Here is a 143,691-nt window from a genome sequence, read left to right as displayed (position 1 = left end):
AGCTCCAAGGTGAGATTCAGGCCAAAATAATAACCCACAAGGTGTGAGAGGAGCTCAAGGTGGCTCCACAGTGAAGGATGCTTGCTGCCACACCTGGCACCCCGAGTTCCATCCCATGACCACACCGTGAAGGTGAGAATTGACTTCACAAGTTATCCCGACCTCAGCACACGTGCTATGGTGCCTGTGTGCGCACACACACACACACACACACACACACACACACACACACACTCCTTGCGCAGGTGAGAGGACTCAGCGTGTCAAGGAGCTCACTGTCGACCCTGATGACCCGAGTTGCCATCCCTGAGACCCACGTGGTGGAAGGAGAGAGCCGGCTCCTGCAACGTTGTTCTCAGCCCACCACACCCTCACCTCGCGCATGCAAGCCCTCACACATGCAAGCCCTCACACATGCACACACAAATATAACTAAACAAATGTCATTTTTAAATCTTTAAAGCACAAAATAAACTTCCAAGGTAAAACCTTCTGCTGAATCCATTTTTATTTTTTTTTTTTTTCAAACACTGACCAAACCCCTTACCCTCTTTGGGCACTAGGAGGCCTGTCCGGATGTGACTGTTGGTCACCCACCCTCAGGGGAGTCCATTTCCCCAGCTCCAATACACCAGCCACAGCCTGCTGAGTCATCTGTAGGACCAGAGGGCCCGGACTGCCTCTAAATAATGTCTTGCAGCCTCGTTCCCACAAAAAGTAGTGGTGTGGAGCCTTCTGGAACAGTGTTGCTGGGATAGCTAATCTCGGCTCTCAGCTTGCCATACCTGGGGAGAAAGAGCCTCCGCTGAAGAGTTGCCTGGACCAGACTCGTCTGGGGCAAGTCTGTAGGGCACTTCATTGATTATGGATTGATGTGGAAGGCCCAGCCTGCCATGAGCAATACCACCTCTGGGCAGGTGGTTCTGAGTTATGTATATATATATAATAGCTGAGCCAGCCGTAGGGAGCCAGCCAGGTCAGTTCCCGCCTCCAGGTCCCTGCCACGACTTTCCTTCATGAGGGACTGTGACCTACAAAGTGAAATAAACCCTTTCCTCCCCAAATTGCTTTCGGTCATACTGTTCATTACAGCAACAGAAAGGAAACTGAAACATCCCCACCCCCAAAAGCAGAATACAGAGCTCCCCGTAAGAGGCCAGCTTCCTCTCCCTCCGGAAGGGGGTGTCATGGCCACACATTGCTCCCCACATGCCTTCCCTGCTTTCTCTGGCTTGGGCTTCCCTGAGCCCCCAAATGGCGATTCTTCTTGTGGGGGAAGATGGGAAGGTATATAGGCACATGGAAAACAGCCTCTGTTTTCCTGCCAGATCTCAAAATGCTTTGTGGAACATTCCAGGAGGTTTGGAGAGAGGGATTTCAAGAGAGCCCAGAGAGCTATGAGCATCTTTGTTCTCCCACTGGAAACTCAACTGTATATAAAAGAGAGCAAATGTTAAATCATTTAAAGAGAGCTATTTTTCATAGTTCTCAGTACATAAATGTGTTTCAGTACATGTTATTGTAAAATAGTGTTCCTACTTACATTCTTATACATCTGTTGTTGTGTTTACTCATCTCTAGTTCTGACTTTTAGAAATAGCAATAAATCTATTTTTTAATCCCCTCTCCTGATGACTGATTATTCATCGCTAAAAGGAATGGAGGGGAGTCCATGTGAGGAGAGATCCACCCTCCCCAGCAAACTCCACTTTTACAAGATAAACAGGGTCCAGGGAGATTCCTCTCCTGTCCTGGGTAGTTTATGCAAACTAAATAAGGAGTTGGTGGCGGCTCAAATAAATATAAATTACCCTCCAGTGGAGACTTCAACCACTTGTTACAACGAGAAGGAGCCAATGGTGACATCTACACAAGCAATACAATTCATTTTCACACTGCCGCCCTAATACAAAGATCACAAATGGCTTCACAGAGAGTCAGTCATCACAGAGCTAAACCAAAGAGGACAAGAAGCTGGAAAGAGGAGGGCACGGAGCCACCATTGCTGAGCCCTGGGGAAGAGGGGAGGAGTCACCAAACCAAGAGCCTAGAGGTGTGCATAGGCGAAGGTGGGTTAGGCTTATGCCCCTATAACAAATAGCCCCAAAGTCTTGGTCATTCAGCCAAAGCGAGCGTTCATTCGTTCCTTACTCTCAAGAAGCCTGCTGAATCTGTGAGGCTCACAACAGTAGATTTCCATACTACATTTCTGTGATCCGGCTGTGTTTATCTTGTAGCTCCTGCACCCTGGTGCAAGGTGACCGCCTGGGTAGAGGAAAGAAGGAGAGAGCCGGCCATGCCCTGCCACCCACTGGCTGTTCGGCACTTTCAACCTTAAAGCAGCCCCTCGACCAGAAGCCATTCCCCATTCCATCTGCGTAAAAGCTGGGAAATTTTAGAACAGAAGGGCTTCCCTGGTGAACAGTTCCACCTCTGCCACAATGACAGATTCTTTCCCAGTCAACATGTGGCCTGACTGGAAAGGAAGGCAGCCCCGTAACCTTACACCCTAGGCAAGCAGGTCGTCACACTCTCCCTCCCTACACCCAGCACTTGGTTTTATTCTTTTTCTTTGCTTTTGTCCTAAGACAAGCCTTACTATGTGACCGGAGCTAGCCTCAACTCTTCTGTCCTCCCGCCTTCACCACCTGAGTGCTGGGATCACAGGCATGTGCTACCGAGTTTCTTCGAGGTACGCGATAGTGGAGGTGGTGATGCCAGTCTAACAGGGGAACGTGAAGATGGACTTATACATGCACGTGGTTAGTGCACACGTGCAGATTGGCAGAAACAACAATAGCTCCTTGGCCAACATTTCAGCGCGGGCATGGGGATGTGTGTGGGTCACAGATTAGGGCTGTTGTATACAGAAGAACCATCGGCGGGTAAGGCCTGTCCATTCCTATCTGCTGTCTAACTGGTGGCTTTAGAAGCACTCCCACTTTTAGTGCCTTTCAAATTCAGATCTGTTTTAGTGTATCTGCCATCTATATGTACTCCCCCATTTAATATGTAGTTGTCTATACCCTTGTCTCCTGGATAGCTTTTCAAATGAATTCTAACTGTAACCTAGAATGCCTAGCAATGCATAGTGGAACACCACTCAGAAAGAAAGAGAGAGAGCGAGAGAGCTAATATATATTACAATGGATCTATAAGCGGACTCCACTTTTGTTCCATTGCTATAGCATTGTTTTTGATGATTTTTGTTTTGCTTTGTTTTTAATTTTTGGTTAGCCATTAATTACAAGCTAATCTTCCCGCGTGCTTCTTGAAAATGTAGCACTGCTGGGTCACATAACAGATGACCGGTTGCAATAAAAGCACTCTGCAGTATGATGAGAGCAAACACGGAACCTGAGGTGTGAATTTGAGTTCTAACCTCAGTTTTGCCATTGGTATCCTTGGTCTTGGCTAGATAGCATCCAGCTTTGGACCTCTCCTGGCAGGTGAGAAGGACAATTCAGGAAGTATTTCATAGGATGCCATGTCTAGGGAGTTTGGAGCAGTGTCTCAGTGGTTAAGAGCACTGGCTGCAGAGGACACAGTTCAGTTCCCAGCACCCACAGGGTGTCTCACAGCCATCTCTAACTCCAGCTCCAGGGGATCTGGCGCCCTCCTCTGGCTTCATGCATATGCTGAACAGACATGTGTGCAAGCAAGACAGTAAGTAAATCTTTTTGAGAGACAGAGAGAGAAAGAGAAGCTGCCGTGCCAAGGATGGTGTCTTGGGGAGCACTAGGAGTGTCACGTTTGTGACTTGGGAAGTTAGGGAGGATGTGTTGAGGAAATGGAGCTATCCTCAGAAAAGAGCCCATGAGAGCCTCTTTGAGGCTTACACGGAGGCCTCCACAGACACCTCACCACGTATGGGGCTTTCATTACACCTCCACAAACACAGCCTCCTGTCCCACATCACCAAGTTCAAGTCAAGCCTCGGCCGTGGCGACCTCCTCTGGCGTTGTGGCAGACGCATCTGGTGGCTGGAGTCACACTATTCCTGGGACGCTCACTTCATTCCCAACCACGATGCCCCACACCCAGGAAAGCTTCTTCAACCGCGCTATTGGCTGTTTCAATCGAATTACAAAACACAAAGATAAAATAATAAGAAATGCCCATTTTTCACTGAAACACCAGCTGGCAGGGCCTATAGGTTGTGAACATTTTTAATATTATACTTTCGTGCTTTCCTAAACTAATTTAGCCTGCTAATTTTCTATAATTACCTGCACACTCTTAACTTCGCCTGGTCAGATGAGTTCTGCAAAGCTTATATAACCAGCATTAAAAAGATGCATTTAGCCACTCTGATTGTTCAAGTAACAAAGCCCGTGCAATCCGGGGGTTATTGTATTCTCCCAAAAGTACTTAAATAATAGCCTAAAATCTGAAGAATTACTTTAATACTTCAATAAAAATAACCCAATTCAAAACATTTTCAAAGAAACATAGTGATTTGCTCTAGGCTACCGAGTAATGGCTGAGAGAAAGTATATAGCCTGTCACTCCTGATTAGAGAGCTGTGCCTCTGTGCTTTGAATGAGGGGCATGTCTGGTAATAGGAAGTGCAGATATTAAAGTTAATAAAATAATGTGGAATACGATCTATATGAAACTTGACCAAGTATCACACTGACTAGCACATACATTACTCTGCTCAGTCAACTGCTGTGGCCCAGCATCTAATGGCAGGCTTAATTTCTGTTTCCATTGAGAGTACGGCTAAAAATACAATTTCCAGATTAGACAAATATTTTATCTGACTCCCTAACAAATGTAATCAAGGGTGGCCGACACATCTACACAGATGCCCGGTCACCATGAGAGAGAATGACAAACGTTAGAGACCACTCGGCTAGAAAACTCCGAGAAACCCCATCATCTTTGAGGTCATTATAAATAATTAGCTGTAAACACAGTGATGTGGCGGCTTCGTGACTGGGAAAGGACAAGGGCGGATCCATTTCTCTCCCACCCTCGGAGGCTCTCGGCTCCCCCTTGGCACAATTAGGACCTCTCCAAAGAGCTCAGCACTGAGGCTCCTGCACACTCATCATTGCGTCTTTAATCTAAAATCCCAACACCGACCATAATGGTTTTGCTTTTCGATACATTAACCTTCAACTTGTATTTTCACTATTAAATAACCCAGCTCCGAGAACCACCTACAAGCCTTTTCTTTTTCCCTAGTCACCTACATGAAGCCATGCGGTAGCCATGATGTGACCCTCTTCGGGGATTTCAAAGCAATTCCATGAGCTAATCTCAGTAAACCCAGAATTAAAGTTCTTGTTTCTATATTTCACTTTCAAAATATTTAGAACTTTGACGTATGTGACATTATGTTTTCATTAAAACAGCTGATTTCAAAATGCTGCGCTGAGCAGAAACGCCATAAACACTTTATGATGAACTGCCACGCTCTTAATTAAAACAATAAATCCAGCACACAATATTTGTGCAGCCTCGGGTCTGACCTTTGCCTCCTGCTATCCACCACCAAGCTGCTGCTGCGTTCCCAACGCCAGACATGGAAGGTTTTAAAACATGATCTACAAAGGCACTAAAGATAAAATAAGAGAAAAGCTACCATTAGTCTTCGCAGTTATGATTAATTCAGTTCATATTTTACAATCTGGTTATGGAGTAAAACTGCGGATTTTACATCAACTATTTGCCGTGTCTGTACCTAATGTGTAAAAATGCTGGATATTTTAGAAAACAGCACCACGCTGGTGCACTGTAACGCCGAGAAGGACAGGAGCTGAAAATGACCAAAATAGACAGCAAATCTCCTCTGTCCATCTCCTCCTGATGGACAGAGCTCACCCATTGGTCAGCCTCAGAAAGTAAATGCATCTGTTCGAACCCAGCCCTTCTGTGCTACCTGGGATGGCATGGTTCAGATTCACCTACATCCACCCCCAACACAGGCAGCAATGCTAATTAATGAGACATGGTGACAGCGAGCCTAGTTGCTACCTCCAGGGCCAAAAGCTGTTTTGAACTGGGCTTGCACAGTAGGACCAGGATGTCCCACCCTATTTTCTGCATTGCTCAGCATTGGCTGGTTGTTTTTATTGGCAATACAGAGAACAAATGGTGGCATGTTTACACAAACTTGAGACAAGTGGTTCTTAGAATAAGCATCACAATGCAATGTCTAGATTGAAACAAGATAGCAGGGTAGAGAAATCAGAGTTTGAATGAACAAGGTTAAATTGTATACATTCCACAAGATCGTTATACCAACATTTCCCCCCTTTAAGTCCAATAAAAGGCTCCTTTTCTTTCAGTACAATAATAATTATAAAACAGTTACGAAAACTATTAGGTAAGATTTACATGTGCATGTCCAGTCCATGTGCATTTGGGAACTACAATGGGGGCTAAGTGGGCATTTGAAGACCCCATGCTATAGCTCTCACTTGATGGAAGAGCAAATAACATCTGGACTTTAAAAGAAAAATAGCTGTCCCTGTCTGCGGTTGAAGCAGAGATGTCCTGCAAGGAAGGGATAGAATGGGGACAATATCAGGATCCCTATGGTAGGGTCGTCCCCATTGCAGCCGATATGAGCACATGTCCTTGGGCCCCTCCATTGCCCTGTCTTTTCAACCTCCCTTTTTCAAGATTAATTTTTATTATGTGTGTGTGTGTGTGTGTGTGTGTGTGTGTATGTGTGTGTGTACATAAGTGCAGTTGCCCCTGGAGGCCAGAGGAGGGCATCAGATCCCCTGAAGCTAGAGTCACAGGCAGTGAGCTACCCAAGATGGCTGCTCCAGAAGGAACACAGATCCTCTGCAAAAGCAGTGGGCACTGCACTAAGCCATCTCTCCGGGTCCTTTCAGCCTTGTCCAGGGCCCCAAACCTGCTGTGTGCTCACATGATAAACCCCTGAGTGTGCACAGGTACAGAACCTCTGAGCCTGGGGTGCTGATGATGTGACCTACTCTTGCAGGTTACAGCCAGAATTCAGCAAGGCTCTAGAAAGAGGTAGGAGAAAGAAGCTGTAAGGGTCACAGGAAGCCATCTAGACTCACAGTACAGGGCCTGGTGCATTCTGTCTACTTTGAGGAAATGGAACTCCAGGGTGGTCATTGCCCTGTACAAAGACAAGATCTCTACCCTAGATTACCTGGATTTGGTCACTAACCACCTCTGAGGCCTCATTGGGCCTACCCAAGACCTCCTCTATCCAGGCACTTACTCTCTCAACCCATAGAGCATTGAGAACTTACAGATGTCATCCACACCTAAGCCCTGAGGGAGAGCGATCCTACTCCTTCCTGTCCACGGGCCCACCAAAGCAGCTTCTGAAGAGAAATACCAAGTTGAGTCCCAGAGCCCTTCCCACCCGACCAGAAAGATGTGTCTCTGGCATCGTTTGGCTAGGAAACCATGCTCCACCCATCTTAACAGGAAAAGCCAAGCAAAACCTGGAGTCTAGGGGTTCCTGAGCACATCCAGGGTACTTGTGCCCACACAGTCCTATCCAAGTCACTCAGGTGTCCTTCGGATAATTCTAAGAGTGTTTTCATAGCATAAAAATCTATTTATAGAAAAAAAAAAAAAAACCAGAAAGAGGACTGGGTGGCTGAGGGTGGCTGATGCTTTTCCAGAGGACCCAAGCCCTGTTTCCAGCACCCACGCCCAGATGCTCACGACAACCAGCTCCAAGGCCTCCAGCACACTCCCCCGGCCTCCACTGGCACATGCACACACATGGCGCACACTCACCCAGACATACGTGCGCGCGTGCACGCACGCACGCGCACACACACACACACACAATGAATGTAAAGATAGACAGATGGATTCCTAGACCTCCTGAGAGCGTAGCTGGCATAGCTGCCCATGCTTTCCCTCCTGGGAGTGACACACTCGCTCATAATGCCCAAGACTAGGGTGGACACAATCGATAAGCAAGTGACGCATGGGGGCTGAGGGAAAACTAGCGGAGCTCTACAGCTTCGTCCACACAGTGTAGCCCCGAGTCACTCCAGCCTCGGCGTGGAGAGCAAGGGCATGCACACCCGAGACTTGGCCAGAACACGAAGTGAATGAACGCTTCCCTCCAATTTTCCTCCTGCGGCATGGGCATGGGGGTTCTACGTAGAGGGATGATGGGAATCAACGATGTTTAAATACTGGGATCAAACACCCAAAGGAGCAAAGATTTATTCCAGGTCATGGCTTCGGGGCTTTCTATTTGTAGTCACCTAGCCCCCGTTGGTTTACACCTAAGGTGAAGCAGAATATCACGGCGTGGAGGGGGTGGCAGGATGGACCTCCTCAACTCTCGACCGTCAGGAAACAGGGGGTGGGGGAAGGAGAGCCATCCATCACACATACACCCCCGGTGGCCTCCCTCCCCCAATCAGGCTCCAGCATTAGTTTCTGCCACCTCTCAATGATACCGGGATGTTACAATTCCGCTGATGGTGTCAGAGAACTTATGATCCAGTCAGCTCTCCGTGATCGGCTCCACCACCTGGGGAACCGCCCCTTCCACGCATGCGCCTTCTGTAGCGGAGGGGGAAGAGTCTGCACCCAAAGCATAATAGGGGGTTACAGGAGACGGTACCTGTGACCACATGAGTTCCAAGAAACAGTGGAAACCGCAGTGGAAGTATTGGGCAGCCCCGCCCCTCCTGCACCCACAGAAGAGCAATTTCTCCTGTCTGCAAAGAACCCTGTATTCGTGTGCACGTGCACACGCTCAAGCACACATATAATAAAAAAATGAAAATAACCTTTTTTAATGCACGGCACAAGCCATGTGGTGGTGGAGAGGGGACCCAGTAGATGTTGAATTAAGCCCAGGGAAGGAGCTGCCTCGCTTTATACCATTGCTCAGGCACGGCTTGGCCACCCATGTCTGGGAACTGGTTGGACCCTTCTCACTCAAACCTAGATTTAGGCTGACATTCTCTCAGCCTAGTGGTTACGAGAGCGCAGTCCGCCGGAGAGGCAAGTGGGATGTGGGGTTCTCCTTGGCTGGAAACTCTAACGCTGCCTCCGCTCTCACACACCTGACCGGGTTCTGTCCATCTTCTCAGAACAAGCAGAGAACAGTTAGACGGACTTAGAACTGTGAAAACCTCCCAAGGTGACCGCACTGTGGCTTGGTGCTGCTGTCTCTCTCACACTCTCCTACGTGACAGGGTAATAGCCTTGGAGAGAGATGGCCACCGGGTGGAGAGTTCTGGGAGTATTATTAGCTATGACCAAAGGCCTAGAAAACCAACTTAAATGGAGGAAGGGCTTGTGTGGCCTCATGGCTTTGAAAAGCTCAACCCATTGACTCTGGCGCTCACGGTAAGACAGACATCACAAGAGTGTGTGGTGAAAGCTGCTCACTTCAGCAGACAGGAAGCAGAGAGAGACTCGAAAAACTGCCACCAGAAAGCACATTTCCTCTGACTGCCTTCCTCCAACTAGGCTCCACCTCCTAAAGTCTACAGAGCCTTCCGAAATAACAGCACCAGCTGGGAACCAAGCTTTGATTGGGTAGACCTGGGGAGGAGTGGGCTGTGTTTCAGATCTAAACCACAGCATAAGCAATGTCCCAGGCAGTAGAATCTTCATGGGGCCCACGGTCCAGAAAATAGATCTGACCCCATAAAGAACTCAGTATATTCAGCCAGTGGTTTGCCTGCTGGGAAAGAAAAGAAGTAGTTGAAAGACAGAACAGAAAGCCAGCAGAGGCTAGATGCAGTGGTACACAGCTTTAGCGCCAGCACATGAGAGGCAGAGGCTCCCCAAGCTCCCAACATCTCATAGCGTGACTGTATTTGTAAACAAGATCTTTTTAAAAGTAGTGTTGTAGTAAACTAAAAAAAAAAAAAAAAAAAGAGTGTTGGGCTATATTATGCTTATTATTAGTCCTAAGGTTATCACGAAGGTATTATCTAACCCTCTATCACAAATGATAAAACACAGACACCTGTTAGATTTTATAATTGCCTTATTTACCTTGGGCCAGGCAGATATTCCTACTACACTGTCTGAATAACCTCATCATCCATCTCCCAGCCCCCATCCAATGCCATCTGCCTTAATCATCCTCATCTGGTCCATCTTCCATCCATAATACCAATACACTTGCTTGTATTCTTCATCTGGGCCTTTTCACGCTATTATTGGAGTTCTTTCTCGAGGCCCACGTGGTTTCTTCTCCACACTAACCCACCTCTTCCTTCCTCCTCTCTTCCTGTCCATCTGACTCCCTTGATTCTCCTGTCCTCTGCAAGCCCAGGAACCTTAGCCATGCCTACCCCATTCTGTCCTGCCCACCCTCTTCTGCCCTGCTCAGGTATAAGTCATTTACTCAACCAATCAGGTATGTCTTAAGCAGGTTTACAAAACAAGAATGGGTGTAACCAGATCTTGAGGGCCAATAACACGGATCAGACCAACCTCCAACAAAGTAGCTAAGCTAAAATAAGGTTAATAGAGTAGGTTCAAACTCAATATACATGGTATCTTTATATGATGGTAGAACATGAGCATACAGGGGAAAGACCACATGAAGATGCAGAGAGAAGATAGCCATCAGTGGCCAAGAAGGGATGTCTCAGAAAAAAAAAAACAACCCCATCAACTCTTCAGTCTTAGACATTCAGCTTCAGATGTATGAGAAAGTATATTTCTGTTGTTTAAACTGCCCTGTCCGTGGCATTAGTTATAGTGACACTAGCAGATGAATGTACTTTTGAGCCCCAAAATCCAAGAACTGATTCCAGGGCTAGGGTGTGGCTCAATAGTAGAGCCCCTGCCTAGCACCCCCCAGTGAGGGGCTGAGGTGTAGCTCAGTGCTAGAGCCCCTGCCTAGAATCTCCCAGTGAGGGGCTTGAGTGTGCTCAGTGGTAGAGTACCTACCTAACATATCCACGGCCCTGGATTCCATCCCTAGCACTGTAGGAAAATAAAATAAGCAACTGATTTGCCTTTTCTTGTGTTCAGCTCTGCCAACTGCCTTCTACAAGACAGATCCCAGTTGGTGTACGGAGGCTGAAAAAAAAAACAATGAGCCAGACAACCTCAGTCTGTGACCATTCACCATTCCCCACCTCATGCTTGGCCACCAGGCCCCACATGGACCACATCTTGTCCCTCTGAGCCTGTCCCCGGTGCCAATATGTTTAGAAGTGACCTGCGGAAACACCAAGCATCCATACCAGATTGGGCACCCCCTGGCAGCTCCCCACTGCGACTGTACCCACTGGGCTGGTCCCTACGTGGGTGTGATAGGAAGCACAGTGTTTGGCCCAGACTTTAGAACCCCCAAGCACCTTGCTGTGCCTTCACCCCTGCCCATCCGTCCCTGGGCACCTGGCACTTGCCTGCTGCCCTGCTGCTATGCCCAGCTCTCTGCAGAAGATGAGGGCCCTCTGGCACAAGGATGGAGATGCAGGAAGAGAGCAGGGACTCCCAGGGCTCAGCTCGACTTTACAAGGGGACAAATGGACCATTTCATTTCCCAAAATAGCCTTCCAAGAACACTCCCACACGGGGCCATAAAAAAAGGCTTAGGCCCAAGATTTTTTTTAGAGGGGATTTTATATCCGTGAGTATCTATTGAGTTTTATGCCCCTTCAGGGTGTCCATGGGCTGTGGGCAGAGTGGAAAGGGCCTTTCATTAAACACGGGAAGCGAGCAATGGCTAGAAACAAGTTGGGCTCTTCGCCCTCTAGTTTTAAGGTAATTCTTCGGAGTTTTAAAAGTCCCTTCCTTGCCTAGAGGAGGCAGTGGGCTGAAGCGCAGCGCCCTCTGGTGGCTGACGGTGGTCAGAGTCCTCGCCCCAGGTCCAGCAAGGAGGCTGGAAAGCCTGGGACGCCAGCCAAGACAACCAGCAGTACAGAACGGTTGGCGACCTGTAGGGGCTGCTGACCTGCAGCATGGGCTGAGGCGAGGTGCTCCTGTGCACACGTGGTCATGCAAAGGGCATGCGCGTGTGTGTGCACACACAGGGGCATGTTTGTGGTCAGCCTCTGAGGACCAAGGTCACCCCCAGTGACCTAGGAGGCATAAGATTCTCTTTTCCTTGGGTTACCTCTTCCCCACCCCAATCTCCAGGCCTGGGAGCCAGGACCCCCAGGGTTTTTCTCTCGCTCATCATCTTCACACCTTCTTTCCTGTGTACAAGCAGACCTATACACACACACACACACACACACACACACACACACACAAAGCTTAGGGGTAGAGTAGTCATTTTTAGACCACTTAGGGCACAGCTCCTGTAAGGAAATGTGACAGCCATGTGGGCAGACTCTCCTGACACAGGAGACTGGCACCCCCTGAGGCTGGTGAGCAGGAGAGGTGTGCTGGCCTGGGGAGGAGTGGGGGGAGGACAGCAGGGACCCTGGCTCACACCTCCTCCTTTCCTACCAACGCACAGGCAGCTGCACCTCACACCTAGACAGCCCACAGCTGAGGGCCTACAACCTGTGCTCAGAGGTCCCATGATGCACCTCAGCAAATCCCCTTCTGCCATCTATGCAGTAAAGCCAAACAGCAGGTTCCAAGGGCCTGGGCACAGAAGTGAGTCTGGGCTTAACGGGGTGTATCCGAGCAAGGCAGCATGGGTGTCACTGAGAACGCCGCAAACTTGAAAGAGCTGCTTCCGGCTCCCGAGACTGACTTACCGAATCCCTGCCTCGGTTTCCTCATCCGTGCAGGGTAAGGCGCGTTCCGAGCGTGCTCCCCCAGTCTGCTGGAAGAGCAGGCCTAGGCCGCATAGAAGGGCCGTGCCCGGCGTGCCAGCTTACTTCCGGTTGCTGAGCTAAAACGCCGACCCAAAGCAACTTCCGGGAGGAAGGGGCTTATTTCAGCTCGCTGCTCTCAAGCCGCTGCCCAGCCCTGAGGAAACTTAAGGCAGGAACCGGATGAGAGACCGTGGAGGAGTGCTGCCGACCGGCTTGCCTCCCCCGGCTTGCTCAGCCGGCTTCCTTATCCAAGCCAGAGCCGAGGGCCAGATACCACCTTGGTCGCTGCCACCTGCAGTGAGCTGGGCCCTCCCACATCAATCACGAATCGAGAAAGTGCCCCCACAAGCGTGTCCACAGCACGATCTGATGGCGGCGACTTCTCAGCTGCAGTCCCCTCTTCCCAGGTGACTCCAGCCTGTGTCAAGTTGACGAAAGCCGAAAGCCAAGCAGCACACCTGGCCTGTCACGGAACACTGGCCCTGAGCCGTCGTTGGGCTCACTGTTATGTGTGCTGTTCTGTCCTCACTGCCAAAACGCATCCTACCCAGTGTGGGCGATAAGCCGGTGACCCATCAAAGGCCCCACCGTTCCTGAGGGCCCAACAAGCTCCGTTTCCACTCAGCCTGGGAAGCCACAGGCTGTCTCCCTACCCACGGGATTCCAGAAGCAGCAGACCCCAGGCCTGGCTGCCCCATCTGTCTGAAGTCTTGGTTCTTTCTCTCACTCGGAGGGCCCTCCTGTCAAGCCTTCCTGTCACATGGATCATAGTGGAGGCTAAGACAGCCAGTGCAGAAGTCTAGGAACGGCTCCGAGGGGACAGGAGAAGACGCTAGTGTGTCCCCCAAGTCTGTTTCCATCTGGAACTTCCAAACTCCTCTCCAGAGACAGCTTTCTCTCTGCAGCGAAAGCAGGCCTCTGCCAGCACAACGCCCACCTCCACTGCTCCCCCAAAGCTCGCATCCAGAGCACCCCACAAACACAGGTTGCCACTGAAAGTACGAAAACCAGGAAGCGGGACGTTTGCTAACTCTCACGGCAGCATTAACTCATTCGCTTGCACATATGGGGTATTTGGATCCCAGTGGCTCTGCTATATATACAGCTTATTATACAGTAGGTGCGACTTGGGAGAATTGATGTTACCATAGGAACATTTGGATCTGAGGCTGGCTTCCAGGGAGGAGAGAGAAAAAATAAGTTTTCCTGCTCAGCGTACTTCTCTGTTTGGAGTTACAGAAAGGAAGGAGCCCTGTAATCGAGTCAAATGAGGCAAGGAGGGGCTTCCCCCTGGTGGCTTGGGGAAGGTGAGAATTCCTGGAAGCAGCTTTCTGGGGAGAGAAAACAGAAAGTCAGGAACCAAAGCCAGAAGCCCCTGTAGCTCAGAGGGCTGGGAGGGAGGGTGTGGGAACAAAGGCCTCCCTGCCTCAGAGTGAGGGGCTGGAGCACTGCCTTTGGACAAGCTAAAATCCACCTTGAAAATAAGATGTCCTCACGCCCCCCCCCACACACACACACACACCACGTCTTATCCTCCCAGGAGTCCACCGGTCCTAGAAATACCACAAAAGCGCAAGGGGGGTCAACGGTGGGATGGGGGTTCTGCTCCTGGCTAGGCACATTGCAGGAATCCATCCTTGGCTGAAGGGTGAGAAATAGATTGGGGATTTGCTTCATCCACAGTAGGCGCAATGGTTCTCCCGTCAGGAGCGAAGATCTTACGTCCATCTTCAGATCCCCAGCCCTGAGTCAAACTCCATTTAGTATTAAAAAAAAAAAAAATCTATTTACGAATTAGCCTAATCTCAACAGATCTGGGCATGCACTGAGTTCCCACAGGCTCTGACATTCACACGCCTACCTTCTCCTGTTGGAGAAGACAAGGGTCTCATGCCTCCTACCCTCTTCCCGGACTTTGCAAATCTAGGGGTGTTAACAAGCCACCAATAGCAACATAGACCCGGCCATAGTCATTCTTCTCAAGCCAAAGGCCACCCTCAGTCCTGGAGACACAGGCCCAGGTAGACCCGCCCCCACCCAGGGAGCTGTGTCATCTGTATCATCCCCTCTCCGCGTCCTTAGCATGTGGCAATACGCCAGGCATGCAGAGAGCCGGCCCAAAACACGCTGGCTGAAGGAGTGAATGTTGAGTCCAAGATGAGAGCAAAGAAAGAGACTGAGAAGAGGGCTGGAGGGATTGCTTGGTGGTTCAGAGCATTTGTAGTTTTTCCAGGGGATCCCAGTTTGGTTTCCAGCCCCCCAGTACAGAGACTCTAAATCACCTATAATTCCAGTCCCAGGGGATTCAACGCCCTATTTTGGTCTACACACACACACACACACACTTAAGATTTTACAAAATTAGTCTTTTTTTTTTTGAAAAGGAATAACAAAGATGCACCTAGCACCATTTCCCAAATTCAGCGAGTGCCCACTGTACCAGCTGCTCTATTGCACCCAAGATGTGTGGATGGTGAGACATTACTCTGCCTTCAGAAATGCTCACATGCCACCTAGGGGATGAGGAGATCGGCAGAGCAAGGATGGTGTCTTACTTGTCTCCAGGGTCCAAGCCCACACCGACCTGGAGCAGACATCTGCCAATACCTCCAACATCATCAAGATGGCGGAGCATCGGGGACCGTTCGGGAGAAGTGGGCAGGGCCACCAGGAGATTCTTTCTGAGCCACTGTCCCATATCCTGTAGTCCCCATGCCCACCCAGGCTACCTGGGGACTGTAAATAAAGTCCCCTCCCCATTAGGTGCTTCACAAACCTCTCAAACACTGCAACAGCAATCCAGGGCACATTGTGGAAGAGGGGGCGGAGAGAATGTAAGATCCCGCCAGAAGAAGGGGAGCCAGCCTCCAACTGCTGTCTTCTGGGTGGAACACGGATGTTGCGCTCATGAACGCCTAGCAGCCATGATTACCTGTCCAAGATCAGCCAGCATTCCCACAGGTAGCACTAACTGGACTCAGTGGGTTTCCAGATAAATAAAAGAGAAATTGAAAGTGGGAAGGAGGGGTGTTGAGGGTGCTGGGGGTGGTGAGGTAGCCATGATCAAGATATACTCTGTGTGTGTGTGTGTGTGTGTGTGTGTGTGTGTGTGTGTGTGTATTAAATTGTTAACGAATAAATAACAGATTTTTTTTTTAAGTGAGACAGGGAAAAGAGGGCTGCTCCTCGTTTCATTTGAAGACATGTCTGTTTTCTAAAAGCATGTATAAGAGAGGAGTGGAATGGCTCAAGCCTTCCCAGGCTACCCCAGCTTGGCACTGAATACTAAAACATCCGACCACCCCGGTGGGAGAGATCAAGTCCTGGAGAGGAGAGGAAACTACCGAGCGTCCTCAAGGAAGGCCGCGTTCTGCCTTCCCACCCTCCAGCTAAACCAAGGGCGGATTTGCAGGTTTCTCCTGCCAACAGCTTGCCAAGTTTCTCATCACAGTCCAGCTAGGGAGAAGGGGCTTCTAACCTTCTCGGATGAGGGCAGACAGGTGGCTACAGGTTTAACCATCAAAAGGCCCCAGGGCACTACTGGAAAGGACCCCTTACCGCAGGGCCCTGGCTCCTGGAAGCATCCGACACGTTATCGCTCTGCTCTGTGTGGAAGATTTTTCTCTTTGTTCGTTTCCCTCGCTTTTGTTCGAGTGTGGTGTTTTCCACTCTGCCTGCAGCATGATTTTGAAATGAAGCAGTTTGTGTGCAGACAGCTGGTGATACAACTGGCCCGCTCCCTTCAGCCCCCACAAAGAGCCAACTTGCAGAGCACTCAGCCCTGGAGGGGTCTGCACACTGCAAACGCCCCTCCCCTCTACAGAGGGGGCAGCTGCGGGTGGAGGGACGGAGCTGTAGAGACGCCTCCGAGGGCAGAACAGCCTCTGATCTCTGGGGACCTTCTGGGATGAGGTGTGAGTCACCTGAACAACAGTCTCCTCTGCTTTTCCACACGCCTTCTGGGACCCGGTCCAGATCTGGGGGGCGGGGAGGAGGAGGACCTTCAGTCCCTCGAGCTATCGTTAAACCCCTTCCTTACGCAAAACCTGAGAGCTTTAGAAAGCAACATATACAAGTTGCTCCACCCAGACGCCTGTGCCAGCTACACCTCAGGCCTCTGGCAATTCCTGTCACTCATTTTAGCACATCCGTGAGGCGCTGTGCCCTCATGATTTAGACCTCGTGTTCACTATCATTGCGGTTTGCTTTCTTACACTACTGGTCTTGTGCTTGCTAGGCACGTGTCGTACCACTGAGCTCTATAACAAGCCCTCTTTTCATTTTCGTTTTGTTTTGTTTTGTTTTGTTTTGTTTTGTTTTTAGGTTTGTTTAGCATCGTTTTGCTCTTACTACGCATGCGTGTGCCTGCAGTACCCACTGAGGCCAGAAGAGGGCATTGGATTCCCCTAGACCTGGAGTTGCAGAAGGTTGTGAACGGGCGCTGGGGTGCTGTCCGTCCACCTTTCTCTGGTGTGCAGGAGACCTGAGAGGTGAAAAGGCATGTGGTCCCTGCCTGTAATACCAGCACTCATGAGGCTGACGAGAGTTTGAGACAGGCCTGGGCTACAAAACGTGACCCTATCTCAATCGGAATGAAACAAGAGTGATCTAGCCTTCAACCTCAGGTAGGGGTCCTTGCTTTCCACCTCATTGGGGACCGTGTCTCTTTGTTCATCACTGCCTGTGCCAAGCTAGCTGACCTGTGAGTGTCTGTGGGCCCCTCTCCACCTCTCTGCTTATCAGTCTTTAGCAACTTGACACAGACTTAGACTTAAATCTAGGAAAAGGGATCTCTATTCAAGAATCACCTCTAGTTCACTGGCCTGTGGACCCATCTCTGGGGCATTTTCTTGACTGCTAATTAATGGCCCAGTCCACTATGAGTGGTGCCACCCCTAGGCAGAGGGCCTAAGCTATAAAAGAAAAGCAACTGGGTAAGCCAGGAGCCAGTGTTCCTCCATGACCCTTGCTTCATTTCCTGCCTCGGGGTTTCTACTTTGGTGTCCCTCAGTGATGGACTGGAACCTGTGAGGTGAAATAGCCCCTCTCCTCCCAAGGAGGGTTTGGGTCAATATTTTATCATGCATGTGTGCAAGCACCTGAGTGCAGTGCCCCTGGGTGCCAGAAGAGGGCATTACATTCCCCGGAGCTGGAGTTGCCTGCCTTTGGGAGCTGCCTTACACTGGAGCTTCTAAAGAGTGCCAAGTGCTCTTAGCCCAGAGTGATCACCCCTCCAGCTCCTAGTCCAATTGTTAAACAACATTTGTTACAGTTTGTTGTTTGTTTGTTTGTTTGTTTGTTTTACTTTTTCAGTTAAAAATAGACAGTGGGAGGTTGGTTGATTGACTGGCCATAGGGCTGTTTTGCTTGGGGATTTTGTTTGGGGGTCTGCTATGTAGCCCAGGCTGGCCTCAGACTCAAATCTCTCCTGTCTCACTCCACCTTCCAAGTGCTGGAATTAGAGGCACTCCCCATCACACAGAGCTTTCAGTGCTTTTTAATTTGTTTAACTGACACATAGCAATTGTTCGTATTTCTAAGTTTACTGTGGTGTTTCAATACATGCATGCCTTATGTGATAATCAAATCAAGGTAATTAGCATATCCATCACTCCAAGCATTCATCATGTCTTTGAGGCTTGGCGGGGGTGGAAGTTTTATTTTTAATTGGCCCACAATAATTGTACGAGCGGCAGTATTTTTAAATAGCTTGGAACCCATGCAGAGCCATGGTGACTTCTGGAAGTGTGCGGGAGTTACAGGGCTAGCCCCTCAGCCCCTTTCCCAAGCCACCGTCACTCACACCGCACCTTCAGATCCCTCCCACAAGCCAACATCGCTGTCTTATTTACTCAATGTTTCTCTGAGTCTCTTTATTTAAAGAAATTTATTTAGAAGGAATCTTTATCATGACCATAAAGGGAAATCAGTATCACTTGTCATAAATACAATGAAATGATACAGTAAATGCCATTTTAAGTGGTGTTATTTAGCACTAGCGGAATGCCGTTGCCTGCAGAAGGTTCTGAATCCAGCATCTCCCCTCGGTTTATCAAATAAAGAGAGGTTGGCAAATACGAAGAGGCAGGTGCTAGAGGCCATCTCCTGACACAGGAGAGACTGCCTTGAATGCAGTGCCAAAGTCGGGCTCTGTGGCATTTCTCAGGCCACCAGTGGGACACACGGCACGCCTCAAGCTCACCAGGCCTCCAGGAGAAGACTAAATGAAGCCCAGGGGTAGAGCAGCACCAAGACTGGCCAGTCTCCCCCTGGAACAGAGCCTGGGGATCCCTGACTTCCATTAAGCCTTGGGTAATCAATCCCCTTCACCATGCCCCAGGCCACTGTCAGTTCTTGGGTAGCATCTTCTTCTGCCCCAAGGAGGAAGGAATCAGATATGGGTGGAGCAAATTTCTTTCCTCCCTCTAATCTAGGAAAGGTGTGAGGCAGGAACTCCTGGGGTGCTGGATGGGAGAAGCGAGGGGTGAGCCATGTGCACTCACGTCTTTTGAGTCGCTGACTGGGAAAAATGATCTCTCCAAGTCCAGAGTGTTATCAAGTAGACTGCCAGCCCCATCAGTGTTGGAAGCCTCTGGATGAAATCATTGGAGTTACAGCTCTGTCTAGGAAGCGTTCATTTCCGGCTAGAAGTTCTATTACATGAGGATTCCACTCTAAACAGTGCTACCAAAATGACCTGGATGATTGACACTTCAACCAACCTCCCATCCTTATTTCATACCTTGTCAGGGAGCAAAGGATGGCTGTGTGTGAGCCTTCAGGACAAGACGTGGTTGATGCTCTCACATGAGGGCCTCTTTGCTACTCCATTCCCTCTGACAGGGGATCCCATCCCTCTGCCCTGCCCCAATGAGCAAATGTGAGAGCCAACAGCACACAAAGGGCACACACAAAGCACATCCCGAACATTTTTTTAAGATTTTTATGGGGCTGGAGAGATGGCTCAGCAGCTAAGAGCATGAATTCTTCTTGCAGAGGACCAGAGTTCAAGTCCCAGCACCCGCATGATAGTTCACAACCATCTGTTACTCCAGTTCCAGGGGATCTGATATTAACTTCTGGCCTCTGCAGGCACCGTGCATTCATGTGGTACACGTACATACATGAAGGCAAAACGCTCATTCAAAATTTTTAAAATGGGATTTATTTTCACTTTAACTACACACACACACACACACACACACACACACACACACACACGTGTGGGTGGGCATATGTACATGAGTGCAGTTCTCAAAGGAGCCAGAAGAGAGCATCAGATTCCGGTGGAGCTGGAGCTCCACGTGGCTGGGAGCCACCCAGTTTGGGTGCTGGGAGTCCGACCTGGGTCCTCTGGAAAAGCAGTGTATGCTCTTAACTGTTGAGCCCCCGCTCCAGCGCCCACCCCAAAACTCTTCTTAAGTTGAACCTACCCAGGATAAAGCCAAGTGTGGTGGTGCACACCTGTAATTCCAGCACTCAGGAGGCAGAGGCAGGGGGATCTCTGTGAGTTTGAGGCCAGCCCGGTCTACAGAGTGAGTCCAGGACAGGCAAGGCCACACAGAGAAACCCTGTCTCAAAAAAAAAAAAAAAAAGAAAGAAAGAAAGAAAGAAAGAAAGGAAGGAAGGAAGGAAGGAAGGAAGGAAGGAAGGAAGGAAGGAAGGAAGGAAGGAAGGAAAGAGGGAAGGAAGGAAGGAGAAACACACAAACAACAACAAAAAAGCCTAACCAGGACAAATGACTCAGGTGGGCTATTGGATATCATTTGCTACCTAACATTTCTTTCCAGCCAGACAGAGATTACTTTGTTAGGGTGTGATTCAAAATGACCCTCAGGTTCATGTTTTGAACAATCAACCCTCACTTATAAGGCAATTTTCCACACAGTGAGGTGTGGCCGACGAAGGGAGCCACCGTTTCCGTCTGCCACCATTGAGGGCTGCCCGTATGTCCCCACCGCACTAACTACCACGCCTTCCATGCCGAGACAGACTGCAATCCCCTGAAGCTGTAGGTTAGAAATCACCACCCTTCCATTAGGATGATTCTGTGTGTATTCTAGTCGAAGCAATGAAAAACAACCAATACCAATATCAAATACTGATACTTCAAAAAGCTTGCAAGTTGTAACTTTTTGACTAACTTCACATTTCCAGGAGGAAGAAGAAGGCAGGGGTTGTTGGGGACATGGGGCACTGATCTTCAGACAGAAACAGATCTGGCAGTTTGTATCCTTAGGGAACTGTCTCAAAGGTGGCATACACAGGACACATGAGGCCTCCTGTTTGCTCTGCATTTGCTTTGGGGTTCATTCTTAGCAGGGGGAACAATTAGCCAGAAATACCGTAATAACAAGGGTGTGGTATGGGCCCTGTCCACACAGCAGAATCAAGGGAGACGTCCTTGGGATGGGGTGGGGGAGGGGCAGGTGGATATCTTCAGGTTCCAATAACTAATTCACTCAGCCATGGATGCTCCTGCTGAGGAATGCTGGCCTGAAGAACCTTCAAGGTAGAAGTGTTATCCAGAATCCATCTATGGAATGAACTCTCAGGATGGGCTGTGCCTGGAATTACCGTGAGGATGGCAGCCATGCCAGCAGCTGCTCCTGGTTAAAGGAGAATTTGAGAAAGGGCATCAAAGGGCCTGGGGCCTGGGAGAGTCAGAGCTGAGGCGATGCATCTGTCAGTAAAGCCCTCGTCACACAGGAGTGACAGGCTGACTTCAACACCCAGTACCTGCATCAAAATGGTGTTCTTAAAGAGCTGGGAGCCATGGGAGAAATCTGTGATGCCAGCACTGTGGAGGCAGGAACAGAAAGATGGTTGGGCAAGCTTGGGGTTCAGTGGGCGGCCCTGTCTCAAAAACTAGAGAGGGATTAGAAAAGACACCCAATTGACCTCTGGCCTCCTCCATGTGTACACATGGCATACACACACACACACACACACACACACACACACACACACACACACGCACACACAAGGATGCCAGAAAAAGAAAAGACAAAATTCTCTACAGCAGTGAGAGAACTGCTTTTTTTTTTTTTTGGCTTTTTGGCTTTTTGGCTTTTTGGCTTTTTGGCTTTTTTGGGTTTTCGAGATAGGGTTTCTCTGTGTAGCCCTGGCTGTCCTGGATTCTCTTTGTAGACCAGGCTGGCCTGGAACTCACAGAGACCCGCCTGCCTCTGCTAGGGTAGACTTGGACACCACAAGTAACCAGCAGCAAATGGCTGTGGTTGTGGCCCAGCCACATAGAGCTTGCCTAGCACATTCGGGGCCTTCGCTTCCTTCTCCAGCATGGTGGGAGAAGGGTGTGGAGAAATTACCAGCAGGTGTGTGGGTTAGGATGTAACCCCAGTGGCAAAATCACACCCACATGACATGTGTAAGTCCAGAAAACACAGCCCAAACCGAGCGACCGAGTGAAAGCTGCACGGTGCTCAGGACAGGGTGAGGAGCATGTCCTTGAAGCAAAGCCCACGGTTACGCCCTGAGCCCCCACAGAACGCTTCCCCCTCCCACTACGGTTCACGGTCTCTTTAGAACCGAGGCTACAAATTGCATGGAGAACAAGTAATTCAATTAACTCTATAGTCTGTGATGAAAAAAATAGGCCATTTTGCCAGCTCTAGTGGCGAACTACTTTAACCCTGGCGCACAGGAAATTCCCAGGCCAGACAGCATATTAAACCAGATCTTCAACTTAAGAACAATTACTGTCATTTATCAGCCTGAATAGCAATAACGCACAAATCGACAGCTTTCAGGAGGCAAAAAGCTAGCTAGGTGTAATGATATGCAAAGCCACAGCGGTCTGCATTTTGAGCTGTCTCCAGCCCATCAATACATCTCCAGCTACCTACAATTTATCAATACAAATGTGGTGCCCGATGAAGGCAAGACCACGAAGATAAATATGAACGGGGTGAGGGAAGAAAGGGCTCAGAAATGTTTGAATTTTAAAATGATGAAGTACTGACCAGATTCTTAAAGCATTTTACATGCAATGACCCGATCACATCAAGTCTCTTTTGAAAAAAAAAAGCAGAGAGACTAGGAGGGTTTGTGTGTGTGTGTGTGTGTGTGTGTGTGTGTGTGTGTACCCCAAGGTTGCAGACAGATGCTGCTCTTGTTTTGTTTCCTCTTCCGAGACCGTGTGTGATCATTGAGGGCTCTAATAAAAGTCATGTGATGATACTAATTACAGTAGATTTGCATACAGCCGTCCCCACATCTATCATTTCATTTTAATTTCGCCACACCTGCAAGAGTGAAGGGACGTGTGATACCCATTTCATTTTCTTTGGGTTTTTTTTTCTTCTTTTTTATGTTTTTATTTTTTTTTTACAAGTTATTCACTTTATATCCTGATTATAGCCCCCTCCCTCCCTCTTCTCCCATCTCCTTCTCCCAACCTCTTCCCCCATCCCCTTCCCCTAGTCCACTGAAGTGGGGAGTCCTCCTCCCCTGCCATCTGACCGCAGCTTATCAAGTCTCATCAGGACTGCCTGGATCCTCTTCCTCTGCGGCCTGGCAAGGCTGCATCGCCAGGAGGAAGCGATCAAAGAGCAGGCAACCAAGTTCCTGAGACAGTCCCTGCTCCCCTTACTCGGACACCCACATGGAGACTGAGCTGCCTATGATACCCATTTTGAATGATGAGGAAACCAAGGCATGCCGTGATTCAGGCACCCTCCACATCAGTCAGGCACTGCCAAACCCAGGCTAAGAATTAGACTCCAGTTTGTCCCTCCAAAGTCAGAGTCTACCAAGAGGGACCCGGAGGGACACCGAGATGCAAGTGGAATTAAGAGATAAGGAGGAGAGGTAAGGCAGAGAGAGACGTTCACGTCTCCAAGCCAGATGAGGATAATTTTCAGTGGCAGCACACACTGAGAGCCTGCTATGTGCGAACTTCTGGCAAGAGTGAAGAAAGGCCGATCTCGACCCAGGTGTGGCTTGTAGTCCTGTCCCTTACATCCTTACATCCAGCCTTCCCAGCCACACACTGACATTCCACTGAGTAGCACCACCCAGACTGAGAGAGGAAATAGGCTTCCTGCACAGGGAAGCTGGAGCCGGTGGTACCCAAGGTAGAAAGCATCTCTACCGAGACAGGAATAGGATGTCACCGGAGCTACTGATGCAAGTCCAGCCAACAAACGGTCCCTATCCACTGGCTCAGAGGAGCCACTCTGTTCATTTGTCTTCTTCTCCTTCCAAATATTTCCACAGACCTCATCAGACCGTCCAGCAGCTCCATCGGCGACGCTCATCATTTCAACCCTGGAATCTTGCTGTAGCTTCCAACTCTGGCACGCAAACTCTCGCCCTTCCTACAAGTTATAACTCTTAACCCATTTTAAAAGGAAACTGGTGATTGGTCTACAATTAAATAGATGTTTGCTTGTCCGCCTGTTTGAAATAAAAGTGATCTATCTACCTACCTACCTTTCCTCTGTGTGTGTGTGTGTATCTGAGTTTAGAGGTCAGCGTTAAGTGCCTCTACACAAGACAGGTCACTTAGGAGCTTGCTGACTGGCTAGACTGGTCAATCAGGAAGCTCCGGGGAACCTCTTGTCTTCATGTCACACACACTCACGCCAGCTTTGAGATTCCTCACTCACACTACTGTGCTCAGTGTGCGTATGAGTGTTGGAAATCCAAACTCGTGGCCAGCACTTTCCACACCAAGCTGTCCCCTAGCTCAGATTTTTTTTTCCCCCTCTTATCTTCTTTTTCTATTAAGGAATCTCTAAGTAACACACACACACACACACACACACACACACACACACACAGCTTGTGTGGTGGCTTGTGAGGAAGCTGAGGCAGGAGGGAATCAAGTTCAAGGCCAAGCCTGAGCTGCATAACGAGACCTTGTCTTAGTGGGGCGGGATAAAAGAGAGAGAGGGAGGGAAGAAGATGATGTGTCCTGTGGTGGTGGTTTGAATGAAAATGCCCCCCACCCATAGGCACATATGTTTGAATATTTGGACCCCAGTTGGTGGAACTGTTTGGGAAGGACTGGGAGATGTGACCTTGTTGGGTACGATGTGTCACTGGGAGAGGCTCTGAGGTTTCAAAAGTCCATGCCATTCTCTGTCTCTCTCTCTCTCTGCCTCATGTCTGTGTATCAACATATGAGTTCCCAGCTACTTCTCCAGCGCCATGCCTGTTTGCCCCTTGCCATGCTCCCCACCATGATGGTCATGGACTCCAACCCTCTGGAACTGTAAGCCCCAAATAAACTCTTTCTTCTATAAGTTGTTTTGGTCATGGTCTCTGTCTTATCAAATCACTTTAAAAAAAAAAAAAAGTGAAACATCTGTAAAACAGTTCAGTAGACTGGAATCTTGTTTTCATTTTTCTCTTTTATTAAAATTTTTTTCTCATACATTATATCCTGGTTGTAGTTTCCCCTCCCTCTACTTCTCCAAGTTTCTCCCCACTTCCTATCCCATCCAGACCCATTAGAACATATTCAGGTACAGTGGTGCACACCTGTAATCCCAGCACTCAGGGAGGCAGAGGCAGGCAGATCTCTGTGAGTTTGAGACCAGCTTGGTCTACAAAGCAAGTCCAGGACAGCCAGGGATCTTGTTAAACAGAGAAACCCTGTCTCAAAAAAAAAAAAAAAAAAAAGAGGAGGAGGAGGAGGAGAAAAATAACAGGCTTCTAAAATATAACAATAAAGCATAACAAAATAAAATATAATAAGATTAAACAAAAACCAACACCAAACTTGGACAAGACAAACCAACAGAATAAAAGGAGCCCCAAGAGAAGACACAAGAATCAGAGATCCACTCGTTCACACACTCCGGAGTCCCATTAAAAATACTAAACTGAAAGCTATAAAGTGTACTCAGAGGACCTGCCCCTTCAGTCTCTGTGAGTTCAGATGAGCTCTGAGCTTTTCTCAGTTGGTTTATAGGGCTCTGCTCTGGTGGTGTCCTCCATCCCCTCTGGTTCTTACACTCTTTCTGCCTCCTCTTCTGCCAGGCTCCCTGAGCTCTGAGGGGAGGAATTTGATGAAGGTATCCATTTAGAGCTGCCTGTTTCAAGGTCTCTCGCCGTCTGCATGTGTCAGCTGTGGGCCTCTGTATGTGTTTCCACCTGCTGCAGGAGGAAGCTTCTCTGACAATGGCTGAAGGCACTGATCTGTGACTATAGCAGAATATCATTAGGAATCATTTTATTGTTACTTTCTTTTTCAGCGGCAGTACTTGGCTATACCCCAGGTCCCTGGGATGCCTAGTCTATGGGTCTTGGTCACCCAAGCAGTTGTGGGGTATGGATTCCACCTCATGGAATGCGCCGTCAGTCAAATCAGACATTTGTTGGCTACTTCCGTGGGGTTTGTGCCACCATTACCCTAACATATTTTGCAGGCGGGAAAGATTGTAGATGAGAGGTTCTGTAGTTCATCTTGCCAATGGAAGATGGTGTGAACCTTCCACGTCGGCGCTGAGACACTGAGAAAGCCTGCAGTGCCATCAATATTGTTATTGTCCTCACTGTCACTGTCATTGAACCGGAGACATTTTCTAAGCACTTGAGCTGTTAGGATTTCTTTCAACAGCCAAGAGAGGGCGGCCATTAAATTTCATCCCATCATTCTTGTGAGAAAGCATGCAGAGTACAGGTGAGCAGAGCAACGGAGGCACATTCCGTCACGAGCGAATGAAACCCCAGCTTAGAAGGGCTGGCCGTGAAGAGACCTGTCCAGCCCACAGGTGTGAAAGGCTCCCAGGGCTTTGGACAGGAATGAATCAGAAAACTGAACACCCCGAGGGCCACCTTGGATAGCCTCTACCTTTACACAACACCCAGACCAGCAGAGTCCAAACCAAAGCTCATATGCGGATCGTCCTTTGCACAGCGCCTGAATCAACTGCTTTAGCCACCCCAACAAGGTACGTGGATTAGTTGAGGCTGGATCGCAGATCTCCCCCTGGAGCATCTGAGCAGAGCTCGGTAGGTGCAGAGAAGCTTCTTGTGCAGAGCCAAACTGAGAGGAATGTGGGTTCAGACGGGGAGATGCAGTTCATACCACTACAAAGCAGAGGGGAGCCAACCCCAACCTCCCCGGCCCTCTCTCTTCTCCCTTACCCTGCCTCCCTCAAAAAAAAAAAAAAAAAAAAAAACCACAATCATCACAAATCCCAACATGGAATTGACCCCAAAATTTTTATTTCCTCTGGTCAAGAAGCCCAGAGTTCACTCATGAGTTGAACATACGACGTAGCCCCTCCTTGTGTGGAATGCCCCGTGGTTTTCTCTTCCACATCTGCCGGTTTCACCGGAATGAGACACAGGCATACAACTGGGCAGCTCCTAGAGGTGAATTCTCTGTCCACTCGGGTCCAGAATGTGGGCTACCAAACAACATGAACACCACCAGGCAGCCGTGCCTCATACATACTTAAATATTTTTTCATGACAGAGCAGATGAGAAAAGGGACACCAAAAACACTTTAAGAGGACACTTACTGCTTTAATTAGCTGTAGTTCTTTTCCGGTCTTCATTAAACTTAATTTGGGGGTGTGGCTCGGCATCAGAGCACTTCACACTTGGAGGTGAAGCCCTAGGTTCCATCATCTGCACTAAGAACTATGTAACTAAGTAAGAACCTAAGGACATTCTGAGGGAAGGAAGACCCCACCCACAGAGAATAATGACCGCCGAACCTCAGCTAAAAAGAGGCAATTTGGTTTTGGCTTTTGCAAAGTCACAGGCACCAGCATAATATAAAAATGGCGGGCGCACAGGAGCAATGCAGAGAGCAGTTTTTACAGTCCCGGACACAGATCCCTCCCCCGCTTCCTCTTCATCTGAGTAATCAAGCTACAACCCCTAGCCATCACCTGCCCCTTCTATTTATCTGTTTCTCAACACGGGCTGTACGTGCTTCTCTCTACATTTTATGTCCTGTTTATTTTAAGGTTTAGTAGGCGAGTGACCTCGCTACTCCTGCAGGCTGCCATGCAAGCTTGACTGTTAGGAAATTTTTATTCTAACGTTCTAGTTTTGTTGGGGGGAGCTAGCCCAGCAGGTGTGTGTCAGCAGGGCCAGCATCTTCGTTTCATCTGTAGCTGACCTTAAATTGGCTCAAGGCACCTTTGTTTTAACAATTAGCCATTTTTCATTTCTTCTCTTGAAATACATTTGTTTTTATTTTATGAATGCGAGCGTTTTGCCTCCATGCTGGCTAGTTTTACGTCAACCTGACACAAGACCCACTCATTTTGGAAGAGGGACCAATAATGGAGAAAATGGCCTTGCTAGACTGCAATGTGAGCAAACCTATGGTGCATTTTCTTAATTAGTGATTGATAGGGGAAGGCCCAGAGTGGGTGATGTGGGTGGTGCCGTCTCTGGCCTGGTGGTCCTGGGTTCTACAAGAAAGCAGGCTGAGCAAGCCATGGGAAGCAAGCCAGGAAGCAGCACCCCTCCCTGGTGTCTGAATCAGGACTGCCTCCAGGTTCCTGCCCTGTTTGAGTCCCTGTCCTGACTTCCTTTGATGATTAACTATAATCGAGAGAGTAACTGAACCCTTTCCTCCCCAAGTTGCTTTTAATCATGACTTTCATCATTGCAATTGAAACCCTAATTAAGGCAGTCTTCATTCATTTTTGTCACTTAATTATCCTTTATAAGAATACCCTGAAGTTTATGTATCTAATCTTTTCATGGGGATCTTTGGGGACTTTTTAATACTTATTTTTTAAAGATTTGTTTATTTTTATCTTACCTGTATATGTTTTGCCTGCATGTATGTGCAGGTACCATGTTCCCTTGGAGGCCAGAAGAGTGTGTTCCACCCTCCCTGGAACTAGAGTCACAGATGGCTATGAGCCACCATGTAGTTGCTGAGAATCATACTCAGGTTCTTAACCACTGAGAACCACTGAGCCATCATCTCTCCAGCCTCTCTTTTGGGTTATTATAAACATCCTGGTGCATGTGAAGACATCTCTGTTAGGTTTCTCTGTAAGAGAAATCTGAGGTCACAAGTTCACCTTCAGTAGAAAAAAAAAAGTCTTCCAAATCCATACACCAATTTATGCTTCTGGCAAACAACAGTGCCTTTCTGTAGAGGTCATTTATTTCCATTCCTAAGACTCAGCTAAAGAAGTAGACATGTGCCATGGGAGACAGCTAAGAATTCCTTTGTAAATGGCAGGAATATAAAGTGGTACATCCAGTGTGGAAATCAGTCCAGAGGCTCTTCAAAATATTAAAGATAGAACTTACATAGGATCACACAAGAACACTCAAAGATACACAATCAAAAGAACCAAAGGCAGATTACTATAAAGATCCCTGCAGATCCATGAATGTCAGTGCCCATCAATGGATGACCATAATGCCAATGCCCTTCAGTGGATGTCTCCTGGCCACGTTAGCATAGAGAACAGCAAGCCAGGAGGCCTGGGCACTAGGCTGCTTTTGTTTCACTCACTTTCTCTGACCCCCAGAGAAATGGAGAGGGAATTATATGGATCCGTGGGAATTATATAGATCAAAACTTTTTATACAAAATTATCAATTAATAAAATTCAGCTTTGCTCCCCATGAGATTTCAGTTTCCTGCCGAGTTGTTCCAGCAGCTCTGGCTTTCAGTTTCTCTAGAGTGTCTATGTTTCATCCCCTGGAGAAAGCTTGCTGTTGGGAGAGAGCAAGAGTCATGCTGGCCTTTGATGTAACAGTCACAGGACGTCAGAGCTAGGAAGGACCTGAAGACATAGAGCCCACTTTGATTGTGTTATAGATGGGGAAATTGAGGTTAGAAGTCTGTGTTGACAAAGTCAGGGCTAAAGCCGATTGTCTTGCCATCATCTCAAAGCTAATTCTTTAGTAGCATTGTATAAGCAATAAACTGCATTCCCCATTGTAATGGAAAGTTACTTTATTAAATGTTATTCGAGTGACTGGGAAAGAGTTAAAGTCACATTTTACTCATTTGTTAATCATATTTTGCTAAAATGTTAAAACATGCGACACAGGCAAATAAGTATCAGCACTTATATTTCAGATCACATCTCCTTTAAGAAATACTGGGGAACTCTAGCTTCCAGCCCTGCCAGAACAGCTGACACGAGCCTTGCCCTCCTGCCAAAAACAACTGGAAGGCTGGACGAATGCATGAGGCAACTGAACAGGCGGCCCTGGAGAGCAGACGGCGCTGGACGGAAACTTTGAAGAAAAGCAGATAGGTGGGGTGAACCCCGTTCTTTCTCTGGCTTCTTCCTCTGGCGGCTTTCTCGCACTGTGCATAAGAACGAGGGGTACACAAGGCACAGTTGCTCTACTGTCTTGAGGAGGTGGAGCATAGGGTTCCAGGCTGCTGAAGCAGCTGTGTTTTGCAGAATAGAATAAGCAAATAATAGACAGCTTCATAAAGAAGGGCTCAAGAAGTCTTTAGAAGATCTGGCTGATCAAGCCAGAAGGAAGGAAGATGGTCACTGGGGCAGAGCCTTGGAGGTGTATCACCCCACTTTTCCGGCATACTTTTTGATCACTTTCCAGGGTAACATGACAAACTAGCTTCTGCCACACACTCCTGTCAAAGGGCACAGGCCCGGCGACTATGGGCTGACCCCTCTGAAATCCTAACCCGTGACAGGTCTTTATCGCCCTTGAGTTGTCTCTGTCAAGAATTCTTGTCGCATCAATGAAAAGTAAGGTGTACCAACCTCCAAGGATACAAGGTTAGAACAGTATCTAGAACAGACTACATGCTACTTGAAGGTCTGTTTAATGGAGGCCAAACATAATATGAATTATCTTCATGGGCTTCAAAAGGAGGGTGTCACCTAGAGGGGGAATATGGGCCGAAGGTCCAGGAAGGTCCAGGAAGCCTCACAAATGAAGGGCTTTTTGTTCGGGAGCTGTAAAACCCAGAAGTTATGCTTCACAAAAAAATCACTGAGGTGTGGGCCTCACTAAAGGAGAGACGATTCATGAATTCCCCAGACCTACAGTGGTCATCTTCACAAAGAGCATGTGTTTGGGTGAAAAACCATGAGCTGCACTTCAGAGCATGACCGAGCAACGCCAAAGGCTTGAGCTTCTATTTAAAATTAAAGAAGACGGCTTAGTGGTTAGGGCCAGAGTTGAGCTCCCAGCACCTACACGGCAGCCCATAAGCATCCATAATGCCAGTTCCAGGGGACCTAACACCCTCTTCCGGCCTCTGAAGGTACCCACTGGATGGTTCACAACCACCTTTAACTCCAGTACCAGGGAATCTGATGCCTGCTTCTTCACAGGTACCAAGCACACCCTTGGCACACAGATGTTCAAGCAGGCAAAACACTCATACATAAAATAAGATTAACAAAATTTTTAAACTAAAATTAATCTTAAAACAAGTTAAGCCACCAGGTGCGGTGGTTGCGCACCTATGATCCCAGAGCTCAGAAGGCAGAGGCAGGAGGATCCCTGTGAGTTCAAGGCCAGCCTGGTCTACAAAGCAAGTCCAGGACAGCCAAGACTACAGAGAAAGCCTGTCACAAACACACACACACACACACACACACACACACACACAAAGACCCTGGTTCTCAACCGTCCTAATGCTATGGCTCTTTAATACAGTTCCTCATGTTGTGGTGACCCCCCCCCCAACTATAAAATTATTTTGTTGCTACTTCATGGCTGTAATTTTGCTACTGTTATGAATTGTAATGTAAATATCTAATATCCAGGAGATCTGACATATGACCCCTGTGGGGTTGTGACCTACGGGTTGAGAGCCTCTGAATTAAGCCAACCTCAGCAGAAGAAAACAGACCACCAATAATGCCACTGCTTGGCCAACTCTTGAAAGAAACCCAGGCATGGGAGACACATATCTGTAATCCCGGTACTTGAACTAGAAATAGAAAAGTCAAGATTTCAGGTCTATTCTTGGGTTCTTAAGTTCAAGGCCAGGCTCAGCTAAATGAGCGCCTGTCTCAAAACAAACAACGAAAATGACCCCTTGAGGAAAGATGCCAAAGTTCAGAATCACCGCAGCGCCTGCGTTTGTTCATGGCGCCCACCACGACGTCGGGGACTACCAACTCATGACAGTTGTCCACCGTCCACCGCATGCCTTGGCAGAAGGCATGAGCTCACTTAAATACACACATACACAGAGAAGAGAGAGAGGAAAGGGAGGAGGAGAGAAAAAAAGAGGGGGGAGAAGATATGAATGAGCGGACAAAGTGAGTGATTTGCTCTAGGTCAGAGCCTCAGAGAGTTGGGTTAAGTTCTGAGCTAGGATCTGTAATTGGGTTTTCACCTATTAGCTGAGTATCCTCACGTAAGGTACCCAGGCAAGTCAGTTCTCGCTGCCTCGTTTTCCACGTCCATAAAACCCCTGACCCACTGTGGCAGTGCAGATAAAAAATGCCCCCTACAGGCTCAAATGCTCATCACTTGGTCCTCACCTGCTAAAACTATTTTGAGGCCCCTAAGCCTGAGGAAGTGGAATCTAGGCGGAAGGAAGGAAGCCAGTCACTGGGCAGAGCCTTGGAGGTGTATCATTCCACTTTTCCGGCACGCTTTTGGATCACTTTCCAGGGTAACATGACAAACTAGCTTCTGCCACACGCTCCTGTCAAAGGGCACAGGCCCGGCGACTATGGGCTGACCCCTCTGAAATCCTAACCCATGACAGGTCTTTATCTCTCTTGAGTTGTCTCTGTCAAGAATTCTTGTCCCATCAATGAAAAGTAAGGTGTACCAACCTCCAAGGATACAAGGTTAGAACAGTATCTAGAACAGACTACATGCTATTTGAAGGTCTGTTTAATGGAGGCCAAACATAATATGAATTATCTTCATGGGCTTCAAAAGGAGGGTGTCACCTAGAAGGGGAATATGGGCCAAAGCTTGGACACATTTGTGTAAATCCACCATTCTCTGGAACACTGGTAACTCAGCCATGAGGGAAACCACACACCTATAGACAGCACAAAACTACTTTTCACTTAGGACCCGAGCTGTTTTCTATGTGGCAACATAAAATAACATCAGAGACGACGCTGAAAGGAAGGTTGATGATAAAATTGGGGTCAAGCATGCTCAAATTGAGGGCAGTGTCATGGATCTACTTCCCCTCACGGTAAGAAATACAGCAGGAACAATGCAGGAAAGAGTGCTGGCTGAGGAAGAGTGTTGGTAGCCAAAGCGTGGAGACTGCGGAGTCTGGCCTGAAGCTGCCACTGTGCATCTGGGAAGGGCAGAGTCAGGGAGGGGCCTTCCTCCATCCCTCTTAGGAGGGCAGAGGGGAGTAGATTATCCATCACTAAATCATAATGCTTAGTCAGCGTGAAGTCGTAAAGCCAGCAGTGACACAGATCTGCTCCTCTGTCAGTCAGCTCACACATCCCTCCCCAACTCAAAGATGAAAGCAGAAGGCCTGAGCAGCCCCATGGACGGCACACTGTCAGGAGGGAAGTCTTGAGCAAGGGCTAGCTGCCCTGCTTGGAATCAGGTATAGTTTCTACCTGAAATCCCCACAGGTTCACTTGTTGAGTGCTTAGCGGCTCCCAGCAGGTGGCGCTATTTTGAGAGATTAAAAAAAGAAAAATAGAAGCGAGCCTTAAACTAGAAGTAGTAGGTCTTGGGGTGGAGGAGGTTCATGAGGCTATATAATCCCCGGCTGCTTATTGGTCCACTGGGAAGTGAACAGCTCAGTGCCTCCACACGTCCTCATCAGCACGATGCTGTCGAAGGCCATAGGGCCAATTAAACATGGGCCAAACTCTCTGAAACTGTGAGCCAATGAAAAGCCTTCCAACTTAAATTTGTGTCCGTCAGGCTTTCCATCAGCGCAGCAAAAGGGTAACAAACACACATGACAAGGAAGGCTACAGGGTTTGGGGAAAATGAGCATGTGTGCATGTGTGTGTGTGTGTGTGTGTGTGTGTGTGTGTGTGTGCCAGCTTACATAATAAATATGTATTAAGTGCCTACATCATGCCATGGCTGCTCTTAGAGCATGAAACCAAGAATGATCCCAGCCATGGTGGTGCCAGCCTTCCAGCACAGGGGACCAAATGATAGCAATAAACTTAAGTGGTAGGCATATTATACAGCATGTTGAAAAGGTGCTGAGTGCTTTGGAAAAGAGAGCAGAGGTGAGCGTAATAGAAGTTCTGGTTTCTTTAAAAACCCAATTGTGTTACGTACATGTGTTTTTGTTTTAATCCCAAGTGTGGGGTTTAAGTTGGGGCTTTAGCTTGCCCACAGCTGATAACTGGCTCCTACGGGGCGTGGCCTTTGTCAGCTGGTAGCAGCCTGTCTCATGCAGCACGGACAGGGGCGTGGTCTAGGGCTCTGAAGGATATACGTGTAAGAGCCCAGAAAGAGAAAGGGTGACATGTGGCAGTTTGGACAGACCGGAGACAGACAGAGAGAAACATTTCATGCAGCAGCTTGGAGGAGACTGCTGGCTGCATCTGCTGTTGATGGAGATTGGTACAGACCCAAAAGAACCCATCGACCCTAAAAAGCTAGAAAAAGTAAAGGGGTCTGTGCCCCTGCTCCCCACTAACCTGCTCTCTCCTACCTAGGGTTGGGAGATTGGAAGGGAGAGGTGTTAAGGAACCCCAAATAAGTCAGAGTTTTAGAAATGAGCACTACAGGTGAGGGGTGGGATTATTTGGCGGGGCTTCAGAGTGGGCTTCGAGGTTTAGGAGGGTACAATAGGGTGAGGCACAGATGAAGAGAAGGAGAGAAAGAAGGTGCAAGGATCCAAGATTCAGGGAGTATCTTGGGTTTACAGTTCCATAAGATGAGAACCTGTGGCAGTCCCTCCCGCCAAGAAATTGTCTCCTTAAATGCCATGCCCTCCTCACTTGCCTCAGTGTCATTCAGCTGTGAGTGCAAGCCTCACGCATAAGGTTTCAGCCCCAAACAATCTTGAAAAAGAACGAAGTGGAGGACTTCACCCTTCCTGACGTGAAAATTTTACACTAAGTTATAGGAACTAAAACAAGAAGGAACAGACGAATACAAGCACCTGGACCACTGGCCTAGGAGAGGGGAAGCAGGAGTGAACCCTTCGCATCCGTAGACTGACGTTTCCACAGGAACATCAGGACCACTCACTGATGGCAGAACCACCATCCTCTAACAAAAACGAAAACGAGAATCAAAAGCTTAACCATCAGACCTATGATCCATAAAACTCTTAGAAAAAAAAAAAAAAAAAAAGACGGGATAGTTCCGTGACATGGATTTAGCAAACACCTAAAGCGCAAAGGAAAATACAAATTGGTTGGAATGCACACAAATTCTAGACTGGGGGTCAAAAAGATGCTCAGCCAGTTAAAGCATTTGTGGCCAAACCTGAGGATCTGAGTTCAATCCCCATAACCTACATGCTAGAAAGAGAGAACCAATTCTTCCAACTTGTCCTCTGACCTACGTATGCACACCGTGATATTCACACACAATAAATCAATCAATAAATCACTGCTTAAAAAATTAGTTGTGAACGTCTAATGCATTGAAAGATGCAATCAAACCAATTGGTGGTGGCCCACACCTTTGATCCCAGGCCTCGGGAGGCAGAGGTAGGTGGATCTCTGAGTTCAAGGCCAACCTAGTCTACAAATGAGTTCCAGGACAGCCAGGGCTACACAGAGAGGCCTTGTTTTGGGAAAATAACAAGAGGAGGAGGAGAAGGAAGAATGAAAGATATGTAATAGAAGGAAATTGGCAAATGATCAATCCATTGAGGGTTCAAATGAAAAACTCCAAACAATAGCCCACTTTGAAAAACAGGCAAAGGAATTAACTGGTTTTTTCTTCAAGTAAGACTTATAAAAGGGCCAACACACATGTAAAAAGATGCTCCTTACTTCTCACTGGGGAAATGCCAATCAAAGTCACAACGATGCACTGCCTCCCACCTGGCAGAATGCTCTGTGGGTGAGCTGTGCAATGGTGAAGCCACTGTGGAGAAACACTATGAAGACTGAGTCCTCAAAGCATGTGCAATAAAATTACTATCTGCCGCAGCAATGTCTCTTCTGGGCATGTGCCTAAAAGAATAGAAAGCTCGACCACAAAAAGAAGGAAAATAAATACTGGGATGCCGCATGCTCACAGCAGCATTATTGCTCACAGGAGTCCAGAGGTGAAGCCAAGTATCCAGTGACAGAGAAATGGATAGAGTACAGTACGTCCAAACAATGGACTAGTACCCAGGCTGGAAAAAAAAAAAAAAAAGGATAATTCTGACATATACTGCATGGCTGTACCTCAAGGACATTGTATTAAGTGATATCAGCCAATGACAAAATACTAGGGTATTATTCCACTTCCAGGATGTTATTTCGGTGGTCAAGTTTATAGAGACAGACAGAAGGATGGTCGCAAGGAGCTGGGGGTGGGAAGCTGTTGTTTAATGAATACAGAGTTTTGGTTGCAAAACGACACGTTCTAGAGAAGATGGTGGGACCTGGCATACCCTACCACTGAACTATCCTGATTTAAAGTAGTTAAGAGGGGAGGGGGCAGGAGGGATGGCTGAGTAGTTCAAAGCGCTTGCTGCTCTTGCAGAGGACTGGAGTTCAGTCCTCAGCATCCATACAGGGCAGCTCACAGCCGCCTGTCACTCTAACTCCAGGGGGTGCAGTGCCCCCTTCTGGCCTCCACAGACACCTGCACATACATGAGCAAGCACATGAACACACACACAGACACACACATGCACACACATGCATGCATACTCACAAACACACTCATAATATTTTTTCTTTAAAAGTAAGGTTAATGCGGTCATTTTATGTTGCATGTATTGAGCGCAATTTTAACCAACAAAGAAAAACAAGGTGGTGAGTTTTGAGCAGCCACTGAAGAAGGTAGAGACCTTGAAGGGGTCAGAGCAGGCAGGCACAAGGCAGTTGACATTGTGTTTGTATGACAGAACCACAGCCTATGCCCAGACTTTACACCACACCAGTGGCTGTGACGACAGATCATCTCAGGCAAGGCCCCATGAGGCCAGATCCTTGTCTTAGGGAGGATACACACTACTGCACTGAACCAAAATCCCAGAAGCCTCCAGGAGAGTGGAGAGCCCCGGGTGCAACGCTGGGTCCAGACTCAGACACCCACAGCCATTTGCCAGCAAGAATCAAGTGTGCAAAGAGAGCTTGAGGAAATGAAACTCCAGGCCATGCTCCAGCCGGTGAGGACCCTGCACCATAAGACCCAGCAGGCCGAACAGACCGTTGATTTGCCAGGCTTGCTCATCGTTATTTTGCCCATTGCTTCACCACCCATCACTCAGCCGGCTGATAATGAGGTCTCGGAGAAACGAGAGACTGAACTGGAAAAGATGTCAGCGAATCGCTGATCTCACAGGACAACTACCCAAAAGCAAAAGAAGGGAATTCTTAGGAGCCTTTAAAACCTGCCAGTATTCTTATGCGGTGAGCACGTCAGTGGTACATTTTCAAGGACTGCATGTTTGGGAAGAGGAGGGAAGTTAGCCAAGAATCATATTCCTCCCAGACAATGAGGCCATGCACTGGGATATGGCTGGATCTTCCTCACATGGGGTCCTGGAAGTCCCAGGCACAGCTCCTTTTGGACTCATGGGAATTTACAGGACTGGAGGAAAATGCAGGGCCCTCGAGGACTCTCCCACAGGCAGAGGGCTGAGGACCCAGGAGCCAGGGAGAGAAAGCTGCTTACCTGTGAGCCTAGGCCCTAATGTGCACCCTGGACCTTGGAGCAGAGCAAATGAGGACCCCACCTAGTGCTCAGAACCCATGATGTTGCTAAAATTCCTTCCTGGGGAAGACATCAGTGATGCCTACCCCCCTTTCTAAACCAAGATACGATTCTACTGAAGTTCACCAAGGGAACCAGTTTACTGGGCTTCCTTACAGAGCTATGGGTAAGGCATTATGGGCCAGAGTGTAGGTGACAGCCACAGGGAAGGTCTGAATCCAGCAAAAAAGATGGCTTCCCAGTGGCTGTGTAGAGGGCGTCCTGGCCCTTTATCCTTCTCTGTCTACATCCTCTACACACTGCCAGAGACCTTGTGGCCACACGCATTTAGGGAAGACTTTCGTACAACTGGTTCAAAGGAGTGGCTGGATACTCATGTGATATCCTGTGAGCCTCCTCCCAAACAGAAAGTCATCAGTCAGCAAGTGCAGCCATGATGATCTATGATGAGCAGACTCAGGTAAACTCTTGAAGATGGCGACACTGGCTCAGAGGATAGTCCTGTATAATACAGGGTCATTCTGGCCTGTCCTTCTTCAAAGGGGCATCTGCCACTGTGGCTATTTAATATTCAGTGTCACTCCTTCCCAGGTCTCAGCTTTCTTTAGTGCACCCTCCTCCTTCCGAGGGTTCTGCCCTTCCCTAACCATGGGGCAACCATTCATCTGGGCCCGGTCACGTGTGATAGCTGGTCTGGGTTGTCAGCTTGACACACCAGGGAAGAAGGACCTCAGTTGAAGAACTGGCTCTAACAGATTGGCCTGTGGCCCTGTCTGTGGAGCATCTCCTTAATTTCTAATTGCTGTGGGGGAGGGGGCATGCCCACTGTGGGCAGTACCAAGTCTGGGCAGGTGCTGGCAGGGGCTGTATAAGAAAGCCTGGAAGCAAGCCAATAAGCAGCACTTCACCATGGTCTCTGTTTCAGTTCCTGCCTCCGAGTCCCTGCTTTGGGCTCCTTCCCTGGCTTCCCTTTACGGTAGACTACGACCTGTAAGCTGAAAGAAACCTGAGTTGCTTTTATTTAAGATGTTTTATCACACAAACAGAAAGCAACCAGAACACCACTGCAGCTCCTTACGCCCCGACCCTAGGGCTACAGGGAAAGTATTCAGGGAAGGAGCCCTTTAATTCCAGCCTTGATGCGAACTTAGGGATATAGCCAGATGTCTACCATTAACTCTACCCAGATGTCTTAATCAGTCCTCTTCCTCTCCTTTCCCCAGGCCTTTCCCTTCAGGCTTCCTCTCCTCTCCAGAGCTGTCTGGAAGACTTCCAGTAAATTCCTAATGTGTTGGAGTTAGTTTCAGTTGCCTGTCAGCAAAAAAAAAGCCTGATGGGTACAGATGGGCACAGCCCCAGGGTATGCTACTAAGAAACATCAAAAGTGCTTGCACCAGCCAGTGTGATGGCACAGGCTTGTTATCTCAGCTGCTTGCAAGGCTGAAGCTGAATATCACAGGTTCAAGATCTGCCTGGGCAACTTAGCAAAATCTTCTCAAAATAAAAAAGACTGATGGAACTTAATGGCAGAGCACCTGCCTAGAATCCTCTTCACTGTGGGGCTGGGGTGTAGCTCAGTGGCAGAGCACCTGCCTAGAATCCCCCAGTGAGGGGATGGGAGTGTGGCTCAGTGGTAGAGCACTTGCCTAATGAAAACGGGGGCTTAGCTCTAGGCAAACTCTCCTTTTGCCCTGAGAGGCTCTGTCTTAGCAGGGCCAGTACATTCCTCCGCCAGAGGCTGAGATAAAGGCCTGAAGAGTTATTGATTTGGCTTTCTGCAGGGCAGGGGATAGACCTCATGGATTCTCAGGTTGGACAGGTCAGGAGCTATCACAACCAGAGGCACAACACAGAACTGCAAACTTGCTTTCACCTGTGGTGCAATGCACTGACAGTTTGATCTCGGCTGCTGTGATAAAACACTAACCAAACCGACCCCAGGGAAAGGTTTCAGGTTACAGTCAAGGGAAATCAGGGCAGCAACTCAAGGCAGATACCTGGAAGCAGAGGCTGAGGCGAAGACCACTGAGGAGTGACTGCTGCTCGCCTGACTTGCTCTCCTTAGTCCTGCTTTCTTCCACAGAGTAAGACTGCTTGCCCAGGGGTGCACAACCAACACTGGGCTGGGCCCTCCCCCATCAGTCTTTAGTCAAGAAAACGGCCCCACCGGCCGGTCTGACGGAGGCATTTCCTAACTGTGGTTCCCTTTTTCCGAGTGACTCTAGTCTGAGGAGACTAACCAGCGAGAGTCTGATGAGCAACTCCTTGCCCCGTTCCCCTGTGGGTAAACCCAACAAACTCACCGGTTCACCAAGCCAGACCCAGGTGAATCATTGCTTGGGTGTGTGACTGGAGCCCTACCTTGGGTGAACAGGCATTTTTCACGTCTCTGTAGTCACAGTTAACGCAGTACCCGATCACCGGCGCCTCGATCAGGCCGTGGCGCCATCAGTTCTTCCTAGACCGATGTTCTGTGTTCTTAGTGTCAGCCAGGCGCCACCTAGAGTCACCGGGGGTGAGGGAATGCTGAGGAACCGTCTTGGTGAGGGAGGCTTGTGACCATGACTGTGAGAATGTCTCCTAACAGCACCTAAGGCCTGGACTTAGCACTCCTCCGTGGTTCCTGCCTCGGCTCGCCTCGGTGACGGTGACGGGCTGCAACCGGAAGCAAACCCTTTCTTCCCCACGCTGCCTTTGGTCAGAGCGGTCTTTTACAGCTGAATGCTGAGCACACATTGACACGGGTGCATCTCAGGGGCTTCTCTTCACCTCTGCCCTAACACAGACTGTTGCCGCCCCCACCCCCACCCCACCCCCCCACCCGTCATCTCTGGGCCCTCTGGCCCTTGCAGGCCTCAGTGTTGCTCGCCTCTCCCGCTGCTCAGAAGCTGGGCCGCCCCGTGAGTTCACTTTAACTCTCGGCATCCACATTCCCGCAGAAGTGTGCATGTATGCTTGAAACCCTTAAACAACCCCTCGCCATATGTGTCGATTTAAATGGAAACCAAACGGGGAAGGATTCTGACGACAGTCTGTCACCGACCGAGCTCTGCTTCCTCCAGCTAATTTATGTCTTCCGTAATCAAGTGGCTGCTTTTTAAAAGGCTCCACCTGGGAAGGCACATTTTCCCCCATCCGTTCACATGCGAAGGTCCCCAGCCTGAGTGCTAATCGTCATTTTAAGACACCGCACTGTCGGAGCACTTTATCTTCCAAGCTCTTTACCTGTATTAATTAATTAGTGCTATAAATACGACCAGCACATGACTATTCTGGAACTAATCAGTCACTGACTCCGCTCAGGACCTGGAGGGGAATTAGGAAAATCCAATCTTTCCAAAGTTGAGTCCAGGCAAGGTAATGCTGTCAGTTCTGTCCTACAGGGAGGTGGCTGGCTCGAGACACCTGCAGTTTCTGGGACAAGGCAGCGACCCAAGCTGAAGGGACACAGATCCATCATCAGTAAAGCATGGTTATGCCTTCTTGCTGGTTAAGCATACCACGATGGTCCAAGGTCTAGTCAACGCCTGCCCCTGGGACAAACGCTGTGTTAGGAGATGGAGCAGGCCTTTCCTGCTCAACTGTTAGGGCAGAGTTAAGAAGTACCCAGACACAGTAGAGGTCGGGCACCTTCATCACAAATACCAAAAAGGAAAAAGGAAATCGGGGAACTCTGATCTCTGAGAACACATTACAGGACCACTAAGTCATTCAAGAAGGGTTCGTTGTGAGGGCTGGGAAGAGGCTGACTCAGTAGTTAGGAGCACTTGTTTTTGCAGAGGACCGGGGTTTGATTCCCAGCACCTCTATGGCAGCCCACATCTGATGCCCTCTTCTGGCCTACAAACACACCAGACATGCACATGGTATACAGACATACATGCAGGTAAAACACTCATACACATACCATAAAAAGAAATGTATTAGAGCCGGGGATGAAAGCCAACGAAAGAACCATGTTTAGCCCCCATTCGTCATCCACAAAAACAACAACAACAACAAAAAAAAACCACACATACAAGATACACAGATGCATTGATGGAGGGAGAGAGGAAGGGAGGGCCAGACATCGCATTCCAGACTCTCTAGAAATAAAACAACCTGGTCATCACTCTTGAGCTCACGACAATATATAAGGACCACAGTAAACATACCCAGGACTCATCCGTTTGATGTGTGGGAGGCAGAGTCTGCAGAATACCATGCTGTATCCTTCAAGTCACCTGGCAGTGGGCTTGTCTAAAGAGGCCGGAGAGAGAAGGGCTGTTGGCGTGACCCTGGTTTTCCAAGACTATTCTTATTTCTGAACCAGAGCCACCGCTGGGTCTAGATAGGCATTAACTCTTTGAGTTTATGGATGAAATCTGATTCTGAGTTTGGCCTGTAACAGGTCCTGACAGCCTGTAGGCATTGACCACCAATCTGGCATTTTTTTTTTTTTTTCTGAATCAAAGACAAATAGAGTTAAATGGGATGATATGAGAAAGGGCGCCACTGAGTCCCCTCAGCTGACCTAGGATTTACGTTCCTCTAGCTACAGTTTCTTTTCTTTTTCTTTCCTGTGAGTATTTTGCCTGCATGTTGGTATGTGCAACACGGATGTGCCTGTTGTCTACAGAGGTAAGACGACAGGGAAGCCCTTGGAACTGGACCCGTGGACAGTTTGGATGGTTGTGAGCTGCCCTGTGGGTGCTGGGAATGGAACCCACATGTCTGGTTCCCAGCACCCAAGTGCCCCTAACCACTCCATCCCCCTAGCTCAGTTTCTTAGTTTCTCATTATCTGCAAAACAGAGACCTTGCCTCTCCTGGGGTCTTTCAGTGATTTGGGGGCTGGATTGGTTGCTCCCCCACACTCGCATTCATCTTTCGCTTGGCTTGATGAGTAAATACATTGCTGCCGTGTACATGGAGCACAGAGCACAATACCAAAGGATTAGGAAGGCGAAACACACTGGCCCCGGCCAGGCACTGCACAAAGGCTTGCTGCGTCGCTAGGACTCTGTTGTCCCTTCCGCAAGACCGTGAACTGGCTCTGTTGTAAGGTGGCCCCATGAGGTGGGAAGAGGTGCTTTTCTTTCCTGCTACCGGGAGGTAATAAACCACCCCCAGAGGCTGTCCTTCCTCTCTTGATGGACGAGTCCAGAGTCCTAAGACAGATGCTTCGCCTAAGGGTTGAAAATGGGGAAGGGAAACACTGATCCTCATTTTCTTAAAATTCTTCCTTAAAACCAGAACCAGCAACTTTGGTTGGGGGCGGGGGTGGAGGAGATGCCTGTGGACATGCGAACAGGTCCTGGAGCTAGCGAGAGTCACACCAGGGCTGTCTTCGCACCAACCTGCAGGCACATCCTTCAACTCCTTGCATGGAGCTGGGTTTTGTAGGTGACCACCCAGGGCCATCACTGTTTTTGGAGAAGGTGAATCTCCTGTCACAGATCTTTAGAATTACCAAGCAGCAGCCTGAGGCAGGCACAGACTCCAGCACCCAACAGCACACCAAAATCCTGTGGTCCCCTTTCCCCCCAGCATCTATAAAGTACAGCTAACAAATAAAAACAGCATGCATTTGAGGAATTCAACGTGAAGACGTGTGCCACACGTGTGAACTCAACCCTTGGTTCTGTAGGGGTTAGTTCCAGGACTCCCAAAAGCAGGCCAACATTCAAGTATTTTCACATAACTTACATGAACCTCCTGAATCCTTTAAGTCACCAGTGTAACGCAAGGCCTCATGGAATATCAATGGATGTTGTATTCAGTGGATGACAAGAAAAAAATGCTCACATATTTTTCTAGTCAAGATGCTGTTTTTTTCCCCTCTACCCACAGTCGGTTGGATCTGAAGATGTGGAAACCTGATACAGAAGGCTTGTGATTACCATAATCAAGCTAATTAACATATCTATCACCTTATGCAGTATAGGTATGTGTGTGTGTGTGTGTGTGTGTGTGTGTGTGTGTGTGTGTGTGTGTTAAAATACAAGGCTAGGCATAGTGGTGCATGCTTTTAATCCCAGCACTTGGGAGGCAAAAGCCAGCAAATCTCTATGAGTTGTGGTCTACGTAGTGAGTTCCAAGACAGCCAGGGCTGTGTAGTGTCTCGAACAAACAGAAGGACCATTCGGAATCCGCTCCCTTAGTAAGTGTCAGATCTGTGATGCCCATGCTGCCCACCAGATCTTCAGGACCTACCCGACACAAATGAAACTTTGTACCATTAGACCAGAACCTCCCTTTATGCCCAGCCCTAGCTCCTGATAGCACTCTCTCCATTCCTACACAATTAACATTTTTAGGCTCTGATTTCAGTCAGATCATACAGTATTTACTCTTCTTTGTGTGGCTTAGCCTGCCCCCCTGGATTCACCATGATGAATGGCAGTCTTCTTTATAAAGGCTGGATCAAATCTAGTCTCTTTGCATGGACATACATGTGTACATTTGTATAGGGAGAGAGGGGTAGAACAAAGATAGAGATGAGAGAAGAGAGAGAAAGGGAGGGAGAGGAAGAGAGAGAGAGATCTATCATTTTATCTGTGGACAGACTCAGATTTCTTCAGATCTTTGCTATTGTAAATAACACTGCAGTGTGTATGGGGCCTGGGAGGGTGCCCATATCTCTATGTGTGGGTCACCTCATTGCCTTTGGGCATACATTTGCACAGAACACCTTTTCCCTCTGGGCTTCCCTTTGCTCCATCACCACCATGGAGCAGAGCACTCGCGGTGACGTACAGAAGACCCAGGCATGCAGTCACGATGATGAAATAAAAAGAACTTCAAGTTCCTAGGTCAGATGTGGAGAGTGGGAGGGAGGCCCACAAAATGGTCACAACCCACCTCAGTTCTCCAGGCACCACCCATCTGAGAGTGGGATTCTCAGCCATTCAGCTGCCCTCGACCCGCCCACGGCGCTGTAAGCAGGCCTCTTGCTTTTTTTGTTTGTTTGTTTGGAGACAGAATCTCACGATGTAGTCCTGGCTGGCCTGGTACTCATTAAAACCCTCTTGCCTCTGCCTCCCCAGGGCAGGGTTTGAAGGCCTGTCACATCCCTCCTGGCCTTACTTTGTTCATTTTGATGCTGTTCGTTGTAAATGGGACTTTTTATCTTTGGGGGGAGAGGTAGTCATTTGGCAGTATATGGGAAACTAATTTCTGTGGGTTTGTTTTCTACCCTGTAATTGTAGCATGTTTATTTACCAGTTCTAATAGTTTTGGGCGGTGTCATGGGTAGGCAAGACCACGACATCTGCAAACACCAAGTTTCTTCTTGCCTGTGTGTGCGCCTTTTACAGCTTTTTAAGGTGCCATTATTCTGCCCAGAGCAGATGTGGCCAGAGCAGGCATTCTTGTCTCGTTCCTTGCCTTTAATGACCAACTTCAACTTCTCGTGTTAGCTGTGATATTAGCCATGAGTTTGTTATGGTTTACTGTGCTGAAATCCTTCTGCACAGAAGTGTCTGAGTGTTAAGCTTCGGCAAATGTTTTCGGTTTTGTATTTTCTATATCAACTGAGAGAACGACCGAGTTTTCATCCTTTGTTCTGTCCATGTGGTCTGGCCTGTTTATTGACTTGCTGTATTGACCCATCCTTGCATTACAGAGGCCAGATGCATTTGATCACAGCGTATGCTTGAACGTGTTCTTAAGTCCAGTTTGCTGGGATTTTGTGGAGGATTCTGGCATCTAATTTCGAACATATTGGCCAGTCCTTTTCCTTCCTTACAGTGTCATTGTCTGGCTTTGAGAACAAGCTAATGCTGGCTTCATAAAAAGCATATCAGTGTTCTTTCCTCTTCAGTAGAATTCACCAGTAAAGCCATCTGGTCCTGGACTTTTCTTTATTGGGATTGTTTGGTTTTGTTTGTTATACTTTTGATTCAGTTTTCTTATTTGTTATTTCTCTGTTTATATTTTCTGTTTCTTCATAACTCAATCTTAGTACACTGTACAAATTAGAAAAACTGAGTTACCCAGTTTTTGTGCATGACAGGTCTTCCACAGTGCTCTCCTGTAATCCTCTGTGTTTCTGTGGAATCTGTTTAATGTCTCCTTTCACACTTCTGATTTTAAGTCTTTTCCCCTCTCAGTCCAGCTAATGGCAATCCACTTGATTTATTTTTTTTTCAAGAGCAAGTTTTTTTTATTTATTTATTTCATTGATCTTTTCTGTTGCTTTTTTTTTTTTCTAGATGTCATTTCATTTATTTCTGCTTTAATCTTTATTCCTTGGTTAGGGTCCATCTTCTAGTTCCATGAAGTATAAAGTTGGGTTGTTTAAAATCTTTAAAAAACAATCATGTTAATGTATGTGTGTATGTATGTATGTATTTCGACGTGCCTGCTGGAGGGGCACACATGTGCCACAGCATGTATATGGACGACATAGAACAACTTGCAGGGGTCAGTTCCCGCCTCCACCATCTGGATCCTGGGAATCAAAATCAGCTTGTGTGTGTCTGTGTCTGTGTGTGTGTGTGTGTGTGTGTGTGTGTACAGATATCCAAGGAGGCCAGATGTCCAAGGAGACCAGAGACGTCAGGTCTCTCTGGAGTTTCGTTACAGGCATTGTAAGCTGGCCAGTATGGGTGCTGGGAACTGAGCTCCGGTCCTCTAGAAGACCAGCATGTGCTTCTGACTGTGGCACAACCTCTGCAGCCCTGCTTTGGGTACTTACTTTCTCCTTTGATTCTCCTTTAAAACCATAGTTTATTCCTAAGGTCTGAATGTCTACGACATAAACCCCCTTGAAATTCTACCCCTCAAGGTGATGTTATCAGGAGATGGGCCTTGGCAGCTGATTAAGTCATGAGGGCCCTGATAGAGACACCGAACCGGCAGGCTGCTTCCTCCAGGTGAGGGCACAGAGTTTGAAGAAATAGGGACCTCATCAGAGAACAACAACAACAAAAAAACCCATCAGTTTTATCTTGGACTTAAAAGCCTCCAAAACAAAGAGAAGTGGGTGTTACCCACAGATGCCCAATTTATGCTACTTTGCCTTGGGTGGATTTAAGACAGGTGTTTAAGGTCACATTGTTTCATTCCCAGATGTGATAGTCTGAATGAGAATGGCCTGCACAAGCTCATGCTTTTGAATGCTTGAGCCACAGTTAGCATTAGCAGGTGTGGCCTCGTTGGAGGGGGTGTGGCCTCGTTGGAGGGGGTGTGGCCTTGTTGGAGTTGCTGTGGGTTCCTTGGAGGAGGTGTGTCACTGGGGGCGTCGTCTTTGAGGCTTCAAAAGCCCACGCCAGGCCTAGTGTCACTTCCTCTGCCTGCTGCCGGTGGATCAGGAGCTCTCAGCTACTTTTTCAGCTCCATGCCTGTCTGTCTCCCACCATCACGTCTGTAAACTAACCTTCTAAAACTGTAAGCGGGCCCCCGATTAAACGCTTTCCTTTGTAAGAGTTGCCTCGATCGTGGTGTCTCTTCACAGCAATAGACCAGTGACTGACTTGAGACACCAAGTTCCAGCTTTGTTTCTGTGACTAATTCCCAGTTATACCATTCACCATTGGTATTTCAAATACCTTCCATCCTCTTATACGGATTAGGACTTCTTTTGTGGCCCAAACATCCTGAAGAGGATGCCGTGTCAGAAGCATGTACGTCCAGTTGTCGCAGGATGCAGAGTTCCAGATATGTTTGTTAGGTCCACTTGGTCTAGTGTGTGGCTTTTGAATCTTCCTCCTGGTGCTCCTGAACTGGCCATTAGAGTCTGTTACTATTATCGTGTTGCTATCCACTTCTCCCATCAGATCTGTTGGCATGTGTCTTTATACATTCAGGCACGCTGTTGTTGGGTACGATATATATTTGCAATTGTCCTATAGTCTTGATGGATTGGCTCCTTTATTATACCACAATGATTTTCTTTTCTTTGCCTCTTGCAATAGTTTCAACTTATGTAGCATTGACTGTCCTACAACTTACCATATGGCTCAGCCTGGCCTCAAATTCCTGATCCTCCTGCCTTGACTCCCAAGTGCAGGGAGGGTAGGTATACCCACAATTCCCAGCTCCACCCCTTATTCACAGACCCTGTATGCCTTTAATGCTAACTTGAGTCTCTTACGGGTAACACAAAATTCACTGTGATTTGATTTCGTTTTAATTTATCCATTCAGCCACTTCACGTCTTCTGATTGGAAAATTTAATCCGTTTTCACTTAAAATTATTGCTAGATGGGATGACTGCCACTTTGCCGGCTGTCTAATTGTTGGCTGCTCTGCTGTCCCTTCTCCCCTCTCTCTGAAATAAAACCTCCACACTTTAATCCTTCTTGCAGCATTCTATGCTTTTGATGCTGCAATGTTTGGAGATGGGGGTCTCACTGTGTAGCCCTGGCTGTAGACTACTGCCCACGATGTAGACCAGAATGGCCTGGAACTCACTATGTATGGATCAGGCTGGCCTGGGATTCATAGAGATCTACCTGCCTCTGTCTCTCCAGTTCTGGGATTAAAGGCAAAGCCAAATTACTTCTTTTGATAATTGGGTATCTTTTAACAAACTTCTGTAGCTATAGTTGTTTTCACTTGTCTGTCTTTTACCTGTATGCTAGAGGCAAACGCCATTATGGTATTAAAGACGTTGGCATTTGAATTCACATGTAGCTCTAACATGCAGTTATTTATCCATTACTTAGAGATCAATTACCAAGTAATAATTCTTTCCCTTTGATGATGCTTCCTAGATGGTTCACACCCTGTGACATCTCTCATTTCCTCTTTCCTCTGGAATTAAACACCCCTGCCTCCAGGTTTTATAGCACAGTGTCAGGAAACAGCCTTACCCGTCATCCTAGCTGTGGATTCTGGAGCCCTCTCACCCAGGCCAGATGCTGAGAACCTCCTTTGTGCTCTCTTTTCCCTACCCTCATGTCTGTGTGCCTTCACCTAGTCTGGCTTAATACACATGTTGCTAACCATTTTCCAGGTTCACACCACTGTCCAGGGACCCCCAAGTAATCTGGACATAACGCAGGAGAGGAGAGGTAGAGCAGAGGTAGAGCATCGGGGATATCCATAGGTCAGCAGAAGGAAGGGCATGCAGGCGCGACACCCCAAACAGCTCACGGGAAGGCATCCTGACGGAGCCCACAGGCCAGGTTGTGCAGTTGAGTCCGGAGCCCAAGGTCCCCACCCCTCTACCCCGGGACAGCCTCTCCCAGCCATGCCGCTCTGCCGATCTCACAAGTGTTCTCCGTGGGGCAAGAAGCAGGTGAGTGCCTTGGATACCATCCCACCTGCCTGTGGATGCCGGGGGTGGGAAGCCTAGGTCTCATACTGAGGTGTGATATTTGGTGGAAGGGGGGTTATGGGTAACCTGATTCAACGGTCCTGGTGTGGCCAGAAAACCGCAGGCACTCAGCAATGAAACTCTCCCCTTGGACATATAAATCCACCCGGGATTTTATAGCAAAACAGCATGAACTGGGCAGCTTATGAAAGACTGGCACTCACTTCTCATAGTCCTGGAGGCCTGGAAGTTCAAGATCAAAGCAATGACGGTGTTTGTTGCCTGCTGCGCTGGCTGGAGTTTTCCGTGGGGTTTTTTTGGTTTGTTTGGTTGATTGGTTTGGTTTGGTTTTTGTGAACATGATAAAAACCTAGACACACACTGTGTGATGATTTGAATGAGAATGGTCCCCATAAGCTCATAATATTTAAGCACTTGAACCCCAATCGGTGGAACCGTTGGGAAGAATTAGGGAGTGTGGCCTTGACAAAGGAGTGTTCCTGGAGAGTGGACATGGGTGCCGTCCCCAGCCAGCTGTCTCTGCCTCCTGCTTGCAGGCGAGGCTGTAAGCTCACGGCTGCTGCCCAGCACCACATCTGCTGCCGAGAGCCCCGCTGTGAGGGCCAGGAGCTCACCCTCCAAATCTGGCAGCGCCCAGTAAGCTCCTCCAGAAGTTGCCTTGCTTGTGGTGTCTCCTCACAGCAATGGGAGAGTAATTTAGACATCTGAGGAGAAGAAACCTCGGTTGAGGGGTTGCCTCCGTTAGATGCCTGAGGGCAAATCTGTGGAGCTTTTCTTGATTAGGGATTGATGAGGAAGGGCCCAGCCCAGTGTGGTCGATGGCAGGTGGTCCTAAGGTGTGTAAAAAGGCAAACTGAGCAAGCCATGGAGAGGAAGCCAGGAAGCCGCATCCTTCCATGGCTTCCGCTTGGGTTGCTGCCTCCAGGGACCTGCCTGAGTTCCCGGCCCAGCTTAAAACAGAAGAAACCTTATGCTTCCAAAGTTGCTTTCGGTCACTGTTTACTGCAGCTATATAGAAAGCAAACTAGGATATCAGGTGTGGGCCTGGCTTCTTCAAATTTTACATCTTCACACTGACCTCACCTGCAAGAAGGGGCTAGCTGCCCTGTCCTCTCATGTCCATTATCTGCCTCCCATGTCGGAATGCCAGCTGCTGGAAAAGCAAGAACTAATCTGTCTTGTGCGTGGCCCTTTCTTGAGGCCCCTGAGCAGCACCTGGAATGCAGCAGAAGCCCGTTAGACAGCTGATGAGTAGACAATGAAGTAAGAAGCATTAGCATCGTGGGCACTGGGTTAGGCTGTTGAAGATGATTCCCTGAAAGGGGGAGAGCTGCATCAGAGGGCATCTTATAGCTTGATACCCGCCAACATCTCCCCAGTGATAGAATCGGGACTTCTGCCCCCTCATCTACACAGTCTCCAGGTATGTGCATATGGCCATTCATGAGCACAGACCCACACACGTCCATGTTCAATGTCCTCCCCATGCAGGCACACAAAGAGACCTGATGGCCCAGCACTACCATGAGCAAGCACTCAGCCTGTGCCATTCAGGGGCACAGAGTTTAAAACCAGGGTAAGTGAGAGAGAGGCCCTTCTCACCTGGACTGATGAGGGTGATTGGTCATTGTGATCACCTCTCCCAGGGCTCTTTGCAGGAAGGACCAACGTTTGCAAATTACCTTTCAGGTTCCTGACTATCAGACACAGCAAAGCAGCAGCGAACACGGCCCGGGCTCAATAAATGTTTAATTAATTAATCAATCAAGCCAAATCAAACATGAGCATGATTATCTAGATATTTCTATCTATGCACTACGAGGTGGCTCATTAATTGCTTTTTCTCTTCTTTTAAACTTTTCTACTGAAATGAGAGTATGTTTGGGAATTTGTAGACATAGCCTTAAAGGTTTAAAAATAATAAAACTGATAAGTATGAAATAGTCTCAGGGTATCCACCAGAGCAGATTGCTGCTAAAACAATCGTTGTTATCCTAAAGTCAATGCCTTACTGTTCGTAATGCTGAGGTAATAAAATACTACAGCTTGTGAGGAGACAAGTTTTGTTTTTTTTTTAATCTACAAATATGGTTCTATAAACATAAAAAAGCCAAACTCAAGAGAACCTACATCAGCACTATTTTGCCCAGGGTGAACGTCCTCAGTTCGGCTAATCGCAAGGACAAAGAGATGCTCTGTTGCATGAGATTTTTAATTGTGCCTCTCCCTGTGGGATTCCATCAGACTCTCCCAGTGCTGCAGCTCTGTAAGAAAACATTGCATTGGGTCAAATGCAGGAAAGTGAAAAGCTGATAATCAAATACCCACACTGAGTAGACTTGCTGGCTGGTTCCCGCACTTAATAAACTTGCACGGATGCTGGAGGTTTCTGAGAAACACCCCACAGCCTCGTGAGGCTCCGCTGGGTTCTGCATCTTCACACAGTCACCTAAGACCATAAATTATCTGCCTTGGTTTCGCTTAAAGATCGTAAGATGCTGGGATTTTGTACTGTTTATTTTGAGCTATAAATACCAGCCTTGGCTTTCCTGGGTATTAATGTGGCGGTAACTGTGCTCCTGGTGGATTTGGGATGGTATAAATGAATGGCATTCCTAACACCCACTGGCCAGTGGGTGCCCACGTGCTGACACTGTGGCAACTCAGCCCAAAAGCCCCAGACCCCAGGAAGGTGCAGCAGACAGAGCAGGGCACCCTGCCAGGTTTAGTTCAAAAGGAAATTTCTGCTAGCTTCCAGAAGGTAAAATAATAACAATTCACAAAAAGCATTTTCCCTTATTCTCTCAAGATTTGCCTTGGATTTTTTTTTTTTTTTTTTTTTTTTTTTATTGAGTTCGAGCACTCGCTCGCTCTCACATTCGCCTGGAAGGCAGTGATCTGGCAGCATCGCGCAGCTCAGAGATGTGCCAGGAGGACTCCAGCAACTCATCCAGGCCTCTGATTCCTCACAGACTGAGCCCCAGCACAGAGACGCGTGATCCCTACCATAAGCGCTGCCTTCACAGGCTGTCGGGGAGTGTGAACCCGGGACAGCAGAGCTGGCTGGACGCCCAGCAATAGCCACTTCCTCCCTCGCCTCAGCGATGCAAACACTCAGATCAATGCTGTTGCTTTGGAATCTGCCTCGTTCCAACATTGTCAACACACGTTCAGCCACACATAGTCCACAAATACACATGCCAACACACACAGCCATCACACGTCCATCTTCACCGTCAACTCTTTACCTTTAAATGATGCAAGGCATGTGTCCTAGTTTGCTATGCTGCTCCTGAGATAAACATCGACCAAAACCAAGTTGTGGAAGAAAGGGGTGTGTTTGGCCTACAGATATGAGCCTGCACCCCAGGATCTGAGCATGCACCATAGGATCTGAGCATGTACCCCACTATCTAAGCATGTACCCCAGGGAATGAGCATGTGCCCCAGGATATGAGCCTATCCTCCAGGATCTGAACATGTACCCCAGGAACTGAGCATGTACCCCAGAAACTGAGCTATACCCCAGGAACTGAACATACACCCCAGGACCTGAACATGCACCCCAGGATCTGAGCATGCACCCCAGGAAATGGATATGCACCCCAGGATCTGAGCATATACCACAGGCTCTGAGCCTGCTCCCCAGGATCTGAGCATGCATTCCAGAATCTGAGCATGCACCCCAGGATATGAGCGTGTGCCCCAGGAACTGAGCATGAGCCCCAGGGTCTGCACCTACGAAGAAGCAGTCAAGCATCATGGGGAGGATGACACACTGAAGCCTAGGACCCCAAAGCAGGCACTTCCCCCGCCATAGGATCTGCATTTCTTGCCTGACTCATTTTCCACTGAGTGTGGCTAAACCTTAACAGGGGACAGCAGGGAGAGAACCAGGTTCCAAAGCATATGTCATCCATGTAAAAAAGAAGGGGCAGAGCCAACCATGGTGGTGTACACTCACAATCCCAGGTCTGGGAAGGCTGAGCAAGGTCACAAATCCAAGGCCATCCGTGATCCATCTTAAAGAGTGTGGGGGATGGGGAGACTGACCTTTTCTAAATTTCTTTGCTTGGCATGGGGGCGCACATTTTTAATCTCAGCACTCAGGAGGCCGAGGCAGGAAGATCTCCAGTTCAAGGCTAACTTGGACACACAGTGAGTTCAAACTCAGCCTGTGCTAAAGTGAGATCCTGTCTCAAAAATGATAATGATGATGAACAGGTGGCTGATTGATAGATCAGTCGTAGGTAGATTATAGACAGATAGGTGGGCAGATGGAGAGTAGCTAGGTAATAGGTAGATGAGAAAGAGTAAGGTGGGGGTCATGATGTGTCTCCTGCAGGCTCTAACATCAGGCACCCAAGCTCCACGAAAACTCACGGCGATAGCGACCCTGGTTCTGCTATTAATATCAAATGACTTTGAACAACCGATTCCTAATCGTTAAACTTCGGACAACAGCCACCAGTCCTTTCATTTGTTGTGGGGTTTAAAGACAATGTGTATGCCAAACTTTCCGCCCCCACAGAAGCCTGGCACGTGGAAGGGGCGGAGAGAGGAGCAGCCAACCCACTAAGCAAGAAAATTCAGTCTCCTCCTGCAGGGCCGCCCTGCTGCTGTGGAAGCAGGGATTGGGGGCTGGAATGCAGCTCAGTGGAGCTTCTACATGCCTTAGGCCCCATGTTCGAGCCAGCACGCCCCGACATACACACACACACACACACACACACACACACACACACACACAAATACTAATGCAGAAGCACAGGTAAGAGGCAGGTAAGAGAGGAGTACAGCTTCGAGCCATGGAAAAGGCGAGTGGAGAGCATCTGGAATCGAGGGGAAGGGACAGAAAGAACGTGGGTAGCGAGAACGCAGGAGAGGCCCGGACTGAGAGCGACAGGAACCCCTTTGCTAAGCGCGCTCCCCCACGTGCTCAGCTAGAGGAGACCCAGGCCCACCCTCTTATGACAGAAGTGAAGATTGGTCCTCCCTCCCCAGCTCACGGGCCAGCACCCTCCCCTGCTGTATTATCTAAGACTTGCTGCAAAAAAACAATGCCTTCTGGAGACTCCGCCTTGGCAGGGGTGAGGGGCAGGAGCTTCCCCTGGAGTGCGGGTGAACTGAGAGGGCTCTGGCACCCCCAGGCGGGCTGCATACACCCCATCGTTCAGACAGCGAGGATGTTGCCTGTGCTGCTGTGGATCTGGGCTGATGGAAGGTAGCCAGACACTTTCCCAGAGCAGAGACTGAAAAGCCTCTGAGAAGCCCCTGAAAAGCCTACATCATGGAAGAGGAGATGTCTGTAGGTCAGTGGCATAGCCAGCCTTTCCTGAGCATGCACAAGGCCCAGGGCTCAGTCCCCAGCACCACTAGAAAAGGAAGGGCGGAAGGGAGTTCATGCTGGGGAAAAAAAAAAAAACAAAAAAAAACAAACACTTCATGCTGGGTATGGCGGCACAAAGCTTTAACTGCAGCACTCAGGAAGCTGAGGTAGGATGATAGTGATATCTGGACTAGCCTGGGATATATTATTTAGCAAAACACTATCTTTAAAAGACAACATTAAAAAATGTGCTTAGAGGAAGCCCATAAGCTTCATGTGATGTGTGGTGACACTCTAGGAGCCCGTTACATGACAGAGGTGAGCAAGCCTCCCTTTGATGAATGTCGTGCTGCCTGGAGGGTGCTGTCTTCTGTGTGTGTGTGAACGTAGGATGGAGGGAAGACCCGAGCTATGTGGGGTAGAAAAGAAAAAGATTTTTGCATCCAGATGTGATGACGACCTGGGTGAACATCTGGGTACCATTTAGGAGGCCACTGGGAAGGACCGATAGTAGTCCCTACAAGCTGGAAACATTGATAGAGGGTGCTGCAAGGTCTTTATGCTATTACCTACAACGCTCCTGACCTTGTATGGATTTTTCGCAGCAACCCGTTTGTCTCCATACATCACCTCATTTCTGACGCTGAGCAGAGAGACTTCAGCCCCCTACTTCAGACAGTGGTCCAAAACTCCTTTAATGTAAAAGGTTCTGTAATTTGATCCCGAGAACTCCGTGTCTTCCCAGAGGTCAGCTGGTGAACATTCCGCCCCACTAATTATTTGGTCTTTCTGGTAACCAGCCCTTCAGAGGTACAGCCTCGGGTCACCTGGGTAACATAAATTCAGATATAGCTGGTTGTAGATAATCCTATCACTCGGAAAACTAGAAAGATTTGGGGGTTTTGACTAAGACTAAATGAATCGTTTTGCTTTATTTTTCCCTCTGGGAGGAAGTGAGGGAGACTGGATCTTACCATTTGGCCCAGTCTAATCTTGAACTTGACACTTTGTCCAGGCTAAACTTGAACTCACGGCCCCCTGCTTCAGTCTCCCAGGTGCCAATATCACAAGTGTGTACCACCACACCTGGGACTTGAAGTTTTTATTATTATTATTATTATTATTATTATTATTATTATTATTATTATTATGTCACAGACCCCTTTTGCCATCACAGCAACCATTAAGGTTTTGTGGGGAAGGACTTTAGGACCGTCGGAGAGCATGTCATGTGAGCCAAACACACACAGGACGCTCGGAGCCAGGAGGCAGAGGAGAAGGGCAGAGATGACTCGTGTGCAGCCCCAGCTCTGCAGCTGAGTTCTTGAGGTGCCAGTGAACTTCCTTCCCAGCAGAGTCCACGCTGTTCCAGCCCTAGGACTCTAGGGCTTGAACTGTGTGTTGGTGTTCCGCACGACTCAGTGTGAGGCGGCAGTGATTAGCAAGGCAGCATGCATTGCCATAAAGTGTGCTTGCTGCCACAGTACGATGAAATTTCTCACCCATTCCGCGCACAGCGCCCTGCTCAGATTGAACTGTAAGATCACTTCCGACGCACTATTGGTTTTCATTATTTTAGTTTTCTCCATCCCTGAGTTCCTTGAAGCCATTCCCCAGTTTGGTTTTTATCTGGCAGAACAATCTCCACCTCCCCTTTCTAGTCATTAGGTCATAAAAATCTCTCAGGCCTTGGGAGTCTGGGGAAGGAAGCTGATTTACATCCAAGTTTGTCTGTCCAGGGGGTTGGTGTTTCTGGTCTCCTGTCCCCGGCTGGTGCGCTGTGCAGCATTTTCCTCCCAGATAAAACATTCCATCTTAGAAGGAAGCTCATTAAGACTGAGAGTGTTCTAGGTGGGGGAGTGGTGGAACACTCAGTCCTGCGTGGGGAGTTCCGTAAACTCAGGAAGAAAACAACTCAAAGGCTTCAGGAAGTCCCTGAAACTGACCAGATACAGTAAGCACCTCCCTCCCCAGGCACACGTAAGCAGTAAGGACTCTCCCGCCAGCCGAGCCACCGGAAGAGGTTCAGAGCGACGAGGAAGCTCTCCAACCTATCAAGCTCCCTGCAGGCTGTGCAGTGAGCTCCAGGTTCCCAGCTCTGCGAGCTGTGTGTCACCCACACTGGGGCGGGGTCGGTGATGCTGCTGTCTGTGAATCATTTCTGCTCCTGTAAGTAACCCCACTAGAGCTCATTGTGGCCACCTAGCTAGTCAGACTCTGGCGGTGTCCTAACTTTGGTCTGTCATCATCGTTCTCTATTTGGGAGGAGTAGATGTTCATTCTCATCTTCCCCAGGGACAGTGACACACAGCAAGGTGCCATGATGGAATCAGCAGTCGCGTGTTTGTGACAGTCTTCTTACGCAATAATGAATGCATCTTCTGCGATGAAGAAACACTCCCCCGGCTTTCAGATGCCCTCATGAGGTACAAAGCCATAGACTGTCTATGGGTTGCACTGCCGCATGGGGCTGGCTCTTCCAGGGCTCATGTTCCCACCCGATTTGCCCTTCCTGCATTGCTTTCTGTAGCTACTGGGACACACAGCGTCAAGGCAGAACCAGTCCTCCAAAAATAAGCATGGTAATTTCCCAGCAGAGGCCGCTTCTGATGTTGCAGGGGCCATCCGGGAGGCTGAGACCCCTCCGGCGCCCTTGCCATATCTCTCCACTGATTCACTGTCATCTAGGAACAGATCGCCTCTGCGCACGAGAGCGAGATATTAAAATTGGACACCACTGTGCCTCGGATATTGGGGGACAATCACAGATGGCTTTGTGTGGAATGACTTCTGTGACAGAGCAGCAAGATACACAATTCCAAGGCTGTGGAAAAATGAAGCCGCGCACAGGGGAGGAGGGAGGGCTGCACAGGCAACAACTTCCAAGTGGGCAGAGGCTCAGTCAGGAGACGGCTGCAGAGGAAGACATCACAGACAGAGGACAGCATGGCTTCAGAGTGGGAGTGAGGTGAGGGTGGGGTAGGGGTGGCGGAGTGTTCATTCACAGTCATCTCTCTGGCCTGGGAGCCGAAACCCTGCCCTGCTCAGAACAGTCCAGAACAGTTCTGGCACTCAACAGCTAGGGAGGGTAGACAATCCCGCTGTAAACTTACCAGGTAACAGGACTACAAAAACTTGTAAGTGTGGACTGGAGGGCTGACTCGGAAGTTCAGAGCACTTCCTGCTCTTTTGCAGAGGGCTGGGGTTGGGGGTACCAAGCACCCACATCAGGCGGCTTGCAGTCTTCCCCAATTGCAGTTCCAGGGAATCCAGCGCCTTCTCTGGCCTCCACAGGCAGCAATCATCCGTGTACCACGTCCATGCCGACAAAACGCTCAGACACATGAGACAAAAATAATTAATAAATCTTACTTCTTACTTGGTTCATTCCTTTAATCCCCAGCACTCAGAAAGAAAGAAAAGAAAGTTGGAAATGCGAGGAGGACGAGAACAGGATTGAATTCTTAGGAAGTACTGGCAAGGCTAGGGCTCTGGATGATGGGGTACAAACCTGGGAAGAGGCAGCATCTAAAATGGGTGTGAAAAAAAGAAATCAGGAGTTTGTGGTGTTTGGGGGAGATCGTGCACAACTTGGTGGAGATGAGTGATGAGCGTGAAGGTTAACAATAAACCCTTTTTTAGGGTCTGGAGGGAATGGCTCAAAGGTTAAGTGCACTGGCTACTCTGGCAGAGGATCCAGGTTCAATTTCCAGCACCCCACATGGCAGCCCAAGGCTATGTATAACTGCAGGATCTGACGCCCTCTTCTGGCCTCCTTAGGCACTGCATGCCTGTGGTACACATACATGCACACACAAAAAATACTCACATAGATGGAAGGAAAATAAATAAGCCCTTCCCACCCCCCCCCTTTTTTTTTTTACCATTCTTAGGTATTTCTGTTTGTTCTGCTGTTTTGTTTTTAGAAGTCAAGAAGCTAACTCACATGAGAAGTGAGTGGGTGGTTAACACTTGACTCTACAACACGAAAAAATATTTTGGATTTTGTTTGCATATGAATTTTTTAACCTACTTCTTCAGCAGAACAAATGCCAAGCAGAGGTTAGAAAGAAATGTTAGCATAAATGTAAACATCCATTTCGTGAAGACTCAAGCAAAGGCAGGCTCTTTTGCTGCCAAAACAATTTTCCCCCTCCTCTCATCTGCAAAGGTTAGATAAGGTCTCAACCTAACTGTTGGGCTGGGGATCCAAACTCAAACTCAACCCCATGGGTCTTGAAGCTAAGCAGATGAGGACAAGAGTGTCTCTTGGTGAGGACCTCACTGTGTGTGCTGGATGTGAGTGGGCCAAAGCAAACTGAAGGCGCTAGGAAGGGATAAGATTTCTTGAGAAGGCAGGAGCGTTGAGAGAGAGAAACTGCAAACAGATTAGTAGAAGCGACTGGCTGCCTAACAGTGAATAGCACGTCTTTGCCTCCTGCAAAGGAATCACACTGACTAGTTCCAAGTGCTTTGGGTTTGCTGTGCGCATGGCCTCTGTCTAATGAGACACAGTTTCCAGCCAGTTGGATTTCACACTGTTCGCTGCCAGCTTGGCAATTTGTTTTGCATCAAACTCTTCAGCCTGTTAACCTGGTGGGTAAGACTTCTGGGTGGGCAGCCAGAACCCCGCATGGGATTTTGCTTCTCTTAAAGAAAAAAAGAAAGTGATGTTGGTGGTGAGGATAAAGACAGTGAGTTCAGAGGTGGGCATGATGATGCACTCCCATGATTCTGATGATGTGTCAAGAGGCTGAGGAAGGAGGATCACAATTTAAGGCCAGCCTGGCTAACATAAGACCCTACCAGAATACAAGGGAAGGGAGGGAAGGAAAGGGGGGGGAGAGAGGGATGGGGATGGGATAGGAAGGACAGAAAGAAAGAGAAAGGGAGGGAAAAAAAAGATTCCAATTAGGCTGTTGTCTTGACATTTTGAATCCAGCAAAAGGGGAGTTGCATTGGGTAGCTAAGAACAATGGTAAGAGCCTGGTTGTCTTGGAGACCTCTGGGGCCTCCCAGACCAGTGCCTCCTGTGGAGGTGTCCCTGCCCTCGTGCCATAGTTCACCCAATAACTCGCATCTTCTGGGGGAGGTGCTGTCCAGCCATGCCTGTGCTTCTCTTTGAACTCTTTTTTTTTTTTTCTTTAAACTATCATTTGGAATTACTTTATTCGCTAGTAAGCAGGATTCTAGTCCAGAGCAAATGAGCTCCAATGGATAAGAATTTAGAAACAAAGTCATCTGTGATAGTTAACCATGGTTGCAGCTTGATCTGGGTGACGCTATGATGCCATTTCCAGAGACAGCTGGACCATGAGGGCTCTGACCTACAGCAATGGATTGTCCAGCGGTGGGCTTCTAATACAGTGGAGGTGGTAGGGGGCAGGAGGTGGGGCTGAGTTCAGGATGTAGGTCAGTGTAGGCGTATTCTTATGGCTGTCTCTTCCCCTGGTCCTCTCCTGCATCCTTTTCTCTCTCTGCTTCTTCTCCACTCTAAGATGAGCTATTCACCCAGTGTCCCCACCACCACAATACACTGCTTAAGAAAATGTGACCAAGTTACTATGGACTCAAACCTTGGAAACTGTGAGCCAACCTCAGCCTTAGCCTCGTACCTATCCTGGTCACAACAGGGGAAAAGGCGCCAACACAAAATACAACCTCACTCACCTCCGTCCGCCGCAAACACAAATGTCCCCAGAACCCACGAAAAAAGAGATACAACGCATCATAACCCCAGCCCTCCTAAGGCAAGTGGGAATTGGAAACGAGAATTACCTGGAAGCTCATGGACCAGACAACCTGGAACATCAGTGGAACAAGAGAGACCCTAAAGAGAAAGGAAAAGTTCTTGTTAGCTTTGATGTTGGAAGCGTAGGAGGCTGGAAGCCCTCGAGCCAAGGAGGGTAAGGGGCAGGGATGGCTGCTGCAAACCCTTCCCACAGGTCAGAAGGAAGGCAGAGAGAGGCTCCAGCTCTACAGAACTGAAATCCCTCATCTTCCTCAGCCTCTACTCCATGTCGAATTATACAGAGCTAATCAGCTCCACCGCTGCCCCACCCCCAAGGCTGTGGCCATGAGACAGCGAAACGTGTTCTTGAGACGTGTTCTCCGTCAACACATGAAACTGAAATGCCAATTATCCAGGGCTTGGATGGGATGTCAGCAAGTGCCTTTGACTTACAATGAAAGAGAAAGGCTTTCTTAGCGTAGAGAGGTCATGAAAATAAATGGGCCCACAAAGAAGCACGTGTTTGAGGGGGTATGTATTTCAACGTGCATGCTGTATGCGTGTGTGTGTGTGTGTGTGAGAGAGAGAGAGAGATAGAGAGAGAGAGAGAGAGAGAGAGAGAGAAATGGAAGCCCAATTGTCCATTGATTTTCTGGCAAGCCTCATGGTCCCTTTCAACTACTGAAACCAGAAAGATGACCATGAGCAGTTGGATACTGTCAAGAAAGTTCTGGAAGCTCACGAGAAGAAGAGCTGAGAGCTTGATTCGACTTGATGTCGATGATCAATCCCAACAGTGTCTGGTCCCAGTGTAGTCAGTCCCCCAGGCACTGTCCCCTGGGCTGAGCCCAGAAGCTGGAAGGCCAAGGGCTCTCACAGGCCCCAGCGTGACAAACATGGTGCTGACAGGTTTTGCCTTTTACCCTTCTCCCCCAGTTTTCTACACCTTGATAAACCATTCAATTACATCCCTAAAACTAGCCACCAAGGTCTATTCCCTTATTTGGCCACTTCCTCCTCTTAAGACTGACCACCAAAGCAAAGTCCAGCAATCAACGCTCCCCCTTTCGCTGCCCTAATTAATATGCCCAATCAAAATTAACCAACTCATCCTAACACAGGGATTCATAAACTGCCATTTTCCTATGAGCCAGATCTATCTGCTCTCTGTCCAGAGGCAGTCCTTTGTCCCTCCTGGGCAAAAGTCCCTTCCCCTCTCCCTTGCTCCTTTGCCCTTCTCCCATGTCCTCTATCTCTTGTCTTTGTCTCATTCCCTGCTCTTTGTCCCCCCGGGGCAAATACATCTCCTTTGTGCTGAGAACTGGGTCTTGGGGCATCTTGTGTGGACTTCAGGGTACTTTCACAGCACTCACTGGGTTTCAGCCAACATGTGCTGATGGGAAAGTTGCAGCACAGAGAACTAGGAATTTTCAAATGAATTTTATCATCTAATCTCTTAACATTTGTAGCATATACAGTCAATTTTTGAATGCCATTTCCTTAACGGCTTCTATTTGTTACTTTGTATCACTGTAACAAATACACCAGAAATAACCAACATAAGAGAAGGGAGGTGTATTTGGCCTGGTGATTTGAGTCTATCTTGGGGAAAATGGCTCTACTCACAGAGGTGAGTAGAGGCCACCCACATCACCACAGACCAGAGAGAGAGGTTTGGGAAGAAGACCAGGCTACAACCTCCAAAGCTCTCTCCCTGCCTCCTACTCGGTCCTACCTCTAAGTAACACAGCCTTGCGCTGGAGAAGTGGCTCAGAGATGAAGAGCACTGGCTGCTCTTGCAGAGGACCTGAGTTTGATTCCCACCACCAACATCAGGTGGCTCACAACCACCTGTAACTCCAGCTCCAGGGGGATCCGACTCCTCGAACACACACACACACACACACACACACACACTTCGAAATAACTAAAAAATTAATTTGTTGGGGCTGGAGGGATGTTCAGTGGTTAAGAGCACTGGCTGCTCTTGCAGAGGACCCAGGTTCAGTTCTCAGCACCCACATGGTGGCTCCCGACCAGCTGTAAATCCAGTTCCAGGGGATCCAATGCTCTCTTCTGACCATCTTGGGTACCAGGCATGGATATAACACACAGACTTATGTTCAGAGAAGACTCCCACACATGTAAGAATTTTAAAAAGATAACAGCAGACTGAGTTAGATGTTTTGTAGGCCCCTGAGCCTTCCCCGTTTTCCTATTGGTTCTGCTTAGATATTCACCCCTGCCTCTTTCCACCATCACTCCTTTGAATGTGTTCTGGGAACAAGAAACTGCCATCTTAGGGAACCTGCTCCCAATTTCTCGTTACCTCTGTCCCTCTGCCTCTCTCTCTCTCTCTCTCTCTCTCTCTCTCTCTCTCTCTCGGTACCTTCAGCTCATGAAGCTGCGGCAACAGCCCAGGTCACCTCTGAAATCCGTATGCCGTATGCACACTCTGTTGTAAGCGCAATTCAAAGAATTTGTCTTGTTAGACCATTTGACTCAAATACTTCCCAACATAGCCAGTCAATCCCCTCAGACTGACACTGTCACCCAAATTGAATCAATACTCCTTTGCAAGAGTGGAATAAGTATTTCATCTAATAACCAGCTTATTTGAGATTTGCAGTGCCGGCTTCTGTGACCAAAAGGCATTTCTCAGTTATTTACATTTAACCCTACATTATTTCCATCTTTGTATCAATTGCACTCAGATCAAATGCGAGCACCTAATCGAATCCTGTTTGGGATCGCCTATGATCTAATATCTATTTATGACAGCTCCCCAGGAGCAAAAGGCCATCAGTCAGAAGGGCGGTTAGAGACACACGTACCAAGCAGTTTCTAACACGACAGACCCCCGGGTTGTCCATAGTGCAGGCAAGTTCTCTGGGCCTTGGTTGTGTCATGGTAAGATCTTCACTGTCAACTTGACTAGATTTAGAATCATCTAAGAGGCTGGTGAGGCACACATGGCAGGGGTTGGGAGGGTGGGGGGTGGAGGGTGGATATCTCTAGAGTAGTTTGATCCTGAATGTACATGACACACGTAACTGAACATAAACTCAGAAAGTTCTCTCTTTCTCTCTCCCTCTCTCATCCCAACATACTGTACAAACAAGGTGTGTTGAGTTCAAGGGAAAAAGGGTTCTGAGTCCACAGAACCCCAACCATGCAATTTCTAGTCCAAATCTAGTCCCATGTCTGTCTACCATAGCATCTGAACACCTCAAGCTGGAATTATGAGCTTGGCATAGTGGGACATGCCTGTAATTCCAGCATGGGGAGTTAGTTCAAAGTCAGCCTGCACCACAGAGAGATTTAAAAACAAAACAAAACAAAAAAATTAAGCCAGGAACACATTCTGAACTTACCTTCCCAACATCCCATAAATGACATTTCAGCAACCTATCTCTTAAAATTAAAGAGGAAAAATGGAAAACTATGGGTGTAAACATTTTAGTGTCTTGTATCTTAAGTAATTCTACGGTGATGCTGTGATAATCTGACAGCAACTGACAAGGTAAAAATGCACAGTAATCACGTATCGTGCCTGATGCAAGCAGAATGCTATCACCTTACACCCTGCATTTACAAAACTGCTCCACTGCTTGGGCTCTGGCTCCCAGTGATGAATATGCTAGTAAGAAGGTTTTTTTTTTTCATTTTCATATTTCTATTATACTCATTTTTCAATAAATTTCTGACTCATTTCATAAATACATTTCATTATTTCTCATTTTAAAAAATGACCTGAAGGAATGTCATATATGAGATGACCCTTCCTATATAAAGCCATAAATGATGGATAAAGAGCTGGAAAACACATAAGCAGACAATAGGACACTAAACACAGTCAGGCAGACGTAAGGCATTGTGGGTACATTAATGTCTTCAAAAGGAATACTTTACAATGCAAAAAGAAGATCTAGTTTTACTACGGCATGAGACAAATCCCAGCTTTCTCACAATTCATCACTGATTTCTTCCTTTTGTTGTTTTAGATGCGCTTTTGGGACATGCTGGCCAACTAGTAAAAACCGTATACAATTCAAACGATGTTTTAGATAAGTTTTATTGACTTAATGCTCTGATAATAAAATTATAACAATCAGTATTACTCTGACTTATTGCGATTTTTACTTTCACTTTGTAACGGACTCGGAGCATGGCAGGATTGAGCGTGACGCTGCTGCCACCTCAAGGTCCCTCGCTGGAAATGAGATGGCTCCGTGCGGCCCAGACACACACACACACACACACACACACACACACACACACACACACACGGACCTAAGTAACCAAGAGCGTTATGGACGGAAATACTGCTTTGCAGTCCTGTTACAGTAAATCTAAACTTTGTATTCACAATGAGACCATGGGTTATTGTGTACAGTTTCCAGTGAAAGCATATTCCTGTAATGCCAGTGTGCACTGTGGATGCCAGGTCCTGAGAAGAAGAAGGCTGTCGGCCACCAGTCTGGGGGTAGAAGCATCGATACGGCAAAGGGAACACACTGTGCTTAGCTACCATGTGGCTCAGTCCAGGCGCAGCGGCTTTTTCAAGAAAAGAAACGGTGCCCGAGTGTGTTTCTCTCTTACTAAGCTTTCTTGGCTCTTCCCTTTTCTCCAGTCTTTCCCAGTTGGTGACCTCCGTGAAACTGATACTTCCCGTCTGGTATTTTTGTTTTTGTCTTTGTTGTTTGTTTGTTTGTTTTTGGAAGAACTCCTCATACCATCGAAGGAAATCACGACACACTAACTTCCTCACAAAAGGCCATTTTATTTTATTTTTTTAATTTATGATTTATTTGTATTTGTCTCTGTGGGCTTGGGCAACAAGTGCAAGTGCCCTTGGGAGCTACAAAAGGGCATCAGATTCCCCACTCCCCAAGCTGGAGTGACAGGTGGTTTTGAGCCACCTGAAAAGGGATGCTGGGAGCCAAATCCAAGCCCCTCTGCACAAGCAGTGTGAGCCTTCTCTCCAGCCCTAGGACTGAGGTTTTGTCAGAAGACTGCCAGAGATCAGCTCTGGGTAACACGGCTTATCGATGTGCAAATTAGAAATGAGGAAAATGTGTCAATATTCTTCCCCAGTTTTTAAAACGCATATACCTTCTAAGCAGGAACCCTCGTCCTAGCAATTTATTCCTCCAGCACAATGCACTTATGTCCCAAAACACGTCTACAGAGCAGCTCACTACAGCAAGGGATTGCCAGCCGTGGGAGTGTCCTTCAGCACAAGACTTGTAAAGGATGGTGAAGCCATAAGATAGGATTCTGCACGGTCTTCGCAGTTAGCAAGGCAGCTCTGAACGTACCAATATGGCACCATTTCCCGAATCATATGGCTGAATAAAGGAGGGAAGCAATGTGCAAAACAGTGTGTGTGTATTTACATAGAGTCTCTTTGGAAAAAATACAATAAATCATTATCAGATGGACTGGTAGTGAGTATACGGGAGACCTCATTGTCAGTGTGTCCCTTTCTGTCTTGAATCTTACACTGCATGTGCTTATTAATGGCTAAAAATGTGTAAATAAAATAAAACCCTTTGAAAACTGTATTGGATTGCAATTCATCATGAAAGTCAATAACTGTGAAGAAAAGACAAAGGAGGCTTGGAAGTGCGGAGAGAGGAGGAGTCGGCCACGGGGACAGAGGGAAGGAATGACTGCTGGCCGGCGGCAGGGTCTTGCTCCTCCGATCCAGCGAAGGAAGCTGCGTTCCTTCTCAGTTCTCCCCGCTTCCTCCCGTCTCCTCCCATTTGCCATCCATTTTCCTCCTAGTCATCTGTTCGAGTTTCAACTTGTCTGATTCCTTGTGTTCTGCCCGCCCCTACGGAGCCTCTATCGTCTTCTCCCCTAGCAGGCTCAGAGCCAGCCCTCCTGATCCTGGTGCCAGTACATGGCCGAGCTTGCCAGGTACACGCTTCGTGCACCCTGGACGCACAAAGAGTGTGAAGAAGCGGCACGGAGATTAACAGCCCCATCTGCCATCCGCCCTCTACTGGAACTCGAAGTAGTCTGCGGAGTTGTCTGCGCTCCGCTTCTTCTCGAACTTATCCTCCCGTTGATCAATGCCGGCCAGCCTGCAGGAGGATGCACCGGGGAGGTTGAGAAATCTAGAGAGATGAAATGCCACAGACTTGGGAGAAAGCGAAGAGACGCTCGGTGTTATGCATGGATTCTGAAATGTCTCCCACGTTTCTAAAGTTTTGGTCCCTAGCTGGCAGGGCTATTTTGGGAGGTTCTGGAACCATCAGGATGTGGGTGGAGCCTAGGTGGAGGAGGGCAGACCCTTGGGAGGTCTATTCATCGATCTCCCCCTCCCCTGCCCCTCCCATCCTCCCTCCCATGCCCCCTTCCTTTCCCTTTTCTCATCTCTCTCCTCCTCTCTGTCTTTGTCACTCTCTCCCTTTTCCTCCCTTCCCTCTCCCTCTTCTCCCTTACCCTCTCCTTTCTCTTCCAGTCAGCCTTTATTCAAACAGCTACTCACTGCCACAAGCTCCCCAAGCCATGGTACTGTGCTCAGGTGCAAAGAGCCAAGCAACCATGAGCAGAACTGTCTGAAACCATGAGCCAAAATAAATCTTTCTTTCTTTCTTTGTTTCTGTCGGGCATTTTGGTCATAGCAACACAAAGGGAACTAGTACTACAGTCTCACAAACGGACCAAGGGTCACAGTGATGAGATGTCTGTGTTGGAGACCTCTGCAGAGGAGCCGAGGCCTGCCAGAGAGGAGGAGAGGAGGGAGGAGGGAGGTGAAAAAACAGGCTGGCTCCAGCTCCTGGCCTCATGCCTTGATTGGGTTTCCTTAGTCTTTTCCTCTTCTATGAAACATCTCTTGATCTGTCTAGAACTCCTTTCAATGGCACATCATCACAGGGAAGCCAAGATTCTGTTTGGTGTTATGTAGTAACTCAAAGTGCACCACACGCCCATCAGAACACTTTCGTAAGCCATGGGTGTGCAGCCTGTCACAAGTACATATCCTTCCGCTACCCAGCTCTCCCACACACGAACCGATTCTCTTCGGTTACTAATTTAAAATACTACAATCCGAACAGTTAGAAGTTACCCCTGCACCAACCCAGCATGCTTTTTAAAAGAGCCCTGTCATTTTCACTATGTTTGGAGGTTATTTGGAAAGCTAGAAGCAGAGGCTAGAGAGATGGATCACTGGTTAAGAGCATGTTTTGCTCTTGCAGAGGACCCAAATTTGGTTCCCATCACCTAGGTTAGGTGACTCACAACCATCTGTAACTCCAACTCCAGGGGGATCTGATGCCCTCTTCTGGACTACACAAGTACTGCACTCTTACGTACACACACACCACACACACACACACACACACACACACACACACACACACAAATGCACAAACACTAAAAATAAAATGAAGGTAAGTCTTTAAAAGTTAGAAGCAGACTAGTGGCTGGAGAGATGGCCCAGTAGTTTGATAATAGTCCCAAGTTCGGTTCCCAGCCTTCACTTTGGGCTGCTGTCACCTACAACTCCAGCATGAGACACTCTGATGCCCTCTTCTGGCCTTCATGGGCACCTGCATGCATATGATACACAGGTACAGACTCAGACAAACACACGTTTATAGATTCAGACAAACACACACATACACATAAAATAGTTAAATATTTTTTTAAAGTTCCAAGCAAACTAATAAAGTGTTTTCTTTGCCTTAGAGAGATTCCTCCTGAGGTTTTTCTCCCATGGTCAAGCCTGTTACTTGTCTTCACCCTCCAGAGAAGGTGAACAAGCTAAGCCCTGCTGCACCTGTGCCTGAGCTAGCCTTAACTGCCAACTTGATACAGCCTGGGGCTACCTGAGAAGAGTCTTAACTGAAGCATCACCCAGAGCAGAGCGGCTGGAGGCTTGCCTGTGGGGGCATGTCTTGATTTTTAATTGATTTAGTGGGCCCATCCCACCGTGTTTAGCATTATGCCCTAGCCAGGTGCTTCCATGGTAGCTAACCATGACCCTGTGTAAGTCAGCAAGCAGCGTTCTCTGTGGTCCCTGGTGTATTTCCTTGTGAAATGAGTTGCTTGACAGGAGGTCATGCTGACTGGAACAGCAAAAAGGTCTGCCTTCAAATTCCTGTTTGCACGCCTGTTCTAACTTCACTCAGCGATGAACCGTAACCTGTGAGCTGGGACAAATGTTTGCCTTGCCTGAGGTGCTGTTGTCAGAGCACTTGATCACAGCAACAAAGGAGAAAGTAGAACACCCTGTTAGGGACACTTCCAGAAAGGAAAGCGGTGCAGAAACTGGGCCAAAACAGGCCTGCTGAACCCAGGTGAAACTATGTGCTCCAGTGGTGCTGGACGGACAGATAGCTCTTACTCTAGGATGTAAATCCTAAAATTAACAATGAAGAACGACTAGGAGAGCAAACATGGAGAGCAATGGAGAAAATTTCCAAAGTTGAAATCAAGCCTGAACCCAGGTAAAGAGAAAACTAATGTCCATTGTCTGCCTTCCCCCTTCCTTCCTTTTTCTTCCTTCTCTTTCTCCTTTCTTCGTCCTGATTTACTTCCCCACTTTCTTCCTTTCTAAGATTTTTACATACGCATGAATTAAGAGACTATTGCAAAAGCATTTTTGCCTCCCCATCCACCCTTCTCCTTCGTCATAATTATCTGTCATCCCCAACATACCAGTGAATATATTTAAAAATACTCCCTCTCAAGCAGGCCATCCAAAATCGGCTCTGAAAGGGCATTCTGGACATCCGAGCCTTGCTGAAGATAGAAGGCATGTCAAGAGAGGCGGGGAAGGGCAAGCCCAGTCTCTAAAGCCATGGCTGGAGCCTCAGAGAGCTGAGCCCTGAGCACAGCAAGCAAGCATGGCTGTAGAATGGTCACCCATGGGAGAGCCGAAAGGGAGAGTTAAGACATTGCCTATGGATGGGGAAGGCATTCTCTGGAAGGAAAGGACCAAGGACACTTGACAGTGAGAGACTGGCCTGGTTGGCAAGTCCCCGACAGGACATTCGCCATGTTATCATTGGCTGTCGCCCATCTGATGTGAAGTCCCTTTTCCAGTGCTCCCAGCACAGTAGCAAAGTGGATTGGACAATCCCACAACCGTCACTGGTATGCCAGGGTTTCAAAGATTTGTATTCCACATTTAAGAGATTTACAGGAAATCTCCAGGCAGTTAAGCTGGAGCTCAGACTGTCTTTCATCTGGCTGGAAGCCAGCCATTTGGAAGGGTGGCTTTAATTCCTGGGATATGGAGTCACACAGTCAGGAAGCAGACCTGACCCCAGTAAGGTCAGTGCCATGGCCAACTACCCTGGGCTCAATTTAGAGACATAACTATGGCAACGACTGTGCCCAATCGGTTATTAGAGGAGATTTATTGACGGATATGCTTGAATAGCAGGGCCATTAATTGCAATTACCAGACAAGACACTTTGCTCATCGTGGGGGACCGAATGCCAAAATGCCCTAACAACTTTAAAATCCCATTTGCTCCTGGGCTTCTCTGCTGGTCTCACAGAGCCTGCCCCAGATTCCCAGTCCTGAAGGTGTGGCTGATGGGGGTGGGGAGGAGACAAAGGGGCTTGACATGGCCCCCACTGAAAAAGATAGCAGGCGCTTAAGAATTACATGTGGTCCCACAAGACCATCTTTCCCAATGGCAAGGGAGGCGAAAGCAGACCCACACTCTGGAACCCACCAACGCCATAAAACACCTTCCACTTTCTAATCCACAGTGGCCCTTTTCTCCAACATACTCAGCCCAGGCTCTGCTGGCTGCACATCCCAAGCCTAGAAAACTTATCACTGGATATCGTCCTTCTAGTGAGGCAGGCCAGGACGCTTCCCCCTATACTCTACAGGGTCTCTCTGTGTAGCCCTGGCTGTCCCAGCAGTCATTATGTAGACCAGGCTGGCCTCAACCTCACAGAGCTCTGCCTGCCCCGCCTCTCAAGTGCTTAAAGGTGTGAGCCACCACACTTTCTGCACCTTCTACACTTGGCTTTCAACAGATACTCACTTACTCGTGTGTGTGTGTGTGTGTGTGTGTGTGTGTGTGTGTGTGTGTAAGAAAGTAGGCATGCACATGCCACAGTACACTGAAGCTGTACTATGCGCTGCTCCGTCTGCTCACTGGCCTCTTTTCTATCACCCTGCTAAGATTCTTGAGTCCATGAGAGCAGACATTCACTCTGTTCTTTCCGCTGCTGGACTGTGAGGGCCAGGCCCAGAGCCCACTGCATAGCCCACACTCAAGAAATAGTTATTAAGGGACAATGACTGGCTCAGTGGGCAGAAGTGTTAATATGAAGGCCCTGGTGGTCTGGCTTCCCAGATCCCCCAAAATGGAAGAAGTGAAGTTGTTCCAGACAGTTGTCCTCTGACCTACACACACTCACACACACACACACACACACACACACACACGTGAGTATTTGTTGAAGGCCAAGTATGGTGGCACATACCTGATGCCTCAGCACTCAGGAGGTCCTGAGGCAGAAGGCTCGTGCGTTCAAGCCCATGGTGAATATGCATGCAATGTGCACTCACGTAAAATAAAAAGAAATCTAATAAAGATACTTTTTAAACCTGGGTGTGGTAGCACATGCCTGTAATCCCAGCACTCAGGGAGGCAGAGGCAGGCAGATCTCTGTGTGTTCAAGCCCGGCCTGGCCTACAAAGTGAGTCCGCGACAGCCATGGCTACACAGAGAAACCCTGCCTCAAAAAAAAAAACAAAAAACAAAAAACTTCTTAAATATATGAAAAGATACAGTTTGGGGGGATAAAGAGAGAGCCCAGAGAGAGCCCAGAGGTTAAGAGCATGAACTGCGCTTCTTCCCAGGACCCATGCCTGGTGGATTGCCACCACCTGTAACACTGGAACCAGGGGATCTGACACCCTCCTCTGGCCTCCTCAGGCACTGCACTCATGTGGCATTCCCAGAGACACACAAATACACACCGAGTGAGGCTATCACTTGATAATTTCTTCTTTGCAGACAAAGCATCAGGATGGCACTTACAGTGAAGCTGGTGAGGCTGAGAGTCTCTCAACAGAGGGCTGGAAGTGGCTTTCCCATCCAAAGCTGTGGGAAGGCAAACCCCACTTCTTGAACTACCTGCTGAGGGGCTGGACTATGAGATTTCTCAAGTAGCAGACATGAACATCTCACAGATGCTAAGGGGCTGTATCAAGTGCCCCTTGGTGTTAACAGGCAGGAGGACCTTTGATGGATGCAGTGACTCAAGAAACTGTAATTTTCCAAACACAACCCTGAGGCCCGCTGTCTTAGTGAGGGCTGCTCTCACTTCGACAAACCAAAGCTTCAGATCGGCAGTGTATGGAAGGGAGTTGGCGCTGATCTAACAAGTTACACACGCACTATAGCTATGGGGCCTAAGACATGAAGAGTGAGGGACTGGACCTGGCCAGAGAGCTCAAGGAAGGATCCTCTGAAAAATAGTTGTTTTTGTTTTTGTTTTTGTCAAGACCCAAAGACTGAGAGGAGCACGCTGGTGGGGGGCGGGGGGGAAGCAGCTGGAAAGGCAAAACACTTCCATGAGGATGGCAGATGTGATGGAGCTGAGGCTGGACCTTGAAGGATGCCATTTGGAGATTCTCAGGCCACTTAACAAAGGTTTGGTCATAGGACCTTAGCGCTATGGGGGAAGCAGTGGAGACTTTAGGAACTGGGGTGGGAGAAAGTGGGAAGAAGTGGGGTAGCAGCATGTCCTCAAGATAGGTACTAGACCCCAAGCCCCCTGTCTTGTTTCTTTCTATTTCTCAGTCACCACAAGGCAAACAGCTCTGCCCTGTCCCATGTTCCTGCCATGATGTCCTGTCTGGCCATGGGACCAAAGCAACAGGGCCAGGTGACCATGAACCAGGAAAGCAAACCTTGAGTTAATCTCCCATGTCTGTGACAGCAACAGAGAACTTAAAATAGGCTAACACACATATTGCATAGGTTAAAGCAGCAGCTTGCTGGGTGTGAGATCCATACATTCTATTTGCCATAGCAGGAAACTGGAAAATAGATTAAGAAGATCACAAAGGAAGGCCAAGAGCAAGGGTTAAAAATGAAAAGGATTCCATGGTCCTCTTAAAGCATTCAGAAAAAGGGAGCCGGAGAGATGGCTCACAAGAACACTTACAGCTCTTGCAGAGGACCTTCATTTCCCAGCACCCACGTCAGACAGCCTGTAACTCCAGGGCCAGGTGAGGCTCTGACGCCCTCTTCTGGCCTGCACAGACACCTGCACTCACACACACACACGTGCCCCCACCCAGGGATACACATAATTTTAAGATGAAGGAATCAGAAAAAGTGGCACTCAGGAAACACATCCTGAGAGAGACACAGTAGGCCCAACTTCAGCCCCACTGCTGCAGGGCTCTGCAGATGAGTGGGAAATGAAGGGAAAAGCATGTTCACACCCAGATTCAGTTCGGTCGCCCAAGGAGCTGGACTGCATTTCACACTGCCCCATTCGAGTAGCACACAGAGAGACAACATGGTAGCCGCGCCTCTTATGCTGACGCCAATATTACTATGTATCAGTATAGCAGGGTGCTAATTTTAATCTGCACAGAAATCACAAAATTCCCCTGCTGAGAGGAACCTTAAACAGCATCTGAATATTTGTGCATTTTCCAGCATTCTCACAGATGCTTTCATGAATACTTTATTTCTTGCTAATGTGCATGCTTGGAACCCTTTTAATTTTTTGCGATATTACTTATTTTTCCTTTATGTGTATGAGTGCTTCTCCTACTTATGTACTCTATGTGTACAGTGTACATGGAGGCCAGAGGAGGGTGTCAGATCCCCTAGAACTGTAGTTGCAGACAGTTGTGAGCTACCATGTGGATGCTGGGAATTAACCCGAGACCTCTGGAAGAGCAGCCAGTGCTCCTAAGCACTGAGCCATCTCCCTGGTCCATGTTTGGGACACTTTAAATAAGCTGTTTTTCCATGGATTGGACCCATGTGTATGACCTCTCAGGCCTCCCTTACTCATACCTAAACAGTAGGATGTGTGCGCACACACATACACACACACACACACACACACACACACACACGGGGTGGGGGAGGTCTGGAACCTGAGTCTCCTCCCCCCTTCCACACAGGAAAGATGGATGCTTCCATCTGGCAGCGTGTACTTGGATCAAACAGAATACAAAGGGTGCTGCGTTGACTTACAGGTCAAAGGGAAATGAGAAGAGCAAGCATGGTGGAGCCCGCTGTCCTTGTAGGAGGTGAGTCATGTGCTTGGGTGGCAGTTGAGGCCACTGCCACTTTCCTTCCCTCGACCCCTGAGTGTCACCCTGGCCACCGACCAAGTTCCTGCACTCTGTGCCAACATCCTCGGTGCCGTACATGCGGGAGTGAGTGTGCTCACTTTTCCAAACAGAGAACAAACATCCCGGGCAGGCGAGACCTGCAGAAACCAGCCCCTAGATGTCATTGTTGCCGCTGAAATAAGCAAATTTGGAACCGTCAAAGGTTTAGATCTGTGGATCTGGGTAAGCCACTTAAATCATGTAAATTCTGTTCACTTTCAACATGTCAGAGCCAAGTCCAAAGGCTTCTGGACTTCTTAACCAAAATGTATCTAAATTGCAGGGTGCGAGGTGAGGGGTTCAGTTGCTGATGAAATCCATGCTTAGGAAAAATAGGCCGAGCCCATGACTTCACTCCAGAGCTCACACCACAACTCTAAGCTGAAGACAGAGTGGCCACATGACAACACCCACCTCCTCCTCTGTGTGTCCTTTGATGTCTGCGATTGTCTGTCAGTGATGTGCACTATGCACTAATGAAGCCCGGCAAGGACATGCTGAAGGAGCAGAGGGCCCGGCCATCTCTCACCTCCACTCCCTATTTCCAACCAGCTTCCGAAAGCTCAGAAGCTCCCTTACGGTGGCCTTTCATTTCTGGTCACACATCTCTGAATCTTTCGCAAGTATACTACTTACTGATCACTTCCCATCCATACGTCACGTCGGGACCTCATATTTACCAAATCCTTTAAACTGTTTTAGGGTGTTGGGTATCTTGCCTGCCTAGATGGAGGAACAACATGTCATGCAGCACCCAAGGAAACCGGGAGAGGGTTTCTGGTCCCCTGGAACTAGAGTTACAGACAGTAGTGAGCTGCCATGTGGGTACTAGGAATTGAACCACAGTTGTCTGGAAAAGCAGCCGGCACTCTTAAGTGCTGAGCCACCTCTCCAGTCCTGCTTCAAATGTTTTATCAATGCTTTGAGCATCACAGTCCCCATGATATGATAAAAGAAGACACAGCTGGCAGGTGCCAGAAGATTTGAAACTACTCTTACAACTCCCAAGCTGTCACTAAGATCGACACCTCCGTCCCTAGCTGGATGTCACCTTTGTTCTCTCTCCGAAGTCAAGCCCTTCCCCGAATACTTTCTTTGAAGTGCGTTAGTTCATTGTGAGAGGCCCTCACTAGGTAACCTAGGCTGCCCTCAAACTCTGCAATTCTCCTGCCTCAGTCCCCCAACTGCTAGCCTAACAGGCAGGCACCTCCATGCCCAGCTCTTGGTAAATCCATGCCTAGGAACGGGTGTGCTAAGTGAAATCACTGTTTCGTTTGATTGCTGACTGTAGCTACATTCAAGACCCTGTCCTCAGCCAGAGAAAATATCAATAAACAAGACTGGTAGGCTCCAGGAACCTAGTGGGAGCTCATTCCCACCAGGGCGGAGGTGGCATCGGCACCCGTGACTCATGACAGAACGGTTCATGTACAAATGTGTGATGAAGCCCCAGGCTCAGAGCCTCCACCTGCAAAGCCCTCAGGAGAAGCTTTCCACCTGGTCCAGCCACAGCTTCAAGATGCCTTTCCAGCCATTTCGCTGTCCTGCACCACGCCCTGCATACCAGGTAGAGGGCTCTCCAGCATCCAGCGCTTCTTCTGCAGCTTACTGCGCCTGCACCCATGCTGGTCCCCTGTCTCCGCGTGCACCACCCTGATGACCCACATTCTTAATCTTCTGTTATGTGTATGGGTGTTTTATCCCAGCACGTAAGTCGTCTGTACTCCACACACATGCCATGTCCACAGAGGCCAGAAGAAGGCAGGCAGTCCCCTGGGGCTGGAGTTACAGGTGACATGGAATTACCTGCCATGGGGGTAGTGAGAATCTAACCTGAGTCCTCTGAAAGATCAGCCGGTGCCCTTAGCAGCTGAGCCATCTCTCTGGCCCTTGAGATGATGTTCTATTTTTGAAGCTTCTTATTACCAAGAGCTGATCACAAGGCAATCCCTACAGGTGACTTTGAGGCAGGAGCTGAAGGAGATGAATGTCACAGGGGCCTGGTCACCTCCCCAGAAAAGCCCAAAGCCATCCACATGCCTGGTACTGAATATGCCATGCTCAGCTCAAGATAACTGCAGGGCCCTCCTGCCTGTGTCAGCACTTATGATAAAGCCAGAAAGGGCATGGAATCTTTGCCCTGGACTTTCTCTGCGCATGATGTGTATTTCCCCTCCCTTTCCCAATGTTCCCCCATGCTTGTTTTCTCATAGTATACAAAGAAAAAAAAAAAAAAGGCCAAGGGCTTAAAGGCTACTTGCTATCTTTGGTTGGTTGGTTGGGTCTGGTCGTTCAGGGTTGTGGCTCTTTGGTTTGGTTTGGTTGCACTACTGGAGAATGAATCTGGAGCCTCCCAAATGAGAAGCAAGTGCCCTAACTGCTGAGCTATATCCCCAGCTCCCCTTTCTTCCTACTATTTTTTTTTTTATTTTAATGTTTGAAGCAAAAGTCCCACCAAGTTGTCCAGGTTGGCCTTAAACTTGCAATCCTCCTGCCTCAGCTCTCTTAGTACCTGAGGTTATAGGCCTGTACCACGTGGTTTGATTATCCGTTTGATGATGTCTTCTCTATCTTGAGACAGTGTGTAGCCCAGGGGCCCAGGCTGGCCTTGAACTTAAGATCCTCTGCTTCAGCTTTTTCTAAGAGCTAGGAATCCTAGCATCCTCCACCAGAACAGCTTTCCTGATCACTGAAAGAAGCAAAAATCAGAACTCCACGCTGGCAGTGGCTGCTGCTGCTGCTGGCTCCTCCTGGTCTATCACATCAAGAGGAGCTGTCAAAATAACAAATGACATATTTTTGAAGTCCGGGATTACCCCTCAGCTAGACTTCCTTGGGATGGTAGGCAGTTACCTCTCCCGTTAGCGTCTCTCTTCATCTCCCGCTTTTCATTTTCTTCCTCTGCTGCTCTCATCAATAAAGGTCTCTGCTCTAAGGAAAGCACCCTGTCTCCGTGAAGAATTTAGCAGTATCCGATTACAACTCTCAAGAGAAGCAGGTACTATTACCTGTCACCAGGATTGGGGGGCATGGCAAATAGCTCCCACCCCCACTCAGCTGGGCTCCTACCTGGCTCCTACTCAGATAAAGTGGCAAAAAGAGACAGTCCTTTTGCAGACCTCAAAATCTCATTTTCATTCCCCTGGCAGAGAAGAGAGTGGCTTTATTGACAGAGTCGACTGAAAATTCCTTAAAAAATTGCCAATAACCAGTCTGCATTGAGGCGGAGAGACAGTCTGGCTGAAGCGTGCAGTCCTGCTGCCTGCGCCTCCTTTTGCTGCAGCCCAAGTCTATGGCACATGCAGCCTTCTGCTCCCCTCAAAAGCCTCCCCCTCCTCCTCTACCCCCCAGCTTACTGCTGCGGTTTCCTGGATGCCTACCACACACCATCATGCTTTCGGGGAATCGCTACCAGAAAGGAACTCTTAGACTGACCCAAGGTCACGCCCTGAGTGGGCTAGCTGGACAAGGGAAATGGCTCACTTCCCCCTGGAGTGCCTGGTGGCATGACTGCACAGCCAAGATCGGCCACTAGATGTCACTACCATAGATTTTTTTTTTTTTTTTTTTTTTTTTTTTTGGAACCCAAGCTGGCCTGGAGCTCTTCATCCTCCTGGTACTGGTCTTACAAGAGTGTGTTTCACCACACTTAGCAACTAATTTTTTCTTCCCCCCACCCCATACTAGAAATAGAACCCAGGGCATTGTCCAGCGAGGCTGCTCTCACCCCGAATTAATATCCTTATACCCAGCTTCTTGGGACAGAACCTCCAGCAAGGAGCCATCTAGACTAAATTCCACCTCAGCCTCCATGGCACAGCCTCTCCAGGGAAATTTTTCTAAATGAATTAGTATCGAGACAGCTGAGCTGAAAATTAAGCCAGACCCATGTCAGCCAGAGCAAACACCAGATGTCACAAATAGGCCTCTCTGCTTTCTCCCAGTCTTCCTGGCCGTAGATGATTGCCACACATTCTTTTGCTTTATTTAGAACCTCATAGGAGATCAATTAAGGGGCTGGAGAGATGGCTCAGCGGTCAAGAGCACTGGCTGCTCTTGCAGAGCACCAGCACCTACCTGGAGGCTCACAACCATCTGTAACTCCAGTTCCAGGGGATCAGAGACCTCTGACCTCTGGCCTCTGTAGGCACCAGAAATGCATGTGGTATGTAGGCACACAAGCAGAAAAAACACACTCACACACATGAAATAAAAATAAGTAAATCTTAAAAGAGAGAAAGAGAGAGAGAGATTAATGCCAGACATGCTGGTATGCACCTGTCATTCATCCCAGCTCAGGAGAGAAAGGAAGGAGGATCAAAAAGTTCAAGGTCAGCTTGGGCAACATGGAGATCCTGTCTCAAAAAAAAAAAAAAAAAAAAAAAAAAAACAGAGAGAGAAGCAGAAAGGGACAAAAGGGCGTGCCTATGGTGCCTCCCATCACTAGAGATTTTATGACTTTTATTTGTTTGTGTTTTGTACATTGATGTATGTATGCCATGTGTATGTGTCTTATGTGTGTGAACATTAATGTGGACACAGGTACAGGGGCCACTGCCTTCCACCTGGTCTGAGACAGGGTCTCTTGGCCTGTGAGAGTCTAAAGGTCCCCTTGTTTTAGTCCCCATGCTTTCCTAGGAGTTCTGGGAATTGCAGACACTCACACTGGGTGTCCAGCTTTTTGTGGGTTCTGGGGATTCAAACTCAGGTCCTTGCACTTGCAGAGAAAACACCCACTGAGCCAGCTTCCTGGCTCCAGCACGAGTGATGTCAGATGCTAGCATACTGCAGAAGTAAAATGAATGACAGGTGAGTAATTTACAATGGTCTCCAGATCTGAACTATAATTATGAGGTATTTCTAGGTATATACTCAGGATGCAAAGTGTACAGAATCCAGAGCTAATGTTAATTTATTACTGACAGCTAGATATATGATAATATATCATGTCTTTTCATCGTACATTCCTTCTGACTTACATGGAGCAAACTTTTAATTCATTAATAAAGTCAAGACTTGCCATTACTCTTAATGATGAAGTTCCATTTTGAACCCAGAAGACCTCCTGTAATTAAACTCTGAACCTCCACAGACTAGACATCTGAAGCTTAGAAAGAGGATAAATTGAACTTCTGGTTTTACAAGAGAGGTGGAAAATGTCAGAAAGACGGAGCCCACCTGCTCTGTGCCCCAGACGAGAAAGAGCAAAGTCAGTGGTGATTGCTGACCACACTGTGTCCTTCTCCCTCCTGGCCCTACTGCTGACTCTCTCTCCCTCTCTCTTTTCTTTGTTTCCAGTGTGGGGATGGCAGGCAAGGACTCCACCCCAGAGTTACCATCTGAATCCTTCTTTTACTGTGTGAGACAGGCTGACTTTGAAAGCATTATGATCCTCTCTGCCTCTGACTCCTGATTAGCTGAGGTTACGATGAGCTTTTCTTTTTAAAAACAATTTTTTAGCGATTGACTTATTTTTTTATATGTTTGAATTTTGCCTGCATGTATGTAAGAGAACCTCAGACATGCCGGGTGCTCTCAGAAGCTAAAAAGAGCACCAAATCCTCAGAACTAGACTTACATTCAATCATGAGCCACCATATGGGTGCTGGGAACCAAACCTGGGTCCTGTAGAAGAGCAGCAAGTACCCTTGACCAAGAGATATCTCTTCAGAACCAATCTTCCATATATATATGGTCACAAAAATTATATTAGTACCAGCCAGACATAGTGGCAAATGTCTGTGATCCCAGCACTTGAGAGGTTATAGTGGGAAGTCTGTGGTTCCTGGCCAGACACTGACTGAAAAAGAAAATAAAATCTTAATTACTGTATTTTTTTTAATATAGGCAACTTGCCTCATTCAATCCCCTGCGCTGTTCAAAAAACTTACATGATTAATCCCTCTCCAAAAAGCTAATCTAATCTTATTTTCCCAAAGACAAAGTGTCCTTCAGAACTATCATAGCTTGAAGGACTTTTGTTTATATACTGCATGTGTGTGTGTGTTGTGTCTATGTGCATGCTTGTGTGTGTGTGTGTGGTGTGTGTGTGTGTGATTACACACTTGTCATGGTACATGCATAAAGGTCAGAGAAGAACTTCCAGGAATGGGTTCTCTGTCCTTCCACTGCACAGTTCAGGTCTTCAGGCTTGGCAGCCTGCACCTTTGAGCTACCTCACCCACCCAGAAACAGACTTCCTTGGAGTTCAGCTACTGCGGTGCCTCACTCAGTTTCTTGCCAGTTACCAACTTGCACTGTTTCCATTTGTGTTCCCAGTGGGTTGGTTTAAGGTGTACCCGATTCTGTGGTCACTTTAGACACTACAGACCCATGGTACTTGTGGAAGGAAGCCCTTTAACCTCATGACCTGCTTAAGGCCCCCAGGGCAGAATAACAGTGTGCGAAGATGGGGGCTTGTTCATCAGGGTCATCTCTGATAACAGAGATGAGATCTCCCCGAACAAGGGCTAGGTAATTGAGTAAGCAAATTTGGAACAGACGATCTTGCTACGGCTGGTTAATTAAATCGTGAGAAAAGCATCTTGTGGCAGGTGCAAGGTGCTGGGAGCTTATTGAGGCATCCTCAAGTTCAGTGGAACAGTGCCTGGTTCTTGCCACAATCTTTCTGGAGAATTGTTGTTGTTGTTGTTGTTTATTATTATTATTATTATTATTATTATTATTATTATTATTTTAGAAAAAGTCATATTAAGCGGAATCGGCAATACAGGCCTTTAACATCAGCTACTTGGGAGATAGAGGCAAGAGAATGGAAGATTCAAATTAAGCCTAGGCTACACAAGTGAGTTCAAGGCTGGCCTGGGTAACTCTGGGAGACCCTATCTAAAAATTAAAAAGTGAAAAGGAAACCTGGGGACACAGCTCAGGAGAAGACCACTTGGCTGGCAGGGCACAAAGTCCTAGCTTCCAGCCCCAGCACTACAAAAGTAAGTGTGTGTTTGTGTGAACTCAGATAGATACACGTGTTCGTGAGCATACATATATACATATCTTTACATACATTTATGTGTGTATATATATCTATGCACATACACACACAGATGTAGTTGTTGATTTTTTGCGTCACGGGCACGCTTAACCACTTGGCCACCTCTGAAACCTCCAGCTGTAAATTGTTATCTAGAGGTGCAGTAAATAAAATGGCAACCCTACCTAAACACCAGTGTGCATCACTATTTTTTGTGTTTACTTTTTGGTCTTTCTCTCATTTGGTATCTGACAACTCAAACCCAAATTCTTTGAAGTGGCTTCTAAATATATCAGGAAACATCCGAAACATCCCTCACCTAAGGAGTCAAGTCTGATGCTATCACCAGAATCCTCTTTCCTTCCTCCCGACCACGCCCACCCACTGAGCCCAGGCAGCAGCGGCTGGCTCTGTCCTGCTGCTGTCTCCTAACTGCCTGCTTATTCCTGGGCTGGAGGCTGAGTGAGGTTGCTTCTCTCTGCTTGTTTTTCACGGCATTAGCCCAGGAGCCAACAGGGTTTGTTACAGCAGAGTATATACTGCATGAAATAGACCCAAATGACAAACAAGACAGCTCATCACAGTCACGTGGCCAAGTTCACCAGGTCAGACCTTGGAAACTCTGAAAATCTTTCAAGGATCTCAAGGTGGCACCACATGTAAAAGAACTTTCAGCCAAAGCTGACAGTCCCTGGGTTCAGTCCCTGGGACCTATACGTTAGGAGAACCAACTCCAGAAAATTGTCCTCCGGCTTCCGCACACAGGCTGTGGCACACTCACACACGAATAAATAAATGCAATATTTTTTAAATTTTAAACCTTTTTTTTTTTTTTTAAGAGAAAGTATTTTGGAGCAAAGGGATTCCTCAGAGCCAGCACTGCCCTCCCATCAGACACCTGAGTTGCATGTGGTAAGGACCTCTACATTTCCCACTAACAATGCCTCAAAAACAGTAGTTCCAACTAGATACGGTGCGGACACATCTACTCTCCCAGCTACTCTGGACGGCTGAGGCAGGAGGATCATAACTTCCAAGATCTGGCTGGGCTACATCATGAATTAGAAACTAGAGTGAGCTACCTGTCTCAAAAAAAAAAAGAAAGAAAGAAAGAGAGAGAGAGAGAGAGAGAGAGAGAGAAAGAAAGAAAGAAAGAAAGAAAGAAAGAAAGAAAGAAAAGAAAGAAAGAACTAAAAAAAAAAAAAAAAGAGGGGTGGAAGAGCGTTTACTGGTATGTGAAAAGCCCTGCATTCATTCCCCCGTACCTCTGTCTGGGCAGAGAATACGGTTCAATGCGTAAAAGTACCTGCAGCCAAGCCTGAAGGCCTGAGTTCGAAATCACGATTCTGGAAAGTGTTCCTCTGACCACCACGAGTCTCCACAAACACAATAAATAAATAAGTAAATAACAAAAATCTTAAAACATTTAGACTTATTTTGTGTGTGTGAGTGGTTTACTGTGTATCTGTGCACCGTGTGTGTGCCTGGTGTCTGTGGAGGTCAGAAGAGGGTAAGAGCTTCGGATTGCCTGGAACTGGGGTTACGCACGGTGGTGAACCACTTTCCGGCGCTGGGAACCAAACGTGGGTCCTTACAAGACCAACAAGTGCTCTAAACCGCCGATCCGTCCCTCCAGCCCCCATTACACTTTTTTAAAAAAGAACAGGTCAGCCAGAGTCACACGCACAGAGGTGAAAAGAACGATGGGGTAAATGAGGAGGTGAAGAACGCCCAGCACGTTGAGGCCACAGTGGCTAGTCGCTGAGTTCTAGACCTACCACCAGCGAGGACAGGACCCGGGTGCCACAGCCCCGTCCGCCAGAGGGCGGGGCCTGTGCTGTCTCCGCCCCCGCCGCAAGCTCCGCCCCCACCGCGCGCCTCCAGGCTCACCTGACCTGCCCGCCGCTCACGTGATCCGTCTCGGAGCCGCCATCTTGGAGCCACGGCCGAGGAGGGGGCCAAGCGGGGAAAAGAGAGGGAAAAGAGCCGGGAGCGAGGCGGACGAGGGCGAGGGGACGGCGCGGTCCCGGCCGGCCAAAGGAGGCTCGCAGAAGCGGCAGCCCGTCGCCCGACCGCAGGTACCGCGCCCCGGGCCGCCCCTCCGCTTGAGCGCTGCCGGCCATGTGCGGCCTCGCCGGTGACGCCCGCTTCCTCCTCGCCGGTGACGCCCGCGGCGCTGCCACGCACCCGAGCGCCAGGGCCCTGCGTGCACCGTCGTCCCTCCGCCGGGCCTCCCGGGGTGGGGGTCCCGCTGCTCCTCAGGCCCCGGCGAGGCGGCTTCTCCTTCTGGAGACGTGAAATCGCTTTAGGCCAGCCGGGACGGAGCTTAAGTTTCTCTAATCCCCGGCCCTTTAACCACGCAGCCAGGGCAAAAGAAAACTAGCAGCCCTGGCCTCGCACACTTGCACGTCCTCTGGGATGACTGATATCTCCCGAGATCGCCGAGTCCACTGGGGAAAGTGCCCACCTGTACAGACCTGGGACACCCCTATCGTTTGTTTGGAGTGCGAGGCCTGGGTGATTAATTAGGCCCAGGCAGCCTCCAAGCCCCAACCCAAGGCGGCGTTTTTTAGGTTGCTGACAACAGTGGACTGGAATTTGCTCTCAGTCTACATCGCTCAAGGCAGTTACTGTATTTGTCACCTTTTCTCGGCTTGTACTTTCTACTGTACGGGTCTGATTCCGTGTATGGATTGCTGTATTGATTAAAAAGAAAGCTTGACCCTTCATTTCTTTACCATGGTAACTCGTTTGAAAATTAACTTCGGAGGACGCCCCAGCGGTGTACTAATTTTACTTAACTTATAATCGCTAAGTTGCTTTCTTCGGAAACCGAATAAGCATACTTTAAAGCAGCTATGGGAAAAGGTAGCAAAGAAATGGAGGTTCAGGGCAGGAAACAGCATTGGAAAATATATAGGTCAAGCCACGCTGTCATATCTTTTCATGGTACCATTCTGCCCACTGTGTTTGACGAATTTACATAATCACCCCTTAGGCTGTAATTTCGGTTAAAGTTAAAATAGCAATATGTCATTTATTATTCCATATTGGTTAGAAAATTATGTCAGTAAAACCAGTAGTTTGCTGAGTGAATTACTTAAGGGAGGGAGGGATGGTTTAAAATATACAATTGTTAGAAGTTTTCCAGACTCATTTGTTTTAGCTTCTGTGAAGTCTTCTACTTGTTAAGTAAATTATGTAAATCTGCCTCACAGAATTACATTGCATGAACAGCCTTTTGAAATTTCTAATGTTAAGTATTGGAAGTTTCTTCACCTCACTGCCAAAGTTTGTTTGTTTCACCCACCAAGGAAGATAAGTGTTTGATGATGTTTACTTTCCTTCTTGGCCACAGCTGGATTGTGACTATTGATCCAGAAGACTATTGATTTCAAGAACTGATTGGAAAGATTGGCTCTGCCACTAACAGCCATGTAACCTTGGGTAAGTCACTCACACCCCAGTGAGCTGCCTTATTTATATGTTGGCACCATCATCCACAGAATTCTGAGCAGAGGAAGCTGTTTGCTGCTGCCCATGAGTAACAGGAATGTGTTGTTCCTCCTCTCCCTGTGGACCCTTTGTTCACCTTGAGGATGGAAAGGGAAACTGTTACTCTAGGGAAAGCATGGCTTTCAACTAGGATTGGCTTGGATCACTGTTCTTAAAGCAGATACTGCTTCACATCTATGAGCCGCAGATCTGGTACTCTACACCTCATCTCCAAAGAGGGACTGGATACCGGGTATTAGAGGAATATTACAGGAAGTGGATGCAGGCCCTACTATGGGTTTGTAGCTCAAGGACAAATGCTCTTCAGCACTGTGTTTAGCATGGTGCTTCCTAAATTGCAATGAGGTTGAATACTTCTTGATGTTAGTTAGGCTGTGTCTTAATTCTAGCTGCTAAGTCAATATATTATCTCAGGCAAGGTGCCAAGTAAGAAACTCTAGACTATGAAACCCATGTACTTTCATATTTATACTTTGGTTTTCTCTTAGTAGCTATTAGTACATTGAGCTGAGAGGATTTTAAAGAAATTATAGCTGACCTTAGTAAGGTCTAAAGTAAAAGTAGCTTTTAGGTTACTTTTAAGAGACAGTTTGTAATTCCATGCTCTAAAAGTTTATCTAGCTTTACCCTCCCATTTCACATCAGAAGGCTCTAAAACAGGTAGTAACTTACCTAGGTCACACAGCTGAGGGCACTTCAGAGGAGGGAGGGACCTGACCTTTTTTTGGCTGAAACAAATAACTCAGATAGATTAAATTTTAGAGACTCTGAAAGAGCATGGAATTCAGTAGCTATCACTTCTTGGGTTTGGGTGTGGGGTTTTTGTTTGTTTAATTTGCTTAGTTGGGGAAAAAAAAACAAATCCTTAGTCTGAAAGAGAATGTTCTTTATATCATCTTATTCTGTCTTTACATAGACCCAGAAAATTACAGCCTTTTCTCCAAGCCCACATGAATTTTTTTCACTCAGTTCTACTTGTAATCATACTGCTATAACTAAAAGGAACTAATTAGATACACAAATACACCAAATAGCAAATTACAAGAAAATAAAGACAACTGAACTTGTTCACTTTTCTTGGGAAAGACATTAATTACAAGCTTTTTCCTGTGGATTACTGTTGTCAGGAACAAATGTGAGAAACTCGGTGAGAAAGATCAGGAGAGCAGTTTATTACTTGTTCTGACTTGATCTTTTGATCTGATATATCCAGTGCTTTCAAACAAAAAGCGCCAACTTGACCCAGCTTCTAGACTTGTGTCCCGTGAACCTTCACCTTGGGGAGCATGCCTATTCCTGCTTGTGGGAAGATGTTCATATTAGAGCAGGCTTCCTCGTCGCTCTTACTTGTATTAACAATGGGGAAGTGAACAGTAACCTTCTCAAATCAGGGTAACTCAGGGAGGTTGTGTTTACAGAGGTAATGTTAATATGGGTATTGGGCTTCTAGAGGGGTGATGGAGATAGTAGGAGCATCAGGAGAAAGGAAGTACCAAAGCAAGAAATAGATTTGTGGAGGGCAGCTGTCTGGGAAGAACTGGCCTTCTGTTAAGGAGCAACCAATCCAGGGTGATCTTTTAGTGGGGAACCAGAACATTGACCGTCCTGCTCTTTGTCACCTGTGTCCCTCTTATCCTCATGGCTCTCCATTGGCAGTACCCAGCCAGAGGACCAGAAAGCATAGTGATAAAATTAGTCCTCAGACAGAGAGTCCCATCGAAAAGATGGTACATGGTCCCAGAGAGCCCAAGTGGTGATGTCTGCCATGGCCCTAGATGCTAGGGACCAATGCATATATGCCTCTGCCCAGAAGAGCCTTTTCGCAGGACGAGGCCATGCACTCTTAGCCTTGCTGTTACCACACTGGTACTAGGAAAGCCGCTGCTTAGTGTTCCCAGCCTCTCAGCGTGTTTGTCATTACCTCCCTGTGAGAGGCTGAGTGGAGAATGCTCCTGGCCTCCCTAGTTGCCTTGTGCCTTGCACAAGGTGATGTTTGGGGGAATTTCTATTTTGCAGGCGTTTGCAGTAGTACATGAGCAGGCAGTCATGCCCACCTTTACTAGCAGTCAGTTGTTCTGCCTGTCAGCATCTTCCTCAGCCCCACCCAACTACACGCCCATTGTCATTTCTTTGAGCTGTGTTTGCATTGGCCTCTTAAGTCCAAAGATGGTGTTCACATTAGCATGATCTGTGGTGTGGTTTGGGTCACTAGTAGTGTATACTGACTCTTTTCATCTCTAATTCAAATGAATTTTAGCTCACCTGACATAAATAATGTATATATAAATATTTACATATTTACGTGTACTATGTTTATAATACACATGGACTGCATGAATGGTCTAAGGAAAAAAATTGAAATTGAAGGATTGGCTCTACTGACCTCTTGTGTATTTTACTATGGCTATTTGTGACCTTTTATTTAACAGACTTTCCTTTTTACTGAGTTTTTGCTTTCTTGTTGGTTTTGCCTGCAGACTTAAACTGGTTTTTTCAGGTGTCTGTTGATGCGTTTTATGTTGTCATATCGGTTTGATAGCTGCCTTACTGTACTTATCCCCAAACGTATGCAGCCTCTAAAATGAGATACTTACATAAACGTTCTGGGGAAATTGGAGCATCTGCTGCAAGTTGCCATTAGCTGTTAATGCCTGAGCACACACAGCTCTGAAAATGAGTGTTGTGTCAAATTCTTTTGTATTTGTCTTTTTCTTTAGCTAAGATGAACTCCTCCTCTTGACTTCACCTTCTTTTTAAGGAACACACTGAACTCTCTGGCCGTGGGGAACAGTTTGCACTTCTCTGTCTTCCTTCCATTGGATCACTGAGTAGAAGAAAGGAAGCAGGAGGACCCTCTGTAACACTAGGTGGAAGGTCTGCTAAGCAAGCCTCAGCTGGCTTCCTCCAGGTCATCGGCTAGCCTGCATGGCTGCCACACACAGTAAGGGAAGCCTTGCGGTTACAGTGGTGTAGAGAGGTATCTGGACAAGAAACTGACAGAGTGTGTGAATTCTCTTACTCTTATTGTGTAACTAGTATATCCTTAACAGTTGAACTGACAACAAAATTCTCTCAGTTACAGCCCCACCAGAAAATCAGCAGTCACATGAAGAGCCACAGCTCCCTTTGGCAAAAACACTGGGTCTTGTTTTGTTTGGACTTGGTCTGTGCATACACTTGCAAGAGTGCAGTCAGATGTCCATGTCAAGTATCTTCCTCTTGCTTTCCACCTAATCTTTTAAAGTGAGTTCTTGCTGAGCTTGGAGCTCACTGTTTTCTGTAAAGGAGCTCAGCAGCCAAATATCCAGGATCCACTTGGCTCCCTGTCCCATTGCTGGGCTTACCATGTGTGCTGCTGTGCAGTGCCTAACCTTTACCTGAGTGCTGGGTGTGCAGACTCAGGCCCTCATGCATACAGCACTTTATCCACTGAGCTATCTCCCCAGCCCCTAACTGGAATCATAAGACAGTAAGATGTTTCTAAGATCCACAGAAAGTGGGGTTTTTTTTTGTTGTTGTTGTTGGTTTGGTTTGGGTTGGGTTGGTTTGGTTTGGTTTGGTTTGGTTTGGTTTGTTGTTGTTGTTTTTTCCCCCGAGGAAGAGAATTGTCCTCTACCAGTCTCTTCTGTAGCAACTGAAAGTTTGTTGTAAAAATCTGAAAAGGCTTGTTCTTTCTGAGGACAACAAAAAGACACAGATGTTCAGAGAGAGGTTTTTAGAGCTGGGATGCCTGTTTTTATGGCTCTGGAATATTCCCTTCCATGAGGTGGTTGTTACTGACTGCCTGCCCGAAGAAGAAAAGCTGGTGTTAGCCAAGAATAAAGCACTTGCATTTTTGCCTGACATGGACCTAGATAAAGAAAATGTGTGCTGGAAAGAGTAGGACAGGCAACAGTGGAAAGAGGAAAGGAAACAGTGTGGCCAGAAACTGAAAGGGACAAGGCCAAGCAGGTGAGGAGTTCATAAGGCCTGCCTGATGGATTGGGTGTGATCCTGGCTGGGATGGAGCCTGCCTGATGGTTGGGATGTGATCCTTGCTGGGAGCTCGAGGGCCTCGTGCAGGTTTCAGTTGTGTGGGGAGAAGAGTGCAAAGCCTGTTATTGGAGTTTAAGAATGATGCCTAGTTTTTGGTCTGTAGCTTGTGGCACTGAAAATCTAGTTGGCATTTATGGAATGTTGTGAGTAAGGTTCCAGAATGTACCTAAAATGTGGAAAAACAAAACTTGTTGCTGGAAAAGAGCCTAAACTTAAAAATGTGATCCAAGTCAACAAAATAATCTCACTTTAAGTCAAAGGAAATGTCTGAAGTGAAAGGGCTGCCAGGAAGTATAAGGAATATTCAGAAGCCTAGAGGGAGGATGGTTTCTTCGAACGTTGCGATTACACACTTCCGTGCCTTGCTACATTATCAAAACCTAAGATAACCCCTTATTGCCCCTCTGTCTGGAGCTGACCCAGATCGTAATGGCAGTGTTTTCCTTCTCTGACCCCATTCCCTGCTCAGGAGAGAGATATGTATGGGAATGAGGAACAGTTGACCACTGATGTGACCTCTCAAAAGCCACAACATAATTTGTGGTTTATCTGGTGGACCATAAACCAAAGGGAAGGAAAGGAGGAAGTGGATCATTGCCCTTCTTTAGTTTCGTTTGCATAGTACTTCCCAAAATTCAGTGCCCTTTATAGTGGAACATGAATATATTTTCAGAATTTCAAAGATTTGAGCAGAAAAGTGTGATTTTCGTTATCTACAGTTAAAATCTGGCATAAGAAATAGTTTATCCAGAGTTGTATCAAATCATGTTGGCTTCACACTCTGATGCTTGCCAGTAGCTTGGGGTGACCCGGCAGGTCCTGAGGATAGCTGTGTTTCTTTAAACAAAGAATCTATGTCTCCTTTAGTTCTAGAATCTAGAGAGACTGGGCAGGGTAGGGATGCAGGATGAAGTGTTAAAGTCATTCCCAAAGAACAAGGTCTCCTTCACTTGTCTCTAGCAGATTGTATTTCAAAATGGAATTTTGAGCTGTTTAAGTCTGTATTTGGGAACAATCAGGTGCCTTGATAGAGACCTCCCAACTCAGAAAATATTTCAACATTTCAGGCACCAGAGTTGACATTGGTTTTCTGCATTTATGTCTGTGATTATCCCATAACCCATGCTATCTACTGTGCGCTGTCCCCAGATATGGAAGAAAGCAGCAGCGTTGCCATGTTGGTGCCAGAGATTGGAGAGCAGGAGTCTGTGTTAACTGCTGAAGGGGTCCTCAGTCCTTCCCCGGAAGCTGACGAACAAAGAAAAGCCAAAGCGGATCCATTGGTCCATGTTATCCAGAAGTTAAGCAAGATAGTAGGGCATGAAAAGTCACAAAAATGTCTTCTGATTGGGAAAAAGCGCCCACGTCCAAGTGTGATGCCACACTCTCTTGAAAACCCAGAGAACTGTGAGATTCCAGCTAAAGCAGCAGAGTCCCCTGCTGCTGAGGTTAGGAAAGCTCAGATGTCACAAGCAAATTCCACTCCAGACTCTCTTCCCTCAGTTGATGGAAAGGCTATGTCCTACCAGTGTAGCCTTTGTAAGTTCCTGTCGTCATCCTTTTCTGTGTTGAAAGAGCACATCAAGCAGCACGGGCAGCAGAATGATGTGATGCTAATGTGCTCAGAGTGCCACGTCACCTCCAGAAGCCAGGAGGAGCTCGAAGCTCATGTAGTGAATGAGCACGAAAACAGTGCCAACAGTCATGCCCAGTCTAGCTCCCATGTGGGAGCCATTGAAAGAAAGGGTGAGACGGTGGTAGACATCCCAGTGAGCATGGGCAGTCCACAGACCCATGCTGTCCAAAGTGCGGCTGTGGCCGAGGCAGGCAGGAGGAAGTGGTATGCCTATGAGCAGTATGGCATGTACCGGTGTTTGTTCTGCAGCTACACCTGCGGCCAGCAGCGGATGTTAAAGACACATGCTTGGAAACATGCAGGGGAAGTTAACTGCTCCTATCCAATCTTTGAGAATGAACACGAGCCCCTCGGCCTTCTGGCTTCTTCTGTGTCTGCTGCATCTGGTGGGGTTGATGCAGTTGTCATTGCTATTGGGGACAGTGAGCTGAGCATCCACAATGGGCCATCTGTACAAGTACAGATTTGCAGCTCTGAGCCACCCTCATCTTCATCTCCTTTAGATCAGAGCACAGAGGAGGGAGTACACCTAAGCCAGTCAGTCACCCTGGAGCCTAACGAGGAGGAAATGCTGGAGGTGATGTCTGATTCCGAGGAGAATCTGTTTGCTGATAGTTTGCTCTCATCAGCACAGAAAATCATTAGCAGTAGCCCAAATAAAAAAGGTCATGTGAATGTCATTGTGGAACGGTTGCCAAGTGCTGAGGAAACCCTCCCGCCAAAACATTTCCTCATGAGTGCTGAAATGGAAGAGGGCAAGGGCCTGAGTCCTGCTGAAGCCCAGACAGGGTGTGGAGGACCAGGAGATATCTACCATGCTGATAAGTGTACTGTTGACATTGAGGGGGTGATCATCGGCTGGAGCAGTGCAGAGAAGAAGGACACTGAGCTGAGCAAGGGCCTGACTACTGATGAGAATGCGCCGCCAGGGCGGAGAAGGACAAATTCGGAGTCTCTCAGGCTGCACTCCTTAGCTGCAGAAGCCCTTGTCACCATGCCGATAAGAGCTGCTGAACTAACAAGAGCCAGCCTTGGGCATTATGGGGACATAAACCTTTTAGATCCAGACACTGGACAAAGGCAGGTCAGTGGGCCCTTGGCAGCATACTCCAAAAAAATCATGTCTCCTCTTAAGAACTCTTCAGATGGAGTAACAAGTTTTAACCAAAGCAATTCCACTGTGGTAGCGCTCCCAGAGGGAAGGCAGGAGTTGTCAGATGGTCAAGTTAAGACAGGCATCAGTATGTCCCTTCTTACCGTAATAGAAAAACTGAGAGAAAGGACAGACCAAAATGCAACAGATGATGACATTTTGAAAGAGTTGCAGGACAATGCCCAGTGCCAGCCCAACAGTGATGGGAGTTTGTTGGGGTCCAGTGTGGTGGAGTACATCCCAGATGCTGAGCGGCCCTACCGATGCCGCCTGTGCCACTACTCGAGTGGCAACAGGGGCTACATCAAGCAGCACCTGCGTGTTCATCGACAGAGGCAGCCTTACCAGTGTCCTATCTGTGAGCACATAGCCGAGAACAGCAAAGACTTGGAAAGCCACATGATCAACCACTGTAAGACCAGAATACACCAGTGTAAGCAGTGCAAAGAGTCTTTCCATTACAAGGTGAGCGGTGGGCTCCAGGGTTGGCAGGGACTTTATAGCTGTAGCCCAGCCATCTCGTTTTCTCTCTCAGGTGAAAATGAGTTCCAGGGGAGCTTGCTAGTTTGCCCAGAGACACCCCAACAAATTATCATTGAAATTAGATCTGAAAACTACATCTTAATAGTTGCTGTGCAGACCCTTCTCTTAGTCTGCTGCCCACCTCCTTTGTAGCCTCAGCACCTGTCGCTTTTGCATTTTCACATGTATGTATTTTTGGTGCTGGTTTTCGTTTATAAAGAAACATGGACTAGACAGACAGGCACACAATTGACAAAGGATCAGCACAAAAATAATCACTTCCTGCAGTCACATCAGCTGCTACACAACCAGCAAAGGGTGATTTGTGTTGCCCCAGAAAGGATTCATGAGAGGCAACACAATAGAAATGAAGCCATTGTTTGCTCTTGCAGGACAGTTGGAGGGACTGTGCTGGGGGTCAGCCTTAGGACCTCATACCTGTTGGCAAGTGTGCTCCTGGCCCTGGTTTTGAGAGAGTCTTGCCAAATGTCCCAGGCAGAATTTGACGTCTTTTTCAGGCTTTCTCCTTTGTGCTGAGATTACAGGGCTGTGACCCCACACATAGTCTTTGAATGTACTTTCATGGGTATTCAAAATAGATGTTTATCTTACACATTGAGGCAGTGGCCAGTATAAAATATAAAGGGTACCTGTCCTCAAACCTGGGGCCGTTACATCTCCCTCAGACATCTCCCTCAGTATGCCAAGTGTTGAAGATGAAGCTTTACTGGCCAAGTGGAGCGTAGACTGTCGCATAGATCGCTTACACTTGGGATCCAGATGCTGATTTTTTTAAAAAGGAACAAAAGTTGCTCGCATCCGAGTTTCATTGGCACTCAGATTACACCAAGGAGCACATCCAGAGAGGCCCCAGTAGCAAGTTCCAAAAGTACCCACAGTTTCCTTTGCTACCTCTGACCTCCTGATCTAGGGTGGCATTAGCTCCTTAACCCATCTAGCTGCTTTCAGGCAAGTCACAAGGCCTGTGCTTGCTGGTTAAGCTTGTTTGTAGGCATGTCAGTTATCCCCTAAATATCGGCTCCTTCATCTCTTGCTGCTCACCATGTGAGAACCAGGCCCATTTGGGGCAGGTTTCCCTCAGAAACAGGGGCCTCCATTCAGAGAACATGAAAAGAGACCAGACTTCTTGATGAGATTGCAATCACCCAGTGTCTGTCTTTCTATGATTTCATAGATTTAACTTTAATAAGATACTAATTTTTTAAAAAGCAAGCAATAAATTATTAAGGATTTGGCCACAGTTGGGCAAATAGATGGAATCCATGTGGTGATTCTGTTTGGGGGGGGACACCCTAGAACCTGATTGGTAAAGCATTCTAGGCCAAAGGTTCCAAAAGCAGTCGGCCCCTTACATAGCCTCTTGGTAAGCATGCAGTTGTATTTGCTGAAAGTAATGGGTTAATTTTCTTTCTTTATTTTATTTTATATTTTTTAGAGCCAACTAAGGAATCATGAGAGAGAGCAGCACTGCCTGCCCAACACCTTGTCAGTATCTTCGAATGAGCCAAGAATTTGCCGTGATGCCGCTGATGGAAAGTGTGTTCAGGAAGGTATCTGCGTTTTCATTAGCGTCTATTAACTGTACATGGTGGTGGCTTTCATCAGGACATCCTTGTAGATGCATGTAGTGTGCTTTGATCGTGTTCACACACACGGTCATCCTCACTTGTGCCTTGTTAAGTACAGGCTGCACTGACGAGCTTATGAGGTGAAAACACCCTGGCTTGTGTTGGAACACTGTGCGTTCTCCTCTGGTTCATGCTGTGGAGGGAGTGAATCTTCCCTTTGTTCTAAGGGAGTTCCAAGAACTGACCAGAGTAAGTTATACCCAGTTCTGGGTCAGAAGTACTGAATTCAGTAAGGGCTCAGTTGTGACCAGGCAAGTAGATGTTATGGTTGAAATTTGCAGGGTCTGTAAGAGCCAGGCTAAGCAGAGACCCTTGGAAGGAATGGGCCAGCATGTGGGCGCCAGCGTGGAAAGCAAGCCTCCGCCCCTCTCCAGCACCAAATGGCCTTTGGAGGAGGCAAAGCTTTTGCAGATGGCAACCCCCACCTCAAACTTTAACTGAGGCTCCCGCTGTGATCTTACTCTTCTCTAAGTATGATTTCCAGACTTCATCTGCATTATTTAAACACACACAGGAAACTTTTATGTACTAGTTAGGTACTAGTCGGCCGAGTGTCTGGTAATAGGAATATTAGAATCAAAAGATTTAATTAGAGTTCCATGAAAAGGCGGATGCCACATCCAGAAAATGAGGGATCGAGTGTAATAAGCTGTGCTTCCTGGCTTTGGTTCACGTAAATTGATATGCTTTAAATGTCTCCAGTGTGGTACATAGTGTTTATGGGAAATAAAACATATTGGGGTGACTTTCCTTTTTAGATTTCCTAAGAATTAAAGTTAGAAACAACTGCAGAATAAAATGTTTTACCATAATGTCTCATTAAATTATACCCCAGAAAGCATAACTGATTCCAGAATGTTTCTGAAAGAACTGATTTTGACACCACTGTAGCACCAGAATCCCCTTGTCAAACAGATGCCATCCCTGTAAAACCATCCCGAACAAAAGGAGTTTACGACATGGCATCTGCTTCCGAGGTGGATGGCTGAGCGAAAACAGTTTTGTTTCCTTTCTACAGAATAGCCCTAAATGCCTCTTTTTATTTTAATTCATTATGTTTCCATATCCTTTCTAAAGGAGACATTAAGCATTAGACATGATTGGCCCGTAAATCCTAATGGGGAAATAAAGTGCATGCGACCCAGTAGCGCCACCTGCAGTTGACTCTGGTGCTGGGACCATCTTTCCAGCAGCAGTGGAGAAAGCAAGGGCTTAAACCACCCGGTGTTGTTAGATTTAGTGTGTCATCATCAGCATGGCCACTCCAAAGTCACAGTGTCTACACCTTACTCTGCTCTGCACAGCTTTTCTATGTGATTTATATGCTTGCTCCTTGGGGTTAAAGATGTGTAGAGTTCAAAGTGCATACCGTGATCATCTCGTTTTAATTTGGTTTAGGGGTCTTGTTCTCTTTGTTGTTATTGGAGGTTTTTTTGGTGCAGGGGGTATGTGCATGCTGAGCGAGCGCTCTTCAACCAAGCTTCATCCCAGCCCTTACCATGTTTTTAGTTTTGACCCCCACTTGGCTGTGTTTGCTGTTGTGTCATGGTAGTGCAGCAGGCATAGCAAGTGTGTCCCTGCCGCTCACACCTGGATGGGTCCGTGATTAATTCGGCATGGTTGTGATTCACGTTTTCTTAACAGTTCTCTTAGCCGCTCTGTACTCTTATTAAACAAGCTGGGAGGCGTGTGAGCGTCACTCCGGTCTGTGCTATGGCTGTAGCCCAGGCACCATTCAGCATGCTTCCAGTACAGGGAACTAATTCGTTCAGGCAGGGGCCATGGCGTGCCGTCTTGAGCCGGGTCTCTCGGAGTCCAGGTGGTGGGAGGGCAGTGAAGGGCGTCTGTGCCCTTGAGGGAGTCAGAACTGGGCTAGTGGGTACAACATCAGCAGATATCCTGGCATGGCACCTCCGGACTGGCGGACAGTGCCTCTTAGGAAGTTTAAGTTATTCTTTCTTAGAGACCTATCATTTGTGCAGCCCTGGGTTTAATGCCAGCACTGCAGAGACTGTGCCTAGACATGGGCAGGAAGAACACAAGGCTTCTTCAGCCATGTGGGAGTGGCCTCTGCTTCCCATTCTATAGAGAAGGTAAGCAAGGCCTCGAGAGCTGGCACGGTTTGCTCATTCTCAGAGCAGTAGAAGAGCAGAGATTAGGCCCAAGTCGCTGAACTTTAAATCCAGTCTTGATTCTATTGGAAACATTTGCTTGAAGTAGCACAGGCTCTCATTTTGTGCTATATTAGGCTTTTCCATCTGTCAGTTTTATTAGTTGTCATTGATCTGTAATATTTCTCACAAAAAACCATTATCCAATATTTCACACTTCAATTTTTTCAGTTTTTTTAAACTATATTTGGAACAATGCCATTTATAATCAAGTCCAAGTTTTTAACCTACCAATTAAGAGCAATACTTAGATTGTAATTATGATTAGTGTATTAATGTTATAGATTTATACCAGGAAATTGGGACATTTTGTTCTGCCTGGCAGTAGTTATTAGCCAAAGAAAATTTCAATTTTAGAAAGCTTAAATTTAACTTAAGAATATCTTTGTTGAAATTGCAGCGTGGGTTTTCTTTTCTTCCATGGATTTACTTTGACACTGTGTGCACTCCTTCCCACCTAGGCTTGCTTCCTGCCGAGATCACACAGCTCTTCCCGCTCTGCCTAATCCTTGCGCTTCCGTGCTTACCTGCGGTCTGAAAGTAGCACAGTTAGGGTGAGGACGTTTGGGGTATCAGTACACAAAGGACAGGCTGTCTTTGGGAAGCAGTGCTCAGGATGGAGTCCTCTGGCCTATGTTGTCATGTGTGAACTGCTCATCCACAGAATGAGCTAGTAATAGAGCCTGGGTCACTGAATCCAGGTTTGCTGTACATGAAGGAAGCTGTGTATTCACAGCCTTTGTTCCCAAAACGCATCAGCCTCCGAGATGTGGCTGTGCTGAGTTACAGGCTGCTTCAGAATCGGCAGTTGCTTTTTCTCCGTAGTTTAATTGATATGACATTTAGTAGCAAACCAACCCATAGGGTAAAAACCTCAAACTTTTTGTATGTAGCTCACTATGTATGACTGATGGGCATACTTCTTTTTGTCTTATGTGAATCACTGTTTTCCTCCATGTTACATATGTATACTATGTTAGTACAGTGCTCACAGAAGCCAGGAAAAGATACTGGATCCCCTGGAACTTGGGTCATGGATGAGTAACAGACAGTTGAAAGCACTAAGGAGGTGCTTGGAACTAAACCTAGTTCTCTGCAAAACCAGCCAGTCCTTTTGACCCCTGAGCCATCTCTCCAGTTTCTGGCCACACGTGATAATACTAAATTATTTTAGCTTGTTGGCAAATAAATGTTTCTTTAAGATACTGTGACCATTATTGATTATGATAAAACCTTTCAAGTTCACAGTATGTCTTGATTAGTTTAGCTGCTAAATTAACAGTCAGCACAACCACTGGAGCCAAGTTCATTCTACTGCAGAACCTGGAACATGGTTACACAGAACCAGCCCAACCTGCCCATGTTTACACGTTAGGTGATACGAAGTTCAGCTCATGCTTGCTGACAGTCTAGGTGTTAGAAAGTCTAGGGAGCTGCTTAAAACATGTTAATTATACTATGAGAGAGCTTTGATTAAGAGATTGGTACATTGGGAACAGGAACCCCATAAGAAGACCAAGAGAGACAACTAACCCAGACCCATGGGGTCTTACAGAGACTGAGACATCAACTAAGGAGCATGCATGGTCTGAATCTAGGCCCCCTGCATGTATGTGGCCAATGGGCAGCTTGGTCTTCATGTGGGTCGCCTGGCAAGTGTGGGGGGGGGGAGGAGTGGCTGTTTCTAATATGGACTATATTGCCTGCTTTTGGATCACTTCCCTCTGGCAAGGCAGCTTTGCCTAGTCTCAGTGGATGAGGATACGCTCAGTCTTGATATGACTTGATGTGCTGGGGAGGGGACTCCCCTTTTCCCTGGGGGAAGGTGGGAGGAAAGGAAGGAGGGGCCACCTTTGAGATATAAAGTAAATAAATTTAAATAAAATAAAAATTATTAAAAAAGAAAAGGCTATCTTTATATTAAATTTACAATTTAAAAGTGTTGGTACATTATGTCATAATTACTGATTCATGATGGGTTATAAATGCTTCTGTGTACGTCTTACCAAATCATGCCTCTAAACCTCTTTCCTTGAAGGGAGCAAGTCTTCAACCCAGAAACAGTATAGGTGTGATACGTGCGATTACACAAGTACAACATATGTCGGAGTCAGAAACCACAGACGAGTCCATAACTCAGATAAGCCATACAGGTAAGCATGATGACTCTAGAATTCTAATGCTTGTGTTAGAATATTTTATGATAAAGAAATAGTTGGAAATGTGTGGTTGAAACGCATATTAAAAATGGTTACATGCTGGTTTCTTAAATCTCATTTTAGTTTGTTGAGAAATATGAAACAAGAGTTTAGTACAACGGACATTTTGGGGTTGTAGGAGTACTAGAAAGTTTTCTGTGTCCACCAGTTTTATGCTCGTTTCCCTTGGTGTAAATTATTATAGCAGTGTCCAGGGCTATGGAGCTCGTTCCCACCCTGTAAGGGCTGGATACTTGCACATCCCAGCCAAGGCATGAAGGCTGTAAACATACCTATGAAGTTGGTTTTCTGTGGTTTGAACAGGGTCGTTCGATAGCGGTTTGTCACAAAGCAAATTCTGTCTTATGTGCATTTAGAGAAAATAAGGTGTATTCTTGGCCAGACAGAATCAGCTGCTAAGCAGTGACCACTGTTTAGTAAACTTTGCCTCCGGGGGAATGGGGGTTTTATAAAGTGATACTTAGAGTAAAAGTGTGAACATTTTCAGAGTTTGTCACCCATCACAGAGCCAGGCAAGGCACTATCCACAGGCATAAGAGTCCCTTAGCAAAGCAGCTTTTCCCCCAATATAACTGTTTTTGGATTTTAGGTATGATACACAAGACTCTGGACAGGTTGATCCATTAATCCAAATCATGGTTTTAACTTTTTCTAATTATGACCCCTTTTTACCTGAGAAATTTTTACACAAGCTCCAGGTATGTAGGTATATAAGATAGGTATACAAATCAAACATTTACTGATAATCAGAAGGAAACTTATGTTAAACATTATTTGATATTTGTATATTTTACCATGTACTAAACACAGAAGCAAGGTTAATGAGATAGATATATGTACTTACTTTTTTTACATAAAGAACCATACCTTGGTCGAGCAATTAAAATTAAAGAATAGAGATCATCTTCAGTGTTTCTCAGAATTAATATTTCTATTCTGTAATCCTCAAAGCTTAGAACATCATTTCACATGAAAACCTAGTGCAAAGTAGCACAAGTATGTTTGGGGCCGCTTCTGGAACTTTGGTAAATTCTGCCCTAATCCCAAGCCAAAATTCAGGAATTTTTTTTTTTTTTAATGTCACTCAAGTCATACTGAGTTACAGGCAGCAATTTTTTAAATCAAGCTTCCCAGTGCAGCACAATCTAAAGATACATGGACTTGATAAATTACACGCTGGGGCTGGGAAAGTAGCTCAGTTTGTTGCGTGCTTCCCTTGCCAGTGTGAAGTCCTGTCATCAGTCATTAGTGTTGTATAAACTGGGTGTGCTGGCATGAACAGAGCACTTGGAAGTGAGAGGCAGGTGGATCAGAAGCCAAGGTCATCCCCAGTTCCATGTGGAGTTTGAGGCCAGCATGCCTTAAAAAGAAAAAAATAATTATTTTCTGTAATTAAGCTATGTATGTCTACAAGCACAGAAAGCTTTGCGGGTACAGTAAAAAACACTGTAATTGATAACATCACAGTCTTGGGTCTCAACTGAGGGGCATCAGGTGGCATTCGTTGCACTTCTGACTCCACCAGGGCAAAGTGTGCTCATGGTGTGTTGAGAGAGAAGACTGCACTGAAACCTGCTAGGAACAGCTCAGGTTCCTTACATGCTTGGATTAATACTTAATTATTGTATGTTTGGAAACCTTTTGCTGCTGCCACAGTAACCCAGTAACCCAGCCCCATATGGATCAAGACCCAGCTTAAGAGACTGAGATCAAAATGAAACCTGACGGACTGTTACCTCATAAATCAGGTTTCTTAGCCTGGGGAGTTAGCTCAGTGGTTAACACTGCCTGCTCTTCACAGGACCCAAGTGCCACATAGCACCCATGTGGCAGCTCGGAACCATCAGTAACTCCAGTTCTGAGAAATCTAGAACCCTCATTGAGGAACAGGCACACACATGGTGAACAGACAAACCTGTAGACAAAACTCCCATTCACATTCAATAATTTTTAATGTGGTTCTAAAACGTAATGTGCTTGTCACTCTTGCACGCACCTGTGTGCATGTATCAGTGCTCGGGTCTGTCTGTCCGTGTGAGTGACGCCAGCCTCAGGCCTGCAGGCATCCACTGCTGTTGCAGCTCTGGGAGGCAGTCAGCTTTGCCTTAGTAACAGTTTCCAAGGTAGAGAGGGGTATTTTTCAGAACGTGATGACCATTCATTATTGGTAGTCATTGCTGTCCTTTACTGATCCTTGGGGCTGTACATTCTAAGTGAGGAGTGGTCACACATGGCCCTACATAGAAGAGCATGGTAGACACAGGGCTGGCTTTCCTGGCAGCAGCAGGTGTTGCCTTTAAGCCTCAGTACCTTTACTGTTGAATGTAATAGTAGGCCTACCAAATACACGTGATTTGGGCAGGAAACATCTCTGGGTCCAGAGTTAGGTACATTGACTTTTTGAGAAACATGCTGCAAATGCTATGTCCCAGGTACTTTGCTAGGTTCTTGGGCTGTATTCCCAACAGAAAAGACACCATCTTTGTCATCACGGGGCATATGGATAAACTTACAGGCTCAGACACAGGTTCTAGGACCTGATCCACAGGACTGGGCAAGACCTAAAACTCACTGAGTCACAGCTGGAACTGTGTCTGAGTTCCAGTTGGAACACTGAGTTCACAGTGTTCACAGTTGGAACAAGTAGAGTCACTGAGTTCACAGTTGGAACAAGTAGAGTATTCATATACTACATCTCAGCCAAAGCAGGGACACTCAAAAAAATACTGTACAAAAGCATCCTCAGCCACGCATATAAGGTGTATATGAAACGTAGGTAGGTTTTGTTTAGATTTAAGTCTCATTATACATACACAGATACTCCAGGACACACAGTTCCAAGGCAGTTCAGTTCTGACTGTAGAGGAGGCCTTCTCCTGAGTAGATCAGGCTCACAGGTACTGCTGTCAGCATCTTCAGGATGCTCTGTGTGCATCAGCTACTTAGAGGAGAGTCACAGTTTTATGTGCAGAAGTGCCACCTTTTCTTTCTTTCTGTTTTTTTGTTTGTTTTTGTTTTGTTTGGTGGTTTTTCAAGACAGGATTTCTCTATGCAGCCTTGGCTGACCTCGACTCTTTGTAGACCAGGCTGGCCTCAAATCATAGAGATCCGCCTGCCTCTGCCTCCCCAAGTACTGGGGTTAAAGGTGTGCGCCACCACGTCTAGCATAATTGCCTTGCTCTTGCTTCCTGCCTTGCCATCAGTCCTTTGAGCCATCAGTTCTTTGTTTCAGTGCTTGCCTTGTCCTGCTGCATGGGTTTACATACTGGAACACACTGCCAGCACTCTGTCTCCATTGGTGTAGGTCTACAGTTCACTGAGCTGGTGCACACATTTTCTTGGTACCTGGTTTTTATCTGAGGATCACAGTAGTCCTTTCTGACTTAGTTCATAAAAAGTCTAGTTCTCTTTATTGCCTGTTAAAATTCCAGTGTTTGGGCCTGTCCTCAGAGTCCACCTTGTGCACATTTTCAGTCATTACTTTGTTTTCTCTTTTAAGAACAATATAATAAATTCTCATAGAGCAAGAATGCTTTTTTGTCCAGAGAGATGGTCTTTGTACAAATGCACCAGAGGTTCTTCATGTGTCTGAGTGGCCTCTGGTGGAAAGGCTTTTCTGCAGTGGCAACCTCTTCTTTGCTTGCTCTTTGGTTTTCTCAGCTGTTTGCCAGTCCATCCCAGCCTGTCTGCGTGCTCTGGCAGGTACTGTCCTGTGTGAGAGCTCTGCCTGTACTGACAGTCAGTCCAGGGCTTCCATCCGAACCCTACCACTTAACAGGGTTTCGGCTGAATTCTGAGCCCCCTCCCCTATGTAACATAGTAGATGCTTGACTGATGGCTATGCCTCAGTGTAGCTCATTTGTAAAATGGCTCTGGCTTAACAGTACAATTTTTATTAAAAATAAATGCATGTTAATATTACTAACTGCACAGATATATATATGCTAACTTGTATACTACTAACCCCATCAAAAAAAAGATAGAGTTTTCCAATAAACATTAGTTTGCTCACAGCAGGAACCTTACAAGGTCTAAACACTAAGTGTTCTTGTTAGGTTCCTTTATTTCCTTCCTTCCTTCCTTCCTTCCTACCTTCCTTCCTTCCTTCCTTCCTTCCTTCCTTCCTTCCTTCCTTCCTTCCTCCTTCCGTTGTTTCTAATATACACATGGGTGTTGTGCCTGCATGTATTTCTGTACACTACATGTTCAGGATCTGTGGAATCCACAAGAGAAGTCAGACCCTCTGGGGCTGGAATTACAGAAGGCTAAAGTAGCCACATGGGTGCTGAGATGGACTCAGGTCCTGTGGAGGTTAAAAGCCAGTGCTTTTAACCATGAACCATCTCTCTAGCCCTTTTGATTAAGTTTCTTATCTGTCTCACTCTCCTCCCCTCCTTCTCCCTTCTTCCCTCCTCCTTTCCCGCTTCCCCCTCCCCCTCTCTCCTCTCTTCCAAATGTCTTAAATCAATTTCGTAATGGAAGGTAACATACTTACATCCTGGAAACTAACCAGATCCTAAGTTCACACTTGATAAATAATCACAGATTCTTCTCCAGCTTTTGACAGCATGCCCTTCTTGGTCTTCCTGTTACTAAGCACCCTCAACCCCTTTCTCACAAGCACCGTCTTGACTGGTAGCATCAGAAATTAGTTTTGTATGTTTTGAACTTAATAGAAGTAGAACCATATGGTGCATAAACTTTTATGTCATTTTACTCTTTACTCTGTGTGTGAATACTAATAAATTTTATTTCTATATTACATTCTACTATACGACCATAATTCATAGCTGGAAGTATGGGTAGCTCAGAGGTAGGGTGCTTCCCTTTGTGCGCAAAACCCTGGGTTTGATCCCTGAAGCTACCAAAAACAGTTATTTATTCATTCTGTTATTGATAGACATTGAGAATGTTAGCAGATTTTCTACATTGTTATGAATAATTCCATCTAGGACATTATTTTGCTTGTTTGGGGTGCATATAAGAAATAAGCTCATCTCCATTTCTGGTGGAGCGATACATAGGAATAGGATTTCTGGACCTTAAGTGGAGACGGTTTAGCATGGGCAAGTGTCAGCAACTGTCAGGGTTGGTAATGTGAGCTCCTGCCCTCCCGAGTGCTGGGCACTGTCGTCCAGGTGTGGCCTGTGCTCTGGTCCCTGGTGTGAGCTGCTGCCCATTACTGTGGTGGGTTGTTTGCCTGTCCTCAGTTGTGTGCAGGGCTTCATCTTTATTCTGCATGGGAGTCCTTTGCTGACACCCTGTCTTGTATAGTGGCTTCCCTGGTAGTGGTATATTGTACAGAAATTTCTAGTTTTCCTATGGACAGATTTGTTCATTTGTATCTAAGGCTTGTGTATGTAACTGTGAAAGTGGCTTTGATTTTTCTCAGGAATCCAGGTGGTAATGGTACAGAAGTTAAAATACAGCATAATAACTAGAATAAATAAATAAGCCTTAAAAACATCAGTGGGAAGGAAAAAGAAACAAAGCCTTCCAGGTTTCTGGCAGTGGAAATAACAGAGTGGCCCTGGGGGGCCGCGTCAGGCACCATAGCTCATGTTAGTAGCAATGAGTGGTGTGTTTTGAGAACCCTGGGCCAGGCCATGTGCTGAGGTCTCCAAATGAGCAGTCTTGTATCAGCTGTCATAGGCAGGTGGTAGGTTGGGATACATGAAGTGCTTTCCCCAAGCCACACAGGAGGCACAGCTTGAACCCTTGCTCCTTTGTGCCTGCCTGCCCATGCTGTGCCCTGGAGGCTTCTTGCCAAGCCACTCCATACCGGTAGTGTGAGACAGTAACCCTATGCTCAGAGACTCTGGGTCAGGAATGGGGAAAGGGCGCAATCCATGTGCCAGGTCTGGAACATCTTCAAGGAAGGTTCAGCACTGGAGGGGAGCAGACAGCTGGGGGTTGAGTTGCCCAAAATTCCCTTACCATTCTGTGGGTGGTACTGTGTTGGCTCCACCTCAGCTGGAATACATGCACAGGTGCCCGAGTCTGCAGATCAAATCCCTCATATCACATGACATAGTGTTTACATATAGCCTGTGCACGTGCTTTTTCACGTGGCTGTCAACTCTAGACTATAATACCTCATATAGTTGAGTGCTGCTTGAGTGTGTATTGTTTAGAGGAAAGCAGAGGTAGATATGTGCAGTCTGAGTGCAGATGAAGTTGTATTTCCAAATGTCTTCCACCTGTGGCTGTGGAGTGCTGACTGCTGCCTTTCATGACTTGAAAGCCACAGTCTGTCGCCGCCACCACCACCACAGTTAGATGCATGTCTGCTTTAATCTAGAGATGTTGAGTCATGAATCAGTTGGCGTAGAGGAGAGCTCACATTTTAAAGGCATGGGTTGGTTTTAAAGAACTCTGTTTATCAGAAATTTTAATCTGAACATGTTCCCAAACTGGAAAGAGCCTTTAAGGAAATCTCAGGCTTATTGTGTAACTTGAATCACCATTTTCCAGGTCTTATTTCTTAAAAGCATAGAAAATGAGGGCTGGAGGGAGGGCTCAGCAATTAAGAGATTTTGCTGCTGTTGGAGAGGACACAGCTCCATCCCCCAGCACACATGTGGTCGCTCACAGCTGTCTCTGAGTCCAACCCCAGAGGATTATGTGCCCTCTTCTGAGTTCTGTGGACCCCAAGCATGCACTGGTGCACCCATATACACAAAACAACGAAATAAATACATCTAAAAACCAAGGAAGTGGCACATTCCTTTAAGCCAGCACTCAGGCCAATCTCTGTGAGTTCAAGCTAGTCTGATCTGCATAGTGAATTCCAGAGCAACATAGAAAGATCCTGTCTAAAAAAACACCCACAAATGCATAGAAAATGAATTGTATATAATAACACAAACTCAGTTGCACATTAAAAGCATACTGAAGCCTCACCAATAAACCAGAAGACATGCAGCTTCTGTCCTCCACCTGGCCCTCTCACAGCAGTTGTTTACTTAGCTAGATTTTGGTGGCCAAGCAAGGAAGGCCCCAGGCCAGGGAAATACTTGTTTCAACCAGCGCCTGCCCTGCCTGGGGTTCTAGAACTCTGTTAATTTCTGTACTAGTGATCAAGTAATGACAAGCCTGTAAAATAATTCTTACTTATTTTTAGCTAAGACATGAGAAGCCCTAGGTCTCCACATTGGCTTTCTTTTAATGCTAACATTGTGTTCTTACATCAGGAAGAAATGGTGTTGTGTAAAGCTGTGGATGGGGTGTTACAATCAGCATAGAAACTGGTCAGGTATGTCATTCCAGGCCTTTGAGCCAGTTGTGGAGTATTGACAGGTTGTCAGGACTGGCCAGCTGTTGGAGGGCCTTCCTGCTGAAGATTGTAGCCTCCATGACCTCCCCCAGCAGGGCTTCCTACTATCTGCCTATCCTTATTTGGAGGATGTCCCTGAGCGTATCTTAGAGGTAGCCTCCGACACAGCTTCCTGCAGAATGTTCTCCTCTCCCATATAATAATGACAGGCCGTAGGACCGTGCTGTTTAATGCAAATGAAGTGTACTGTGAGCACCTGTCAGAGGACCTCCTGGCTGTCTCCCTTTTCTTATATATTCTCCTCACCCTTGGAGTAAAGTTGGTCTGCCACCCTGCAGCTGGTCCTGGATGCTATAGTGTCATGCTTACGGCCTTCTGAGGCGTGCACCTGCCTCTGCTCCTCCTGCCCTGCTGGGCTGGTGGCCAACAGCCCCCAAGGGAAGAGGAGACCCACAGCCAGCTGTTGACTATTAGAATGTTGCTTGTCTTCTCATTTATTTGCCTGGACAGATGTACACAGTTAATGTGCCCCTGGCTCCAATAAAGGAGCAGAGTAGATTGGTGACAGCTGAAGCCAGGGTGAATGTGCCCAGGCCACTGCTGTCTGGGTGCTTGCACCCTGTTATCTCAGTGGATGTTGTCCTAGATGGAGGTAGGATATTGCTGCCCTCGTGCTGAGTAGATGTGGTCTGTTAGTCTCTGTTAAAACATACTTTGTCCTTTCTCCCTTCGCCGGAACTTGATGGATTTTCATCAGATTGAAGTAGGGTCAGTACGTCACCATCTGGCTTAGCAGGGCACGTGACCTTGGAAGGTAGCACTTGTTAGTGAAAAAGATAACACTAAGGCTCAGAAGGCGAGCACAGTGACTTAATCAGGTAGTGCTGTGACAGTGATTGTATTTGTTCATTATTCTTCTCGTTGCTGTGATGAAACACCTGGTAGAACCAACTTAGGGAAGAAGGACTAGCTGGCTCTCATTGGGTAGGGTGATGGCATTATGACAGGAGTGGCTTTTAACTATGAAGGCAGGAACAGGAGTTGGCTTGTTCGTACCTCGGTGAACCAAGAAGCAGAGAGTTTGTGAGAACTCGGGCCAGGTTGGAACCCTCGCGCTCCACCCATGGCCCTGCTCTTGGTACACACAGCAGTGCTGTCAGCAGAGGCAGCTCAGGCTTCAGATGTAACAGTAGGTAAAGCTGATAACCTGACTCTGATCCCCAGAATCCACATGATGGGAGACAGCAAACTCCCACAGCAGTGTGTCCCGGGCCACAGCAGGTGCATACCTGCCTGCATTTCATATCCGTCTTCCAAGCTCCCTCCCTTCCTCTCTCTCTCTCCCTCCTCTCCCTCTCTCCCAGTCCCCCCCCCCCTTAAATAAATAAGTGTAAAAATAAACCATGACAGTGATTCATTCTGGATTTTAAATTTATTATGAGTGTGCGAGTGAGATGTGTGTAAGGGAGCCTGAGTCCGTGTGAGTGTGGAGGTCAGGACAGCTTTCTAAAGTTGACTTCTCCTTCCAGCTTACAGGTTCCAGGGGTTGAGCCCAGTTTACCAGAGGTTGCCAGGTTAGGAGAGTACATTATATTTTTATTGCTCTTGATGAACTGGTGTTTTTGAAGGTCAGTGACCCTTGGCCTTAATCTTAGTCCTTAGGACATGCAATGAAAAAAGTGCCACTTGCTGTCTTAAAGGTAGGCTGGGATCAGTTAGGGTAAGAGTTAATTCATGCCTGTGCCCTGGCTCATGGCAAGAGTTGCCTGGCCTGTTTTGTTAGGCATGTCATTGAATATATTTGTGGTTTCCAAAATAGAGCATAATTGTACAGCACAAGCTGGAAATCAGAAACAGATGTTTTCCTACATAATAAAAACTTTTGTCCTAGAAAACCTGCATACAGTTGTCTGTAATAACTTTATTCATAATAGCAAAAGCTAAAAGCAAGCTGGTGAGGTAGCGCAGTCAGGAAGCTTCTGCACAGGCTTGCCGATCGAGCCCCATCTCCAGTGCTCACAGAGGAAAACTAAAATGACATGGTGGTGTTTGTAATTCTGGTACTGGTGGGGCAGAGACTGGTGGCTTCCTGGAGCTGGAGCTAGCTGGCCAACCAGCCTAGTGGCCGTCCTTGGTGAGCTCCGGGCCAGTGAGAGACCCTTTCTCAGAAAACAAGATGCCTGGAGTTGGTGCAGAAGGTATGGGTGAATCGGCAGAGCACAGAGGACTTAGATGACAGCTCCTCAGTACAGCACTGCAGTGGGATGCTCAGGGCTGTATATTTCTCTGACTCTAAGCAGAAATTAGACAAACTCTGAGCACTGCATCAACTGTTCAGAGTTGTGACAAATCACAGTAATGCAACATATTAGATTACTTCAGACAATTTGAGTCTGGAGAGATGACTCAGCAGTTAAGAGCACTGGCTGCTCTTCCAGAGGACCAGGGGTCTGTTTCTAGCACCCACGTGGTGGCTCATTTATTTGTGGAAGGCACCTTACTGACTGAACCATCTCTCCAATTCAGGTTCCCCCCTTCTCTCTATAGATTTATTTAATTTATGTGTAAGACTGTTTTGCCTGCATGTACTTTTATGAATCACATGTATGCAGTGCTCATGAAGGTCACTGGGTATGCCCAAATAGGCATCGGGTGCCCTGCAGCTGGAATGAAAGGTGGTTGTGAGCCACCGTGTGGGTGCTGGGAATCCATCCTGGGTCCTCCATAAGAGCAGCCAGTATTCTTACCTGCCAAGCATCTCTCTGGCTCCCAGTTCTTGATAAGCAGAATTCTGTGGTTAAGGAATTTAGAATAAGCCAGGTGGTGGCACACAGCTTTAATCCCAGCACTGGGGAGGCAGAGGCAGTGAGTGAGTGAGCTGTGAGCGTGAAAATGGTTGTGACTTCCCTGGTACTTGTCTTCCAGGTGCTCCTTATGTGGGTATGTGTGCAGTCACCCCCCTTCCTTGAAGTCACACATGTGGAAGCATGCGAGTGACCAGAACTACAACTACGAGCAGGTTAACAAGGCCATCAACGATGCAATCTCACAAAGCGGCAGGTACGTCATCCCAGCCTCACTTCATTGCTAGATATAGAGCAAGGTAGGGATCATCTCCTAGCCCTACAGCGCAACCCACTGAAAGTCTGATGTGTTTTGTTTTCATAAGAGTTCTGGGGAAATCTCCTGGGAAAGCGCTCTTAACCAGCAGTGAAGAGAGAACTGACCCTACCACAGGCAGTCCAGAAAACTTGGCATCGTCCTCAGACCTGCCTTCTCAGCCATCTGGTGAAGTCATAGATGTCAGTGAGCTTGAGAAACTGAGCCCCACAGGCAGCAGCTCTGACATCTCTGGAAGGAGCTGCAACCTGACTGCACCGGGCACTGAGTACTGCGTGTTGCTCTTCTGCTGCTGCATCTGCGGCTTCGAGTCAACCAGCAAGGAAAGCCTCCTCGAGCACATGAAGGAGCATGAAGGGGAGATCGTCAGCATCATCCTGAACAAGGACCACAGCACAGCCCTGAACGCCAACTAGCTGGGAGGGCCGGGGAGGACCCTCCGAACCGCAGGACAGCCTCGGTGCCATCGCCAGCTCACGGAAACCAAGGCGGCAGGTGGCGTGGCTGGAACTCGGTGCTTGAGTGGCGACACTGAGCCGTGACCCTATGGGAGCCTCTGTCGTCCCTTCTTAGTGTCAGGCGTTTGGCTAAAAGCTTACTTAGTTCAGGATCTGCAAATAGATGAGTTGAGAAGGCTCCCCAGAGCTGCACTGGCTAGTACTGCAGTGGCTGGGGCTCGTGGGGAAAGCAGCAAATGGAAAAGGTTAGCTTACGCTGTTGCCAGTGGCCAGAGCACTGTGAAATAAGCAGTACAGAGATTTCCGCTCTCGAGAGCAGTGGGGCTGTGGGATGGGCTTCATAAATCTTTTCCTTGTGTTGATAGGAATTTATCACAGACTCAATATAGGGTAGGTCCTTTACTCCCTGAGAAAGAAGGAAGAGATAACATTCACTCTGGATTATAAATACTCGAGAAGTAAATTATTCTTTCAAATTTATAGTGACTCCCCACAACACGCAGATGAAAGCTCAGGTTCACAGAAATGGGTCTTTGTAGAGGTCAGTGTGAACAAGCCAAGCCTACTCCTCCACATTTAAACAGCCACACATACCTCGACCACCAGCAGCCTACTCAAGCAACAGGACAGAGCCTGGCACTGCATCACATAGCCTAAGCAATAGCTTGAGTGCCAAGGTAAGAATCTGTGGGGAGGCTGTAATCCACACCTGCGCTTCTGAGCGGGAGATAGCAGCTTTGAGGCCAGCTGGGGCTAACGGAACTGGGCCTTGTGAGATTAAAGAAGCGAGGAAAGTGAGGGCTGAAAGTCAGGTGTCTCAAAACTAGCAAAGCTGTTGAGACTTTCCCTCGGAGTTTAGGAGTTTAGTTACATTTAACAGAACAACCCAGATGACTAAAATACAACTTCATTCTGTTTTTAATCAGAGACAGGTGGTTCGTGTATTCAGGAGGTAGAAGTAGGTGGGTTTCTGAGTTTGAGGCTAGCCTGGTCTACATAACAAGTTCCAGGCTAGCCAAGGCTTCAAACTGAACTCCTGGCTCTAAACAAAACTAAACAAAATAATTTCAAAAAAGACTGGAGAGATGGCTCAGCAGTTTTGAGCACTGGCTGTTCTACAGGACCCACGTTTGATTCCCAGTAACCACATGGTGGCTCACAGCCATCTGTAACTCCATTTCTGGGGTCTGGTATCTGGCCTCCTCAGGCACCAAGCACGCATGTGGTACACAGAATTCAGGCAACACACTAAAAGAAAATAAAGTCTCTTAAACATCGGAATTTTGATGAGAAATTTGGAGATCTGGTATGTGGCTTAGCAGTTGAGCACCACTGTGTGTCTAGCCACAATTAAAAAAAAAAACACAACAAAAGCGATTTCTTGTCAGAAACACCACTTGGCAAGTGGCTAGTATATTTCTAAAAGAATCTGTTTGTTTAGTGTGCAAGAAAACATACTGAAATCTAGCTCAGTACATTTGTGCTAAAGTATATGTCACACAGATGTGACCTCATTAGTTGTATGCTTTGTACCATTATTTCAAAGAGTGAGGCGAACAGGGTGGTGTTTTTGTAGCTCTGATCACTTAACTGTTCCCTTCACGCAGATCTGCAGTGCCGCTAATGTAGGTGATCTTCACACACCCAGAGTCTAGGCGCAGCTCATGGAAGGAGAGAGTCCGTGGGTGTTGACAAGCCTTACAGCTTTTATTCCCAAAGTTCTGTGGTCCAGAAAATGAGTTCCTAGCTTTCCCATGGCGTTGGGGCTATTGTATGGGGCCAGGCATGTGGAAACACAGTCCCATTGGTTTTGTCTTTGTCCGTCACTCATTTTTACGACACTATTTAGAGAAAATTGACTAAAATTTTGCCATTCTTTGGTTTTGGGAAGCCCCCCTCTCTTTTTTTTTCCTTTTTTTCGGGGGGGGGGCAGGAGGGGAGTGTCTTTCTATATAGCCCTGGCTGACCTGGAACTCACTATGAAGAACAGGCCGGCACTAAACTCCGCTTGCCTCGGCCTCCTAAGTGCTGAGACTAAAGGCATGCCCCTGCACCTGGCCAAGCTAGGCTTAATTTATTTGTGAAAGTTAATTCATTTCAGATACATAGATTTAAAAAAGAAAGTGAATCTATAGATGCTAAATAGATCCCCTAAATTTACTCTGTATGGATTTAGATAAATTTTCTCATATTTTCACAATTAAAACATTTATATTTAATGCCAAATACAAATAATTTCCATGTTTCCATTTTTATTACCCTCTGCTGTTGTGCACACCAGCTCTGTTCATTTTGCTGTTAGTCTAAATAGTAGTAGCCTTCAGTGAATTTTCTGTGGCTTTAATTTTCCAGAATCGTTTAAAAAATAATAATAACCTAAAGTATCCCACCATTCCAGCAGTGTGGCTCCTCAAAAATGTTTCCTAGTCTCTTGAGAGCACAGGATTACAATCATGAGTCTGAAATCTCCCGTACCCATGGGAAAAAATTAATCCAGAGGCAGTAGCAGAGGCATGCATGTGTGGTTGTCATCGCGGGGAGATGCTTACAGTCAGGGGCAGCAGTCAGAGCAGTGCGCGGACTCCTGCTGAGAGCCTGGGCGCGGGCAACCCTCTTCTGTCTTCTGCTCTGACCACCTGCGCTGCTAAGATCAATTGGGAAATACTGCTTTAAAAACAGTTACTGGATTCAGTAAACATGAGGCAGAGAGGGGGTGGTGTGAGCTTTCTAAATACTGTTTTAGGACCTTATCGTTTTATCCTTTGCTGTTGACCATAGGGATCTGGCAGCTGCCCTCACTGGCCTGTTAACAGCCACATGCTTGTTCGGTTTCTCTGGCTAAACCACACAGTGCAATGATAGCAGCTGAAGCTTCTGCCCGGAACCCTTCAGTCCTGTCCAAGGTTAGCGTTGGTGGCTTTGTAATTCCTCTTTTTTTTTCCTCGCAAAACAAATGAGAGCATCGTGTTTACATCACATCTCCACAGCGTACATGGCTTGACAGAGGCTTCTCTGTTTCTCAGTTTCATAAACACTTATTTAATCCTTTATTAAATTGTACAGTGAGGTGCTCAAAGTAATAGGCTATAAATATATTTAATAGAAACTTGAGTTTGACATTCATGGGCATAAAGATGTGTCTGTTTTAAAAAAGAACTAAGTATTGTGTAACACTATGGCCATGCTTCTGTCACCAAAGTAGAGAAACTTCTGGAACACCAGTAAAAAGCAACAGTTGATTCTGATACTGTGTCATTAACATGATTGGCATTTGGTCACATTATATTGCGCGTCCAGCTGCAAGCCTTAAAGCCAACACTCTAGAGTTGTTTTGTGGTAGAACAGGCCACCTCTTCAGAAGAGCGCAGAAAGCTCTCTGGCACCTCAACCTTCAGAAGAACTGCAAAATTAGAATAATTTATTTTGCTTTATAGGAGTTTGTCATGTATTGACTTAAATACTGTATTTTGGTAATAAACTTTTTTGTTAAAAACACTTGTTTCTAAGTTTTATTAACAGCACACATCCATTGGGTTTATTGAGTTAGAAACTTGCATTTAAGTCATTGAAAGTGTCCCAAGAGCTGATTAGGCTTTATGGTTAGGCTCTGGGCTTCTTCCTTATGAAACAGTTCTTTATCTTGTACAGCAGCCATGGCAGCGTTTTCAGTGCTGCTATGTGGGTGCTAGCTCCCTTACAGAGAACTCTTCTGAAGGCTGGTGACTACAAGGTTGGGTTTATACTTTGATCCTCTTGTGATCTATTACCAAATAATCCTTTGACCCTGGATTCATCGCAGAGGTCAGGGTGCTGTCACCTGACTGCAGCAGTTTGTACCCTAGAATCCCTGGCCCTCCCAGCCAGAAGTGACTAAAACCAAGTATCTCTCCTCGATAGTTGTAACCCCTTGTACTGGCCTCTGTAGGGTGATGTGGTCCTGTCTCTTACCTCTCAAGGACCCGATCTCAACGCTGTGCCATGCAAGTTAGTTGTGGAACTCACAGCCTGGCGAACTTAGATCCAGATCACAGGGTGCCCTGTGACAGCCATAGCCATGTGACCATGAGCACTTGAGATGGGATTTGTGTTCTAAGTGGGAAGCACAGCAGTTGAAATGATTTAGACAAATGTAAAGTTACCTCAGCAGTTTTACATGTTAACTGTGTTAAAATATTTTGGGTATATTGAGTTCAATAAAACACGTTAAAGTAATTTCACTTTGTTACAGCTTTTCGTTGCTATAGTAGAATGCCTTTTTTAAAAAAAAAAACCCTCTTAGGTTAACTTGGCTCATGGTTTCAGGGGTTTCTCCCCAAGATCATGTCTCTTGCTGTCACACTACAGTGAAATAGGATATCATTGTGGTATCATGTGAACCAGGAAGCAAAGGGGAGAGACAGGCGGGTGAGAGACAGGATAGACTTACCCAGGGCAGAGTCAGAGTCAGGAGCTGTTCCCTCCAGCCAGGCCCCACCCACTGTGGTATCAAATGACAAATCTATGCCTAGCTTGTTGGAGCCCTAATGCTACAGTCACTTTCCAAAGCTCACAGCCAAACCTGACACGCCTTTTTGGCCACCTTATTTCTAAACCGTAACACATTAATGTGGTTACTAGAAAGTTTTTAATCACATACATGGTTTGCATTATGTTTTCCTTAGGTAGTGCTGGTATACATTCCAGATTGGCAAACCGGCCTCCATGTCAAAGCCAGCCTGCCACTTGCTTTCATCAATAGTTTCATTGAATCTCAGCCACATCATCATTTCCCTTTTTTGAACTTGTTTTTATCAACTTACTTTCTGAAAGGACAGCCATGTTTCTTTGTTTGAGTGACAGATAGGATGACCCACAAAGCCCACATACTTACTGTCTTATACAGCGACTGAGCTCTGGGCTGTATAGCTACCAGAGTGAAACAGTTACCAAGAAAGCTACTTCACAGTGGTGTTCAGAGCTGGGCTGCGTTTCTTCCATTGAAGCTGTCCTGTGTGAGACCTGAGTGTGTGGCACAGTGTGTCTGTGCAAGCAAGAACAAAACTTTGGAGTGGGTTCTCTTCTTCCACCTGTACACCCTTTCCTGGGGTCAAACTCAGGTCGCCCAGATTGCCATAGCACACGCCCTCACCCACGAAGCCATCTCATGGTCCATCTGCCTCTTCCAAAACTCATCTGTCCAGCTTCACACTTTGGTGATGGGTACGTCGAGTCAAACAATTTGTTGAAAAGAACCGAATAAGTAAGTATTAAGCAGCGCTGCTCTGAAGTTTGTCAAGCTCCCCATGTCTGCATTGTCCTCCAGGCTTCATCCAGTGCTGTGGGCCCATCAGCACTGACTTGCTCTCAGAGCCTGCCGTGGCTGGACTGCTGCAAAGTGAGCTCAGTAAAGTCACTAGGGCAGGCTGACCACTGGCTGGAGCCTGACACCCGTGACAGCCACGAGCATGCGGAACTGTACAGCCGGGCTCACTGGGTGGTGAGGGCCTTCCATGGCTTTGGCTTGCCGGCAAAAGGTCTAAGGAAAAGTCACAGAGCTTTCTTTCAGATCAGCCAGCAGCAAATGTAAAGTGAGAACACTTCTGGCTCAGTGAAGCCTCAGACGAGTCTGCTGCCTGAAGGACTTTTGTCATCGTTGCTGTTGTTACAATTTTAAGGATTTGTTTTTATTCATGAGTGTGTCTCTGCCACGTGGCTACAGTGCCCGCAGAGGCCAGAAGGGGGCATTAGATTCCCTAGAGCTGGAGTTGCAGGTGGTTGTGAGCAGCACTGGTGGGTGCCCTGGAAGCACAGGGGACAGCTCTTCACCACGCAGCCACCTCTCCAGCCCTCACTAGTGTTTCCAGTCATCGCTAAGCAACGCTTGCTCTGGTAAAGAGGGTGTGAGCAGCAGACCCCAGTTTACACGCTGTTAGGGACTGTAGGCCCGTTCTCTGGGCAGTACCTTAATACATTTACTCTCTAGGTTTATCTCTTGATTCAGAAAGTATAGGTAGAATTATGCCAGCTTAAGTTTTTTCTGATGACAGGTAATCACTTTGAACTATTTACCTTACTAAAGATTACAGGAGGCACTGAGATTTAAAAGTCTGATTTTAGACATCTATTATAAATGACTATTATAATGGAATGTTAGGCCACATAATGAAGTCCTCAGATGTGGTCATTTCATGTCCCGCTTAACCAAATCTGTACCAGCTGGGTTACTGAATCCAGATGGCAACAGTGCCATTCTGTAACAGTTTGCAAAATTGAGTATATGACATCTCTCCAGTAACCCGCAGAGGCACGGACTCTTCATATTAAGTAGATAGTTTTATTTACACAGATCAGAAAGTAAGGAATCCTTGTGTGCTCAGGTTCAACTATTGCAAAGGAACCCGGTGGATCTGAGCCGGTGGCCCACTGGCAGAGCAGAAGTAAGCATCTTTCTTTCAGTTCTGCCATGTGCATTCTTTCCCAGCTTTCCCCTTCATGAAGATGAAGTACTTACACATAGCTACGTCCTTGCCATCGGTGTCATTAACGATCACACACTTTTAAATTAGTACTACAGATGGGGTGTAGCTCAGTGGTAAACAATGTGTGTAGCATGCATAAGGACCTAGGTTCCATCCACAGAATAAAAATAAATGAGGAAAATCAACAATAAGAATGTTATCTTAGGGCTGTTGAGATGGCAGGGCGACTGTCTAGTATATGGGAAACCCTGGGTTCAAAGCCATGTCACAAGAAGCTACATAAAATTCTTACCTACTAAGCGTGTACACAATGGAAAAGTGCTTGCCAAAATAAAACACCCTGGGCATGGCAGTACATAGCTGATATCCCAACCCTTGGGAGGTGGAGCAGGAGGATCAGGAGTTCAAGCCTAGCCTCCACTACATTGTGAGTGGAGGCTAGCTCGTTACACAGTGAAGACTTGTCTCCAAATACATAAAAATGAAAAAGCACGGTACTCATTTTTCATGTCTTTTATTAACACCTACTGGTTTTATTTAAAGGCCTATCACTACAGTACACATCTTCAAATTTTTGGCTTTTTCTACTTGTCATTTTATTAATTTTAGTATCCATATTCAGAAATAATGTGGCTGTGGTTCACTGAAATAGACACATCAATCCACAGCTTGCTCTTTTTGTTTATAGCTGCAGTCCTATTTAAATTCAGTGTATCCAATCACAAAAGGTGTTAGAAATTTTTATTTTAGGCTTGTGAGAGAAAGTATAGCAGAATGTGATTGAAATCTTAAGCTGGGTTTACTTCTGCTCCCCTGAAGCTAACACTGTACAAAAAGGTATGTGAAGCAAACCATTGGAGACAGGAGTTGGGAACCTGAGGTTCTCCCTACTCAGGAAGCCAGGGCAGTGGGTTCAAGAGTTCAAGGCCAGTCTGAGCTACAGAGCAAAACCCTGTCTCAAAATCCCCAAGCCAGGACTGGAGAGATGGCCCAGTGGTTAAGAGGCATGCTGCGCTTCCAGAGGACCTGAGCTTGGGGCCGAGCGCCTGCCTGGTACTCTAGCTCCAGGGATCTGAGGCCTTTGCAGGTGCCTGCACACGCATGTGCAAACAGACACATAGAAATTTGTGTTTGTTTCAATCCAAAAGTAAGCCCGATGTGGCAGCGTACACCTTTAATCTCAGCACTCAGGAGGCGGGAGTGGGCAGATCTCTGTGAGTTTGAGGCCAGCCTGGTCTACAGAGTTCCATGACTACATAGAGACCTTGTCTTAATTAGAAAACCAGGTATGGGATGAGTGGCTGGAAAAGCACCCTTACTTCTCAGCCCTGTGAGAACACCCTTGCTGACACAGTACCTCCTCCTCTCAGTGAAGACACTAAAGGCCTCGCCTAGTAGCACCATACAGCTAAAAATACCAGCATCTTGCCATCCCGCGCGGACCAACCCTGTGTTCAGTCTGCAAATGCTGAAAAGGAAGCTCCAGTGTTTTGTCTGAGAATCTTTATTTATATGTATGCGTGTGTGTTCATACATATGTAAATACAAACAGGTGCCCACAGTGGCCGACAGAGTGGCACACGCACAGGTGCCTGTCGATCTCCCGAAGCTGGAGTAACAGGCAGGGGTGCGCCACCTAATGTGGGCACCGGGACTTAAGCTCAGGCCCTCTGTAGTGCACGCTTTGGTTTCTTTTAAAACTCAAAGAAAGTCTGAGGGGGTGTTTGCTTCATTAGTTCATTTATTTATTCACTTTACATCCCAATCGCAGCCCCCTCCCTCCTCTTCTGCCAGTCCCGCCCTCCCTCCTTCACCAGATCCTCCCTCCCTACTCAGAAAAGTGGAATGTCTCTCCTCCTCCCCCTCCCCCCCTACCCACCCAGCACATCATGTTGAATCAGGACTGAGCAAATCCTCTTCCACAATAGCCTGGCATGGCAGCCCCGCAAGGGGGAAGCAATCAAAAACCATGCAACAGAGACCGTGCTAGAGACAGCCCAGCTCCCCTTCCTAGGGAACAACATGACAGTCAAAATATCCATCCGTTACTTAAGTGTCGGGAGCCTAGGTCCAGTCCATAGGTGGCCCTTGGTTGGTGCTTCAGCATCCACAAACTCCCTGGGCCCAGTTCAGATGGTACTGTTGGTCTTCTTGTAGAGCTCCTGTCCCCTCTGGGTCCTTCTATCCTTTTCCCCCAACTCTCCCAGAAGGCTCCCTGCACTCTGCCCAGTGTTTGGCTGTGAGTCTCAGCCTCTGTTTTGATCCCTTGCTGGGTGGAGTCTCTCAGAGGACAGCGAGGCTAAGCTCCCATCTGCAAGCATAGCAGGGTCGTTAATAGTGTCAAGGGTTGGCTCTCTGGTGTGGACCAGGAATTGGTTGGACAGTCCCTCAACCTCTGCTCTGTCTTTATCCCTGCACATCTTGTAGGCAGAGTAAATTTGGGGTCCAATTTTTTGTGGGTGGGTTGTTGTTCCCCTTCTAGTAGAGGGTGAGCCTCTGTCTGGTTGGAGGGTGGCTTCTTCAGATTCCATGTTCCCCGCTACGAAGGGTCTCAACTAGAGGTGTCCTATATCCTCTCAGGAGCCTACCCTGTCGCAGGTCTTCGGCTTGTCTCAGAGAGGGGGGGGGGGGGGGGGAGGACAAGGCTTCTCTTCTGTATGCAAGCCCTCTGACCTCCCACCACCCCACCCTGCCCTGCGCTCTCCCCACATCTGGTTCCTACCCTCATTTCCCTCGGCACTCCCTCTCCTGCCCTGTTCCCTCTGTTCAAGCCCGTCCTCTGTCTATTTTATTTCCCCTTTTCGGTGACATTCAAGCATCCTCCCTGGGGCCTTTCTTGTTACTCAGCTTCTTTGGGTCTGTGAATTATATGGTTATCCTGTACTCTATGGCTAACATACACTGGTAAGTGAGTATATACCATGTGTGACTTTCTGGGTCTGGATTACCTCCCTCAGGATGACCTTTTCCAGTTCCATCCATTTGCCTGCAAATTTTATGATTTCCTTTTTTTTTTTTTTTTTAATAGTTGAGTAGTATTGTATTGTGTAAATGCACCACAGTTTCTTTATCCATTCTTCAGTTGAAGGACATCCGGGTTGTTTCCAGTCTCTGGCTATTACTAATAAAGCCTCTATGAGCGTGGTAGTGCAAATGTCCTTGTTGAATGGTGAAACATCTATTGGGGTATAGCTGGGTCTTGAGGTAGAGCTGTCCCCAATTTTCTGAGAAGTCTCCAGATTGATCTCCAAAGTGGTTGTACAGTTTTCCACTCCCACCAGCAGTGGGGGAGGGTTCCCCTTTCTCTATATCCTCAATAGCATGTGCTATCACTTGAGTTTTTTATCTTAGCCATTCTAATGGGTGTAAGATGGAATGTCAGTGTTGTTTTGATTTGCATTTCCCTATGACTGAGGATATTGAACATTTTTAAGTGCTTCTCAGCCATTCGAGATTCCTCTGTTGAGAATTCTCTGTTTAGTTCTGTACCAGATTTTTTATTTGGATTATTTGGTTTGTTGGTGTTTAATTTTTGGAGTTCATTATATATTTTGGATATTAGTCCTTTGTCAGATGTAGGGTTGGTGGACATCTTTTCCCAGTCTGTAGGCTGTCATTTTGTTCTGTTAACAGTGTCCCTTTGCCTTACAGAAGGTTTTCGGTTTCATGAAGGTCCCATTTATTAATTATAGATCTTAGAGCCTGAGCTGTTGGTGCTCTGTTCAGGAAATTGTCTCCTATGCAATTGAATTCAAGGCTGATCCCCACTTTCTCTTCTTATAGATCTAGTGTATGGTTTTAGGTTGAAGTCTTTGATCCACTTGGACTTGAGTTCTGTGCAGGGTAAATATGGATCTATTTGCATTCTTCTACATACAGACATCCAGTTAGACCAGCACCATTTGCTGAAGATGCTATCATTTTTCCTTTGTATGATTTTGGCTTCTTTGTCAAAAACCAAGTATCAGAAGGTATGTGGATTTATTTCTGGTCTTCAGTTTGATTCCATTGATCCACTAGTTTGTTTCTGTACCAGTACGGTAGTTGTTTATTTCTGTTGCTCTGTAGTACTGCTTAAAATCAGGGATGGAGATACCTCCAGAAGTTCTTTCATTGTACAGGATTGTTTTAACTATTCTGGGTTTTTTGCTTTTCCATATGAAGTTAAGAATTGCTCTTTCAAGGTCTGTAAAGAATTCTGCACTAAAATCATCTGACCATGGGCTTTTTTTGGTTGGGAGACTTTTGATGATTGCTTCTATTTCCTTAGGAGTTATAATACTGCTTAAACTGTTTACCTGATTGTGATTTAACCTTGGTCAGTGAAATCTATCAGATAAATCATCCATTTCCTTTAGATTTTCCAATTTTTTGGAATGCAGGCAGTTGAAAAAAGACCTAATGATTCTTTAGATTTCTTCAGTATCTGTTGTTATGTCCCCCTTTTCATTTCTGATTTTGTTAATTTGGATATTCTCCTTCTGCCTTTTAGTTAGTTTGGCTAAAAGTTTGTCTATCATGTTGATTTTCTCAAAGAACTAGTTCTTGGTTTTTGTTGATTCTTTATATTGTCTTTCTTGTTTCTAGTTTTTTGGTTTCAGCTTTGAGTTTGATTGTTTCCTGCTATCTATTTCTCTTTGCTTCTTTTTGTTCTAGAGTTTTCAGGTGTGCTTTTAAATTGCTAGTATGAGATCTCTCTATTTTCTTTATGAAGGTACTTAGTGCTATAAACTTTTTTTTTATCGCTATTTTCATTGTGTTCTACAAGTTTGGGTATATTGTGCCTTTCTTATTGTTGAATTCTAGAAAGTTTTTAATTTGTTTTTGTTTTCTCCCTGACCCAGTGGTCATTGAGTAGAGAGCTGTTCAGTTTTTATGAGTTTGTAGGCATTCTATTGTTTCTGTTATTATTGACGCTTTAATCCATGGTGATCTGATAGAATACAAGGTGGTATTTCAATTTTTGGTGTATCTGTTCAGGCTTATTTGTGACTGAGTATGTGGTCTGTTTTGGAGAAGGTTCCATGAGATGCTGAGAAAAAGGTGTATTCCTTTGTGTTTGGATGAAATGTTCCGTAGATCTTTTTTAGGTCCAATTGACTCATTACATCAGTTAGTGTCTGTCTCATCAATGATCTGTACATTAGTAAGAGAGGAGTCTTGAAGTCTCCTAATATTTATGTGTGGGATTTGATGTGTAATTTAATATTCAGTATGTTTCTTTTATGAATGTGGGTGCCCTTGCGTTTGGAGCATATATGTTCAGAATTGAGATGTCATCGTGGTGAATTTTTCCTTTGATGAGTATGAAGTGCCCTTTCAAATCTCTTTTGATTAATTTTGGTTGAAAGTCTATCTAATTAGATATCAGAATAGCTACTCCAGCTTGTATCTTGTGTCTGTTTGCTTGGAAAACTTTTTTCTAGCCCTTTACTCTGAGGTAGTGTTTATCTTTGTTAGTGAGGTATGGTCCTTGAACGTAGCAGAATGAGGGATCCTGTTTTTGCAACACTTCATTTAGCCTGTGTCTTTTTATTGGTGAATTGAGACCACTGATGTTGAAAGCTATTAATGACCGACAATTGTTAATTCCTGTTATTTTAATATTGGTGGTGTTAGTGTGTGTGTGTGTGTGTGTGTGTGTGTGTGTGTGTGTGTGTTTCTCTTTTGTTTTTGCTGGTTTGAAGTTATTTCCAGTGTTTTCTTGGATGTAGTTACCCTCATTGGGATGGAGTTTTCCTTCTATATTTTCTGTAGGCCTGGATTTGTGGATAGCTATTGTTTAAAGTTGTTTTTGTCTTGGACTATCTTGTTTTCTCCATCTAAGGTGAGTTTTGCTGGATATAGTAGTCTGAGCTGACATCTGTGATCTCTTAGGGTTTGCAAAATGTCTGCTTAGGCACTTCTGTCTTTTAAAGTCTATGATGGGAAGTCAGGTGTAATTTTGATAGGTCTGCATTGATATGTAATTGGCCTTTTTCTCTTGCAGCTTTTAATACTCTTTTTTTGTTGTTTTGATTATTATGTGGCAGGAGGATTTTCTTTTCTTGTCCAGTCTGATTGGTGTTCTGTATGTTTCTTGTACATCTGTAGGCATCTCTTTCTTTAGGTTAAAAGAATTTTTTATGATTTTGTTCTAAATATTTTCTGGTCCTTGGAGCTGAGACTCTTCATCTTTTTCTATTCCTATTATTCATAGGTTAGGTCTTTTCATGCTATCTCAGATTTCCTGGAGATTTTTTGTGTGAGGAAGTTTTTAGCTTTAACATTTTTTTTAACTGATGTATCTGTTTCTTCCATCATATCGTCTATGCCTGACTGTGAGATTGGTATTGCCCCAAAAGAACCCAGTGACCCTAACCAGCCAGAATAAAGTCTAAAGAGACCTGCGCCCCCTTTCCCTTCTAACCTTCTTTCTCTTCTATCTAGATGGGAAATTGGAAGGGAGGTAGAACCCCAAATAAAATGGAGTTGTAAAACCTAGTGCCAATAGTACTCTGGAAGACAGTACATGCTCTTAAACACTGCACCAACAAGTCCCATCTAGGAATTTAAATTTTCTTTGTGACAGGAGCCAAAAAAGAATGGAGGATACTGAGGAGATGCAGCCTTGAGATGCATCAGAAGCATGGGGTGGTTGTGTCCAGTCCACAGATAGCTACACTGAGAGGGGGCAAGGTTCTCTTAGCCTGGGTAAGAGACAGTCTTAGGACATCTAGAGGGACACAGCTGTTGGAGAGTGTGTAGAAAACACATTCTATGAGTTTGAGGCCAGCCTGTCTACACAGAGGGCTCTGGGCTAGCCAAGACTCCATAGTAAGACCTTGTCTTAAATTTTTATTGATTGATTGATTGATTGATTGATTGATTGATTGATTGGTTAAACAAACAGATATAGGAAATCAATCATTAGAAAAGCATCCTCTAGGGGATCTGACACCCTGTGCTGGCCTCTATGGACACCTGCACACAAGCACACATGCACACACACAGACACTAACACACACACACACTCACACACGTTCTCACCCCAGGCTCAGCGATGTCTGTATAACTTTGGAAGAGGTCATTCCTTCGGCAGGACACTGGTGCTCAGCAGCTGGAAGCCTGAGGTCCAGAGACCAACCTGTTGATGCAGAATAGTGGACCGCAGCCTGGGGATACCACCCCACATTCCACCAAGTGGCCTTGCGGTCAAGGAGGAGATGGCAAAGGGAGGAAAAGGAAACTGAATCAGGGGCTGGAGAGGTGGCTTGGCAGTTAAGAGCAGCACTGGCTGCTTTTCCTGAGGACCTGAGTTCAATTCTCAGCCCCACGTGGTGTCTCGTAACCACCTGTGACTCCAGTTCCGGGAATGCAACACCCTCTTCCGATCTCTGTGAACCTGATCCACGTGTACACTGATCTCTGTGTACACTGACACACATGTAGGCAAAATATCCATATACATCAAATACAAACCAAGTCTTATTTTTAAAAATCAGCTCTGTGATTAGCCAACATCTACTGATGTCACTTACACTTAAAACGATTAAGTGTGGGCCAGAGAGATGGGGTCCCCCGCCGAGAAAGCTCAGCAGTTAAGACCACTTGCTGCTCTTCCGGAGGACCAGAGCTCAGGTCCCAGCACCTGCACTGGGCGGCTCACAACCACCTGCAACTCTAGTTCCGGGGGATCCGACGCCTTCTTCTGGCCTCCACGGTCACCAGCGTGTACTTGGCACAGGCATACAGATAAACTAAATGAATAAATAAATCTTCAAAAAAAAAAAAAGTAGAGGTTAAATGGACAGAAAAGTCCCAGCTCTTGTTCACTATTTGAGGCGGGGAATCATGCTCACACTTCACTCCCAACCTTAGGGTCTCTATCTGAGATGAGGTATGTCCCCAACCTTCATCGGAAAAGCCACATGTTGCAGCGGGGAAGGGGTTAATAACTGGCCAAAATGCTGAGAATAAATGATGGACAGCTTCGTCCTTCAAAGCTCAGGGAATCTCGCAGGATGGGCTGGTGTGCAGCAAAAAGATGTCTTCTGGACATAACAGCACCAGCACATGTGTGAGCTCACTGACGCTGCAGCTGTTTTCTGAGCAAGATTGGACCTGTTGGCATTTCATCAGGGATGAAGGAAGGGCCCTCCCTGAGGCCCGGTTAGCAGTTAATGGCGGCTGGGACCCTGGAGGTTATATAATTTTCTTTAGTACTGTAGCCACTGATCGGTTGCCCATGCTCCCACACTCACATAAGCAACTCTAAATAAACTCAGGGGTTCTCAGACAAAAAAGGAGAAATAAAAGTAGGCAAGGGACTTGTTGAAAACAAGAATGGCTTCATCGGGAGCAGGAGGGGTAAAAACAACTAAAATTCATCATATCTGTGAATCAAACTGTCAAAGAATTTAAAAAGAAATTAAATGGGCAGAGCTGTTACTTTCCAGCTATGTTGAACCTTACTGAATGAATGAGAATGTCCTTCATATGTTTCAACACTTAGTCCCCTGTTTGGGGAGGCTTAGGAGGTGTGGTCTTATTGGAGGACATATGTCACTAGCCGTGGACTTTGATAAGTTTAAACTCATGGGATTTCTAGTCTGCTTTCTGTTTTGCATTTGAAGATGTGAGCTGTCAGCTTCCTGCTTCCGATGCTGTGCCTGTTGCTTGCTGCTGTGCCTCCCAGCCATGATGAACTCTTATCCTTCTAGAACTATAATATCAAATAACCCTTCCTTCTGTCAGCTGCTTTGGTTCGATGTTTTATCAGGGCAACAGGAAAGCACCCCAAAAACCAAACAAATAGAGAGCATGTGGAAGAGAGGCACAAAGAAAAAGATACATAATTCAATCAAAAATGCTACAACTGTAGCATTCCTCTGGGGTGAACAGAAGTGCAGAATCAAAATGTAGCTACACCCAGCCTTGTCTAAAATTCCTGAAGGGTTGGAACAATGAATCTCAGCCTCCCAGTAACTGGGCATTTAAACAGCACTGTCAGCTGCTTTATTAAAGCATTTGGCAAGCATCTACTAGTTGAGTTTCTATGTCCCTGAGACAGCTCAAGAAAAACCTATGTCGTAAAATTATATTTCCAGTTAAAAAGAGAAATCCAGAACTGTGGATGTGACTCAGGGGTAGAGCCCCTGCCTAGAATCCCCCAGTGAGGGGCTGGGGGCGTGGCTCAGTGGTAGTGCTTTTAGAACTGGTGCTAAGGAAAATAATTTATTCTTCCTGGGGAAAACATGTACAATGAGAGAATCTGCATTTCCTACCAAATCAGATAAATAGTCAGATTTTAGATTCACATTGGACCATTTACTGGTATTAATAACTGTAAGTTATTTTTGGCTCTGCTTTTCTGTTCCATGCTCTTCCCATACACTAGCTTTGTTAATCATGCTGCCTAAGATGCCGTGTGTACACCACAAAGAACACATTTGACCTTGGCCTTCTGTAGAAAATGTTTTCCACTTGAATTGGGGCAGACAAATCGATAGCTCTTCTCAACCATGCGCATGTGAGTGAGTCTGCATCGGCCAGTAGAGAACATTCAGTCCTCTGGAGCTGACATACAGGTGGTTGTGAGTGTCCTGACGTGAGTCCTGGGACCTGAACTCTGACCCTCTGCAAAAGCAGTGGGCACTCCTATCAGACTTTAAGCCATCTCCGTATCCCCGTTCACCAATTCTTTGCGGTAGACATTTTCAAATCTTTTCTTCTGGTTCTTGAATCATATTGTACAGATTGCTATCTGCACATCAGTGCCTGTTAAGCATTTGATTATGAAAGGCCTCCCAAGGAGCATGTGTTGATTGCTTGATTCCCAGATCATGGTGATATTTGGAGAGACGAGAGGAACATTGGGAGCTTCTGGAAGTGTCGGGAGATGGGCTATCGTCAGGAAGGATAAGGCACTGAAACTTGGACCTTGAAGGCCCTCCTAGTCTCCATTCCTAATGTGGCACGGGCTCCTGTCCACTCTGAGGGAAAGTCCTTCCTGCTCGGTAAAAGTAAAAGCAGGTACAGTAGCAGACAGTCCTTGCTGATGTGTCACTATTAACACAGCAGCTACTGACCCCTCGAGGTAGAATTACCTGTATGTGTTTTATGTGTTTGGGGGTTTGCCTCATGTGCGTCTGTGTACCATGTGTGTGCGCTGCCTGTGGAGGCCAGAGAGGATGTCAGGTCCCTGGACACCGGAGCTACAGATGGCTGTGAGTCATCACATGGGGGCTGGCAACTGAACCTGTTCTTGAAGAGGAGCCATTACCCTTCAGCCCTGAGCCATCTCCCCAGCCTCCAACATGGGCATGACTTTTAGCTGAGCGTGTGAGTGCTCAGCTAGATTCCGTGCACAGCCTCTGTTGCAGTAGCTCCCTGAGATGTGTGGGAAAGTTGTGGTGATGAAATATGGCTGATGGCACATGAGAGCCCACCGGCACCAAAGGAGTTTTCATTATCCTGTCTTCAAAAGTGGGCAAAGGGCTTCAAGAGACATTTCTCCACAAAAGACGCACAAGCGTCAGAGAGCTCTCCATCTGTGAAATGTGCACGGTAACTGCAGGCAGGGCTGGGGGCTGGGGGCGGAGGCAGAGGCGGGGAGAGTCTTAGCTAAGGCCCGACCCCTGAGAGCAGCAAGCATAAAGACTGTTGTTAGGGTCTTCAGAACACAACCGAACACCAGCTGGGCACAAGTGACCTGCCTGGGATCCCAGTGCTCAGAAGTCTGAGGCCGGAGCCACGGAGTGAGCTAGAACCTGTGAGCCCTGGGTTTGACAGTAAGGCCCTGCCTCTGGCCCCAAGATGGCTCAGTGGGTTAGTTCATGTGCTGCCAAACCAGGAAGCCACATGGTGGAAGGTGAGAACTGAATCCACAGTTATCCTGTGGCCTCCATACATACACAGACATACAATAAATAAATGTCATGGAGGAGAAGTGGGGGGAGGAGGAGGGAGGGGCCACATTCTGACTGGCTCACTTCCATCCAGGGCCTCTCAGGATGGGTCTAGGGGAAGGCTGCAAGAGCGTTAGTGAAAACCTAGCCCAGCACGGAACAGGGATGATAAAATACCTGGGTTTGTGAGTTCTAGAAACACACCCATTTCAGCTCAAAGTTTTACTTATCCCTATAGGAGAACCCCAAAAGAATCTGAAGCCAGACGATGTGCTGAGGCACCTGGGTCTCAGACACCCATACAGACCCATCTGTTACACAGAGGTGGAACTAGAATAGTGCGGAGAAACAAGCTGGGAGGACCAGCGACGCCCACAGATTGTTTGTTGAGAAGCATGAGCAAGTGGGAATCATCACCCTGAAAAGCTAATGTGGTCAAGCACCATCACTGGATAGTTGGACTATTCTTGTGCCTCATTCAGAAATAACACAGATTCCAACCCTGAAGATGAAGTGTGGAGGGTAGCTATGGAAATTAGAAAGAAAAAAAAATTCACAGAGAAGTCGAGGTAGGAAGGATAGCAGGTGTGAAGGAAGAAAAAGAAAAAAAACTGATGCTTCAAAGCTCTGTGAACTTAACTCTGACCTGTTGTTCTCTTAGCTAATGGCATACATGTCTACCTACCCACCCACGAAATTCACTGTTTTAACCCACTCCAGTCTAGCTAATACTACGTTTACAAAGGAAGAGAAAAATATTGACAACATCTCAAAATGTCTTGTCTGCAGATTCTCTCAGAGAGGGGGCCTTGTGGACAGGTACTTAAAGGCTGGAAAGGAGAAGTCAGGATAATGTCAGCTCCCATGCAGCTGTGTAACAATCTGTGAGCACTGGCAAAGGTCATAGAGCTGTATGGCTTCCTTTAGAAATTAGTATTCAGGCTGGGAATACTGCTCAGTGATAGAGCACATTCCTAGAATCCCCCAGTAAGGGGCTGGGGTGTGGTTCAATAACAAAGCATCTGCCTAGAATCCCAGTGAGGGGCTGGGTGTGTAGCTCAGTAGTAGAGCACCTGCCTAGAATCCCCCAGTGAGGGGCTGAGTAAGGCTTAGTGGTAGAGTGCTTGTCAGCTATGCAAAAGGACCAGAGTTCATTCTCGGCACTACAAAATTATAAAAGGCTTAGGTGAGCCAAACCGAGCTGAGAAAAATGCCAAAGACAGACCTTTGCTCTGCGGTTCCTGACATGGAGCCACACACAAGGAAGATGTGAAATAACCCAGGCAGAAATTATTAGGGATTCCATTTCTACTGACTTCAGTTGGACATATTTATATGTATACAGAAAGAGGGAGAAGGGAAATAATTATCATATGACAAAAAAAAAAAAAAACAAACCTTGGAGACACTGCTATGTCATGAAGACATTGGTAACCAGGAATGGTGCCACACCTCTGTAATCCCAGCACAGGGGAGGTGAGATCCAGAAGCCCAACCTGGGTCCTCTGCAAGAACAAGTGCTCTTGACTTCTGAGCTGTTCCAACAGCCCTGGGCCAAACTTTCCTGAACTTCGTTCACACTCCTGTCACAGATGCTCATTCCCCCCTCCCCCCCCACGCCTTAGTGTGTTCGACACAATTGTACCACAGAACTTGGAAAATGACTCTGAGGTTCGTCAAAGCAATACACAGAATGGCAGAACTAATTGCCGTGCTTAGAGGTAGTATAATAACCAGTTTCTCTCTCGGCGATGAAAAAGCGCTCTTCTGTAAAGAGGCAGTAATTTCAGGCGTGTGGAGCTGCACATGTGGTTCTGTTTGCCGGTGTGCCTTCTTGTGGGTGCCGGGGGTCACGGCCTTGGCCCTGTACACGGAGGCAGGCACTCTACCATTTAGCTGCTTCTCCGTTGTCACGTCAGCCTGGTCACTTGTCTCGTTTTTTGTCTTCTCCTCAAAATACTTTTTATTGTCTTTAAATTATGTGTGTGGAAGGAGGGGTGTGTGAAGGCAGGTGTCCCCAGTGCCCTGAGACTAGAGTTGTAGGTGGTTGTGAGCAGCCACTGTGGGTGCTGGGAAGCTGACTCTGCTGGGCAATGGGAGCTCCTACTCACTGCGCTCCCTCCAGCCCTCTGCCTTCACTTCTGAAGTGCTGGGATCACAGGCATGCACCCTTGCTTCTTTGTTCATTGCTTAAGCAGCAGTGTGGCTGCTCTTCCAGACGACCTGGGATTCAGTTCCCAGCACCTGCATGGCAGTTCACGGGACAAAGATTATAAAAAGTGATCATAGGAAAAAGAAATAAATACATAAATATCCTGATATCGTCCCTTTCACATAATAAACACGTACAGGGGATGAGGTGGTACAAAATGATCTCGAGTTCACAGTCATCCTGAGCTACGTGGTGAGTTTCAGGCTATCCTGGGCTAGCTATACTGTGTTCAAGGCCCTGCTGAGAAAAATGGAGAGCTGAGGAGTAAGTCTATGGATAGATGGTAGAGCATTTGCCCAGCGTGTGCAAAATCATGCATCCTATGCCCAGGAGGCTGCTCCCCACTCCTCAAAACTCCTACAATAATGATATATTATTTTTTATCTAACACTGGCAAAGATTAAATATGTCCACTGTTGGCCAAGGTACAGAGAAAGCCTAGCTGTAATACAAACTGGTAATAAAAATTAAAGTAATGGAATTGTTCATCTTTTGGGGATGTAGTTTGCCAACTTTTGTCATAAATTAGAACATGAGTTCTTTCAAGTCTATTTCTAGAAACATTTCCTAAAGAATTATATATGTCTAAGAATGTTCTTACAGCATCGCTTAAACTTGCATAAAAACAGAAAGAGACTGAGCCCTGAGCATGGTGGTGCATTTCTTTAATCCTAGCCCTGGAAAAGCAAAAGCAAGCAGATCTCTTGCAGGCTAACCTGGTCTACACAGACAGTTCCAGGAAAGCCCAGGCTACAGAGTAAGACCCTGAAAACAACAGCAGAAAGGCGGGGGCTGGAGAGGTGGCTCAATGGTTAAAAGCACTTGCTGTTTCACAGAGGATCTGGGTTTGGTTCCCAGCACCCTATGGTGGCTCACAACCAACTGTAACTCTAGCTTCAGAGGATCTGATATTCCGTTCTGGCCTCCTGAGCACCAGGAGGTACACAGATATACATACAGCTAATACATTCATACATATAATATATATTCACACACACATATATTAATGTTTTTTATATATATATATATACAACCTAAACATCCAGGCTTAGGAAATATATACATCATGATATATCCATATTGGTGATCAGTACTGTATGGATTAGCTAATCACTGTATAATAAAAGACCCCCCTCCCAGACCTATCCCTCACAACAATAAGCTTCTACTGTCTTCAGAGTTTCCATGCTTGAGAGTGATAAGCAGAGGTAGTTCTGCCCAGGATCAATGCAGCTGTCAGCCAGAGCTGACCTGGAGCTCTCTGATCTGCTAACGGGACAGCTCACTCCATGACTGGCGAGGGGCTGGCTAGAGGCTAGTTGCTGCTCACAGGGCTCTCTCCACAGGCTTTTGAAGTAGCCTCAAGACAACCACCACAATCCTCCCCAGACGATCAGTCCTACAGAATCCAAGGCTGACACTGGACTTCCCTGTATCCTAGCCTCAGATGTCGCGTGCTGTGACTACCACAGCCGTGATTCAATGTTACAGACCGGTGTAAGGGTATTGTATAAGTTAGCCTTTCACCAGTGTGGCCAAAATGCCTGGCAGGTCCCCCTAACGGGGAAGAGCACTTGTTCCCGCTCATGGTTTCTGTGGGTTCTGTCTACAGCCCTTGGAGGTATGAGTGGGGAGAAGCAGCACGGTGAAGGGTGAGGAAGCACATCGCAGGGTGCGTCTATGAGAGAGGGTTAATTGATGGGACTAGTTCTTCTTCACGTGGCCCTCCCTCTGCCACAGGTGCCTCAGAGGCCTCAGACTTCAGTGGTTGTCTTCAAGTTACTCCAACACCCATGAGCAGCAACTGGCCTTTAGCCAGCCACTGGCCAGCCATGCTGTGGCCAGTCAGCCAGTGCCAGGTCAGCTCTCCTGGGCAGAACCAGCTCTGCCTGTGGGAAAAAAAAAAAAAAACAAAAAAAAAAAACAAAAAAAAAAAACCTCCTTTGAGTCATAGCACGCCCCAAGCCTGCTTTTCTTTTGGTGCATCCCACTGTCCTGACTGTTGAAGTAAAAATCCTCAGAGCCAGCATGGCTTCCTCCTTCTTATGTAATTTGCACTGCTGTAACTTCCTTAACCTGCTTAAACTCTATAGCTGCTTCGTTGAGACCTACTTTAGCTCTTAGCCTAACCGTAGCTCCTCTGCTAACCGTAGCTCCTCTGCTAACACCTGCTGTCCCCTTTAACATTTCAGAAGCCATTTTGCCTCCAAGTCTCCATTTTGATCTCAAGGTGAAGTTAAGTTCAAGTTCTCCCGCCCTAATGTGCCTGAGACCAGGATACAATTCAATAGTTCAATACTTGCTGTTTAGAATACAACAATAGATGATAAATGCATGTTCCGATTGAGTTACATTGTTAGAGTTAAGATTTCCAGAAAGCTGGAAAGTCCCCCTCCTCCCAAGCTTCCCAACCCTAAATCCCAGCCAATCAGTTATTTGTCTATACACTTGGAACAAAATTGATTATGTTTAACTAGTCAAAATAATGTAATGCTGCCTCATGCCCCCCCTTCCTGCACCTGGTTACTGGTTAGCTGGTTGTTAGCTGGTTACGGTAACAACCAGTTACAATTGGTTATGAGCCACTATGTAGGTGCTTCGAACTGAACCTGGGTCCTATGACTTTAAATATGATTTTTTTCATTTTTTAAGATCCATTTTTATATGTGTGTTGGGGGGGGGCATATTCAGAGAGCCAGAAGACAGTGTTAGAACTTCCGGAGAAGGAGCTACAGCTGGCTTTGTGCTCACTCACGTGGGTGCTTGAACCAAACTTTGCTCTACTACAAGAGCAGCAAGTACTCTTCAATTCTGAGCCGTCTCCCCAGCCCCCTCTTCCTGCACTCTTCACTTGACAGTGACCCCTGAGGGACACGTGGCAAGATTACAGCCGCCGAGGACAGAGGACAGCAGGGAGGTAGGGCATCCTTATAGATTTCTTTTTATTTTGTGTGTATCATCGTCTTCCCTGAATGTATGTATGTATACCGTGTGTGTCTGATGCCCAGAGAGGCCAGAAAAGAGCATCAGATCCCCTGGAACTGGAGTTACAGGTGGTTGTGAGCTGCAACATGGGTTCCGGGATCAAATCTGGGTCTTTTGCAAAGCGGCTCTTAACTGCTGAGCCATCTAGGCAGCCCTAAGGTGGGATTTTTTTTTTTTTTTTTTTTTTTTTTTTTTTACTGTAAACAAAGGTAATATAGTCTCCCTTGAGAATCCCAGGTGTCTGGGGGAAAATGAATGAGCCCCAGACAAAGGTCAAATACATTCAGGTCTATTTTAACATGACATAACATGAGGTGAACATTTTTTCTTTTTTTAAGATTTATTTATTATTTATACAGTATTCTGCCTGCACGTATGCCTGCACGCCAGCTCGTTATAGATGGTTATGAGCCACCATGTGGTTGCTGGGAATTGAACCCAGGACCTTTAGAGTAGCCAGTGCTCTTCACCTCTGAGCCATCTCTCCAGTCCCAGTGAATATCGTCCCAGCAGAATATCTCTGCCTCCTGCAGAGACACGGACCTCAGAGCACTTACACTGTCCCCAAGTCACTTTAAGGAATAAGAGAACATTCTGAGCAGAGTGTTCTTGGTATTCACAGCTCATACCCAAAGGGGGAAAAGATCTAACCGGGACCGGCAGGGCGAAAGAAGCAGTTTCTGTTGGAATTAGATGACAGGCCTCCGTGCACTACCAAAACCCAATCTGGGTACAGTATCGCACACCCTTATTATAACCAGCACTCAGGAGGCAGAGGCGGAGGGAGCCCTGAGTTTGAGGCCAAACTCGTCTACATACAGTTTCAGGCCACCCAGAGCTACATGGCGAAACCCTGTCTCAAAGAGAGGAAAAAGGGCTGACAAGCAAACTAAGAGTAATATCCAGGACTCGACTCTGTAGGGGCACGCCAAGGGGAATAATTAACAACAAAGCCCAGAGCACAGACAACGCGGCCGAGGATGGGGACGGACGTGGGTGTGAGTGGGTTGGGGATGTGGGGAATGAGGAGCGTTGTCTTTGCGGACCCAAACGTGCCTGCGGGTTTTGTCACTAAACAGTCAAAAGCACAGAGAGCTGGGCACAGGGGCCAGGAGGTGGAGCTGGTCTGGTCTCCCCAAGACTGGGTAACCAACCTCTCCTCCCGGCAGCAGGGCTTCCGAACACGGAAACACGCCAAACCTAAATCCCGCTCCCGAACCTAGCGGGCAGCGGGCCTCTGAGCGGAAGTGCAGCTCTTCCTTCCGGCCTGCGCCGCACGAGACGGGGCGGGGCAGCGCGGGAGGCGGGGGCGGGGCCCTGCCTTAACGAGCAGCTCCTGGGACCAATGAACGCAGCGGCAGCGGCCCGGCCTCCCTGGCGCGCCCCTTCCCGGGGCTGCAGATGCCCCCCAGGCCCAGCCTCGCGCCGCGCCGCACGGAGCCGGCGGCCGCTGGGTCCTCCGGGTCTGCCACCTCGCTGTTGCCGGTGGTGTGGGCGCGTCCCCGGGGCCCGGGTGCTCGGCGTGCTTCCTTGCCAATCCCGAGCCGCCCGCGAGGGACTGCTGAGGCCGCAGGTCTGTGGCTGCGGGTCGGGCCGCGAGGGAAGTGGACGCGCAGTGTCTACGGGACACGTGGGCGGGGCGTGGGAGGGAGCGTCTCGGAGCCGGAGCCCGTGCCTCGACGGTCCCCGGGCCGGCTGGCCGGCACCTGGCCCTCGCGTGGGCTCGCCAGGTGCGCAGGGGAGTGGCTCCAGGTGCGCGGTGGCGGCGCGCGTCCCCCGTCGGCGGTGCAGGAATTGCCTTCGGGTCCCTGTGCTGAGGTCTGGCCGGCCGGGGCTTTGCGTCCGGCTGGCCGGATCAACTTTTTGTTTCCTCGTTCGTGGGGTTGTTGCCACCCCGACGCGTCTCGTAATTAGCACCTGGCGTGTTTGTTAACTTTCTGCCTCAACAGGCTGAGGGTGCGTGAAGGGTGGACCCCCTAGAGCCCCTACCCTGTCTAGGGCTGGCGGGGCATGGCTCGCCCACAGGGGACAGGGTTCCAGCTGTGGCTGCAAGACTTCGAAAAGATTCCAACCCCCCCCCCCCCCTCTCTCCCTCCCTCTCCCTCACTTTTCTCCCGTTTCTTGTGCTTTGAGGCACATCATTTAAGCCAGTGTTCCTTCCCATCATTTTTGAACGAACGAATCTTGGCAAAAGCATTTGTGTGGTGTTGGCTTCCCCTGTTGTGTTGAGCAAGTGGCTTTCCCGTTAGATAAATAGACTTTGGTACCTCGAGTGCAGGTGAGATTAGCGGCCGAAATCATTGCGCCCGGCCACTCCTTCTCTTTAATAGGTAATTAGTAAAACGCTATTCATTAGTCAGAGGAACGAGGCAAGATGTTCCCCGGGGGACTGAAGCTGGCTTACTCACCACCACTACACCCCCGCCTCCCCCTCACAGCTTCCAAACTAGGTAACTGCTCCTGCAGCTACACCCACTCTTTGCTCCCCAGGGGGAGCAGCCACCCTGATTGGCACAGCCCCTCGCTGTCTTTGGCACCCAGGCATAACGCTTGGCAGGGATTTTTTTTTTCTTTTAAGAACATAGGTGTTAACCTTCAGGTGTCAGAAACGATGTTTCAGTTCTTCAGAATCTGCCCGTCACAAGTTTACTAGGAATCCCTCGCACGTGGTCAGTTATGTGGGAGAATCGGACCCGTTACCCTCCGTAGGAACTGTAGAAAATAATGTAAAACTGTCACGCAACAAATCGCACACGGTTAGTGTTACGGAATCGGGGAGGGAGAAACCTCTCAAGGCGTGGAGCATCCAAGATGGCTTCCTGGAAGAAGGGCTGGGCTTCTTCGTGTGGCTCACCTGGATCCCTGACTCCTGGCAGTGCCTGCTGAGGAACAGGTGCTGCACAAAAGTGGTTGAGTTAAATATTTGTGTTGTGTCTTTAAAGGCTGATTTAAGATTTGCAAAGGGAGGGTCTGCTGAGCAAGGGCCAGCAGGCTAAGTCAAGACTTAAGGGCGTATTGGGGGGCATTATCTGTTGGGCATTTAATCTGGGTGTTGTTTGTAGGCGTGGTTGGAAGAACGATGCGAATGACTCTTTGACATCATGATGTACATCCGGCAAAGAAAAGAGACAAAAACCATCGAAGTTTCTGAGGATTTTCCATTACCGAAAGAAGATGTGAAGTTGGAAAAGAAATTGCCATCTGGTAGGTGATTGGAACTAAAGCAGCATTTTGGATTACTTTTCCTTCTGCGTATTAACATATGTCACAATCTAGTAGGGTAAAAAAAAAAAAATGGTGAGACTTAGGAAGGACACTCGTGCCAGCACCAGGATATTCTGACTGTACTTTGATTGTATTGGCTTTTCAGCTGTAATCAGTAAAAGAGCTTTGGTGAGGAAGAATCCTCAGTAAAAGTTGTCTGCTGATTAACTTACTGTGGCAGTGTCATCAGGTCCTTTCAAGTGCTGCTTCACCTGCCTGCCCGACTGTCTCTTCCCATAGTACCTTGCCTGTCTGTGTGTGCTGTACAGTCCAGGCAGCCTTATCTTGCCTGAGTCTCACTTCACTAAAGCCTTTGAAAAGGAAATTTAGTGCTTTGTATTCAGTCAGCCTCCTAGAGTTACTTCTTTTGCTTTATTGGGGGGGGGGGGGGCGGGGGAGTAGGTAGGAATGGAGGAATGGAGGGCAGGGGGAAAAGGAGAACTTGGTGGATCCTTTATATAATGTTGAACAGTGGCTACGTGGCCCCTGGTCAGCATGAAGCGCTCCACACCCACCAGGCATTTTCTGTATCAGACGTATAATTAATCCTCTGTAGCCAGATGAATCCTTAGCAGCCAGAGCTAGTAGGTAGCAGAGAAGGCTGTTTAATAAGGTAAAAAAATCTCTGTTGGAAAGCAGAGCCACTCGGCGAAGCTGATGCGAGCCACTGCATATTAGGTAATTTGGAGTAGTTTCTGATGATGATGTACAATTAAATTTTATGTTAGATTGTGTCTTTCTTTTTTTTTTTAATTTCATTTATTTATCTTGTGTGTGGTGGCTCAACAGAACATGGGCGTGAAGTTCGGAGGACCACCAGCAGGAATTTGTTCCCTCTTCCCACCGTGTGGGTTGCAGAGATTAAACTCGGGTTATCGCTCTTGGCAGCAAGTGCCCTCACTCGCTGAGCTGCCTCACCAGCCCCTAGACTGTTTCTTGCTTGTTTTTAAAGATTTCTTTCTTTATTTTTATGTATGTGTATGAGGGCTTTTGCCAGCATGTGTGTATGCACGCTACTTGTATGCCTGGTGTCCTCTGAGGTCAGACTTGGATATTAGACTCCCTGGAACTGGGGTACCGATGGTTGTGAGCTGCAGGTGATGGGAGCTGAACCTGGGTCCTCTGCTGGAGGAGTAAGTGCTCTTAAATGCTGAGCCATTGTTTCAGCCCCCTGTTTTGGTTTGTTTTAAATAAAAAAACAAAAAAACTGTGAAGATTGCCCATTCTATAAAAATCATGTCAGAAAAAAAGCAAGCATGAAAATTAAAGACAAGTTTTAAAAAGAAGGAAAAGCCTCCTCCTGAGGGTGGCACAGAGGACAGTGTTGACCTTGCTGACTGAATGTTGCCGTCACCATTGGTTGCCCTCAGCAGTCAAATGTGGCTCTAGGAAGCCGAGCAAGATCCATGTGCTGTTCGGGAAGCTGCTTCTCTTCCCTTTCCATGTCCTGAACCTTCCGCAGGTACACCAGGCACATGTGCCAGGCGGTCAGAAGAGGGAGTCACAGACAGTTCATCACCGTGTGAGTGCTGGGAACGAACGGCACCTGGTGCTCTTAATTTCTGAGCCATCTCTCTGGTCCCCAAGATGTTTGTGTATTTAAATCCATTTCCATCTTCGTTAGGGTTTCTGTGGCTGTGATGAAATACCATGAGCAAAAGCAACTTGGGGAGGAAAGGGTTTGCTCTGCTTATATTTCCATATCACTGTTCATCGCCATAGGAAGTCAGGTCAGCACTCAAGCGGGCCAGAAACCCGGAGGCAGGACCTAATGCGGAGGCCGTGGGTGCTGCTCACTGGCTTGCTCCTCGTGGCTTGCTCAGCCTGCTTTCTTAGAGAACCCAGGACCAGCAGTTGCACTGCCCATACGCCTGGCCCTCCCATCTCAACCACTAATTAGGAAAATCCACTATGCATTTGCCCGCAGCCAATCTTAGGGAGGCGCTTTCTCAGCTGAAGTTCTAGCTTTGGTCAAGTTGACACAAACACTAGCCAGCACATTTCCAAAGCAGCTTTTAAGCTCTGCTTATGTTTATCACTCTTGCATTGCTGGACATGCTAAGCAGGTGCTCCTTCACTGAGCCACACCCAAGGCTCATGTATTGGCAATTTTAAATTTCGTATTCGCCAGGAAATTTTAAAGTGGAGCTTGTTCTTTTGTCAATGCTAGGAGATTTAAATGAATTTTAACATATTCTCTTCTGTCTGTTAACATTTATTGGCCATTTTTTTCTTTTGTCATTGCCTATCTGTGTCCTTCATTGTTCCCTACTAGAACATTCATCCTTCCTAGTTATCCTTAAACCTACATTTGTAGTTTTCCTAGTTTGTATGTCCTTTAAAGTACTCTGTTGTTTCTGTAAATTTTATTTTTATTTTTAATTATGCATCCGTATGTTTGTGGTGTGTGTGTGTGTGTGTGTGTGGGGGGGGGTGTGTGCGCGCGTGCGTGCGTGCACAGGACAGAAGAGAACATCACATCCCCTCTAGCTGGACTGGCTGGTGGTGTGAGCTGCCTGAGTGCTGGGAACCAAGCTCAGGTCATCTGCAAGAGCAGCAAGTGCTCGTAACGGTGGAGCTGTCTCGAAGTTCTAACCTCTTGTTTCATGTGTTTCACCCTTCTGAAAGGCCGAGCCTCTGGAAGGTTCTGGAAGCTTCTGTCCTCCGCAGTCGGTGGAGCTGTGGCCCTTTGCATTGGGCTCCTTACGTCTGTTTACCTGGCCACCCTGCATGAGAATGACTTGTGGTTTTCCAATATTAAGGTATGGACTCCTGGGACCCTTATATGTTGATCCCCCTTGCTTCCCAGTAGCCAACCGTGTAGACGGATGACTGAGCACGCAGTTGAACCATGAGAATCCAGTCCATTCTCTTATCCTGGCACGGTAGTGCATCTCTGTAATCCCAGGCCCTAGGAGGTGGAGACAGGAAGCTGAGACATTCAAAGAGCTGCCTGGGTCACAGGAACCCTGGCCCCCTCAAAAGAGAAAAGATTCCAGGATCTTGAGAGGGTGTGACTCCAAGGTAAAAAGACTCTTAAGTCGTCATCATTTAAAAATCAGAATTTGTATGGTCAAAGGTGTTTCTCATTAGGATGGTGGTATCTGAATTGCCCCAGCACTAGGGAGAGAGGCAGAAGGGTTGTGGATTTGAGGCTAGCCTGGGCTACATAGTAAGACCCTCCCCCCATCTGAAAAAGTGAAGATCTGAGTTCAAATCTCTAGCTCTCACGTAAAAAGCCCGCCGTGGTAGTGTACCCTAACAATCCCAGGCTGCAGTAGAGACTCCATCTCCTAAAACTCAACACGGACAGCTTGTGAGGAATGACCTCTGACCTCCACTCACTCACATACAAGTGCACATATGTGCCTGTGTACCCTGTCCCCCTATACACATGCAGAAAGAAGAAAGAAAAAGCAATAAAATTGAATTTTTTTTAAATCAATTTAGTTTTACTATAGTTATTTTAAAGTGTAAGTATTTACCACAATGTGGGTTATAGAACTGGTATGTTAAGCTGTGAGTCATGCTTTTCAGTGAAATCTAGACAGGGTTTTCTCTTCTAGCCCTGTCTGTCCTAGAACTCACTCTGTAGACCAGGCTGGCCTTGAACTCACAGAGATCCACCTGCCTTACCTCCCAAGTGCTGAGATTAGAGTGTGTCACCACCGCCTGACTTGAGGATTAGTTTGTTACTTTTAGTTTTGATTATGTATAGACTGGGTTATGGTGGAAATTTTTTTTTAATTTTAATTTATTTTTTTTCTGTCAGTTGCAATAGGCAAAAAAAAAAAGGAAGAAACTCAGCTGGAGCCCTCGTCAGTGTGTGCAGATGGGTTTGAGTGGAAAAGTCATCATTTTCTTGAGAGTGGAGGGACAAGGCTGACTCTCTAAATATCATTTTGTTTTCTTTCTGTCTTTCTCGGAATTTCTAGAACCTGCTGGCATTGTGTCAGGGCATGCCTGTGACTTCACAGAAGGAAGCTTTCACGTTGCACACGCCTTGCTTTATTAGGATTTCTTTTATTATTTATGTATAGCGTGCATGCATGTGTGGGCACCGGGCTGTGGGTGCAGGTGCCTGAGAGAGTCCAGAAGAGAGGATCAGGTCCCCTGGAGTCAGAGGCGGTTTGAGCCACTGGATGTGGGTGCTGGGAGCTGAGCCCTGGTCCTCCGGAAGAGCAGCAAGTGCACTTAACTGCTGAGCCGCTCTCCAGCCCCACGTGGATCCCTCTTGATGAACACTAATATCTTCATTTTGAATAAAGGCTAAAATGGGTCCATGGGACTGTGTGGCCACAGTTAAATGCTTGTAGCAATGTGGCAGGAAGACGTTGAAAGGAACCATGTAATTAATTACAACAATTGAGTCAAGCTGTTTGAGGTCTGAGTGGCCTTGCTCACATCCTTGAAAGGCTGTACCTCCTCAGCAAGGTGCTTGGCCACCCTGGGCTTTTCTCTGGGTCACAGTAGCCATTGTGCCACGCTGTGCTGCTGCTTCGGTCCAGGGTTGGACACCCGTTTTATGGGTAACACAGAACTAAATTCTATGGAGAGCGTGGAGTAACAAGGGCTTCAGCTTGTCAAGCATACCAAATGGAGTAAATATGTTTCAGGCACCCGTGGTATTAAGCAGGCCCTGTGCTTAATGGGAGCAGTATAAACAAATAAGATCCTGCCTCCGTGTGATACTCTTGAGAAGAATGCAGGGATCAGATAGGGGCGCAGATCCTGAACCTGTGCTCCTGGGCAGATGGAGTTCTAAGGAAGCCAGGGAAGGTTTTCTAGAAGTTATTGGTTAAGACATCCTGGAAGGTGAACAAAAGAGGAGACCCATGGAGGGGAGATGAATGCCACAGGAAGGAGCAGAGAGGGAGAGACAGGTGGGAATCTAATTTTCTTTTATTTCTTTTTTGAGCAGAACTACTAACAAACTTCCTGCAACCCCCCTGAACAACCAACAACTACCAACCCCGCCTATCAGGGCCCTAGTGTTCCTAGACCTGCTGAAACATTCCCAGAATTCCAAACAACAGGGTCGAAGAAACTGTCTGCAGCTGGCAAAACCACGCCTCTGCTAGAGCACGAGGCAAATCATACAAAGCAGCCCCACACCTGGGATTAAAGCAAAACCATTCTTACGGTAGTTTTGTGTCTTTAAAGAAACCAAAATCCCAAAATTCTCACTGCAGAAAGGGTAGACTGAGTGTGGAAACAGCCGGTTGGCAAAGGGCCTGTGTTCTTGTCTGAGAGAAGATGGCTCCTGAGCATGTGTTGAGCCTTGTACCTACCCAGGCCCCAGCGCCTCCCTGGGAGGTACCTCAGGCTGCGCTGTGGAGAATGGATTGAGGAGGGCAGAATAGAGCCAGAGCCCACTGCTGAGTTAATCCTGTTCAACGGATTCCATGAGACTGAATATCCAATTAGGATACTCAGTAAGCGATTATCTTTTGTGAGCCAGGCACTCCTCGAGGCCTGGGAATCCGGCCTTGAAGGAGGCGTTTAACTTAATCTTGATGAGGGGGACAAAATCAGAAAGAAAATTGAAAGCAGATGATGCGTGACTAGAGGTCTCCTTAGATTCCAGGGAAAGCTGAGTCCTCGAGGGTCAGACGTGGAAACCAAGACCTACATGGTAAAAAGGAGCAGGGAGATCGCAGGGAAGCAGCTCCAAAGTTGACCCGTCCTGAATCAGGCAGGAGGCAGGGGGGCGGGGGGCAGCGTTCTGTGAGCACAGTAAGGAAGAGGTGTGGGAGTGTGAAAAGGACCTTGTGTACACTGCGCAGCTCTGGCTCCAAGTGGAATGAGAGGTAGTTGTTGTGAGCCAACACAAGTTCGCATAGCCCGGGTGTGGGTTCATGTTGCCCCAAGTGCCGCATGCTGCTGTGGGAGAGGTACAGGAACCTCTGGCCACAGACCAAAAGAATCCTAGATCAGCGCATTTATTCAGACCCTCCGGTGGGGACACCAAGTATGTGTCAGCTTGACTCAAGCTTGAGTCATCTGGGAAGAGGAAGCCTCACTTGAGAAAATGCCGCCAGCAGACTGGCCCATAACTGAGCAGTGATTGCACAGGAGGCTCCAGCCCACTGGGAGCAGCGCCGTCTCTGGGCAGGTGGCACCGGCTTCCATTCCTTCCTTGAGTTTCTGCCCTGACTTCCCTTTATGATCGGCTGGATGTATAAGACAAATAAAATTGCCCACAGCAGTAGAAAGCAAACTAGGACAGAGATTATGGCAGAGTTGGGGGTGGCGGGGAGGTCTCTGCTGTGGGTTCTGGGTACCTTCTGATGACCTCCTTCATTTTGAATCTGTGAGAAGCTACTGGTTTGCTAAGTGAGTCCATGCTGAAAGTCTCACCAGTGAGGCAGATGCTCTAGATTAGAGGCTGGGGACAAAAGAGACTGAGACTAAAGGTGACTGGAGAGGGTCTGTCTCTGTCCGCAGCTGTCCACACAGACGCGGCTTCTTTGGGGAGCTTGAGTTTGCACTCCCTTCACGTAAGGCTTCAGGGGCTGTATGGAATCGGACAGAAGTGGGTTGAGTCACAGTTTTCTAGGAAGTCGACCTGAAGGATAGTTTTTGTTTCGTTTTATGGAAGGTGATGTTTTTCACAGAAGGCAGGGCAGAGAGGTCAGTGATGACCGGATGTGTTCTGTGAGCAGCGTGGTGGCCGGCCGGCCGCATCTGCCATTCTTCCTAACGGTGCCATATTTGGTTCTTCAGCTGCCACCAGTTTGGCCAAACCTCCAAGGATGAGAACTAGTCCTGGGCAAAACTGCCCTGGCTACAGACGCTGGTTGTAGCTGGGCATGGTGGCACACACCTTTAATCCCAGCACTTGGGAGGCAGAGGCAGGCAGGTCTCCTGAGTTTCAGGCCAGCTACAGTGACATATCTCAAAAAAAAAAAAAAAGGGGGGCCAAACTTCAGTCTCAGGTTGAGGGATACCCAGATGGCTCTCACTTCTGAGCAGTTGGCTGTACATTCAGAGGTGCTCACGAGCCCCTGGGGACGAGCAGCTGGCTAGAAGGACTCCTAGAACTCGGGGACGTGCTGAACTTGAAGGTGTCACAGAGACACAGGCGGGAAGTGGCTGAAGGGAGAGATGTAGGGCAGCCTGGGGCACCCTGAGCCCAAGCACCCCTGCCCTTCCCTGTGAGGTCAGGTTAAGTGCCCTGCTGGCACGTCCCTGCGGCACTGTGTGGCTGGAAGCCAGCCGGGGCAGCTCACCTAAGATCCAGTGTAGACGCATCTCTTAGGGTTTCTGTCGCTGTGATGAAACACCACGACCAGAAGCGACTCGGGTAGGGAAGTGGTTGTTTCGGGTTATACTTCCATATTACAGGCTGTCACTGAAGGAAGTCGGGCAGGAACCTGGAGGTAGGAACTCAAGCAGAAGCCATGGAGGCAGGCTATTGGCCTACTCTTCATGGCTGGCTCAGTCTCCTGGCTTTACTTGCCCATGGGTGGCTCCACTCACAGTGAGTTGGAATGGGGGCCTAAGAACAGCCAGATTCTCCATTCCCGGGGCTTAGAAGTTACTTCCAAAGACCAGGTGTCACCGTGTGCCACCAGGAACCACCGTGTACCAGGCTGGTCCTGAACTCCTGACTGCCCCGCCACCACCCCCAGCTGACTTTTGATACTCAAGGCGATCTCAGAGTTGTCACGCTAAAGATAGGGAGTCGAGGAAGCTGGCTGTGCAGCTCGGAAGGCAGGCGCCCCATCTGTGTTGAAAAACGGACATTTTCATATTACCAGCTTGTAGATGTGTGGGTGAGATTGTTTCAAAAGTGTATAGAATGGGAAAGAAAGAGAAGCCTGGACGGTATCTTTTTGTGCCTCCAGTGCCATCTGGGAAGTTGCAAGCTGGCATATCCTCTCACAGGTTTCCTCCACCCACCACCCCTGTCCCGTGGTGGCTACCACTGAGCCCAGAGTCTCACTGACTATTGGAGAAGTATCTCTTTTTGTTTTGAGGCAGGGTCTCACTGTGTAGCCCTGGCTGTCTTAGAACTCAGTATGTAGATCAGGCTGGCCTCAAACTCACAGATCTGCATTCCTCTGCCTCCTGAGTGCTGAGATTAAAGGCGAGTGCCCTTGCCTGGCACTAAACTATGTTTTAGTGAAAATACTTTGTTTTTTGAGTACTTGGAATTGCTGATTATTCAAAGATGACAAATAATCCGCTGTAAGATAAGTTTCTGTGTTCATTAAGTTTCTGTGTTTCCAGTGATTTACTGGTTTAAGTTTGACTTGATTTTTAAGCTAACATCTCATTGCATAGCCCAGGCTATGGTCAGGGTCATGGAAAATCCCAGGTGTGTTGGCCAAGAGGACATGATCATTCAGGGGTGCCTGGGGGAGCAGTGCCAGGGCAGACAGTAGAGTCAGGGCAAGATCGGGGCAGGGTGTCGTCACCTCAGCCACTTCATTGGAATGCTGGGATAACCCAGGCTCACCTTGAATGTGTGACAGTCTGCTTCAGAATAGATTTTGGACTGTTCTTTGCCTTGTTAGAGTTTGAAAAGTGGGAACCTTTGACGTCAATTTGAAAACTGAAGGAGAGACTGGCTTAGGCAGGGCACAGAGTGTGTATTCGTCCCTTTCTCAGCTTCGTTTACGGGTTAGAGGCTATTTCCTTCTGTTCAGTCACTGTGGTTTATTTTCCTTGCCATGAAGCTTCAAATGTTATAGATTTAAAAATACATGCCCTGGTGTCTGCAGTGTGCTCAGTACAGTTTATGTTGGTTTTCTTTTTTTTAAACTTAGTAGAAACCTTAGCTTTAAATTGGCCTTTAAGTGTAGCCCGCTTCTTCCACTCTTGCTTATTATAATCAAAGCAGACTGTAGGGCACAGTCCACACTGTTACTTGCTGCGCTGCCCTTAAAGCCCAGAGCATTACTGGGGCTAAGTGAATAAGCTTGTGCGTGAAGCAGGGTGGACCTGTGGGGTTGCAGGAAGGGAAGGGAGGAGGGGGAGGCAGCTGGCTGCTGGGGGGATCCTTCCGGAGCTGGGTCAGAGGGACCTTGTTAGTCGTGGTGGGCGGGAGCCGGGCAGCGCATTTTAATGACAGCCGTCAGCAGGGGCCGTAGACAACCTGCACAGCCATTACGCGTTCATTTATTGCACCTTTACTGCGTTTTTATTTGTTGTTATACGTGCCTGTGATGGTGAAACAGACTTTCAGATGAAGAACATTCCTGAGGACTCACTACTACCTTTTGTTTGTTTATGATTACATCATTTCTCCCTTCGCTTTCCTTTAAACCCTCCCAAATACCCACTTAAGTTCATGATGTCTTTTTTAACTGCTGTTAGAAATAGGGCAGGGCACACCGGTTGGTTATCTAATACTAACTGATTAGCCCTGAAAACATACATACATGCATACATTATATCGGCAGAGCAGGTTGTACTTACACATTTAGGAATACACACACACACACACACACACACACACACACACACACACACACACTTTCTGTGTTTTGACAGTGTCTCACTGTGTAGCCCTGGCTGTCCTGGAAATGTAGTCTAGACTAGCCTTGAATTCACAGGGATCCACTTGTCTCTGCCTCCTGAATGCTGGATCAAAGGCACACACCACCACACCCAGCTTCAGTACACATTACTTTAATCATGAACTGTTTGTAGAGCTGGCCGGACCAGCTGCTCGGGATGCTGAGTCGAAGGACTGCAGAGTAAGTTTAAAGCCAACATGGGGAGCTTATAGAGACCCCGTCTCAATGTAAACAAGGTAAAAATTGGTCAGAGATGTAGTTCAGTGGTAGAGAATTTGCTTAGGCCCTGGGTTCACGCGCGCACACACACACACACACACGGAGCATGATCAGGGGAAAAACAGTTTTGAATGCTGAAGGTGAAAGAGTGCTTTAGTGGTAGAGTATTTGGCTGGTCTGTGCATGCCTGGGTTTCATTTCTGCTAACACCACAAAGAATTGTGTTGTTCCTTCAATTTTTCATC

General features: G+C 47.2%; 2 protein-coding genes and 1 long non-coding RNA gene across 4 annotated transcripts in view; 2 read left to right on the top strand and 1 right to left on the bottom strand.

Moving 5' to 3' along the window:
* Nucleotides 1-50,862: 50,862 nt before the first annotated feature.
* LOC129667278 (uncharacterized) lies at nucleotides 50,863-82,100 on the bottom strand. 2 transcript variants are annotated; one of them, XR_008718714.1, is made up of 3 exons: nucleotides 82,028-82,100; nucleotides 57,175-59,891; nucleotides 50,863-50,996 (listed from the first exon to the last, which is right to left on the bottom strand). It is a non-coding gene; the product is annotated as an uncharacterized LOC129667278 (long non-coding RNA). The 2 variants fall into 2 exon arrangements; XR_008718713.1 differs by lacking the exon at nucleotides 50,863-50,996 and adding an exon at nucleotides 55,227-56,974.
* On the top strand, nucleotides 82,068-111,387 carry Znf507 (zinc finger protein 507). The gene is made up of 7 exons (XM_055594833.1): nucleotides 82,068-82,215; nucleotides 83,496-83,584; nucleotides 88,838-90,942; nucleotides 92,456-92,570; nucleotides 96,858-96,972; nucleotides 107,240-107,374; nucleotides 107,484-111,387. Exons 3-7 carry the CDS (start codon nucleotides 88,840-88,842, stop codon nucleotides 107,848-107,850), a joined length of 2,835 nt encoding a protein of 944 aa, XP_055450808.1. The 5' UTR covers nucleotides 82,068-82,215; nucleotides 83,496-83,584; nucleotides 88,838-88,839; the 3' UTR covers nucleotides 107,851-111,387.
* A 20,437-nt stretch (nucleotides 111,388-131,824) lies between these two features.
* Dpy19l3 (dpy-19 like C-mannosyltransferase 3) overlaps nucleotides 131,825-143,691 on the top strand; it is a 70,071-nt gene continuing 58,204 nt past the window's right edge. The window contains exons 1-3 of the mRNA XM_055594935.1: nucleotides 131,825-132,009; nucleotides 133,499-133,640; nucleotides 136,329-136,462. Of these exons, the coding sequence (XP_055450910.1) occupies nucleotides 133,538-133,640; nucleotides 136,329-136,462 (237 nt within the window). The 5' untranslated portion in view covers nucleotides 131,825-132,009; nucleotides 133,499-133,537. The remainder of the gene's footprint in view (nucleotides 132,010-133,498; nucleotides 133,641-136,328; nucleotides 136,463-143,691) is intronic.

Source organism: Psammomys obesus, unplaced genomic scaffold (assembly GCF_907164565.1).
Source record: "Psammomys obesus unplaced genomic scaffold, mPsaObe1.curated_primary_1811, whole genome shotgun sequence".
In the NCBI taxonomy this organism is placed as follows: domain Eukaryota; kingdom Metazoa; phylum Chordata; class Mammalia; order Rodentia; family Muridae; genus Psammomys; species Psammomys obesus.
The sequence above is the reverse complement of the archived record's forward strand: the minus strand, read 5'-3'. Positions and strand labels throughout refer to the sequence as shown.

Excerpts from the sequence above, each read along its gene's own strand:
- Znf507 (XM_055594833.1), top strand. The coding sequence starts at position 88,840 with ATGGAAGAAAGCAGCAGCGTTGCCATGTTGGTGCCAGAGATTGGAGAG. Across the intron at positions 92,571-96,857 it reads TGGAAAGTGTGTTCAGGAAG|GGAGCAAGTCTTCAACCCAG; the intron begins GTATCTGCGTTT and ends CTTTCCTTGAAG. Across the intron at positions 96,973-107,239 it reads AACTCAGATAAGCCATACAG|GTGCTCCTTATGTGGGTATG; the intron begins GTAAGCATGATG and ends CTTGTCTTCCAG.